The sequence below is a fragment of the Centrocercus urophasianus genome, unplaced genomic scaffold (genome assembly GCF_019232065.1).
Source record: "Centrocercus urophasianus isolate 14NV4802_14NV808 unplaced genomic scaffold, USGS_Curo_1.0 seq_16, whole genome shotgun sequence".
Taxonomy (NCBI): Eukaryota; Metazoa; Chordata; class Aves; order Galliformes; family Phasianidae; genus Centrocercus; species Centrocercus urophasianus.
This window is the reverse complement of record NW_024884711.1, coordinates 14,196,586-14,318,021: the sequence shown is the minus strand read 5'-3', so window position 1 is coordinate 14,318,021 and position 121,436 is coordinate 14,196,586. Positions and strand designations below refer to the sequence as shown.

Below are 121,436 nucleotides of genomic sequence, written 5' to 3'. Positions count from 1 at the left end.
AGCAAATGAAAGAAAGTGCTTTGAGGGAAAAGCCTTTTCTGCAGCCCTCCAGCGTTTGGTGAGGGAATGGTGAGCAGCAGCCACCACCCACAGCTCTGCAGCCCCGTTCTGCTGAGTCCTGTGTCAGGACAGCCTTTAACTCCAGAAGCACATCCCTGCTGCCAGTGTGGGACACGGCTCAGCTCCACAGGCGAACTGTAGTGGTGACCAGCACTCCTCGTACCTTTGTGGAATGTTTTTCAGCAAGAAATTAGCACCTGGCTCTTTTTATGCTTTTAAGTTACAGGATAATGAAAATCCTGCATGAAAATGTGATAGTGCTTTATTTCTGCCCTATAATTGGCTCCCTGAGGCAAATGTACAGAGTCACGGGAACTACAAAGAGAAAGCACAGTACCAACTGCTCACTGCAGAAACTGAGGCTGATACAGGGGCCAAATTAGGAAAAGAAGAATTCATGACAGTGTTACTTTCTACACAGCTTCATTTCCATGCATATGTTAAAGCAACTCTGCACTATTATTTCAGTGGTTTTGTTTTGCAGTGCACAGCACAAATTAAAGAAGCTCTGCAAGATGAAGTGCCAGGCACATCTTTGGTGCATTTAGCCTGTGTTACAAGTTCACAATCTACGAGGATGCCCGAACATTTTGGACTTTCATCCCACCTTGGTTCAACCTCCCTGTCATCACCTCCTGCTGAGGGTTTCAATATGAAATCTCTTTTCCATCATTCCATCCTCTTCTTCATCCACATTCAACCTTTGTATTCCCTAGTTGGCTGAGCTGGTTCCTTTCTTCAAACTCATACCATCTTATGATTGCCTCCTTCAGATGACCACTTGCCCTCAGCAGCAGGCTGCATAACTCTTGTCAGTAACACACGTGCTCATCCTTCAGAGGCAGCTCTTGTGCCTGGCTGACACCATGAGTCGGGCTGCTCTAAGAAGGGCAGTGCTTATGGTAAGCTCAGTGCAGTGCTGTCTGCCTGTGCTGCAGTGCTTCAGTCACCAGTCAACACCTGCAACACCCCTTAACACAGCTCCTCGCTGAGGTGTGCAGCAATGCATGCTGCTGTCCCCTTCCAAGAGAGGCACACAGCAAGAGCAGTTTGCATTCCACTGGGAGATTCTGCCAGGTTGAGCTTAACACAGCAGCTCTCCACAGAGAGGAAAGAACCTGGCCTCATTCTCTTCCTTCACCTGGGGGTGACAAACTGTTGCAGAGCTGTGGCTGCTCTGAGCTCCTTCAGTTTCTCCCCACTGCTGGGATACTGCCCCTCACTGCTCAGGGAGTTAAGCCTCGGCCTGGCCATCCTCCTCTATTCAGGCTTCAAATACAGTGACGACTGATTACTTTCATTTCCTTGACCACTGTGGTCTTGCTTTTTCAAGCCTGAAGTGGCTGGTAAGATGAGGTAGAAAACACATGCAGCAGATGCAAAGCCTTCCTGCTGTGGCCACAGGCTGCCTTTGCCAGCACTCCTCACATCTGTGTCGTGTCTGCACAGTGATGGAAGCTCACGCTTCTCAAGACAGGGGCGTGGGGATGGTGAGCACACAGCTCCAGACTGCTGAACTGACTGAGAACAAGTCAGAGTCCCAGGCTGGAAGTAATTACATGACCATTTGAACCGTTTGCCCTTTTTAAACTGAAAAACATGTATTTCTTGTCAAGTCTTCCCAACCTCAAGCCGCTGGAGCAGCTACAGGAATGAATTTCTGTTCCAGGCTTTCACTTAGAGCAGAGCTTCCTCACGCTCTGCCAGACTGCTGACAGACAACCAAGCAGCCCGCTCTGCAGCACTCAGCAACACGTGCTAAGGCAGTCATCAGCAGCTTCATTTCTTTACCGCGTAGAGACCCTGAGTTCCTCCTTTTGGGGACAAATAATTAGCAGCTGTGCAATTACCACAAATAGGAAACCTCCTCATGAACTTTATTTCTCTTGTTTTGTAAGCAGTTGGGATGCAAACAAGGTCAAATTGCAATCCGATAGACACTTTCTATTCAAAAGTATTTGGCAAGTTCAATCTATTGCAACATTTTTACTAGTAAAATGTTCATTAAATACCATACATTTTTAAACAAGATTAATATAAAGCTAGTCCTTAAGACAGAAACCATCAGTAGAAATATCTTATGCTAATAAAAGTTGCAAACAGCTACTTAGAACTGTCCAGAGCAGAGACCTTGTCTGTATGTGGAACAACTGAAATAACACATTTTTGAGGTTATTGGAACTTCAGCCTACTATGGAGAAACAGAGTGAAATAATTGAAAAATATCACCAGTTACTTACAGTCCTGTGGTTAACCCACCAAATTCAAAATGAATACTCTTCAGTCAGCGAAAAAAAATCCTCCCGTGCCTTGTGTGTATGAAATGGAATGGTTTCAACTTGAGTGCCATCGTCCGATAAATGAATTCTCCAAATGCTATGATTTTTCCCTTCTCTGCAGTGGTCTGCAAGCTGTGTGATTTTCAGGCACAGAAGACGCTTTTAACCATGCCAGGTGTGCATTTGATGCAGGACACAGTTCTTTCACTCTACAGCATTTTGGTTTAAAGACAGGAAAATTATTGGGCACAAACTAGTTGAGGGACAAAGCTCACAAATGGCCAACTGAGCTCTTGTTAAAAAAAAAAGAACAAAAAAAAACCAGGGAAGTTCCAAACGTATTTCTCACCCTTCTGCCAGCTTACTTGACCACTTCTAAACAGGGACCAAGGTGGTAAAGAAGAGAGTAACAACTACTTCCTACCTTTTAGGAACACTGAAGTTCTTGAAGAATATATTACACATGTACATTCACTTGTAAATATTTTAACGTAGCTCCCCCAAACAAAAAATGTTGGTAGCGTAACAGAATTCTGAGAGGTATCAATCCCAAAACACCACTACTTCTTTTAAAAAGCTCTCTAAGGTATTTGTACTCTGTAATATCATTCAGTAACACGCGAAGGCCGCTACCCTGCTATTTGCATCAGTTCTTTCCCACAGCATATTTTACAACAATGAGGAAGTGGTGCAAAACGACGTGAGCAGGTCAGATGGTGACATCAAATTCCAATCTTAGTGAAGAGAGCAACCAAAAGAAGCACATCTTACCTGCCTTAATTTGTCCTCTGTTTTCCCTATCTTCTGAAACCCCAGTGAACCATCAATTGGCAAAGAGAACATAAGCTTAACAGAATAGGAAATGTCATTTTATATTGAGATCATCTGCCTTACACAAATTTATCATGAGTTTTTGTTTACTCAGTATGCCTAAAGCAGGTTTATGATTTGCTTATTGCTTGAAGATCTGCAAGAGTTAATAAAATTCAGGAGAAAATGTCATTGGTAACTCTGCTGTTGGAGACAAATATAGATATGGCCGTCTTACCTAAGCTTTCAGATTTCTGCCTGCTTAAGCTCAAAAACCATTTTCATGACACTACAAGCTTAATGACAAACTAGCATACGGCATGAGAACTTCTCCAGCGAAGATACATGGACAAGAAAACATGACAATAAATTCTGACCAAGTGGAATGTTTGCCCCGCACTAGATACAAACCTACTGTGCCATGTCAGTCACAGAAAAGCTCAAGCCTGTTTTCTGTCCCTATTTTTAATTTCAATTGTACCTCTAGAAGATGGCCTTTCCTACTCTGCAGAGTGAACGGAATTTTGCCATTAGAAAGCCTAGGCCCTGTACTTACCTAAAACATCAAGATACTGGCATGCTAAGGAGCAAAGTAAGTGCAATACCAAAGAAACGCTGAACTGAGCAATGGAGTTAGTGAAGATGATGAGCGAGATCTGTTCTTTTCTCTTGGCTAATACAACAACTCACAGAACCCCTGAGCCATTGGCCTTACTCACAAGAAGGCTCCGCGTCCACTGCTGCACCGCCAATCCCCTGGCAGCCATCAGGCCCGGGTGTGCAGTCCTGCCCCGCTGCCTCCTGCTCCTCGCAGCAGTCGGGTTTGCTCTGGTCGGGACAGGTCTGCGCCTTGCTGCCACCGGTGTCACCAGCCTCAGCACTGGCAGGACACGTGCCCTCTGACACCCCGTCACGGAGGGTGCCTCTGCTGTCAGCCCCAGCCGTTTCATTCCCCAAGTCTATGACGCCGTCCAGCTGCTGCTCAGGGCCAGGCCCTGATGCGGCCGACAGCTGTGCTGCTAAGTTTCTCGTGTTCTCTGTGACTTCAAATTCCGGCTTCTCTGCCGTCTGCTTCTCCCCAGAACCTAATTTAGTCTTCCTCGATTTCTTCATTGGTTTGTTGTGCACGTCTTCTTTGGAGAACCTCCAGTGAAACTACAAATAAAAGACCCAGACATTAAAGCCCACCTGTAACAGTCTCAAGCCAACATCTGCTTTCCTGACAAGAAATATTTTTCACTTGGTTTTTATTCAAGGCTAGTTTTGGTCAAAAAGACATGAGATGAAGAAACTGCATGACTAAATCAGACGGCTTCAAGATCACTGGAGCCTGCACAGGTGTATCTGTGAGACACAGACAGGAGAGAGTTACGTGCTCTGCTTCTGCTGTGTAACGTGCCTGCTGGGCTCCCTTCAAGACAACATTTCCCCACTGAGGCACACAGCAGCCTGGCAGACAGCATGCACTGTGTGGAAAGCACAACCAGAGAGCTGCACAAGCGCTGACAGAGGAAGCAATCATGTGGCACTACCAATTTTTTTTTCGACCAGGCTAGCAGCAGAACTAACACCATACCCCAAACCCTAAATTGTACAACAGTATGAAGGCTTTGTGATGAGAGCACATGAAGCTGCCTCAATACAGCTCTCGCCACAAGACTTGCCACAGCTACCATTTCAAAAGAACTGCTTTGACCACTATTTAAAAAAAAAAAAAAGAGAGAACTGGCAATATCTTGAAATACTGACTGGACAGGTGTCACATACACAGGGTCTGACAACTATACCATTAATATACGTCTTCATTCATCAAAAATAAGCTGAGCGTCCCAAGGAACGTCAGATCTGGTCCCACAGCAGTGCTGAGTCAACCCACAGCAGCTCCCTGAGTGCATGGATGTACCACAGAAGGATCCAGGATGGTGCAGACTTGGGGATGGGCTAGCAGGCAGTGCTCACTACTTCTCGTGTGCCATAAATACAAAAGCCATTTTTTCCACTGTGACCATGGCTGTGTCAAAGTCAGTTAAGACACAGAGTCACATTCATAAATCTTTGATTTAGCTATTTATTCCTTAAGCAAAAACTGATTCAAAACTTACTGTTTTTTTTGCAGGGGAGGCTTTCCTTCCCTTGTCTAAACTGTAATGGTATTTAAATGAAAGATAACATTTCAGTTTTAGAGCTCAACTGTTCACAGTTCTCACAGGCACCCGATTTTCTCTTTGATTTGCAGCAGGGCTGCACACTCACAGCTCCTTTCTAACCCGGCGCTCTCTTGGACAGAAGCAAGATCGGGGCCCTGAACACAATATAGTTTGTCCTGAATTTGCAGGAGACTCTGCATACCTGCACAGGCACAGGTGCATATGTATGCATGTCTACTCAGGTATATATATATTATATTTCAGAAAAAGGTACACAGCCAGTTTCTGCTGAAATGAGCACCACTTTTGTATGAAGTGAATGAACTTGATCGTCACTGACTCAATTTTGCACTGTCTTACTGAAGTTTGACCACTTCTTGCCTGCTTCCTTTTCTGTTCAAGTTAAACTGAGCATCACCCAGCTGGTGAGCACAGATGGGACGGACCAGCTTCCAGCACTGCAGTGTCCTTCTACCTAATCAGCAGATATCCTTCCAAGTAGCAGCCACCTACAAACACTTCAGACATGCCATATCCTAAGTTAAAAACCCCCAGCAAGTCTGTGATGTTGGGTGGCAGAGCGTTCAGCAGCTCCACCAAATGCTAGGTTCAGCAGCTTCGAAGTGGCTCCCAACAGCTGTTCAGAGAGGCTGAGCGAGTCTTACAGATGTCTATATGATCATAACCAATGCACCCCATTTTTCTTGGCCTTCGGTCTGAAAATGCATTAGTAATTTTTGCCCTGAGTATGTCTGTATATTTAACATTGCCAACAAGTAAACCCTTTGTTTTGTCAACCAGACATTGTTAAATAAGTTTTTTTATCCCCAGATGAAAAAAATGTAAACAAATCATTGAGTCATCTGCATGGTATGCATTTGTTATTACAGTACAAGGAATCAGTATCATACTGCTTCTCTGTTTGAAGACATACAATTGCTTACAGTCACCCACCAAAAAAATAACTGAATGTGGGCACATCACCCCGACTTTAATCACTTGAAAACAAAGAGAAGGAATAAGAAAGAAGGGCTTTGTAGCACCATCACAGAATAACTAGGCTCTGGCTTCACTAATAAGAAAGGGTAAATCCTAAACAACAGACGTGCTCCCAGCAGCTTTCTCCTGCTTTGGTCAGCTCAAACTCCTTCCTGTTCTCTGCTGTATTTAAAAGGTGACTCTCACAAAGCCGGCTCCAATCCAGTGAGGGCTTTCTAGATCTGCAGTTCCCTAAACACTAGCTACAATGTTCCCAGTGCTCAGCTCTACTTAGCATTTCCCACATCCTACTGTAGCTCAGCTGTGAGCACAGCAGTCCTGCTGATGACATTAGGCCAGCCAGCACCCAGCAATCGCAAAGAGTAAAACAGAATAAAAATGAGGCTGTATGAGCAACTTTCTCATCACGTGGTCTCAGGGAGATTTTCAGTACTTCACCCATCACCCTTGCTGATGCTTCCCTTACACACAGAAAGGGCAAGGCAAATTCCTACACAAGAGGAAGGTCAGCCACTTGCCCAGTGCCAGTATTTCCCCTTCAGCAGTACAGCATGACACAGCTGGATGGGGGTTTCCACTGTTATGCTTTTAAAAAGGGAAATGGGAACATGTATCCACATACGTGCATTATTAGCTGTCAGCTGTGTTCTCAGATAATATAGCTGGATTCAGGGGGCTTTATGCTTAAATTCTAGCAGAATTTATTAGCATTCCAGCACTAGATAGAAACAAGGTAAGAGACAACAATGAGTAGCAGTTTCTCTTTGCAGACAGTGAATGTGGGCAGAGATTTTTAGGTCGCATGTGCAGGTTTATGGCAAAGCTGTAAAGATAATTCTACACTTCTTCTGCTGCCATGAGTCCAGCAGAAGAGCTCTGACATCTGAGCATCTTCTTTCGTTCGAACAGTTCAACTCCTTGTGTCTTGTTTCATTTACCAGGCCACTTTATGACAGAGACATTCAATAAGCCACGTTTACTTCTTTGGGAAATCAATTGCAATATTAAAATTTTGCCAAAAAAAAAAAACAAAAAAAAAAAAAAAAAAAAAAAAAAAAAGGAACATGGGTTTATTTACCTTAGATTCTTTTTTCTTTGCTTTCTGGGGCAAAGAAGGTCTCTGAAGAAATACAATTTGCTTTGTAGATAAATTCCCTTCCCTGAAAAGAAACAAATGCACACTCCTGAGAATGAATTAAATTCACATGCAGCATCACTCAAAGCAAAAATCCATCTTGGTCATTTATTTCTGCAGGTCAAAGAAGAACAAAATGAAGAATGACCTAAACATTGCTTGACCCCAGTGTCTCTAAGCATCCTGGCATTTTGGGGGAAAAATGATCAACTGATTACCCTGATAGAGACTGTTACTGTGACATGCTTTAGCTGAATGTTTTAGAATTAGAGTGTAAAAAGAAATTGTTTTGAACAAAAAGCAAGAATTCTATGGTGCATGTGCATAGCCCTGATGGCTGTGTGTGCCCCACAGGTATGCAGTGAGGCAGGAAGCACAAGCAAATGCCAGTAGCAGTTGGATTGGGTGCCTTTCTGCACTGCCATCCTGGCCTTGTGTTACTGGAGTTATAAAAGGAATACAGAAAACCAGAAGAGAAAACAATATCTATATACACACCCTTAAAGAACAAGGCTTACATATCATAATTACGATTTTCCATTTGTTCCTATATTTAAATGTACATGAAAGGCTTTAATATACTGACACAGATGGCCTTTACTTTTTAGGCTTTTATGTGTAGGAAGTCTTCATCTAGCTCTCTAAAGGAGCTGGGCATATTTTCCCTTTCTTCAGCTAAAACTAAAATTCATGACTAATTACACTGCTTTATATATAAATATATTCTTGACAAGCATAAATTCAGAATGCTCCACCTTCATGATAAGCAAGTGGGATGACTGTTTTTTCACCACCATTAGAAAGAGCATTTTTAAGTGACACGCATTTATGTCTAAAATCTCTGAACATTAATAATAGCAAAGCATACCCCACACAATGACTACATATGCAAACAAGGCTACCAGAGTAATGACACAATAATTGGATATGGTTCTGCTCAGCTAGACTGTGTGTACCATCAGCGTCAGACAGACAGTAATTAAGAATGAAGTTAATTTGCTTCAAATGGGCAACATCTCACTCCAAATATTATCATGGGTTTTGCTTTTGCTCCAAGTGGAGCTACTAAGTGAGAGAACCAGAGCAGGCATTTATTTATTTATTTTTAACACAAAGACAGAGATGATAATCAGAAAATACATGCAGAAACCACAGAGCCATTTCGCATTCTTTCGCCCACCAGACACATGCTTCCTGTCTAACGTGGCTTGTGGTACTCAGAAAACCCAGAGAACAGCTGCAGGAGGGTTTGCAAACGCACTGAACATGGGCAAGAAAATCTATGCTAACTGTGCAGAGAATTGCTTGTGGTGCACAGACAGTGGCTGAAAAGCAGTGCTCACCCTCCCTACCTGTTTGTCTTCACAATCGGAGTAGGAAGGACGCACGTCAGCTGCCAGCCGTACATGGCAAGGGAATTCAGCAGTGGAACATAATCTGTCTGCACTTCCACTCCCTAGGAGAGAAAAATCAGCAGTCAGCATCAGCTCTTGCAGCGTGACATTCATTTTGACTTACAGCTTTTCTGGAAGGAGGAGAGGGTTTTTGTGGTGAAGTGAATCATTCTGTATGTCCAGCTGGCCAAGGAAAACATGAGGTGCAGGAATGACCACCAGTTCATCCTAACCTGTTAAATGACTTTGCTTAGAATGATAAACACCTGAGATTTTGTAGTTGTTGATTTTTTTATACTGCCTAAACCACCCATGCTTCAAACGATTCCAGATCTGAACAGGACAAACTCATTGCATTTTATCAAGTATCCTCTTCCAAACAAACACTGACAACATGACAACAATGCTTTGCCCAGATTCTGCACTTATTTAGGCTGCACCAAACCAACTGAGCAGCTCTACAGCGATGGATCAAGAGCAAAATGGGCAACAACAGAAAAAAAACCTAAGTACAAGTCTGTTCCTTGTATTACAGAATCACAGAGATACTCATGAATACACACTGCCTCCTTGTTTTGAATCAGAAGATCTGTGGGCAAGACCAAAAACGCCGCCTTTCAGATATACACAAGACAGCCTTGCTAATGCTCTTTCCAATAGATGGCAAAACCTGTAATTCACACATAAAGAACTACTGGTGATTTCAGCAAAGACTGCCCCAGTGTCCCACTGCCAAGACTTCCACTAACTTAAGAATAGATGGTAGAGCATATTTACTTGTTTTTCATCTTAATAAATACAAAACAAGAAATGATAACTACTAGCCTCTACAAATATAGCTGTATTCCATTGGAATAACAATCAGATCTGCCAGAAAGCTCAGACACTTAGATTGGTTTAATGTGCACGCTAGTAGTTTTAATCACCAATTCTCAGCAAAATAATTTTCTCTATTTTCCTCAGGCCTGCTCCAAAAAGTCCATTTATTCTGTAATAATAGTCATCTGGTCAGAACTAATCCAAATCCTCCTGCAGTACTTCAAATTACCTTAGTGATTTCCAACTTCAACTACTCCTTTCTTCTAATGACTGTAATAAAGGTCACTTGATATCTTCATAACTGAATGACTGCCTGACTCTGCCTATTCAAATCTCATCTTGACTGCAAATAGCCCAAGAAGCTCTATCACTCCTGCTTAAAAAAGAGAGTATTTGAAAATTCTGCACTAGAAAGTAGCTGTAAGAGAACACTTGGCTCATGCTGCTCTGATTTCTGTACAGAGACTTTCAGGGCCTTTTTACACACACAGCTGCTTTGCAGCACCAGCATGTATCTGGAATACACACAGAATTGCTAATTACTGATTTCCCCCAAAGCAATCAGGACTGATCCCCAGCTGCGACTGAGGGCAGTTTGGTGCCTCCCTACACTCCCGTTCTCCTCCTTGCCCTTCCCACTCTCTGCCCCCACTGCAAGATGAGCGCCTCCTGCCGCTTCCAAGTTTTCAAAATAGTGTTTGCAAGAGTAATACAGAAAGGATGACATGTCCAGATGCCTTTAGCATCTAACCTCTCAAGGAAAGAGATCAATCACACACTGAGCTTCATCAGGCAGGTCAACAATGTTTTCCAAAAATGATGAAAACACAAGCACCAGGAACGAGATCAGCACATCATCACTGCCAGCCCTCCTCCAGACACCAGGAGGGACACAAGATCTGGCCAAAACATTCCCTCTCTCAAGGCATTTGTAGATGACAAACCAGAGGGAGATCACTCATGTGGAAAGCATTAGACCAGTGAGTGGGTCAGGAAACACCGGTGCAGCAGACCTTGTTTGAGTCCCAAGCAACCTCCCATGCTACAAACAGCATTCCTATTTTGAATTCATTGCCTAAGGTCAGAGAACACTGAGGAGACCTTTCTCCTTGCATAAGGACACACACACAGACATGTCAAAAATCAACAGGATGACAGCAATGAGGAGGGACATTGGTAACACACAGAGCACAGCTTGCCTGGCTGCTGCAGAACCTGGAGTGTGAGGCTGCACTGCCCCCACTGTCACAGTCCTGTCCCCACAAGGCAAAAGGAGGCCGGGACCCATCTGACCTGTCAGAGTTAAGCACCACCTGCAGAGAAGATGCTGTGCTCCTTAATCCCCAAGCAGCAGAAGCAGAAAGAGAGGATAAATCACACTCAAAAGTGTAAAATTACCGGAAATTAGATTTAAGTTTAACGTCAGTTAAACTTCAAGAAAAGAAAAAGAAAGTCTGGAAAACCTAAAAGATCTGTTGAAAGAGTACTGTGTCATTGTTAGAAGGTATCTATTCATTCTTGCACAGGCTGGTGCTGACAGCAGAACCTGCATGTCATAGATCACAGAATCATCAAACTATTAGGGTTGGAAAACACCACCAAGACCATCGAGTCCAACCACCAACCCAGCCCCTCCATGCCCACTAACTTTGTCCCTCAGTGCCACATCCCCACGGTTCTTGAACACCTCCAGGGACAGTGACTCTACCACCTCCCTGGGCAGCCTGTGCCAATGCACCACTCCTTCTGAGAAGAAATTCTTCCTAATATCCAATCTGAACCTTCTCTGGTACAACTTAAGGCCATCATCTCTCATCCTATCACTGGTTATCCAGGAGAAGAGGCTGACCCCCACCTTGCTACAATCTCCTTTCAGGTAATTGTCAAGAGCAATAAGGTCTTCCCTGAGCCTACTCTTCTCCAGACTAAACAATCCCAGAAATCAGACTGGGCTTCTTCAGTTCCTTCTTCAGACCAGGAAGGGAACATACCTCAAGGCACACCTCTCCCAGCTCCAACTGCTCTGAGCAAGACCTTGGTACCATTGGGCACCACACAGCTCCTCAGGGGAATAAATGCCAGCAACTGGTTGTTGAAAGGCAACAGACAAGAGAAAGGACGCTCTCCTGAATCAACATGCAGAATTCATATGGGCTGCTAGCTCCCCATTTGCAAATACAGATAATAGCAGCCTTAACACCACATAAACGAAATATCCTCCCTCTCCTCAATCATCACCTGCAGTCCTATCCCAGGACTGGAAACTGGCCACAAGCAGAAGCCACAGTCATACAGGTCTTTAGGAGAGAGCACAAAGAATCAGTGTCACCTAAAATCCTTCCCTAGACAAAAACGCATCCAAATAAACAATACACTGGTGGCTGGGTACAGAGAAAAAGCAGAATTTCATATTTATTTTATATTTTATGAGCAATAACGTTATTTTAAGATTTACTTTTATTTGCAACAATGGAAATATAATTTCAATTTCTCAAGAGAAAATTCCAATGCTCTTTCTAGCTAACAGATCTGAATTTGAGAACCAATAGGAAGAGAAAGTACATGCCAGAGCTCTGGTGAACAAGAGCGTTCACATAATGTGTCTCAAACTGGGAGATGTTTCATTCAGTGTGAAGGTGGAAAATTTTAATTAACTTGTTTCCCACCCTGCTATGGATGGTAAGTCATCTCTGATCACACCTGGAGTGTCAAGAAGCCAGAGCACAGTGAGTGAGGCTTTTCCCTTGACTTACACCACATGAAAAGAATTCATTTTTTCTGTAGCTGTATTATTTGTTTTCAGTCTTTTCTTGCTTTCACAGCAGCTTCTTCTCATTAGAAAGGAATAAAAAGTATGATTAAAAAATGATAAAGATAATATCTAGGGCAAGCCACACAAACAACTGCATTAACTGTTTTTCTTTTCTTTTCCCCCTTTACTGTGGCAATTTTAACCACAGCAAGAGAATAAACACAGCAGCTACTAAGCTCTTGTGAGACAGAAAGAAATCATTCTTTGCTGGGTTAAGTGAATGTGATTTACTCACAGGGCAGCTATGGATTGTCACTGTTTAATATTTTTTTCCAATGTGGATTGAAGAGTGGAAGACTGAAAATCCCATTAAATAAATCTTAATAAAACCTTTACAAGCAAATCCTAACAGACCACATGCTAAGGCCTATGGACAGATGGCAAAGAGGATGGAAAGTAAAAAACACAGCAGCTTTTAAGTAGGCTCAAGCTATTGTTTATGGGAGAAAACATGCAGTGTGCTCCTGCTCAGCTCCCTACACAAACACTGGAGAGAACCCACAGAAAAGGCAGCATGCACCCTGGGCAGCAGACTACCAGCCTCCACCACTGCCAAAGTTGCAGCTTTTCTATTTCACTGGAGGGAGAAAGAGGACGTGGTGAAGGCAACACTGGCACCTTGTGAAAAAGAGAGAAAATAAAATGAGAGAAATCAAATATATGGGCTGTCTGAGAATGACCTGGTACAAGAATGCTGCAAATGTTTGATGGCTGCAGTAATACAGAAGAAAAAGAGACCAAGCCCAAGCTCCAAAGTTTGAAATGATTTGTCCATTCCTGTTTTAAACTTATTCCATAAAACACTTTCTCTTAATAATGTAACACTATCGATCCATTAAAACTATCTACTGTAAGCAAAAGAGAAGTTTCACACAAGCGCTGCAGCAAAAAAATTGCACCACGCTCCTTCAGCATTGAGCTTCTCCTAAATCTCAGCCTGTAATATAATACAGAGCCTTGTCAGCAGACATGCATGAGAAGCTTTACAGCAGAGCAGTGTGGGCAAACAGAAAAACAGAACAAGACAGCCTTTTGCTCATTATATCAGATAAATGTAACTTATATTTCTTAATAAAATTTCTTATTATATGTGAATTAATGGACTGTGAAGTATTTTTGAGAATATACAAATCTGCAGCACTAAACTGGGGGAATCCTGTGAAGACAGTTTTTCCTGAGATTCAAATGTATCCATTCTCAATGTCCATACACATATATGCTGCTGAGTAGCATTCACATCCATGTCCACATACAGTGTAAAGCAAAATAATAAACAACTAAAAAGCTTCTTCTGCCTGTTAAGTCCACTTCTCTCAGTGACTTCAGTGAGGCAAACCCTACTTTCTGGTGCAAGCATACACTGTTAAAATGTTTGAGTACTTCCAGTAATGCCTGCACCTGTAAGACAGAAGCACAGCTGAATAGCAACAGAATTTTTGCATTTATAGAAGCAGAGGACAGGTAGCAAAAGCTCCTCAAGGTGAATGTATTACATTAGAGTGGAAAGGGTTCTCCTCATTGGAAGCGTGGAAATGTCTTAGAAAATCTGCTGAACTTAATACAGCACAGGGGACATGCACATGACAGCACAATTCCACATTGGCCATAGAGCAGAAGAAATAACTATGATCTAGCAATCCATCAGTACATTTTCTTACATAACTCTGGCATTTTTAGTCTTATAATTCCTGCAACATTTCCATGCTGTACCTTCAGATGAGTGCCAATTTAACCATCTATCTACAAACTGTTCTTGGAACAACAGTAACAGCTAAACACTGTCTGAGAACTGGTATAACCCAGGGTGCCTTACCACACACAGCTGAAGCTTTTGCACACAGCTTCCCCAGTGTAATGTCCTTCAGTTCTAAGTTACTCTCAGCCTGTTCCAAATAAGCTCTGTGTACCACTTTACCATTCTGAAATGAAAAATCTACTTCCAAACAAGAAGCACATCTGAAAAACAGATGCTCTATGGCAACAGGTTCAAGTCAACAAGAAAGGAGACCTTCAAAACATGCAGGGTTTCACTAACATGCAGGGTAGCACACGCAATTGATGGCGTCCCAGCTGCTGTCTCCTGTGATACTCAAAATGCCAGGGCATTGTCCTGTGGCCACCCAGCAGCTGCTCAGGGTCAAAGAGGTACATAAGCCAAGTCCTTACTGCCTGGCCAAAGGTGACCCGCTGTGAAAAAGGCTTGTGCCCTTTGTGACTCTTTGTAAAGTGTAAAAAACAAAAAAACAAAAAAAAAAAAAAACACCACACATCTGAAATGCTTCTTTTCAGTTTGTTCTTGAAAGTTCAGATCTGGTATTCTCTTTTTTTTTTTTTTTTTTTTTTTTTTTTTATTTTTCCTATGTTTGTTTCTATGGGTGAGTAGAGAACTAATTCTTATCTATGATCCGCCACAAACCGAAGCAAACCATGCCAGACAGTATGTGACTTTTTTAATATTGAGATCGTTATAAATCCTGTGCTTTTCTGCCTGCTTACTTCAAGTGTTCTTTACTCACTGGGAAGAAATGTTGGCTTTGCCAAACTTCAGTACTTCCAGCACTACAACAGAGTATTGCTAAATTTATCAACAAAACCAAAGAAAGATTTGCCTGTGTTTTTTAATCCTATATACGGTACATCTATTGAGTTCAGTAGGCAAATACAGAGATATTTATGCTGCCTTTGTATCTTAGATAAAAGAAACAACAGCTACAAAAACCTGTTAAAGTTAACAGGCTCCTGAAGGTTTTGTTTAGCTTTGCTTATACAGCAACGAGGGGCAAAATCCTGAAATACTCTATCCAGGCAAAAATATTTGGACGGTAAAGAGTCACTCTCAGAACTGCATTTCATACCAATCGCCATCAGCTTTTTTTCTGACCCAGCCATGCCTTTCTCCTATGGCTAAAGACAATAAAATGTAGCTTAACTGACATGACCTAAATCAAATCTACAGTCAAATCAAATCTTCATTTCCAGAGAATTTTTCCAAAGGCTTACATTAAGGCAACTTGCAACACAGGCTTAACAGAGATCATTCTTAAATCTTTTGATATGTCACACTGTAAACGGTTTATCGTGTCTACAGCCGACACTGACCCCATTCAGTTTTGCCAGGGAAATGGCAACACTGTGATACATTTGAGATTTTAATTCATGCTAGTGTACCAATGATACGGTAATAGCACAAAAGAAGAAAGCGATGAATCACTAGCTGAGGATTTTCAATGAGAAAATATTGTAAATTAAGGACAGTATTTTCAGAATGAACAAGATTTCCAAAGATGAACAATATAGAAATCTAAAATAAACATTGTGGCACTCAACTTGAAAGACACTACTAGCTGTTTTGTCTTGGCTAATGGCTAAGAGAAGGAGACAGATTAGAGGTGGGGAGGGCGAAATCACACAGGCTTTGATTAATCAGAGCTGCCTACCCACATTTGCCTAGGCAAGCAGAATTAAAACCATCATGTAAGTTGTAGCGCCAGATCTCAGAGACTGCTGTGGAAATAACGTGTCCTGACATTTTTAGAGTTAAAATGATAGGAATGAGAGGAGCATTTTGTCATTAGAACTCCTCTGGTCATTCACAGAGGATGCGACAGCTCTACTTTGCTCGAGGAGAAAGAGTTAAATCACTCAGAGCTATTACATCCTGTCTGCTGCTTGGCGGGACCACATACTGTGACAGCTGCAAGCTTTACATCCTCTACAGACTGACATTTTACACACATAACCAGTGCATCACATTGTTCAGCTTGTTTTCTCTTTTAGCCTTAGCAATTAAAAAGGCAGCACATTCCCCACTAAGAGGTGTGCCAGCCCCTCTCTTTTGCCTTTATGACTAAACAGCAAAACTTTATCTTTTCATTGAGAAAGGTTCTCTAGATTTCATTTTATTACTGAGAGCATCAGTACATGCTGTATGTCTTTTTTACGTTGAACAGCTTTCTTTTGTTGCACCTGGGATTCTTTTCATTTGTTTGTTTCTTATTCCTAATTGGGACACAGCACAATACATTTGCACAGTTCAGACCACACCTGAACAAGTCTATAGCTCTTCCAGACATCCTATCTGATACAAACTTTAAGTAAGGATCCATTATACACATTTATGTCACGCTGCCCATCAGTGCTTCCACTGCTGCCTTGGTATAAACAAAAAAGACAAATGGAAAAGGTTAGTCTAGGCCACAGTATAAACCTGTATCAAAAAATAAGAAATTCTACATTAATGAGGCATTCTATTGCTCCAAAACTATCTCTGCGGTAACATTTTGATCTACCAATAGTATTTAAAAAGCATCAGGGCATCTCCTGTCAGTACTGGACAGTCTTTCCCATTTTCTGTATCTCCCATTTTACAGTCCCATCCTCTGCCCCTTTCTTATTCCATGCTCACTGTAAATAAAGGTGGATTTCAAGGGAGTTTAACTGAGGGACAACCTGATTTTCTGTTTAGGACAAGCACCTACAGATTCCCTTGGCTTCTAGTATTTCTTCATCATTTCATGACCTTACTTACCAATTCCTATTATCTCTCAGAAAGCATGGGGCAGGAAGCAGCCAGCCAGTTACTTAAATCTCAGGGGAACAAAAAAGTGGCCAGCACTGCTCTATCTCTATCTGGGTTCCAAACTGTCCAAGAGTTCTACAATGCCTCATTATCCTTCAGCATGCTTTTTTCTCTACTCTATTTCTCCATTTACACATTGGTAAGTAATACATTCATTGTGTCACTAAACAAAGCTACTGACCTCAGGAGGACAGAATTGCCAGGGAATAGCCAGCACCCACATTTCAGATTACAGCAGAGAACAATCTCATCACACCAACAAGTTGTGTACATGTTATCAGCTAGTTTCTGAAGTTGCACATAGACCTACCAAATCTTGCACCTGGAACTAGAGACTCTTCATGTTAGCCCTCACACAGACACGGTACACAGCATTACAGCATCTCCCCACTCACCAGATGGCTTTCACTGGTTGATGCCTTAATCTATTGGCCAGCTGTACCTCCAGCTTGGGGGAGAAAGGCATCACTGCTAGAATTCAGGCAAACGATGTACTACCTTCCAGGGCTCTAACACTTCCAAGTGGCCATGCTAGAAGACACTCCTCTGCTGTGTCCCACTGTTCAGTTATTGCCATCACTGGTTCTCATTATCAGATGCTGTCCTCATCATAGTTTGAGGCAAACTTGTGTCCACCAAGAGCAAACTAAGAGGTGCAGAGGGCATTATGCATGACTGCATTACAATATCCTTGAGTCACAGAGAGCTTCTCGCTGGCTGTCTGAGCCAAACTGATTCAGATCAAGAGTCTACTTAATCTCAGAAAGCTATCCCCAGTGTGGCTATATGGGACAGCTCAAGCACAGTAATATCAGGGCAAGCATGCAGGATACTTGCCCTCGATATTTTATGTATTTCCTCAGCACATCATCAGGTTTAGTTTCTACTGAAAGCAATGTGTGATGCAAAGTAAGATATAGTATGTGGGGAGGATCATAGGGCTCACTTTAGAAACACACGGCTAATCTGAATAAAATGCTTCTATAGTTGCATAGATATAGAAAAGATAGAGAAAATCACAGTATTTTTTCCAGTTTCTCCTTGAACCCATCTAGCCTTTTTGAAACCACGGCATTCTTCAGAAATGTATTCTACCAATTTCCTTCCTGCTGTGTGATGTATGACCTGAATTACTTTTTTTTTTTTTTTTTTTTTTTTTCCATTTTGTACCTGGCCCTTGAGCAGTCACATTTGAAGCCTCTCAAATCTTATACTGCCAAAGAAGGCAAAAAGTTAACCCCCATTCAAATATCTCCTATGATTTAGGAGACCTCTACCTATTCTGTTACCTGCAACTTTTCTTTTTCCCAGGCTGAAATACACACCACATAAAGTCTTCCTAATATGGAAGCTGTCTGTATGGCTCATCATTCCCATTACTATTCTCTGGACATTTTCAGTGTTAACATAACCCTATGAAAAAAGGTGCTGCCAAATCATGACTTATATAGTAGTATAAAGCAGTGTATGCTTGCTGTATCACACTCTATTCCTCTCCAAGCAGTTTTTAACATTCGGTTAACATTAATGCCTCTTGACGTTTGCCTTCTTACTCAGCACTAACCTAAATGCTTTCATGAAACCTTCTGTCATTACCCCAAAACCTTGCTCCTGATTGGCAATACCACAACTTCACCCTAAAAATAAACTGTGGCTGTAAGTTTTTCTTTTTGTTTGTTTGTTTTTTAAGTCTGTAATAACTGGAATAATATCAAATGCAATACAGGCATCATTTTTATAGATGCACATGAGCACAAGAAAAGCTGCTGTTAACAACTACGTTGTTCTTCAAGAAGTCTCTTATATGCTCATTTCTTGCTACACTTTAAAGTCATCAACTAATGATCAAACTCCTAATCCTAGTCTCCTGGAATTTTAGACATTTAGTTTAGTATCAGTCTCATTTTTCCTTAATCCATGCTTCTGGCAAATGCTGTGCCCTGCTTAAGTCTTTCCTAGGATTTTCACACCCAGTTTGCAATACATTGTAAATGAAGATGAGGTATGGCTTTTTATAGATTGTAGAATGGCTCAGGTCAGGACTGACCTCAAGGATCGTTAAGCTCCAACCCCCCTGCCACTGGCAGGTGCCAATCTCTGTATCCAATACAAGACCAGGCTGCCCAGGGTCCCATCCAACCTTTAATAGATATGTAACATCTATTTCTGGCAGACTAGAGCAATCAAATTATAAGAAAAGAAAAATATTCTGAACATTAAGCAATGTTTTTTTTTCCCCTTGTGATCTTTTTCCTTTTTATTGCAAAGATTTTAATCCCAGGTTTTTAAATACCTATTTGTGTATAGGTACACACCCACGCTGCTCTTCCTCCCATCTTCTCCCCCACTGAAGTAAGGAATGATTCAAAACCAAAAAAGCACTGTTCAAACACAGAGCATGGTTAACCTGGCATTACTGCTAACACTGGCCTCTCTACCTCCATTACTTGCATGCACTGCTGAAGTAAGTACAGGAGTACGCCTGCAGTCTCGGTGTGTTTTGATTTATTAAATAAATAAAGGAAAAACATACCTTCAGTACAGTCCACTGCTCTACAACAATAGCATCATAGCCCTGCATGATTTTATTGTCTTCCACAGCAACATCTTCAAAGAGAAATACTCCATCCATTGTTCCATGCAAGGAATCTGTGGAAACACAGTGTTATGCATAAGCTCTGTGAGAAACACCCCATGTGTAGCGAGGCATTTTAATTTAGTAATAGCCAGTTCTTTCAAGCATATTAATACCATGTGCTTGGAAACACATTTTCCTCTGAAAGTCCAACTGCAACAAATGTCTGAGACAAACATATTCAGCAGTTTCTAAAAGCAACCCTCTCCATCCACCATTATGCCAGAGTTTATCCTCAAAAAACACAGCTCTTGCATTTTGAGGTGTCAGAATAAGTTCAGTCCTTTTCACCAACCTGAAGTTGTGCACATGCCTTATGGGCTGAAGACCACATATCATGTTGCATCAACTTTTGAAGGGTTTCTGTAAGTACAATGAATGTGTACCTATGCATTCATCTATTCAAGTCAGAACCCTATTTATGGAACAGGTATTGCAGATACGATGGTCTGTGTGGGCTAAGGATGCTCTGGCATATCTAAATGATGTAAAAGAAAAGATACATTCATAACTATTTCATTAACTTATGAAGGCTTTCTGACCATCTGGTTTACTAACTGTTCTCATTTATATTCCCAGCATGTTCAGCCTTTTTTCAGATTAAACACACTATTAAAGTTACTTCAGCAGCACCTTCCCCTTGAACTTAGCTGTATATTTTACTATCAGCAGTCTCCCCCAGAGGCAAGCATTCAGTTTTGTCAGCTCCACGACACAAGAGTGCAACTAATTGAAAAAATACCCTTCCTTGCTAAAATAAATTATGAAACAGCTGTCCATAAAATATACTACATAACAGTTCTGTACTCTTTATGAACACCAAGAACTCTCACACTGTCACAAGCATGCTTCTCATCCTACCCCTCAGATTTAAAGAATACACTGGCACTGTACAACCAACTATGAAAACCTTGCTCCTTCACCTGCCTAAATGCAATAGTATTTTATACAACAGTTTATTTGTATTTTTAGGAAAATTCTACTCCTTGCACCACATAGGCTGAACCAACAGATCCCTGGACTGACTTCGCAGGCAAGCCTGCTCAGCCATTTCAGCAGGTCTTCCTACCCTCCACAGTGGATGTTGGGAGGCCAAGAAACGCTGGCAGGAAGGCATCACTGCCTCCACAGGAAAACAATCAATTTTCACAAAGACCGAGTAAAGATCAAGGTTTCTTACCTCTTGTATGCACAATCCCAAACAGACTTGATAAGATCTAAACTCTGTTTATTGCTCAGAAATGCAAAGCTCACAACAAACTAAGCTACTACAGTTGAAGGCTCCTGTCTACAAATATATACAGCAAGACTGATATTTCCAGAGCATTTGCACATTCCTTTGTTACCTGCATAGTCCACTACTCTTCTGCTGAAGTTTCTACTAAGTCACAAATAAGCAGATGCAAAAAACTCACTGCTAATATAAAACTGGATTATTTTTTTTTCCAGTTCAGCTGAGTAGCAAACCACTTAATAGCAACTTTCTTTGAGATTCTTTTAGGAGTCTCAAATAAGTAGAAAAACACTGTTTACCTACTGACAGTCTCCACAGATTACTTTCCTGCCATTTAGACTAGAAAGAAGGAAGGAGATTACTCATCACTACAGTGAGCCATTATTATACATTGCTCCAAGGAGGAAAAACTAGACTACAAAGCAGTAGTCCCTGTCTTCTAGATAGAGGTCTGAGTAAGGTGAAATAATAGAGAAAATCACTAAAGCAGCTGGTTACAAGTTAGAAAACATAGGGAGAACATGCTTGTCACATACACATAGGTACAAGATTCCATTATTATATTTTATTCGTAAGTGGTACTTGTTAGGTCCTACATTTCAAAGTGAGAACCAATTCAACTTCTGTACAGTACATCATATTCCAACACACAGACCTCCACCCAAATCCATTTTAGGATACACAGCATATAAATAGCCCTTTACTTTAATCGTGCAGGTTTCATAGAACAACAGCACTGAGGGCTGAAAGCAGAATCCCATGCATCACAACTATACAGAGGCATCTTGAATTTCCAAGGCAAGCTTCATACATAATCAGATTACTGCTAGTGCATCGTGAATTCTGCTGATGAATTTCACTGTCACACTGTTGGCACAACTGCAGCTTGAGCTCTGCCCACACATTTGCCAGCAAATTAGTAAGTGATCAAAACACAATCAGCATGCGTGTGTTTACACTCTCTCATAAATTATCCTTTATGTTTCATTCTGCTGTGCATTCCACTTGCACAGTTCAGAGCTTACACATATGTGAACATTATGGCACATATGTAATGTTTTAGAAACGAATAGATGAGCTTGTGAGACCCTACAGGGTGCAGATAAACTTAACTGCACCTCTTTGTTGAATGTACAATGATTAAACAATGATTATTGTCGAAGGCTACATCTAGTCCATCCTAAAACCTGTTAATTTTTTGGCAAGGAAAGAACCTGACAGAAAATGAGAAAAGCAGAAGGGGAAAACTTATGAGAGAAAGACAGCTGCTGCATACTGGTGTCTGTTCGAAACAGTGATAATAGTGGAAAACTCCATAAGATAAACTGCTTAATGGTATTCATTAAGATCACCCCTTAAACATAACTGAGCCTCCGCTCTACCAGCTCTTCAACTTTCATGCCATAACTATGTCTGCCAATTCGTACACCTTTGCAGCACATTCTTCCTTTTACAGGCGGAAAAGGGAGGTAAAGGAAAGAAATAACTGGAAGAAATAGAAAAGAATAATCAGATCATGAATTTAATCCCGTGTGAAGCATCTGGTATGCTAAGAATAAACAGGAGACAGAATATCAGAAAGGGAGCTAAAGGCATCTTAATTTGGAGAGAAGGAACATATAACTCATGCTACAGTGTCAGGATTAGCAGGAATTTTAGGGAACCTCTCACACAGGTGTGGAAGGGCAAAGAGTTGGACAGACAAACTGAGTCTACCTGCAACACCTTTGTCCCTCAGATGTTGTAAAGTCTGCAGCAACTTAGGCAATAGTCATGTAGGATTCACATCATCTTACAGTACAGATTTATGATAGAGATGCCTACAGCTGAATTTGTTATCCAAGGCTCTCTTTTACAACTGATGGGAAAAAAAATAAAAGCATTACTTCGTACAGGACCCAATTTCATAGAATCATGGAATAAGCTGCATGGATCTGCAGTTCGGCTTCCTGCTCAAATCAGTTTCAACGCAAAGTAGAGCAGATTGCTCAGGACTTTATCCAGTTGTGTCTTGAAAATTTCCAAGCATGAAGACTGCACAACTTCACAGGCAACCTCTTACAAAGCTTGTCTGTTTCTACGCTGAAAACATTTTCCCTTATATCCAACCTCTCATTTCAGTTTATACACATTCTTTCTCATCCTCCTGCCCAGAGCTCAGCCAAGGGGTAATATCCGTATTATTCGTAAGCTCCTTCAGTCCCAGCTGTCCCATAGGACAAGGGCTCCAGCTCCTGACAGTGATGTTCTGCTAAACCAACCTCAGTTTGTAAGCATGTTCCTTGCTCCTTGTGGGGAAGTGTCCAAAACTGGACACAGTATGTCGTGTAGAGGCAGCCTTAATGAGTGTCAAATAAGGGACGATAATCGCTTTCTTTTAATTACTGGCAATACCCTCGTCAATACAGCTGATAGGCTGTTTTCCTTCTCTATGGCTATGGCATATTGTTGATTCATGGTCAGCATGGCACCCACCAACACTGCCACGGTTTTTTCAACAGAGCTGCTAACTAGACAGGCAGTCTCTATCCCGCATGTGTGCAAGGATCACCACCTTCACAGAGGCAGGACATCTGTCCTCAATGAATTTCAAAAGCCTCCTGCTGGCCTGTTATTCCAGCCTGTCCAAACAGCAGCCCAACCCTGATGCACATTAACTGCACCTTGAATATGATATCATCTTCAAACTTAATAATAGCCCTCTCCCCGCCTCTTGTGCACCACCAATAAAGATGTTAAAACACAACCCAGTCCAGGACAGAAGTCTGTGGTATTCTTTTTGTTAGTCCAGGTAAAGTATGACCTACTAACTACTATTCTCTAAGTGCAGCCATGTAACCAGCTTTTTTTACTTGTCTAGTCACCCTTCATTATAGGCTGAAAAATATTGTGGGATCCAGTGTCAAACTTCCTTCCTGAAGACACCCAGCACGACATCCAATGCTTTCCCTTCATCCACAAATCTAATCATTTTATCACAGAAGGTAATATGTTTGGTGAAGTATGATTTACTTGTTAAATCCATGCTGACTGTTCACAACAGGTTTCCTCCATGTGTCCAGAAACATGTTTCAATAGGATTCACTCAGTGAATTTTCCAGGGGCTGAGGTGTGGCTGATCACCCTGTTGTTTCCTGGATTGTCCCTTTGGTCTTCTAGAAGACGGGTGCAACCTTTGTCTTTGTCTGATATTGGAGAACTCCTCTGATCTCCATGACCTTTCAAAGATGATTAACAGCAGCCTCATTACCACATCAGCCAGCTCCCCCAGCATCCCTGGAGCAATCCCCATCTTGATCTTCATCCACTCCTGCTGGTCCTCTGCCTTCTTGAATCTCAACTCTGAACTCAGATATCTGGGAGAACACGCTAATGAAGACTGAGTCAAAGGAGTCACTAAGTATTTCTGCCCTTCCGAGGTCTGCTACCACATACTCCATTGCACCTACCTCTTTTATATGTCTGAAGTGAGACAAGGTGGATCACAACACAAACAATATTGGTCTAGATCTAGACCTCCACCAATTATAATGGCAGTTTTTGGTAACAATACATGCAGACACACCTGCAAGGCAGATTCCTCTGTATATCTGGATGAATCTTAACTAACCTACCTACAAAGATCAGCCATCCAAAGCTTAGATGGTGAACTGGCCTTTCCATTTTTCACTGCTTCTCACATAAAGTATTTTTCTCTGATTCTAATGCAGTTGTATTCCTTTTTGGCAATCTCTTGTCTAACAAGATTAATCTACCAGAACTTAGCTTAGCCTATTAAATGGTCTTTAATAATTCCAAATATTAGTTAACCTGCAAGAAAGCAGTAGTTAAAGCAGTAAAACAAGCCATTCTGACTTAGCAGTCTTTACTCTTGAAATAACATAACTTCACTCTTAATAAAAAAAAGCCTCCAAACAAAGGTTACAATCATTGTCCCTCCTCTGAAAATGTTCTATTACCACTGCATTTTTTTTATTAAGGTATCCCACTGTGCACAAAAAAGCTATTTTCACTGGTTGTATAAATATTTGATGTAGCTCTGTTGACAAAAAGCTATTTTGATGTTCTTCCTTCTGATTTACAAGAATGGGAAAAGATTTCTTCCCTTACCATGACAGCTCTTCTAGTGCGCAACTACTTTCACTGTGTTGTCTGAACTACAAATTCCCCTCATCTAGAAAAGTAACCTTTACGCTGCTGTTGTTCTCAAAAAGAAAACAAGATATCTGAGGCTTTATGTCACGTGATCTGAATGTTGGCCTTTGCTTCACATTTATATTCCTCTCTCCCTCTGAACCTTTTCACCTTGAGTACACACAGAGAAAATAATTCCATATGGATGATAAAAATACCAGCCATCTCTGTGGATAAGGTGAATAAAATTGGCCAAATGCATCACTGGTTCATTTCTGTCAGCAGCAGTGCAAATATAACAGAGGTAATCCATTTGGCCCTTCAAAAACCCAACTAATTTCCTTTTACAAGCAACTCATCTTTTGTTTCATTTGCTTGCTTTGTCTTAAAGTCTTGTCAATGTTTCATAGATGGTTAGCTGGCTTTATGCAAGTTTGAAAGCCCAGAAATTCAGTCAGTAGAAGAACAAATATCAAATGTTTAAAGAACTGCAGTTCAAAATGATTGAAGACAACCAAACTTATAATTACTCTGTTAAGGCATGGAAGTACAACCTTAGCTTTCAGTCTTTCTCCCTTCCCATCTGCAACTACTCTCATATTGCTGACTGAAGACTTGTTGTAAGAAAGAAGCTGATCTCATCTGTTAGATCTTTTCCATTTTCACTGTTACTCACTTGTACCTTGCTCTACTTCTCACTGGAAGAGCGAATGGGTGAAGTCCTATGATCACTTCAGATCATTAGACAGTATCAGTTACACCTGGGTTTACAAGGAGTATTAGTAATGACAAGATACATGGTGTATCTCTCAACAGTTTATGAAGTGTAATTTGCAATTTTATTACATTTCTGCTTGTTATTTTCTGGTATGATGAGCAAAAAGAAACAGCTGCTATCAGTGAATTTTAAAATTCTTTTACATACAAATTATTAAACTGTTGGCAGAAGAAAGAAAAATTCATATATGCTAACAATCTGGAAATTTTCACTTGATTGGGCATTCCAAGGACAAGAGAGAGAAGAAGATAATAACCCTGCTTTTAAGTCTAATAAGCAAAGTAATGAATTCATATTTTAAGGCAAAGAGAAAAATCAGTTCCCAGTGCAAAGAAATTTATTATAACCAATTAAAGAAAATATGCTAATATTACCTTGATTTGGAAAAGGATTAATCAGTGAATACAGAGATCAGCTATAAAGAGCTGGACAGGCTGCATTAAAAGACTATAACAACAAGAAGCCCTGAGCCTCTTCCTTCTTCCCACCTTCCTGGGTTGTTTCATATGGGCTGGTATAAGACTGAAAAATATCCATCGCTTTGCAGCATAGGAAAAATTTAGGATTTAAAATCATAAATATTTAATTACAACTGGGATCACCTTATGGATGTTCTTATTATATATTTTTCTAACAGCGTGGTTTCAGTCATGACAGTTTACCTTAACTGTACTGATGCCCTTTTAAAAACTTTAATTTAGAGCTTTGCTGACTACTAAAATTTCCTGTAACAGCAAAATGATAACAAAAATGATTATCAACTGCTCATCTTCAAGCTCTAATTTAACTTAATCCTGAATCTGTACACTTTCATATAAAACTGTCCTGTTTGTGTAGAAACTTTATTGCCATCCCATTTGAATTTTATCTGTGTCTGTAGGCAGTTATCTGGTACTCCTCATTGTGGTATCCAAGTACATGAACTTCCCTCAGTCCTCTGTTATATAAATGAACTTTGGAAGTTTAAATAACAGAAAAATGCTGTGTTTAAAACATTTTAGAGTACACTGATAAGCAGTTTTTATTAAAGAAAACACTAAGCCTTATATAGCCAATTAGATTTGGCTCTACGAGTTGCAATTTATACACATAAAGTAATTGACTATGTTTTTAAATAAGTTAACTAGCAATTACAAGGCTTTCCAGGAAGCTGTATTATGAAAGCATTCAATCAACTGAACTTTAGACCTTCAATTTTTGCTACTTGCTGCAAAATGAAAAATCAGAATTGTTATCCCAATTGACTTTCACCACAACCAACTGAGTTTTATCACAGGCCACGGAACTCTGATTGACAGCAAAATGGGAAGAAGATGCTCTGGAAGCAGTTTTACAGTTCTGTGGCACAAACCCATGAAATTTAGTAGCAGATCCCAGCCTACAGATTACCACATCCTTTTGGAGAAACAAACCAAAATTAGGTGAAAGACTCATAGCACTCACAGGATTTGGGAATGAGAATTTTGATGCATACTAGTGTAGCACTGTAACGCAATGGAAAGCACAGCAATGAAAGCCCCGTGCTGCAGCAAGTAAGGATATGGTCAAATGCAGCAGCCACGGACACAGAAAGAATCTGCGTACCCTTGGAAGGCCTCAGGTACACATGGATCTCCAGTGAGATACCCTCACCTCCACTGCCAACTCTTAAACGATGTGTGAAGAGGTGGATCCTGGCTCCAGCCCTTCCACTCACTCAGGTGCACTGCTTGCCCCTGAGCTTCCCTGAGTTGGCCCTGCCTTCCCACCAGGTTTTCAGTCTCTCTTTCAGGCTGCTGAAAAAGCAACTAGTCACCTAATTTTCCAATAAACTTAATATGGTTATAACTTCAATATTTTTATTTTTAAGCATTTCCCTTGATTTGTTCTCATGGTCCCTTGGTTATGTCTCTGAAATCCCTATTATGCACCATAATTCTTTTTGTGCAACAAGCTTCACTTCAGAGTCACCAAGGGAGCGAGCAGTGCAGTACAGATTGGCTACAGTATTAAGCTGAATTCAGTGCTATTCACAACATGCAAAAAGAGAAGGCAATTTGATAAAAATACTGTGCCATCAAGATGCAAATGTCCTCTGGGGGTAGGCACTAGTCAGATAAAACTGGCGCACTGTCATACCTTTAATTTAAGTATCCTGCTTTACTATCTTAATAATTCAATTCAGTTCACTTGGTACTGTTTATTAAGTCTATGTATTTCTGCAGTTACAGATATGTCTCCATTATGTTTATAAAATACAACTCACGATCTCAGCTTGCTTTATACAAATGCCAAAATATTTTCTGTATACTTTCATTCCACTTCACTGAAAAAGGCTGATCTAAAACAAATATTTCCCAAGATCATATTAAAGCTTGTTTAATGTCTTCTCCCAAATGTCTTCTCTTGAAAGATAATGACCTCTATTAGCGGAGAAAGGAAAATAATCACAACATAATATGCTCTCTGTAATTTCCATACCATTTACCATTCCAAGGCTGAAGATGGCGTTCACCAATGAGCCTCCTTTCCTGAAGTGATCTGTCATATGCTCCAGCCAATTTGCTTCCAAGCTGTTGACAGTCTGCCCATTCCTGGAGATCCTCATAGGGATAGTCACCGTATAGTACTGGCTGCATCTCTGTGGAGTTTTGGGCTTGTTGAAGAGAGTGAAGATCTCTGTCTCTACCAAAAAGTAAAAATGAAGTAATGCAACAACCATATTATGACACTTCAGCTAAGACAATACTGTTTGCCCACAGCCTTTCACACTACACAAATGCAATACTTGGGACATGCTTTTCTTTTTATGACATTTCTGTGCTGCACAACAGAGTAAGGTCTCGAAATCCATCACAGTATTTTGATTGTTGTTTCAGTATTTGTTACTAATAATGGATTCACTGTTGACGATAAAAAAATTACAGATATTCATACTTGCAACCCTTCTACAAGTAACAAAAGCAATTAAACTCCACAAACTGCATTAAGTACTGCAGAAGTCACTAACCATTAACACAGAACACTTATTTTTTCTACTCAATGCATTTTAAAAGAGGTATGACTGAGGACAGTTCAAATGCTGTTGCAAATTTAGAAGAAGCAGCATTCAATAGATCATGACCATTAAACAAAAGTATTAAATAACTTGGTTTGATAACGCAGTGGCATGGAACCAGCAAGCAGCAGATGCATCTAAAGAATGCAATGAATCATAAATACAGAGACAATGCTAGCTGGTTAGTTGATTTACTCTGGGTCTGAGCCAAGGTGAGACAGACACAAGAGTAAAAGAATAACGAAAGCAGCACTGTTCATGGTCTCAAAAATGAGACTAGAATCTGTTCTGTATCTCCTCTTGTCATTACAAAAAGTCACTGCTGACAGCAAAGCTGGGGTTTCACAGCTCTGAAGCTGGAAGTAAATTTAAGTGCAGATTGACTATTGACTTCCAAGAGCCAAAAAAAATCTCTTCAAATAAACATAAAAAGCAAAAACCTTTGATTAAATCTATTCACCCAGCGAGCTCCTCATGTTTCCAAGTTATTATATTGTAATCTCAAGTATTAAAGAAAGTAATGTCACGGGAAATGTTAAGACTGCTCTCTAACAGAAATGTCCCTGAGCACGAAGCGTGTAAAATGAAAAAGATGTTAGAAAGCAGATCAGGAGCAGGCTGGCAGCACTTGAAGAAGAGACCAGGAAGCTTGCTATATAACCAAACATTCGAAAGAGACTTAATGATCTCAGATGTGAACAATGGTTAAAACAGACCAAAAGGGAGTAATTACCACAAATCTTCTGGCAGTTTACCACTTAACTAGAAAAAACAAAATGATAATTATCCTAACTTAAAAGAGGATACACAGAAAAATTCTACGTCCATTTTGATCCTGACTCCCAAAACAGACTCATGTTGGAGATCTTTCTGGTGTGTATGAAGACATCACACTAAAAACAGCACACCATGGAAGTGGAAATCCAGAGGGGGAAGATGATTTGGATTTGACATTGGGCTGCTAAAAATGTTCATTTAAATATGTGTGGGAATCTTTCAGTGTCTGACTTGGTTTTGTAATTGTCATTACACCGGTCCTAACCACTGTTCCAATTATTACAGCCAACAGCTTTCACCAGGCAGCCTGTCTGCTCAAACTTGGACAAAGATACCTTCAGTTTACTTCTAAATAACAGTACACTTGCAGTACATGTGCCTTGTTTACAGGCAAAGCATTTTTAACAGTGTTTTGAGAGCCCTTTAATAAAGGGCAAAGTAGATGAGCGTTACAAAATACTGAACAACAAAATATCACAAAAATAACACCTGAAAAGTGTTAAACCTAAATTGAACAAAATTAAGATTCCACAAATGGAAAAAAGTTTAATGCAGGGAAGAAAGAGCTTAAGAAAGATCACTTCCTATGGAACAAGTAGTGTAACATGAAAAAAAGAAACAAAAACACCTGGTACTTTCTACCTTCATGCTCTCAAGGAAGGATGCAGAATGATGCCAAAGACTGAAATACATTTTCCACGAGAGGAAAAGGGAGTGCTCGAATAATAAAAAGCCATACAAGAGTAATACAGAAATCAGCAATGTTGTACAGGCAATAGATATGGGAAATCCTACTGTAAGTGAGCTACTTCATTTTCTGTCACAAAAAAGTGCCATCTCAGAAAGTATCGGCTTCATTCACCAAGAAAGAAAAATGCACTAGAAGTAAATAGAGGAGAAAAACACTCAGAAATAAAAGATAAATATGGAAACTAAACACACTTTTTAAAATAAAACCCCTTATCTGGCAAAACTGCAGCTGTAATAAAATCCTGTGCTGTTTTAGATAAATATTAAGGAAGATTTCAGGTGATCAGCCTTATATTATGCAGAAATACTAAGAACATAGTTACTTGCAACAGAAGATTTCCATCATCAAAAAGATAATAGCTATGTTAACTCTCTCAAGGACAGCACACATGAAAACAGAAAGTACTGGTCTGGTTTGAGACAGAGATATCTAATTTAGAACTATAAAATTTAGAGGGCTTCTATGATGTATGAGATTCTAGAATAACATGGAAGAAATGATTCAGCTAATACAAATGCTTTGACCTAATCCAGATGCCTCCTTGCCCAACAAAAACTGAAAAAGCATAATGAAAAGTTATTTGAGAATGATACAAATCTGATGACAAAAACCTAATTACACAGAAATGCAATGGAAACCAAGACAATAGTCCAAGTCCAAATAGTCCAAGAATGCAAAGTCATTCTCAGTCTTACATTACAAAATCCCCAAAGGGCCAAGAGTGTGTGACTGCATCTACGTAAAATATAAAGAATGGTGATAAATTAAAGTCAAGGACAGCACCAGCTCAAAGGAATGTGGATGGAATTTCCTTACACAGATTTATAACTTGTAAGGAAAGTAAGCAAAGCAGTGAGAGAAGTAAGTGTACACCGCATCGTCTAGGGTGTAGGCAAGCAGAGGAAATAAAGGTATTTGAAGATTTAAAACTGAAAACGGGGCAAGAATCTTTTTTTCTGATGACTTTTGATTTTCTAAGCTACTCTGGCCTATGTCCCATTTTAAACAACAATTTCTGGATATACTTGATATAAATATCAAGTATTACAACAAATACAGAAATGAACGATTTCAGCAGAACAGCAGGGAAAATAAGTCTTTACACTCAGGCACAGGAACAGGCCATAACACAGCTGTACCTAGTTATATCAGCTCTTCAGCTGCCACCTGACTTACACTCAGTCGCTGTAAACTGTGTAACTATGCTGAAATTGGGTTACGTGGTGCATTTGCTGCACCCATTCTTTGCTATCACAGAGGAAAGTCCCTCTCCTTGCCTGTACCCCTGAAGGAGCAGGAAACATAATTGGTTTTTATGTATTAGAGGTCACAGCAATACTTACTGTCAGTAAGTGGTTTTGAGCATCGTGCTGGCGTTTCATTCTCTGCAATTCCATTCTGTGTGTCTGGCGCTTCTCTCCCACCTGGGTGCTCGTGTTGTTCTTCACTGCCCTTTGCAGATTTGCAATTGGGCTCCTCAGCAGCTTGTCCTTCACCCTTCCTCCCTTCCCTGGATGTGGCACATTGGTCAGCATTCCCCTCACCTGGTGCTGGAGTACTGCATCCATTAATGCCATCTATTTTCTCGCCATCCAGTGAAGCGTGATCCTCAGGGCAATTTGAAACGTTTTTATTATCTCTGGATTGCACAGAGTTGTTACTGGCAGGTGTCAGAGAGGAGCTGACAAGGCAGTTCTTTTGGGAATGGTACTGAGGTATAATTCCAACAAATTTCAAGCCTTGACTTGCTGCATCTTGAATCTACAAGTCAAAGAAGATTACATTTTAACCTTCAAGCTGTCTTAGCTAAATAGAAATACAGGAAATAACACCCTTCAAGGGAGCTATAGTATATCATTTTGCTACATTTGTCCACTACCAGAGGAAATTGCCATGCTACATTTACATAAAAAGTTAAATTCTAGTGAAGCAGGATGAAAAGTCCCTTAAATTGTCTGCAGTAATGTGAAATTGCATGCACATGTGCACACACAGGGAGGAAAGAAAATGCCCACATATTTCTTCAAAAAGCCTTTGTCTGAACCATTTATTCTGAATTACCAGAGGTGGTATTACTCACATGAAGTTTTAGTTTCAATCTTATGCAGTCACTCAATATTACACCTTCTGCTGTATTAGGCACGTGATTATGACATTTATGCAAGGAAAAGGTTATTAATTCTCTCTGTAATATGCACCATCATAACAACAGTTGTTGTTTTTCCTATTTTGGATTCAGACACAAATGGCAGGCTTTCACATAATGAGTACATAAAAGCAAAGTTATTTTAATACACTGTACTTGGGGAGACACAGAACTCCAAAGAACCGTTATGAGAAGAGCAAAGAATGAAAACAAAGGGACTGCATTATTAATCCTTTATGTTTTAGGTGGAGGAAGAACATGAAGGAATCAGATCACAAAAGATTCAGAGAAAAAAAAAAAACACAGGGTGAGTCGTAGTGATAAACAGATAAACAGATAAAGCAGGAATTCACAAAGGAAAGCTTGAGAGGAAGCAGAAAGAGAAATCTAATGCAAAGACTCAGCACTATGGAGTCCTTTCCAAGAGATTTTAGTATCACACTCCTGGAACAGAGTGGCCAGACCTGTGTGAAAATGTGTGAGGATTCATTTATCAAAATCTTTACCAGAAAAGGAAAGGTTTCCATGTACTGTGTACACTTTGTATAATATAAAGTCTAAACATGCATAAATATTTCAAAAATAAATGGGTTAGGAATGGAGAAATAATTTAAATTCCTGCGCATACCGTGTCATTCCAGGGTGTTAAGTTATCTTAAGTGTTCTCTGAGGTTCAATCTATATGAACTTACATGAAGCAGTTAAGGCTTTTTTTTCCAGTAGCAAATGGAATACTGCATGTTACATGCACCTCCAGTTTGAAAGCACAAGAGATGGAACAGAATAAACAAGAATTTTTTTTTTTTTTAAGAGGAAGTTTGTTTCTGCATCTTCCCTACCCAGAATTACCTTTATTAAAATGAATCATCTACTTCCTGCTAATGTGGTACTGTTCTAAACATACAAATGTACAGATGATACCTGATCAACAACAAGAACTTCCTCTTTCAAACCAAATTTGTACTTTCCATGTTAAATTAACTCTCAATTTTGTGATGGCAGGAATTTAACAGAGCTGTTCAGGAAGCAAAGGCAACATCCTTCAAAGGTGCTGGACCTGACTAATGTGAGCTGCTGCCTTAACAAAAGCTCATAGCTAAAACCGGAACAGGAGCCTCCATATAAGACTACTGCCAGCAGTATCCTGATCACATGGATGCGTGGCTACAAAGAAAGCTGGAACATAATGGCCTTGCTCAGAAAGGTTCCTGTGAATGTCAGCAATAGATGCATTCATCATATGCTTAAAGTTCCCTAATCCCTATTACAATTTCACAAATATTTTTCATATGGCCATTGAAAGAATTACAGATTCAGTTCATCTGTTACCACTAATCTAAACACACATCACTACATTTGTTTGGTAGGTTGCAGGGCAGCTAATTATAGAAATTTATCTTGCACGCAACTCTTAAGAGCGTGAGGATAGTACATATGTAGTAACATTACTGGTCCTGGAACACTGCTTGTCAACCCACAGCAGGTTCTCCCACGCAGTGATTTGGATGAGAACAGTTTTCACAGCTATTGGAACAACGTTACACAGTCTTTGCACACATAAAGAAAACGTGTGTGTTCTAAGGAATACCTGAAACTGAGGTTTTCCTTTGGAGGCTCTTGTTCTCCAAAGAGAGAGGATGAGAATTGAAAAGGGTCCAGAGGAGGGCCACAAAGATGGTCAGGGGGCTGAAGCACCTCTCCTACAAAGACAGGCTGAGGGAGCTCGGCTCGTTCAGCCTGGAGTAGAGAAAGTTGAGGGGTGATCTCATTGCAACCTCCAGCCTACAAACAGGAGGCAAGCCAATTCTTTACAAGGGTAGATAACAGCAGTACTAGGGGAAATGGTTTTAAGCTGAGAGAGGGACAATTTAGATTGGGTATTAGGGAGAAGTTCTTTACCAAGAGAGTAGTGAGGAGCTGGAACAGGCTGCCCAGGGAGGCTGTGAATGCCCTGTCCCTAGGGGTGTTCAAGGCCTGGTTGGATGGCGTCTAATATTAGATATGGAGGTTGGAGGCCCTGCATGTGGCAGGGGGGTTGGAGTTTGATGATCCTTGAAGTCCCTTCCAACCCAAGCTATTCTATGATTCTATGATATTCTAAAATTTATTAATCTAATAGTTTAGCAGAAAGATTACAAAAAGAGAATGTGTCTGCACTATATAGAATACACCACCTTACCTAAACCCATGTTTCAGATTCTTCTCATTACATAAGGGAGAACCAAACACTGTTTTCCGTAAAGCCAGTTTAACAGGAAACGTTACATCAACAGTGCAATGTGAGCTGCAAAGTGATGCATCAGCAGATGCAAACAGTCTTTCTTACCAACTTCCCACAAGACCATGAAGAAGCAAGCTCTCGTCATAAAGTATGAAGCCCTAACATTTTCAAACTGCTAACAACACTATTTTTTGCATCCTACTTAAGAGTTTCATTAGCAGAGAATTTTAGTTGTCTTCAGATCCAGAATGATTTACACCACTCACTATACATTCCTATCTCCTGTTACCTGTATTAGAAATATTCTAACTAGGAAAACCAAATCCCCAGATGCAGAGAAGAAGCCCAGATTCCGTACCCTGACTGGCTGTGCCCAAGAATGATGATTACTGGTGCAGCAGGGCTGTTTCTGTCAGCCACCTGCAAAGCTCTTTGCAGCTCTGCAGGCTTTCAGCCTTATCAAGTGTCCCATGCTGGTACATAGAGACAACAATGTCTGCTCACACATACCAGCCACGTGGGGAAAATACCCAGCAAAGGCTGTGTTGGCAATCAGAAAGAGGGCAAAGTGCAGGAGAAAGGAGGAGTAAAACTGAAATGGATGGAAAGAACACAGTGCTGCTCTGATACTCACCCAGAACACCCTCCAAGACCAGATAAAGACTACAATTAGTTGTTTTTATGTGCCACCTCGGAGAACAAACAGGAAAAGTGTTCACTGTTCTGCAGCATATTAATAAATAAGAGCAAAAAGCAGAAGAAATGCATCTCCACCACATGCCACATAAAAAAAAGAGAAAGATAAAAATGCCCTTACACTTAAGGGATCCATACTAATTTCAATTATTTTATTGACAGTTTTTTCCATGCTTTGCAGATGCCACATACTTGTTCTTTATATTTAGGGAAAACCCTAAAAGGGAAATTCCAACAAAACAAAACAAAAAAAATTAAAAATTCTTTTGTTCTTTCCCCAGATAGGAACAGAAACATTTTTAGCGTCTCATAATGTATGGCTTGAATGGTATTAACCACAAAAACAAAAGCAGGTCTCCAACACCAAGAAGATGTTTAACCGCAGAAGCAGAACTTCACTCATTTATTTTAATTTGGGCAAAACCCCAAGAGGGTACATCTAAATCAGCCTGTAACTGGCTTCTATCAATTTGTTCTTATACCAGTTTAAAAATAGAACCTGTTTAAAGAAGAGGTGAAATTTCACGTGTACTGAAGGCCAATGCAGCTAAAGAATTTAATATCAACCCTATAATTTGCTTGATTAGAAACCTGGCATTTTCCTTAATGGGAAAAAAAAGGCAGATTTATCCTTTGCTATCTGTGAAATAAATACCAAATCTCCCACTAACTCCTCCAAGGATAAAAACAAGCAGTGTCAAATCCTGATGTCACTACCTTAATTGAATTTTTGCTGGGGCACTTGTGTTTATGTTTCTTAAAGTTTGCAAAGCATTACTGCTATTTTATAACTGTCTGACCACTGATTTTATACTGCACTTGGAGAAAAGGAACCATCAGTAGCATGAATAATGTTATGTTGAAGCAGGAAATTTATGTCCCACTTTTCCAAATATTTCTGGTTCTTTTGAAGGCTTCCTACCTAGTTAGAAAACAGCTGATGGTCTAATGCAGAGGTCTGTAACACATTTCAGATGTTGTCTGTGTTACCTGTAGCATAATCAGCTCCAAAATAATCTATTCATAGAGAGACAGATGATGTTACTTACAAATACAGAAGCTCAAGGATGCAGATATCAGGCTGATGAGAATCATACACATTTGTCAGCTTCTGTAATTGCACACAGTGAGATTCTGTACATTTGTCCCACGGGATGGCACACAGCAAATCAGGTGCTTCCAGAAATCTCAGTCTAATATTCCATCTACAGTAATACCCATACGGAATAATGCTACACCATTTAACAATGAGAATCTCTCTCTTTGATAAGGATTTTCAAATTGTTGATTTAATATGACAAATGCCAGGAACTTCTCTAAATTCTTGTATGCCAGGAACTGAAAGTTGTCAGCATGCATTCAGAGTAAAAGTAGTTTCACTAATGTAATCAGGACAATTCAGTTGGTAACAGTCCTAAATGGTCCCAAGACTTACATCTCCTGGTGATCTGGATGAAAGCTATCTTTAAAACGCTGTCATCTGAAGAAAACAGTTCATTAATAGATTTGCTACACATTTCATGATTGGCAAAGTACTGAAAAAAATTACAGCTAAAAGGGGACTGCTGCTGCTACAAAAATAACAGAAATAAACTCCATTTGGAGAAAGGACAACATTCAGGCAATGAATGATTTTCTGATGGGCAGATGCATGTAGCTGGCTCTGCAGTGAGCTAAGAGAAAGATTGCTAATTAGTCCCACTGATGGGAAAACATATGGCCTTTGAAACAATAGTTCTGAAACAATTTAGCTCAAAGCTATCTAAAACTTTTTTAAATCAAACACGAGCCATCTTAGCTAATAAAATAAATTCTTGCCTGCCTGTTTGCTTGTTGTTTTTAAAAGAATAACGTTAGAGGCATCAGATTTTGTAATGCACTCCAGAAACAAGATCACCATGTTCTTCTACCTTCTTTTTAAGATTCAAACAAAGCCCTTTGACAACTGACACCACACCAGGGATCTTCAAGCAAAAATTATTTTGTTGTTTGAGAAGAGTACTACGTACTGTATGACAGGAGCTGGAACTGGAAAAGGGTGTTTGAGACTACGGTTCTCCAATGGTGTCCTTCATTACTGCTTAGTAGTACATGTTTCATTACAAATACTAGTTTGTTCATTTCTGAAAACAGATGTTTAAACTTAAGACAGGCTTTTAGCTTATCTCTGACACTTACTGTGGATCTCACAAGCTCTTTCCTGAGAATGCAGCAACACCCATCAAGTGTTCACTGCTTATTTTAAAATCAACTAGGCTTAACTAATGTTCTGAAAGAGTTTTATTTATTACTGAACAAGTCAAAACTTCTATGACTTTTTGGAGATGCACTTTGCAGTTACAAAAAAAGGGTAACTCTGCTAATCAAATAGCAAAGCAGCAACTGGCAATCATTTCTCTATTCTTTTGCTCTGAAATTCTGCTTCAGTATTTGCAAGTTTCCAAACCACATAACCTTTCTGATGGGGATACTCTGCCACTTAAGCCTGTACTTCCTATGCATTTTTATCCTTTCCCAGTTAACCTCACCTGCTCAATTCTGAATTTGATAAAGGCAGTTCCTGTTCATGTAAGTACAAGTAAATATAAATGTAGCTTATAGAAAGAAAGTGTATCTGTATTCAGGCCTTCAAATTACCAATTATTTTCACTATCAATTACATCAAAATAGGTCATCAAGAACAAGACACTGGGGGGATGCTTTGAAAAGAGTAACCATAATCCCGCATCACTGGGTCTTCCTTCAAACAATGTTGCTGACACTATTTATATTAATAATTCCAATGAAAACCTTGACAAAAATTTTACCACTTAGGACCTTTAGTTAAGACTACTAGAAATAATTTCGTAGATCCAAGAGAAAATTAAGACTTCAAGAGCAAAACCCAAAGGCAATAATTGTTTTTGCAGTAAACAGTCCCTTCAACAGAAGCACTGATTTGACCCTGAGCTCTCACTGCTCAGTCTCTCATTTGTTGTAGAGCGGAACAAAGCACTGAACAGGGAAAAGAAAGCAAGCTTTGCAGTTTTACAACAACCTCATTGGGAGTAGACTCTGCAAATGAGAACTGAAAGCTACAAACAGAACAGGGAAAAACGTAATTAAGCAAGAATCTACTGCAACCTACTGTTACATTGAATAAAACAGAATCTACATTCTTAAGACAGCACTGCCAAGAGACATTAAGTTACAGCAAGCTGTATGTCTCCTGCTACCAGAGCCAAAAAAGAGACTAGAGGAACCAGTTACAATTCCTCTACAGCTTCTGTCAGTTATACGTTCCTTTCTGAGAACAACACAACTGTACTAAATGTACAGTGTAGGGAAGCGCAAGCACAATTGTTCAAGTGTGCAAACCATCTCAGGAGATGACAACTCCTGAAACCATACTATCAGTTCTGTGGCCTTGTGTGCAGTGTCTCCTCTCAAATTATTGTCTTATTTTAGCATCTGCTCCTTCACTGAGCTGGCAAAGGACATTGTTGGACACAGGCTACAAAGGTTCAGTGACTACAGTACCTGCCTAAAAGCCACTGTACCATACTCACTGTCCCTTTCTTACCCTAGAACTCCGGAAGGAAATTATGAATTTATTCACAGTATTTAAAATGTGGAAACATAAAGAACTCTGGGATCCCTAAAAACTGTGAGATAAGAACTGTGGTATCCCAAAAACCTGGGATAGGCTGCTATAGAACAGCCATCTAAGTTCATTCAGCCCAAATGCTTGATATATACTACCAAAAAAAGTGCCTTTAAATACAGTGTCTCAAAACCTTAATCTAGACAACTGCCATTTTCCAAATACAGTTTCAAAATGGAGACCACGACTTGCACCTGAATCTTTCAAGAGAAACTCAAAAACTAGTGTTTGAACATAAGCAAGGGAAAAAATAAAGATCTACAGTGATGGATGGTTGGACTTTGCATCTATCAATCATTTTAGCCACATGAATGCTTGTAGAACACCAGAAGACATTCCTTTCACTTAACTGTAACCAACTTGCAGCAATGCTGGTTTAGTGCATCTCTTCCCTAAGCAATAAAAAAATCAAAAGGTTCAATCAAGACTTTAAACATCCAGGTTTTAAATATGAAGAATTCACTCTGAAACTTATGGACTTCACATTTAATGTGCAGGGAACGCCTTCTTTTATCTTTTAAAGTGTTTCTTTTAAACCACATAGTTTCATCAAACCATCTGTTACTTGTAGCCAAAATTACCATTTGAACAATTTGCCCATATTTTATTTTAGCACAGTATAAAATATTATCGTGTTTATTATTTTAAAGTTATTTTCCCACCAGACAGAAGTGGGATCATTAAAAACATTAACTATATACATACTTTGCAACATCTATTTCTGTCTTGGTCAAGAGGACAGCTCTAAAATCTGCTGGGGGCAAGGGATTATGAAAGCACAACCACGCTCCTGGGAGAGTCCTGAAAATAGTTTTGCAATGTTCATGGAAGATACATATCAACAACACTCTTACATGGCTTCGTCAAAAGAACAGAAGTTGAAAGAAGCTTAACCAGGAACAGATGTTTCCCTTCACACCAGGCTGTTAAAAATACTGAACGTGCTATTTTTTACCATCTCTTTTTATATATACACTTACAAAATGCTAACAAAATGCACTTTAATAAATATTATCACAGCAGATCACAAATAACTGAGCTACGAACAGTAGCTGCTTCGTAGCTGTACTGAAGATCCAAATACTTAAAAATTAAATGGGGGCTCCGTTTGTACTGAAAAAAAAAAAAGAAAAAAAAAGAAGAGAGTGCTCCAAGATGGTTTTCATTACACAGTACCAAAGAAATAACTGCTGTATTGCTCTTTTTTGACAATGAAGGTTTTGGGGAGGGATTTTTTGGTTTGTTTTAAGGATGGAACTGATTTTAAAAGAGGTTGAGATCACATGTAGGTAAGTAATCCTAGGTAATAAACAGCACTCCAGAGGAGCTATTCTCTAGCCATAGAAGTATATTTGAACTGCTCGTTCATCTGAAGAACTATCAATGAGCAATATTAAAGATTCAGTATTTTTCCCCTTCTATCTTCTACTGCCACCTGTTCTGCCTGTATCTCCTGCAGGAGATTTCTGAACAGGTCAGCTAATACATATTTACAGTAACGAGTAATGCTGAGGAGTACGATAGCCATCTAACAAACCTTGGACTTAACAAAGCAATTGGAGCCTTCAGAGAAAAGATCCTTGTAAGATTGCAGCAACACAGACAAGAAGTCTGCTAACAGTCCAGTGCTCTTCAGAACACACCAGCTTTGTTCATTCTCAGAATGCAGAGATTAAGAGATGAAGAATCAGAAATAAAGAGACAAAAATGTGAGAAACACTGGAACCAGTGTCCTTATAATTATGAAGAAGAATAAATCCAAAAAATTCTAAGGTTTGTAATTTCTGTATTCTCATTTGCTTGCCATACTGTTACAAGCACACAAATATCTGTAAATATACAAATATGTAATATTCTGGACAATTTTGTTCTATGACACTTCCCATTTTCCATACCTCAATCTAGTTAGACGATCAAGATATTTTTCAAACTCCAAAGTTAAGAGTTCAAAATAATTTGCCATCACTTACACACACTATATGGATACGTGCCCTGTTTTGACTACATATGACAAATGTTCATTCTGATGTGAGTAAACACAGGAAATAAGTGGACAGTCAAATCTGGGTTCAATCACTCCCATGACTGGGAATATCTACTGAAAAGATTTTAAAAGCTCTTGAGAATTCACAGGCATCTTGGTATTGTATTATAGGAGAAACAGCTGTCTTTTAAATAACCAAAAACTGTTTCTATCTAGCAACTTAAAAGATGCTGAAGAACGAACCCCTCTTTGACCAGCAGTATGTAGACAGATATGTGTGTGTATATACATATAAATACAGGTATTTGTGTGCTCGTAACAGTATGGCAAGAAAAATGAGAGTACAAAGGTCTGCAATTTCCTACGAAAATTTGTAAAGTGGAAGATCCTTTCAATGCAATCCAACCTTCTACTCACCATTATTTAGAAGCAACCTGCTTTTGTACAAGGAGGACCGGTGATGACTGTTTCAGATGTCAAATTTCAGAAAAATTAAATGCTTCTTTGCAATGCATTTTGTTGGGATATTCCTTCCTAGAGTCCCACTTAACAACTGACGTACCATCAGATTCCTTGGCCCAGTTACTACTGGAAAATATATGTCTCTAGAAAATACAGGTCAACAAACTTACTGGAAAAGCCATTACAGCTGCAGGGTAACCAATAATTTCCAGGGTACTTTGAAGTATGGAAGATGTTCAGAGGACCACTTACGAAACTGGTGTTAGTGGCAGCTCTGTGTTACTAAATGAGACTGAATGCAGTGAACAGCAGTGATCAGATCTGAAAAATACAGTCTCATACAATACACTCAGAAGTATTACATGGGAGTCTCAATGACCCAAAGCTAAACTGTGTTACCACTACGTAGAGACACAAAACCAACTACTCATCTGTGTGGTTTTAGGTTTGTTGGAAGAAATAGGCCTTGTTTTTAAGTTGTGTCAAGTAAGGACAGATCAGCACAGAAAGGTCGTTCTCTAGTCAAAAACACATAGGGAAGACGCCTGCATTTGAATTTCAATTGAGATACAGCATTCTTAAACCATGCTCCTCCATGCTCATCATACTTCCCTAAGAAAGGATTCTGAGTCCACAGGGAAAAGAAATGTGAACTCTCCAATGAGATCAAACTAAAATAGTTTAACAAACAACACTTCCTTTTCACAGAACATAATTAACCAGGCAGCCGAGGATACAAAGATGTGCTTCCTAAAATTTAAGAAGTCAAAACCAAGAAGAAACGGTGGAGAAACTCTTCCATTTCCTAACCTTTCTTCAACACTGCAAGGATGTGGCAGTATGAGCAGAAGTCCTCTGCTTGTCACAGTTCTTCTAACTCAAGATTGATGTGAAAAACAAAGGTCACGAGAAACATATTTCGCATTCATATGTGACCACATACCCAAAATAACTCTTTCCTTAGGATGTCAACCCGGCTTCTTTCTCCTTGACTTGTCTCAGCAGATGCAGGAGAAACATCAGCAGATTTTAAAAAATTGTAACAGAATACACAGAAATAAAGAGCAACTAAGGAGGCAATTGAAGACTAACTACTACTTCTATAGACTACTTCTATTTCACGAGACAAGTCAAAGTATTACAAAATATGGTATCTCAGTAGCGTTTCCGACTTGCAACAGCTTCTGAATGATCTGAGCCACAGAGACCTGAAGTTCAGAAGTTTAGCTTTGCTCATTAAAACACAGATGAGCATTTTAATCTCTAGTTTTCCTGAGAGTAAAAGACAAGAGCTGGTATCAATGCAGCAGTACAGCAATTTCTTCCATTGTCCAGAATTACATAACAAACACACCATAAGATTTTTTGAGTTCTTCAGGATACAGTGAGCTGCATGGCACTTCCTAACCTAGATCCACATTGGTAAGAAGGAATAAATAAGACGTGGTGTTAGAAACATGTTTTTAAGACACAGGAAGAGTGCATCCCATGCTACTTTATGTCCTCACTACTTAACTGTGTTCTCTCTTTCATGGCTCTTAGCACAGTCAGAAGCCATAGCGCTACAGAAATTCATGGAAAGGAGTAGAGAATTTGGAGACAAAGCGCAGAAAGTTCTCAGCAGCAGCACACAGACTTGACTGGAGAGTCTTTGGCATTTCTGAAATGTAACAGTACCGAGGCATATGGTTTCAATGAGCTAAAAGCATTCTCCAGGTTAAATAACTTCATTGTTTCTTCTTTTTTATAGTAACTTTTTTATTCTTCTACATTTATAAGAGTTACAGAAGAAAAAAAAAAGTTATTACTTATTTTGCAATGGAATACAGCATCATTTTGTGTTTGCTAGGAACAAGCAGGTACTATTCAGTACAGCATTTTCAATGCAACAAAAGGTGAGTTGAGAGAAGTTGTTATTAAAATTGTATCCCTGTCCATATTACCATGTAAATGATACATGCTCAGTAGTGCATAATAAAATTATTTTTCTCCAAGTAACTTTTTCTAGTAAATTCATAGTTGGAGAAATTTTAGAAGATATGGGTATTATACTTGGTATCTTTTAAAAAATATAGTAATTTGCAATGCTGCACATGATTGCAAACCTGTGCTAAAAGCTCCTCTTACAAAAGGTCTGTGATCAAGGTTTGACTACTCAATTATAACACACTATTAACTTCAACTCTATTCCATAGTTTGAGAATAATTATAGAGTTGTTCTTTTTTGAAAGCAAGCAATTGCTCTAATAGCTTTTTGCTCCTACTTTCTTTGAAGAACTTCCTTTATTTTTTCACTTATTTTGTTTGTAAACATCTGTTTTATTTACCCTTAAGAGCAAGGGATGTTTTTGTTGCTCAGACAAATTAGTTAATAAGACAATTAATTCCTACTCCCAAACAAGTCCTGTTTCCCGAGTCGTATTTACAAAAAAGCGTTGAGACCTTCATAATGTGTTTAATCAGATATAGACACGGACACAGCACACATCTGACAGCAACAACTTCAAAGAACTTCAAATTCCTCTACATCAAATAACATCTGAGGATGAGCGACATGCTCAGCCTACAGAGAAACAGTAAGTATACATTCCAGCTATTAAAATTTAAATGATTATATCTCAAAAAGGCATCTTTATAACCCCATAATCAAATGACTTCTACCAACAGAAACATCTCCATGTCTAGAAAAGCATTTTAAAAGTCTCAGAACTGAATATTTATGGAAATAAGCCGACTCCTGGGTTGTCATCTTGTTTTGACATTAGCCAAGCTCTTTCTGAAGACTCAAATGCAAAGACTTTTCAATTGGAACGACAAAAAATTTTGCTACCTGCTGCGATAGATACTTTGACTTAAAGAACTGAAGAGTAAAATCAAACATTTTGAAACCAATACATACGAATTACACCAGTTTGACCTAAGCATAGATGCAATAACGTAATAAACTCTGAAAATAAGATTTGGAATCAAACTTTTGAAAAGCAGGAAGTGTTCAGAAAACTTCAGTTTGCTCCAACATCAAAATCTGTAAGTATGATGATGATCAGATAGTCATACAAGCATTATTTTAAAACCAGTTTTTACCATTCACAGTAAAAAGGAGAGACTGAACATGACTGTAGTCTGTCAAGCTGAGCCCCTTTCTGAACTCACACAGCCTGTGCTGAAGTCTATTTTACAAAACCTTCACTATTATCACTGCAAAATGGATTAAAGCTAAGAGGGAGGATGCCTACTCACTCTATTCTTATACCAGGTGGCTATGTCAACATAGTATTTACTGCTAGTTTTTATAACATGTAATAGGACACAACAGATGCTGCAAAATCTGAACCACGCATAGCAAATCTGTCTTCATGAAAATGGACAAAGCCTGCTAATTTCCAGTCTAGTAGAATATTTAATCATCAAAAGTAATTTTAAAAGAAGGAAACAAATTGGGAATTTAAGGATTATTTTCAATTTCCCAGTATATGGAAATTCATTGAAAGCAGTACAATTGAGAGTGACAAAGGGCTTTAGTTTACAAGTACCATCTCTAGCTGCAAACATTATGATACTAAAAAAACCTTAAGTAATCTGGGGGATTCTAGGAGTTAATAGGACTTCTAGCTATAGTACTACCAAATATTTTAACACTAAAATGAAAATGATGATACTGTTTCAATTTAAGATGTTTATGCCATCACAGGACTGTTTTCTACAATGTAACTTAGTTGGTATCATCTGTGACAGGTCACATTTCTGTGATACTACAAACCATTTTTTAATAATAGTGTGATCAATAATGCATTCTTTAAGCATAACTGCCCTTCAAGTACTTAAAATTACAAAACACCACCAAATTCTGTTGAAGTGCTTCAACTGCACAAAATGTAAATACACTCCTATTGTCAGACTGACACAATGAGTAGCAGTAACTATAGTACAAGGCATATTGTGTTTTGGTTTTTAAGGTTTTTTTTTGTTTGTTTGGTTTTTTTTTACTCACTTTCTTAATAAAATCAGGTATCTCCTTCTTGTCTGAAAGCTGGTTTACAGAGGAGCAGCACTCTACCTCCAAAATATATCCTTCACTATGGATGCCACCTTTTGGAGACCTAAGGAGACAAGAAGAAAAGCAGAATTAATTTCTCTTGTTAACACTGGATACTCAGATACCTTCTTTATAAATGTTTCTCCCAAGAAGATAACACAAAAACATCAGTTACAGCACATTCACTCCACAGCGTTCAGCACAGTGCTGATACCTTGCAACTACAGCATCCTGCTGCTTCCTAGGGAAGAAAATCACACCAGTGACTGAGCACTGTGGAATGCCTCCTGGACTTCCGAATTTCTTAACTTATGCAGGAAACGCTTTGTCAGTTTGGCATTTAAAGCCAACAGCAAGGGTGTTACACTTAGTGGCTATGTCAACGTAGTATTTACTGCTAGTTTTTATAACATGTAATAGGACACAACAGATGCATCGGCAGTGCAGCTCTCAGATCTTCAGAAAGCAGGTTCCAGCACTAGGGACTGACTGACTCTCTGGGACCATCAGGACAGCCTGAAAGATTAATGGCATCTGCATGGAAAGTGAGTTGTTTATTCCATTTTAAGTGAGAAGAGTGGCAAAGAAATCTAAAAGATGTAGAAAGTGTTCTACAAACAGTAATTAAAGGACTCTCTATCTACAATCACTCTAAGTCAACATTTAAAAACTAGGGGTAATCAAAGCAGTCTACCCTTCAGTCTTACCTAATCCTTTGTAGATGAGAAATGTAACGCTATATCCTAAATTTCTTCTCTTTCAGAAGAGGCTAACCCATAAAACAGTTCAAACCACATGGCATCTGACACTTATACTGATGAAAAATGAGTGCTGTGGAAACATGATATTGGTTGGAAGTCATCCTGAATGATACTGAGAAACAGTCAGCAGGCTTGCACTGCACAGCAGCACTACCAAAAGTCATTTTCATCTGTAGACTCCTTTACAAGGAAACTGATATGTCTGATCAATATAGAAATCTAGAGAATTAATTGTTGCATCTGCTCTTCAAGAAAACACACATAGGTATAACCATGAAAGTCAGCCTGTAATTCTTGGGATTAGTAACAAAGTAGTTATCTTAACATCCCACACTGAGCATCAACAGATGCAATCTGAAGCAAAACCCTAATTCTGGTCAGCATCCACTCGGTGTAATTGGCACAGAGGAAACAGGATGCGAGGTTCAGAAGCCTAAATTCGACTGCTGAGGAAGCAGCACAACATCAAAACAAGGATGTCACAGGCCTGCCGTGCTTAAGAAAGCATTTCTGTGTAAAAGCCTTGTTCAGAGGACTGAGACTGTTTGACACATCAAACACACGGTCCAGCTCTGAATGGTCCCTGGGGATTTCTCCGAGATGCGAAGTTACTGGGAGCAGTGAGACGTGTGGGCTGCTGACTGTAACTTTGTGTTTCCTAGGCAATGCTGCAGAAATTTCCTAGAGTGTCAGAAGACATTGTAGTTTCCACTTGATCCTCCCAGCTTCAACTGTATACACTCACCTCTCTCTTCCTATCTTACCAATACATGCACAGTACAACACTATTTCATAGACTGTGAACTGTTCTGGAACACTGAAGCCCTTTCACTCCTTGTTCTTCCTCTGCTTTTAAGGTTCTTCTTGTAACTTGTGTTCCTGTTTGTTACTCAACCACGTATAATAGTATAGTATAAAAGTATACTGCAAACTACTGCAGAAGCTGGTTTAGCAGGGGGTCCCTTCCAACCCCTACAGTTCTGTGATTCTGTGTAAACACTGCTATACATGGAAGTACTCCAAACATCTTTACATGTTTTACATAAATATTTACTGGGGAACCCAAAGGATCCCACTACTACCCCTCTTTAACAGGCACAAAGAAATTCATTCAAGCAGAAAAGATCATTTTGATATAGAGCAAAAAGATCATTTTGATATAGAGCAAAAAGATCATTTTGTGAGGGACAGTACACAAACTACAGCAACTGTGTCTAATCTTCTAGATAAAGTCCTAGATAAACTAATCCAGTCTGTGCAGATTTTCTTTCACAGATTAATGGCTTCTCAGTAACACAAACTTTTAAGAAAACCTCCCTGCTAGACTACATATATAGTATACTTACATTTTTTTTCCAAAAATCTCAATATGACTAATTGGAAATGTAGCCCTGATATTATCTAATCATCACTTCCAGATAGAAATCGAGTTTTCAAACATAAGTGTGTACAAACTAAGGCTCTCTAATGTTCAAGTGTTAATGAGCTACCAAAATGCAACTTGGTATCACAATGCAAAGTACATACAACATCAAATGGAGCAAATGCAGTTTACCAGTGTTTCAGTTTTTCTATTTTCACAAACTAGAAATGGGTTACTAGGAATGGTTAGCAAGGAACCAAGCCCTTTTCATACAAGCAATCTCATTTTTTTCCGGACTACCACCAGACCTTTACAATTGAGAGGACCAAATGTCAGCTGGGGAAACCCACGTCACTGACAGCCCCACTCCAGTTTGGTGAGAAAGCAATACCCTTAGCTCAGAGACTTTGAAACAACACAGCTCAAGTTCAAAGTTAACACAGCAAATCCTGAATGTATGTGCCGCACTATTAATGATTATTTAAAGTGAGGCCCGGGAGCAGGAAAGAATGAAACAGATCCAAAGGCACAGTCCCTCCCATTTCCACTCTTTGCCAAAATCTTTACCAAGCAACAGTTCACAGTGCTGCAAACACTGATTGAAACAAACAAAAGCTTACTAGTCTAATCATTCCAAAAGTACCAGAAGCATCGCATTTTCGTGTTTAAATCCACTGTCTATCTATAAAAATAAGCTCTTGTCAACTTTTAATGATGAGGTTTATACATGTGTAAGGTTGAGGGTAGTTCATCCTTGAAACACTCTATCTCAATTCCTCTCCTTCACCTCAGCAACTTCCTGGCCTCTCATTTCATGCAGTTTTTGGAGGACATACTTGCAAAACTACTTGAGATGCAGATGATATCGATAAAAACATGGTGATTCTTACCATAACAGCTTAAAATGACCTGTTTATTTTTCCCCCTTTAACAAGCACTTACTGTGAAACGCACTTGCTGCTTGTAAATATTTAAGAGAACAAAAAGACAATGAATTCCTCTGCTCTAGGGCTCCTGAAAATAACTGCATGAAATACCACTGCAGTTTGCTAGGAACATTATTTTACAGAATACATGTAGCAGATCCCGCTAAAGGCCATAAAGTCTTTAGGTAGCCTCACAGACATACTGTATATCACCAACAATTAGTTTTCCATGCATTCAAGTAAAATACATTCATATATGCTAAAGGGGGGTCTTCGTCCATACTGGCAGCTTATAGTGTTTTAGGAAAAAAAGTAGAAGCCTTTTATTCAGTCAAAAACAAACAAACAAACCTAGAGCTATAGCTTTTTATTCAAAGGTAATAAACAGCACTGGATTTCACAGACTGCAAAAAATTATCTTCTGAGCAAAGCCAGGTGGACAAGAACATATTTGCAGCCTCTATATAATAAACAGTGCTTTTCATACATGAGTCACAAAGCATTTCATCAATATCATAAAAGTCTCCCATTACGCTCTTTGAATATTGTTAGCATAGCCAGACGTAAGTAGCTAAATATGGGTATGAGTACATTCTAAGCTGATCAGAAGTTATATTTTTTCTTTCCTTTTTTAATTTAACGGGACTACTTTTTGGATCACTTTCCTTACAGACTATGAAGCAGGATCCCCAAAGTAAAAATCGCCAAAATAAGCCAAAACTGTTTGTATCCTGAGCTGCATTAAAAGAGGGGCAGACAGCAGGTAGAGGGGTGCGATCGTCCCCCTTTACTCTGCCCTCATGAGGCTGCATTTGGAGTACCACATCCAGGCCTGGGGCCCTCAGAACAAGAAGGATGTGAAGCTGTTGGAGCAGGTCCAGAGGAGGATATCAGATATCAAAGATATCAGAGGGCTGAAGCATCTCCCCTACAAAGAAAGGCTTCCAGGACTTAAAGGGAGCTTATAAGCAGGAGGGGGATTAACTTTTTACATGATGTGCTAGTGATGGGCAAAGGGGTAACGGCTTTAAACTAAAAGAAGAGAGCAAATCTATGTTAGATGTTAGGAAGATATTCTTTAGTCAAAGTGTGGTGAGACACTGGCACAGCTGCCCAGAGAAGCTGTGGATGCCCCATTCCTGAAGGCACACAGGGCCAGGATAGAGGGGGCCCTGGGCAGCCTGAGCTGCTGGGTGGCAGCTCCGCCCATGGCAGGGGGTTTGAACTGGGTGGGCTTTTAGGTCACTTCCAAGCCAAGCCATTCTATGATACTATAACTCAAAATAGGAATCTCTATCAAGATCACAGAAGTCAGAAGATAAATCAAAAGTGAAGTCCAGATCTCCTGACTTCATTCTCAACCCTGCACTCATATCCCCTTCTTCTGAAGGAGGAATGATGCCAGTCACATGTCAATCACCTGAAAATTAACCCAGTCATCCATAACCTGGAATCTCTTCTTAATTTTGTACCACAAGAACTTAATAGGAGGTCAACATATAAAATATTTTTAAATGAAAGAAATGGTTTTACATAAAGTTCATTTCCACCTTCTCATCATAAAATATTTCTCAACAAAAAGAGAAATGCTGAAACTAGTTTAGTTTAAAAAAAAAAAAAAAGTATAAGCTTCAGCAATTTGAAAGATTACTTTTCTTCATTTATACTTAGCAATGTCTTCCTCCTCTTTCTTTGCATCCTTCTAGGATGGAAAACTGAATCTTCCCACTATTCACTGTCTCCAAATGAACATTCAAGTTTTATTACCTTTGCTCTTCTAATTAAAAGCTTCTCAACCCAGAAAGAGACACACTGTAATACAGTGATGCTATACCTTAGAAGCTAGGATTAACAGGAAAAGCTGGTGCACAATGACCAAGACTTGTACTTGTAATACATTTTGTGAAACTTGCAAGGGAACAGAAGTGGCAGTGTGAAGGACATGGTTCCTCTGCATGCAGAAGGGAACTGTCCTGTCCACAACGAGAGAGGGAAACTACAAGTTAGTAATCATGGGGACAGATGGGGCTTTCCACTGCATTTTATACACCCTGGGCTTTTAATTGTTTTTCTTCCTTTGTAATGTATCTCATGCTTCATCTTCATTGATTTTCCAGGTTAAGGATTTTCTATCCCTGTGGATGCCCTCATTGACTACCAAAAATCTTAATCACAGCGTGGCAAATAGCTGAGAGGAATTACAGTCTACCTGGCACTATTCAGAGGGACAGAGCTTGCCGGCATGTTGGGGCTGAGGGTAGAGGGGCACCCTGAAGTGTCACTGACAAGGAACAAAATGAGGACCACAGACTTAAAAGAGTTGGGTACTGAATCCTGAACAGGACCTCTAATGCCAGTAAAGAAAATAGATAAAGTGTCTAAGATTTTCACTTATAGTTGGAAGCTCACTGGCCAAAAAATATTTTATGATGGTTGTTTCAGTAGGCTGTCATTTCCTATACACCTGTTTGCAGTTAAGCGCCACTTCATGGTAGATAAACCATTACCAGCTGTAGAGTACCAGCAACTTACACAGTAACTATTAAAGCTGACAATTCAGTGTCTGTTATGTACTGGATTTCCAACCCTCTTCAGACACAATAGGAAAGTAAGGGATAGAATACCACTACGTCCCAATCTTCATGAAGTTCTTCATACCTATGAATTCAAAAACATGAGAACAGACTTGAAGCTGCACAGATACTCTAAAGTGATTGTTTAACACGACGTGAGAAAAGTAAGCGATGTTTCAAGATCTTCCACTACACAGAAATAATTCCACACCGAAACAGCTTACATTTCAAAATGTAACTGCACACGTATAACAGTTTGATCTACATCATGAGAAAACAGAAACACATTTAGAGGATTAACACTGGTGGCTGATATGGGTCTAATCGAGGAACGTTTGGACACTGTGTTGAGGGATATGGTTTAGTGAGAACTATTGATGATAGGTGGATGGTTGGACTGGATAATCCTGTAGGTCTTTTCCAACCTTAGTGATTCTGTGATTCTGTGTAATTCCAGGTTATAGAACTGTCAAAATTCAATTATCTGAAAGCCAAAAAGTCAATACTTAAAAATTCACAAAAATGTATGTTGCCCACCTAAAGAAACATATTATTCTTGTTTTTACAAAAAATGTGTAGGTATAGTGCATCGTAACAAGCTCAACTCCAAACAGGAATTAAAACCTCGGTCTGAACTTTATCAAGTAGGTATTTTCTTACTTAATAAGAAGTCTTATAACTGGAATACACATTATTTGATAGTAATTTAAAAAAAAATTAATAGAAGCATATAGAGTTTCTGGAGAAAAGTTCAGGCATGCACGAATACAGTCTTTCTTAACACGTCCTCAACACTTAACAAGTGTTTCTAATTTTGAGAATGCTTTTGAAAGAACATTTATTTTGGGTCAATGTTAGGAGTTGTTGTAAGGAAATTTCTTTGAACTTGAAACAAATAACAGGCTTTAAAAACTCAAGCCATTGTCCCTTGAGCTAAAGGAAGATATCTGTTGACTCTTGGGTAAGAAATAAATATTGTTCTTCCAGCAAGCTGAAATCAGCCTGCTGAGAACAACACACACTGCATTAGCACACAAAATGTGTTTGATCCTAATGTTCTTGAAAGTAAGGTCAGAAGTTTGCCACAATTAGGCCTAAGTCCTACCTACGAATCAAATAAATATACATACAGACACACACACATGCACTTACATTTAAACTAATAGCTTACTGTACCAGAGTGAAGTATGTACATTTGCCATCTCTAGAAAGCACAAGAGTGCTGGAGAAGATCAGTGTTATTTTTCTTCAGGCTGTATTCTTTTGAAACACCTTAGAATGGAGATCCTGTATTTCTGCAGAAACTTTGTAGCCCATGAAGAAGATGAAGTTAACAGGCAAGGGTTTAGCAAGGGCAAAACAATAATAACCAACCTGACTTGTTTTGATAACAAAATGACTGGTCATTTACAGCAGTCTAGGAAAGATGTTTGGTGTTCACACTCATAATATTCACAGAATCACAGCACGGTTTTGACTGGCACTGACCTTAAAGCCCATGTGATTTTAACTTCCTCTGCCACAGGCAGGGCTGCCATCCACCAAATCAGCTGCCCAAGGTCCCATCCAACTTGGCCTTGAAAGCCTCTGGGGATTACGCACCCACAGCTTCTCCAGGTAGCTTGTGCCAGTGCCTCACCACCCTCTGAGTAACAGAATTCTGCCTAATATATAATAGAAACTTGTTTTGTTTTGTTTTTTCTTGTTTTTTTTTTTTTTCAGTTTAAAGCCATTATCCCTTTTCCAGTCACTACATTTGCTGACAGGGCTGCTCTCCAGCTTTCCTGCAGGCCCCTTGTAGTTACTGGAAGACTGCAACAAGGTCTCCCCTGAACTTGCCCTTCTCCAGTCTGAACAAGCCCAGCTCCTTCAGCCTTTCTTTGCAGGAGAGATGCTCCAGCCTCTGATAGTATTTGTGGCTTCCTCTGGAACCACTCTATCAGCTCTGTGTCCTTGTGTTGGGGGCCCTAGAGCTGAAGGCAGAACTCTAGGTAGGTTCTCATTAGAGCATTCTGGTATTTAAGTTAGGATATTACAGTCTGGAAAAAAAGATGTGGACAAACCAATTGGTTAATGGTGATGCCCTGTCCGCCAGAAACAGGTGGAGTACCACAAGGGTCTGCTGCTGGGGACCTGTCGTGTTTAACAACTTTATCAGCGACAGAAGAGGGGACAAAGAACGCTTTTGACACACCTGCAGACAACAAAGGAATGGAGATGCAGCTGGCAGGGCGCACTGCGCACTCCAAGAAAGGCTCCAAATCATCATGCATGTTTGTGATGAGTGATGTGCGCCACTGAGCATCAAACATGGCATGAAAATTTTCCACATGGAAATTGAGAAAATCCAAGGCAATACAAAGAAGGCTTGCCAAGGAGATGCAACAGTGATGGCTCAAGGCCCAATCAAAGAAATTCTGCACAAAGTCAGAGCAAGAACTCTCTGTTTTGAGTAACAAAAATGCATGCGAAAATAAAAAAATCATTTTCAGCCTAGAACGTGTTTCTGAAACATCTAAGAATCACAAGTTTCATAGATTGTCTGAATATTTTCCAAAATATTTTCCTTGCCTCTGGAAAGCAAATGTGTAAACCCAAATGCCAGAGGACCAACCCATGCTTTGTGAAGCATCGAGCTTCAAGAGGCTGCTGCCTCTTCCTAACGTGATTATGTATTGTCACACTTCATCAGTTCTTCACTACAACAGTTTTCCTGCCTTCATGGAAACAGAAGCTGTTCACTACAACTGCAAGGGGAGTTCAGCATTACTGGAAAAAGACAGAGAAACAGCTGGTCTTTTGGATGCAAAAAAAAAAAAAATCAGGGTTTCCCCTTGCTCAGCTGCCCAAAACATTCAGTCAACATAATTAAGCAAACACCAAGTGTGCAGTGACTGCTGGAAATGCAAATACAGCACTGAAGATACACCACAATTACCACCATTTTGTTTCATTCATTTGCATGCTGAAGCCATTTCAATACTCCGTATTTACATCTAAATAATTCTACCTTAATATTACTCGTTGTTTGCAGAACCCAGATTTTAAGCGACGCAAAGGACACGAAAATTTAGCAACTTCTCAGAAAGCAGCACGAACAGAAATCACTTGGAATTAAATTGTGTAACAGTAGAAAAACCCTGAAAAAGTCCTGCTTTACCATTAAACTTTTGAACTCAAGTCTGTCAAATTCCTTTGCTGATAAATAGAATTATTTTTGGCCCAGTGATAAAAGTTTGCATTTCATCGGGATTAATGACCATGGAGAAATTATAAAAATAAAATCATCAAGCGCATTAATGGAGCACCTGACACCTCATTATTTTACAGTAAAGGAGAACAGCTGCAAAGTTGTTTGAGGTAAACATAGAAGTCAACTGCAAAAGAATTATATTATTTAGTCTAATTCTGCATTGCAACATTTCCTTGATCACTGCTTTAGTCATTGGAGGGAAGATGTGCAAAAGAATGTGTGTTAAGAGATGCATCAACCATGGACACGAGGACTTCTCTAGAATCCACATTTTTTCCCGCTTCACCCTGCTGCTGTAAAATAAAGCATCTGCAAACACACAAGAATTACTCCAAGTAGACAGCTGGTGAGTCTGGAACATCAGTAGTTCTTAGCAGAAGATAATGTTGTGCATTGTACTTAGGAAGAGAAGTGCAAACATTTTAATTAACATTGAATTTTTAAACTTCACGACATCAGACAGAGGTGTCACTACAGTGCAGGGAATAATTAAAGCAGCTTTGTGCTATGGCTTTCTTGTTTAGAGGCTGATTCAGGGATTTCTCTGCAAGAAACAGGCACGCTGTCAGCAATATTGATGTGCACAAGACATTTAAACTCAAGATTCCAGTGTTTAGAACTAGTGGGTTTGGGAAATAAAATGGAAAAAGGAGAAGTGTTATCTCACACCTGAAGAACTGATGATCTTTCTGTTCCTCTTCTGTTCCTCCATGACACATAAATGACATGCATGCTGTTCACCTCATTTTTGTTGGACAGGACCTTACAAATGAGCTGACCTTCCTCATTCCCTTCGCCAAGAGAAACATGCTATCACAGCTTCTCATAATACTACCACATATCCTTTTTGCTGAAATGCTTGTCTTCAAGTGTAAATCAGCGTGAATCAACTTTTCTCAAGTGTGAATCAATGTGAATCAGCAATGGGCTGCACTTCACATCTGGAGCCTTCCTTGCATTTATTTAAAAAAAAAAAAAAAAAAAAAAAACAACGGTAAAAATGAGAGCTTGAAGATTCCTCTCTGCATATTTTCTTATCAAACAAGAACTCTGAGAAAACCGAGTGTGTCAGAAATTAGTACAGTAAGTAAAATAGTCAATTGCTTTTTGTTTTTAATAGTTCACTGAAATTGAGAGAGGAAGAAAGAAATAACATTCAAATATTCCATTACTCTACTCTCTTTGACTTCCAAACTATCTCTGACCAACTGACCTGCGTGCATAATGCAATTAGATGCTACAGAAATAAATAAAATAGATTTAAATCTATTATATTAAATAAATATGAGACCTATGGCATACAAGAGCTATGGTAGAGTCCTTCAGCTACTCAGCAGACTATCTTTGAGCTCAGTACCTCTAAGGAATAGAATACTTCTGTATTTACTTGATCTATTTAATTGAACATGACGCTTTTTGCAGCGTAGATAGTTTTGCTGCCTTGAAAAAGAAAAATCTATCCTTCTGTGGTTTTTTTTTTTTTTTTTTAAACATTTCCAAGGGACAAACCTTGCTTTTCAACATTTGCGTCTTCCATAGACGTCAGAAATGTATTTCCTTAAATGTCCTCAAGCGTGAATGACTCTTATTTCCGTATTTACCATTAATGAATAGATGGCTAAAACAACGTAGTGACAAAGATACTAGTACAGACTGAACATGGAACTACTCTAGTGGCTTGCAAAGAAAGCAGCAAATGTACAACCACATTGCAAATCTACATCGAGTGTTTTAAAACTCCAGGACAATGGCAAAATAGGAGGATCAACACTATTAGATACTTTTTTTCAGCAAATATTAATGCATAGCATGTCTAAGCTCCTTTCTACATTTTATTCTCTAACAAACGAAGGCACTGCAAATCTCACAATAGCAGCAGCTTGTAGGTCCTGCTGCACATCATCTGCTGCAGCTAATATAGCCTCTTAATATTAGTTGTTAATATAGCAACTCAAAATGTGAGGTGACAGTATTCATTTTAAACCGTAAAACAGGCATAGAAAGTTGCAACACTGATTAAAGCAGACAGACTAGTTCAACTACTCAGTTCTACCTCTGTATACACAGAACTGATATTACTGAATCAAAAAGTACTAATGTAACAACTCCATTTACATTCCATTCAGGCAACAATAACGACTAGGTGAAAAAAAAACACACCTGGTGCCTGCTGGACAACCTACAAGATAAGCATATGGTGTTGGAACCATCTGTGAAGAAATACCTGTAGTAAGACAGAAGCTACAGCCCAGAAGTTTTGCAGATGGATACGGAATTCTGAGGATGGCCCCACACCCCAGTGAAGAGCTTGTTCTGACTCCTTGGCTCCCTGTGCATGCCTGACACCACACCAGAGAGAACAGCAAGAGACCACTTTTAATTTGACATGTGAGTGTTGAATCTATGACTGTAGTTGGATTACTTACACTTCAAAATCTCACAAAAAGAATTTATCACTAATCTCGCCAACAAATATCATAAGCAGACCTTCACAACTACCCAAGAGTTCAGCTGTTTTATACAAAGATAGCCTACAGATGCCTGAAACCTGACATTCTTCAGGGGAAAAAGTATCATTTATTTTTTTACCAGCAATGTAACGAGAAAGATCTTTTTTAAAAATGTTCCTATTGCCATACCATTTCCCCACTCACAGTTCTTGCTGGAACTGGATAAACTCATGGTTCCAGTACAATACGTCTCTATACAGTTCATAGTCATGCGAAATCCACGGAATATCCTTCTCTCTTCATTGTGCTTGACAATTCAAAGATTCATTACATTCACACACTATGAAAGCAGTTTTTCCCATACCCTTAGCCAAACTCAGGAGTATTTAAACTACAAGTAATACCAAACTGATGTCACTTCCCCTTCTGATACTTCTCTGTTTTTTCCCACTGCACCAACTCTCTTCCGCTTTTCTCAGGCAGCTAGAAATGACAGATAAGAGAATGCAAAGAAATGAAGCATGAACGTAAGAGGAAATCTAATTGGTTCAAGACTCTCTACTGTTTTTAATTTTGTACAGTCATTTACAGCTGTCTAAAGAGCGTGAAACACTGGCACCCAAGCAAGTGAGTAGGCAATTAAGATCTTGTATTCCACATTCATTCTGCGCAGATGTAAACCACTGGATATGGTACAACAGCAAGATGCTGAGCTCCCTAGCTTTAAAGCAATACATTCTTACATTCTGACTGCCAAGGACAACGCTGTTTTTCCCTGACATGCCTCAGTCCTGAAAGATGCTGAGTCCTATGACCCCATTGCAAAGTCAGGCATGCACATGCTATCATTATCTGCATCAGAGAAGGACAGGGCAAGCGAGGCCTAATGAACAGGTAAGCCAATCTCAATATTACTCAAGAAGTCCACTGCTCAGCCAAACATTTTATGTTTTGACCACACAACTGGAAACCCTTTAAACAACAGGATCAGGAAGACAGCTCAAAGTTCTGCATTAATAAAACTAAAAGCAAGTTGAGGCAATTAAAAGTTAGTTCAGAAGCTAATGTTGCCTGAAATACCTAACGCCTGCAAATCTGGTAATAAAACACAGAACTTCTTACTTCACAGACTGAAGTTTGACCCTCTTCATACTTCCTACCAACTGATCACCACACTGTAATGAACTGAATGGTGGTTTTGCTTTAAAGAGGAGCCGAAATATTTTCATTCCCATAGCAGCAGAAAGACAGAGACTGGAATCAGCAAGTGGACGCTGAGTTATCCCCTGGATTTCAGTAAAGGTCAATGTAAAAGGGGGGAATGGAGAATGCAACGAATATGCAAAAATAACATAACTGCAATAACACAGCTTTTATGAATGCTCAAATAACATTAAACTGTATTTGAAATAGCGAAGTAAAAATCCTAAATCTGTGTTTAAAATATTCCTATTTTAATTTGCTTTTCAACTAGTTAGCAGTACATTCTATTGATGTTTTTAAGAATAAAATTAAAACATAAAAGAACAGAACTCCTGTTTGTTTATTCATCCTCAAACCGTGATTATGTAGAGCATTAATGCATCTTAGGACTTTGAACAAAACAAGAAAGTATCTTTTTATTCAAGCAGCTTGTGTCGATTAAAAAATTAAAGGAACTTGTATTGTTTAGAGGAAAGAAAAGCCCAAAGTCTACAGATAAAATAATGCAGTAGTACTGTGGCTCTCAAATTAATTGAATTAACTGTAACCCTCTAAACACAAAATCACAAAAGTCTTTTACGAGCAAATATTTCTTCTGTCTTAATTATTAAAATAAAGGGTACCGACTAGACCATCCTCACAAACTGTCAGGCATAGGGTTTGTTTGTTTGCCTTTGACAACAACACATCCCAAAATACACAGTATATTTCAATTTGTTATGCCCCGAGTCTTCTGCCAAGCTGGATATGAACTGTAAACACGAAGAACATGTTAAGCCTATTCAAGCCCACAGACACTCACACACACACACACACACAAAAAAAAAAAATTAAAAAAAAAAAAAAAAATCAAGTTTTGCACAGTAAACTGCTATAATTTCCTGATGTAGGTCAAAACTCAGCAGGAAATCACATTGTCTATTTTTATCTCAGTTCACTGGAAGTGCTTTACCTTTCTGTTTTCTTGATAAGCACAGCCCTGAAGATTTGTTCCTGGGGAGTTTTCTCTTTTTCATCAGTTGGCTGCACGAAGGGGTGGACAGCAGCCAAGACGAAGCCCTGCTGGTATAATTCTTGCAGCTGAGCTGGAAGATCACGCAAAGAGGAAAGCTTGATTGCAGATGATCCTGGTAGCTCAGCTGGAAACAAAAAGAAAATGGTCAATAATTTTACACCAGACTATCATGTTTTTTAAAATCCAGGCTCTTCAGAGTTAAGCAAGCTTCACAGTAATCTACAATACGAACACAGAACCTTTTCCTGAAGTCCATTTTGTATTTCGTATTTTAAGCACACTGTTCTGGTGAAGAACTTCTATCGCTTAAGAGACTGGTGTGATTAAAAAACCAAATTCCCTACGTGGTCTGGTAGGGAAAGGGGATAATCAATGAAGGCTGTCCATATCAAATTGAAAAGCAACGAACTAAAGTAGGCATCTACACAAAAGTTGTATTGTTTTACTTGTAGATCACTGACAAAACACTGCTGAGACCGAATATCTACCAATACATCCAAAGAGTATTTTGTAGGTACACTGATAACAATAGTAAGAGCAATTAATACCCATAGTGATAAGAAATCTTTTCAGAACAGACAGTAAACACAGAATCTCAGGGTTTAAACCAGTATATATTAGAGATGATAATGAGTCCTATGCATGAAAATAATCCATGCCCAATGTGCTTGATGTGGATTGTTATGCCTTCCTATGAAGCAACAGATAATGCTGACTGCTGTCAGAGATTCAGTGTATAAACAGGCAGCCAGTACAGCAATTCCCTGCATCTCCTTGGAGTCTTGTGGGTTTCCAGAGAAAATCCCATAAATCACTTAAATCAGCCTTTCACTGTCTTTTTCTCTATATTAGTAAAACTTCACATACTCTGAAATCTTCTCTGAAAAGCTATCTTTCCTTCCTGGCCTTTGCCTTTTCGTTTCCATCTCTGTTGGGAGCTACTTATTATTTCATTTCTAACTATGCTGGAGCACAGTGTATGGTGAGGTGCTGAACAGCTTCCCCTCCCACTGGGATGGATGTCACAAGAAGCCCAACAGAGGTTCCCAGCACCTTGCAAGCTTGGGCCTTCCTTTAAAAAAATTTACCAGAGAATGGTTTGTATGAAAGACATCAGTGATGTAAAATAAGGTTTCATTGTTCCACTTTTTTCATCACATTCTGTAGCTACCCGTTATGAATAATGAAAGAGGTTATAAAAGACTAATAAATATTCAAAACTTATAATACAGGGAAATAATTCAAAGTATAACAGAATGGCTGTGCTTTGTATGCCTTTTCTTCATATAAGACCACGTTCCAAAGGAGGATAACAGAACGCTTTCACCAAGGACTGTAAGACACAGAACTTCAATTTTTGCAAAACAAGAAATGGAGGCAATGTGTGTGCTGACAGACAATATGATTCTACCTTCTATAACAGCATAAAAATCACAAGAGAAACATAAAAAGGGATACCCTATAAGAAATAATTCAACTGACTGCTACTTACCGGACCCTAGTGGAGATCAATACAGGGAAAGAAACCCCGATGCCAGAAATACCTTTTCCCTCGTGATACAGAGACTCCAAAAACTCCCAAATATGTTGCAAACAATTTAATTAATCAAAAGAACATGAAGGCCAGTACAGTTCTCTAAATGAGAGTTTTCCTTGGATACAAGTAAATGCTTAAACACTGATCAGTAATGCTAATTCTGGTAACGGTACTCCAATTTTTAACAATCATCTATGACAACTCATGTTTACCTTGCACATAAACCCAGCATCTCGACTCTTCTAAGCACGCCTTGTTAAAACTCACAGAAAGTCCACTCATTAGCATAGGAGTGTGACTACTGATCCCTGAAAGCTAACCTGAAGGGAAAGTGTGAAAACACATGTAATTGGAGCCTTGGGACACTTGATGATTACAAAAAGAAAGTAACAGAAAACAGCTGTAAGGTATCATCCAGCTTGCCCATTTTATTACCCAGAGTCAGAACTGGTCCTGGTTTAGCTATTTCTCACAGACTGTTTCCTCTGTTGTTAAAATCCTTTACAAATGGAGCTCCATTCCACAAGCCCCAAACGCAATCTTTCAGTACATCACTCCCCTTAATGTTCAATAGGTTTTCTGAGCACTCGGTTTAAATTTCCTGCTCTGAAGTTCAGAGTTGCTATTTCCTTGGTAGAACATCACTTTTTCTATCAATATTTTACAATCTCCAGTACATATTACACCCTAATCTTGTCTTCTTTAGAGAGCACAGACCCAGATCTTTTAGTGCTTTGTGTTCCCTTATATTTTCTAAATAATTTTGATGGGTCTTCTCCTGATTATCTTCAACTACACCTGTCTTCAAATACCCGAAGCTCATGACAGTGATCCAGCACAAGCCTCATCACTGTTTTGGGGATTGGAAGAGGTTTGAATTTATTATTCAAAGCATGCCAGTTTACACCACATGAGAAAAAAATATGAGATGCCTTTCTCAACAACTAACAGTTGCCAAATGTCCCTGTCCTTAGTGAATTTTAGTTATTTTTTCCTTTCAGCTCTCAACAGCCATTCTCAGCTGTGACCCTCACAGTACATAGTGCACATCTAAGCTGCGCTAACAATTATGTTGTTCGAAAAAGGACATCACACATTCCTGGAAAGCCACATTTATCCTCCAACCGTGTTCAAACTTGAATGGTAAGATTTCAGTGATTTCTTCAGCTAATTCTTCTAAGGTTCAACCTACTTGAAAACATCTCATTTATAAAGGCAGTCATTGATACAGTCTTTCCTTACTTTAGCTTAAATACAGAACACTAACATTTTCATGAAGTCACCTAAAACTTCATATAAAACCTGTCCAACTTTTTGGTTTAGCTGTTAAAGAGAATTCTAATCATGTCCCTGTCAAAAGATAAACGAAAATCAAAGTTGTGCAGAACAGGGAATTGAGTAAGGTAGCAGAGCAAATAAATGACCGAATAAAAACTTCCATAATTCCAGTACTTATAATAGATGTGAAAAGCCTCTACTTTGCCAAAAAGTAAAGCTGAACTCTTTCAGCAGCATCCATGTAGGTCTTGAAACAAAATGAACTCTAAGTTTTACATTTTGTTTCATGTTTCCTTATTTCATGGAATCATAGAAAGGTTTGAGTTGGAAGGGACCTTTAATATCATCTAGTTCCAACCTCCCTGCTATAGGCAGGCACATCTCCCTCTAGAGCAGGTTGCTCGAAGCCTCATCCAGCCTGGCCTTGAAGGCCTTCAGGGCGGGAGCATCCACAGCCTCTCTGGGCAACCTGTTCCAGTGTCTCACCACCCTCACAGTAAAGAATTTCTTCCTGATACCTAGTCTAAATCTACCCTCTTCCCGTTTAAAACCATTGCCCTCCTCCTGTCACTAAATGCCCATACAAACAGTCCATCCCCAGCTTTCCTTTAGGCCCCCTCCAAGTATCAGAAGGCTGCTGTGAAGTCTCCTTGGAGCCTTCTTTTCTCCAGGCTGAAGTGCCGCAGCTCTCACAGCCTGTCCTTACAGGGGAGGTGCTCCAGACCTCTGGTCACCTCTGTGGATGATTATTTATTGTTGCACTTTGCAAACTGACCTCAAAGACTCTACTGCTTATTCTGTCTGAATCTAAAAATGTGTGTAAGAAACATTTAAACGACAAATGCTGTGTCGTTGTGTTTTGGGCTTTTTTTTTTTTTGTTAAAGTTCAAAGAGGAAACAGAAGTACTGGCTGCTTTTGGAACTGATTATCAGACAGATTAACTTTGTTTCCTGATCAGTAACTGAAAATACTTCTGGCAATGCTCAGATATGGACAGAAAACTACAGCTTTTTTCAATAAGAAAAGCAAGTCTGCATTACAGTTTGCATCTATATGGTCCAAATGACTTTTCCAGGCCTTGGGACCTGCACATTCTTTGCCAATAATGGGGAAAATTTGCCCACCCCACTCACTATCCTCATCTTCCAGAGAAAACAGAAAAATCAATAAAAAGTTAGATTTGACATAAAAGTCTACAGGTTCAATCATGTATATATGTGGAGTGTTGTCTCTGCAGTTCCAAAAGGCAGAGAAAGATAATGCAATCTGACACACAGGTCATGAGGGACAAAAGTAGGCTGAGAAATATGGCTGGGGAGACACGTATGGAGGAGAACTGGTTCCTCCTCCTCGTTTTAATGAGCTCCTCTTTCCATCCAGCTCTACTTGCACTGCATTACTGCGGCAACTATAAGAAACTCTCCCAAATTATCAGTGGGAATGGGTGAGCAGCAGGAAGCAACAGTGTCACCTCCCTGAGTTCCAAGAAATCATCATGGACTGCTGCAAGAGAGATCAGACACCTACACCAGAACCCAATTAATCCTGCAGACAAAGAGGCCTTTGCTGTCAGGAGATGCCACACAGGTCCTCAGCCACCTTCTCTTGAAGCATGCTCCCAATTCTGGTACTATGACAAAAGACTTGGGTTATTTTGTGTTATTTTCTTTTTGGGACCTTTGGCAAAGCTACCACAAGAGTAGTATTCATCCCAGGAATGATCACTTTGTTTTTTGCAGAAACTTGCTGTGGCAACATACAAAGCTCCTCAGTACGCAGCCAACTGGACTACTGAAGGTCTTTAGACCAAAGGATCACTCATTCTGAAAGACAGAGTTAAGAAACACTGCTGCACCCTTTAATTAAACTAAAGCATAACTGCTAAGATCTCTGACAACTGTGTGATGGTCCATCCTACAGAAAGTAGTTGCATCCTCATCAAATATTAAGAGAAAAAAAACAGCTGCAACAAGCAGGCTAAATTTTCTCTATTAAACAACTTCTCTATTAAAACCATTTGGGAGATGCTATAAATCCAACATCCTCAAATAAAAAAGATATTTATGAAACGTTACAAAATAAAGCATGGTTTCACCTATTACCTCATGCTTAATACAAAAAAAATCAACTTTATTATTTATGTACTAGCTACAGTTCCTCTTTTTGAAATAGATATCCTGAGCAGAATTAGATTATTTTAGGCTGTTGTATTTGATAACCAGCAAATTTCGCTTCCTGCTATGTACCTTAATGCCAAAGCTAAAATAAATTCTATTACTTTTTGATTTCTTTATCCTGTTTAGCAAACAGTTGAACCATAGCTATGCTATCTTAAGTGCCAAACGGCACTTCGGCATGAAGTGCCAAACTATGTCACAAAGTGCCAACATTAGATTTACTTCATTTCTCTTCACTGAAATGGTCAAATACAGGTCTGAGTTTCTTAGTGCTTAACCTTAATATTCTAAAGCACCCAAATCTTTCTCTTGCACTGCCTTCAAGAACTCAACAGGGGCCAGGCACTAGCATCAATGGTCCTAACCAGATGAGCACGAAAGATGAAAAGACACATGCAGAATTGCACTTGTATGGTAATAGAGCCATTACCCAACGACATCCACTGATTTCCTGCAGGGTTTATAATAGATCTGGCTATTTACCTTCTGCCTTTAGTGACCGCCTCATAGAAAACAGCATTAGCTTGCTCTGTCGTGCTTCATGAATCACACCGAGGTGGCTGTAATTGCATGTCTGCTGGCAGGAAGCTAAATAGCAACAACGAATGGAGACAATAACATGGGAAGGGAGCATATCACTGACTGTGTGTACGAGTGAATGCATAAATCTGGTTTAAGACCACAAAATTTCCTGCATTTCATTCTTGCTGGAAGGTACAAGCACAGAGATAGAAAGCCCATGCTCATGACACTTAGGATGCACAAACAAATGACTGCTGCTCTGAGCTCCTCAGGGAGAGGTGGATGGGTGACAGTACGCACTTGAAGGAGGGGGTACTGTAAAACCTTTTGGGAGGGGCTGGCTTTTGTCTAACAGACTCGAAAAGATCCTCTCTGTACTATAATAAGAAAATTTCTAAAGCACTTTTCACTGCCATATTTTGCAGTTGGTTTGTGCATAATCAAAGAATTTTAGGATGTTATAAACACAAAATAAACAAGAGAGTTAGGCAAAGCAGACTACAACAACAAAAGAGAGCAAATAGAAAGCTTACCCCTATCCTGGGCTTGCTCACAAAACACCAGTAAAGGCAATCTCCAGACAAGATCCTTCCCCACTGGTAGCCAGCTCTTAAATAGGTCTAGGAGGGATGCAGCCAGGCTCCACCCCTTCTGGCAGCACAGTGAATTGCCTTCACCTGTGCTCCTCTGGCTGACTCATGGCTCTCCTCAGGTGATCAACCAGAGGTTCAGGCCGTGACTCAGCAGCTCCCATACAGTTTGAAAGAGCAGAAGGAAACCAAACTACCACCATTTCCACTATTAAAGCATGGTAAGGCCAATTTGTTACTTTGGAAAGCAGAAAGCAAACTGTTACTTGAATATTATCAAAATACTTACTGCCTGGTCCTAGGAAAACATGGCTATTTTCATTCCATTTCCATTTGTTTGAAGTGTCAACTTCAAACAAAAAAATACAAAGATATCTAATTCTGTGTTAAAAACACTAAGGAGCTTTCTTTGACGCTGCACAAATTGCATGGGACACAATGCAGCTGTGACTCTCATTGAACCCTAACAATTCTTTCCTCCTTGAATCCTTGAAAGTAGTTTCTTAAGAACAACAAAGATGTACCAAAGAGTCAAAGTACTCCCAATGAAAGTAAAAGCAAAGCCACTAATAATAAAACTCAAACAACAGAGAGCGGTAAGCAGATTTCTAGTGAGTTTTGCAAAGAGTTCCAAATAATTATTTCTAGGCTAAAGCTCATCAGACTAAAAGCCTCAAGCAGTACATCTGACATAGGAGGGAATATATGATGCTTCTTACAGAGTTACACGGCTTTGATTAACTGAAACATACTCATGCTAGAATTTAATGAGTTAAAAGCTCCGCCTTATGTAGTGAAAATACTACATGCTGTATTATCATCTTTTTTCTTTTCTAATAGAGCTCCCGTGAGGAGTACAGAGGCTCCTAAACTTTGAAGAAGCATGAAACAGTCTCAATGTATTCTCATTCAGGCTGTCAAGAGATGTAAGGCACTGGCTGTTAATATTTCAGATTGCTCTTTGGTTATGCTAAGTGACATTCTTTCAATTTTCAAGGCAAATACAATAAATGTCCTCACCAAAGAAAGTAACAGTGAATATGCCAGAGAAATCAGGAATTTAAATGAAGGAGGACCATTCAATAAGCTCCTGCTGTTTACTTTTAGCGAAAAAGTAATAATGGAACTTAAAAATATTCAAAGGCACATGCACTGTATCTCAAGAAGGGAGAGAGAAGAAAAAGGAGAAAGACTGAAACTGCGTATACACCCTGTGAAGGTAAGTATACAAATACCTTTATGTGGGCATGTAAGTGCATGGATACATACATATGTATGTGACTATACGTGTAAGTACACACACAGACATACACGGACATCCTCTCCTTTAGGTACATGCATTAGTCAAAGCAAGAAGGTACTGAAACAGCTCAAAGATGGAGTGAGATGAGACGACTTCCTCTCATCAGTTTTGTTGTCTAATCTCATAGCATCTTTGGGTTATCTTTCGTCCAATCAAAGCTCCATTTCTGTATCCTGAAAGCATAACTATCTTAAGAACTGGCTACATCTGATGCACATGATGGGATTATACATGGAATAGTTTTATTTTTGGTGTTCAAAAAAAAAAAACCACCATGCCCAGGCTATCACATCCACCACACAGTGTGAAAAACCACCCACGAAACAGAATCTAGTTACCTAAATAAATCAGCAGGCACTTCTTAAATGACTCACCACTTACATGTATTAGCTTGTGGGCAGACTTATGCAAAATGGGCAAAACGAAGACCACTACCCAGGTGCAAGGTTTAACAACCATGCAACATACAAAATGTAAGAAGATGAAAAAGGGGAGGTACTACTCATTTAGATTGTGTACAGAAAAAATAACCAAATTCTATCCTCTCTTGAACTCTTTCAAGTAAATGTTAGCTATTTGTCCCTCCATCCTGTTCTGCAAAAGGGAAGGAACTGGTTCTACTTTCTAAAGTGATACAGAGCAAACACAGATAATCTACCTTTCACAAATCCAAGAAATTGCCAGTTACATCTAACCAAATGGAGAAAGCATTCGAAGTTATAACATTTTAATCACACATCTATATAAGCTTCCAAAGGCAAACATTACACTGAAATACAAAGGGTTAATTCTGAACTGCAGTAAGTGCCAGAACATTTATTCACATCTCTATTTCCAAGAAGTGCTGGTTCCTGCACTGAAGTCTTCAGACACCAAGCTTATCTACTGATGGCAATACTTCAGCTGCCCAAGTCCAACACCGAACACCCACTGTTCCTTTTAACAGCTTAAGACATAAAATAGGACTTCCCACCACTCACACAGTGGTGCAGCAAGTTATATGCTCTCACAGCAAGCAGTCAGAAATCAAACATTTTAAAACGTAGCGAAGGAAGAGCCACCCAACAACCATGTAGTGGTTAAAAAACTTCATTGAGATCTTCTGACATCCCACAGCCAGTGGCAGCGTAACACTTGAGATCTTAAAAGATACATCTTTTTTTGTTTGAGCCTTCTCTAGCTGACTTGCTTACTATTTTTCTTTCAGCAGCAACAGCAATGAACACCAGGGAGCTTCACAGATTCATTGCAGCCTACAAAACTTCCAATTCCCTCCCTGCTATATTTCTCTTTCCATCTATTTCTCCTTTCCTGGCATAACTCCCATCTTTTCCCCTTCCTTCTCCTCTATTTTATGTTTCACTTTGATGTTCTTTCCACATTTCTGGCGAATTTTCATTACAGATTTAACAGGATATAACAGAATTAACACCCAACTCTGCAAATTTTAAAATCAGCAAACACGACCCATAGCAAAGGAGCTGCAAAAAGCACAAATAATATCCTCGGAATAGTACAAAAGGCATGCCTTAGTAAATTCTAAATTACCTACATCTTGCTAGACAAAAAAAAAAGTAGAATTAGCGTTTCAAAGCTTTCCAGTTTGCTGGAAATATCCTGCTGTCAATAAAACCCTGCACGTGCTGGCTCTTCAAGGAGTTAAAAAGCAGAAAGGTTATTACATCAATCTACATATTTCCATCCAAACCAACTGAGAGCAGACTTGAAATTATTGGGGATTTTCTTAATCAAGCACAGATGAACAAAGTAGGCTGCATGCATTATATTAGGAATTTTTTCCATATTCACTAGATAATTAGTAACTATAAATCTGATTGAAGTCTAGTTTTCAAGCTGAAAAATGACAAGAGGATTTCAAAACATTTGGAGAAGAGGGTGGAGAAAGAAGTCAACAGCAGTAATTGACACTGAATACGTGCACTATGATTTGATGTACATTTTGCACAACACACTGAAAATTATAATTAAAATCAGAGATTTTAACATAGACAATAAGAGAAAACTGCCATCGAAGTGTTACATAAAGGAGGTTTTTCCCCAATTCACAAGATAATTACTGCAAATTTCAGGTACATGTTGAATAACTGGACATTACAGAGGACACTGAGACATCTGCACTTATAAATTCAACCTTCAACACAGAGGTCCGAATGCAATGACACACCAGTAACCTTGTGGAGAATGGTTTGGATTTATCAAGATAGCTCTCACTCACCAAGCCAACCTGTGCAACAGAGAACTGATAGTCTCCAGGGAAACCAAAATCCTCCTGGCAGGTCATGGCTATATGTATTTCATACATAGCACTTCACTGCATATACACAAAAAAGTATAGATAGCTTCAAAACGCTTGAAGGCTTTATTCAAAAGTAACCTGGTGATTTCGGTTCCTTTTCACATTAAATCTCCAGTGTTTCGCATGCATTTTCCCCTTCTGTTGTAACAGCTATTTTCAGTCTATCCTGTAAAACCGTATTCAGGATGATGCTGTGTGCCAAGTTTGTTTGATTTTTTTAAAAGCTTGAAATGGATTTTTTCCAATCCTGTGACTAAAGACCATATATTAACCTGTTTCAGATGCTCTCAATTCTTGCTTGCATCAACTAATAACATTCTTTTGCTTCAAAAGCAACAGTACATACTAAGCACTTAATACTTTAAATTAGCATAAGTATAGTAGTGACTTTGATCTTTTCATCTTTTTCTTGGCTTAGAATATTTGATTTTTTTTAGATAAAGAGATGACATTTCCTATTTATGTACTTTTTCGTTTGGAACAGAACATCAAGTTTAACTTTTCAGGGCTCCTTTGGTGCTTTTTTAAATCAAATCTCTTCATTTTGGTAATCTTGTAGTTTTTCCACAGAAGTTGGTTAAATTGTTTTCAGCTTTCCTGGCAAAACTAAATCAATGTCACAGCAGCTAAAGCATGCGACACGCATTGTTTAACTAAGAAAGCCGTGGTACTTGAAGGTATATTCTCAATTAGATTTTTGCCCCAGATTTGGTTATGTTGGGTAAGAAACTGCAACATGATGAAATGCAATACAAACAGGAGATAGGTGAGACATAGAAACTAAATGCAAAGAAAAAGAAGATGCCAAGTGTTTGGATTTCTTTTTTAAATACCATCCCTTAATGATGTTAAGATAAACACTTCTGTGGGCACCTCTACTCAGAAAACACAAGACATGTTAGACTATAAACAGAAAAAAAATGGCCCTATCTAACCCCATCCTGACACATAACCCATAGGGTTTCCCAGGAAAACCTTCAGGTTTTAAAAATGAATAAAAAGTAATTTAGGTCTGTCTTCCTTTCCAATTGTTATGCATGTTTGGGAACTCCAATGCAAAACATTCTCCAGAAAATATTTACCATTCCTCTCAGCATTTCATCCCCACACTCCTATTTTTTTCATTTAACTCTACTGAAGTTGGGAATATTCTCCCATCGGTGAAAATGTTAATACTTCTGTTAGGAACAACAGAACTTCATAGTAAGAGGCTGCTTCTGCAGCTGAGCAGGATTTAAATTTCACTGTATCTCATATCACTGTCACAGCAGCTGCTCCCAAGACCAACATGTAGCTGCACATGGACACCTCGGTCTCTGAGCAGCACCAACAGGACCAATCCCATAGGATCTTAAGCTGTCCAGGTACCTGGAGGAGAACAGGTCTCCAGAGGAAGATCCTATGATCCAATTCTCGCTGTTTACAAATGTCACAGGAAATGCTCTCTGCTAAAGCACACTTTATGTGTAAAGATTTGAGCGGGAATGTACAGAATTGAAGGATGGCAGTGATTCACACAAAGCAACCTCCCCATGAGCTCCTGATTAACTTGGCATGGGGAAGAGGCACATGTTACCTCATCTGTGATCCTCAGAAAAACCACACAAACTAATTCCAGAAGATATAAAGCTAAAAGAAACAAGTGGATTAATGATTTTGCAACGTGCTAGACGATCACATCCCTTAGAAATAGGATCGGGAGGGTTACACCTGCACCAAAGACAACCTGTTTTAGAGGCCGTGCGTAATGGGACTGACCAGCTCCACCAGTACACACAGCTGGTTATACATCAGATGAAAATCAGTTCAGAAAATAACACTTTTCATTGAAACAAGTTTTTGCTCCCTGAATCAGTGCTATTATACGAATTCCTACATAAACCATTCCCAATGAGAAGCACAACGAATGAAAAGCGATTCCCACTGGTAAGTCTTTTGATCTCCAACTCCTCTACTGCTGTAGCCTCAAATATACCTTCTTTGCCAAGCATTCAGCTCACCCCACGGATTCTCTGAGCTGGAGAGAAGGCAGCCCTGTTGTGGATATGAAGCCACAAGCACTGGATCCCTGGCAAGCGAGCTGTTGCTGAGGTGAATGGATGGGGCTGAGTGCTCCTCACCTTTTTTTTGTCTAATGAACATTTCTGTCCTGTACCATTTGGGAGCTGGAAGTAACAGAATTGTCTTTTAAAAGTCCTAGCAAGCTGGTTTTAAACTGACCTAGGAAAAACATTCAGAAACAAAGCAGAAAAACCAACCACACTACCACCTCCAAACCCTTTGAATTAAAAATAACAATAATAATAAAACCCTTCAAAAGTAAGGACCTGAAAGCAAAATCTTGCAGAAAGTACTATGGGACACTGCCTAGAACCAGCAGTGTATTTAGAAGTGATAAGGCTTTCACAGAGTAATGCAAACGACTTGCAAGCAATAGCTCACCACTGGCACCTAAACGAAGCATGTCACTGCCAAACACACCACATCACTTCAACTTGGCAAGAAGTCTTGAGAGAAAGCCAAAGAGTAGTGGAAAAGGCTGTTAAAAGTTAACAAAGCACTTCCCAAAAGTACTATTTTGTTTTTTTAAGCAAGTCTGCTAGGGCATGGGTGATGGATTTACTACAGGAAAAAGTTTTTCTTGGCAAAAACGCCTTGCTTTTTTTGCTTAGAGCAAATTTTCCTGTCACTCTCTAGAATCTGAACTCCTACTCCCTTGCTTCAGAAAAATGTGGCCTGTTTCTGTTTTATGTGAAGAATTCCCACACAGTGATACTGATAGCATGCGAATCTATTGTTTAATATGGGTCATGGGAAAATGGACACAAAATCAACTATCACTGGAATGGAACAACTAAAGTAGGATTATAGTAATTTATTTTTTATCTTGCAATAAGATAATTGTTGCAATTCTTTTGAAAAATATCAAAGCATTTCCCCCAGTGCTTATGAGAAAGCGTTTTTATCTTTATTTCAGTAAAAACACATTTAAAGCACTTGCTTTAACTTCAAAGCCACCAAAGAATGAGTTAATGAAGTTACTACAGCCTAACCTCAAAGTAGTAAGTGCATGCAATGGTGATGTAAAAGATGCCCTATCCAACACAGACAGGATTCTTTGGCAGTAGAAAGATGGCAATTATAAGGCATTATGAAGACAACCTAGAGATCTAAACCTTTCTTTGCACCCTGGACAGGTTCCCTTTCAGGTGGTCAGTGACACCAAAAGAAACAGTTTCACAAATCTCACTCATACAATAATAAATACAGAAGTAAATAAACAGGTCAAATCCTCAGTTCCTGATGTAAGGAAGATAAAATATATTCCAAGAGTGGCACGGTAGTGGATGAAAATCCATATTTATTTGCCAACACAGAACACCAGAACTGCTCGCTATTGTTCTTGCTTGCCACTGCTAGCACAGACAGCACCTCAGGGACATTCCTGTGACAGTGCAGAGCGCAGTGTCTCTGTGCCATGGCCAATACCATTTTCTCACTGTTCCTAACCCAAGGAGAGGTCATAAGTGGCCTCGAGGGGGTCTAACTTCTAATTGTGTGCCAGCTGATGCACAAGGTGCTGTTGCCTCCATGCATTACAAGGTGTATTCTGCAAAATAGAGAATCAGTCACTTCTAGAACCTGTCAGGTCAAGAAGAGCCAGACCTGTTACTTTCTTAATAACAAAATGCCACTGGTAAAAATAGTCTCCTCACATACGGCTAGGATCATTAAATAATGACTAAGACTGATTTAAAAAAATGCGAAGAGGTGGTCTGAGTTTCCAACAGTAGTTCTGGAAGGGTTGTGTGGAAATATCTGCTGAGGAGCGGACCAATCTTTCCCCAGAATTTACCGTAACAAAAAATAACAAACAAACAACAAAGCCCACAAGGAGTGCAAAAATACAGCTTGAAAACAAAGTCTCAGAATTATAAAGTATTTCATTCTTTCTCTTTATTCAAGAGTGAACACATGGTGCAGAACAATGAAAATAATCCCACAGAATACGTACAATTTTATCTATTTGATCATTTGAAAGGCTTCATCAAGGCATTCAACCCAGCTGGAAGAACTGGGTAGAAGAAGGACTGCAGAGAAAGGCAGATGCTCCATCGGAACGGAGCGTCCCTCGGTAAATAAACAACATAAACAAAAAAAACAAAACAAAACAAAAAAATCCCCCACAATTCTGACACAGTTCCAAACTCTACGAGACAATAACATAACAAAAGAACATTTATTCTGTCACTCTTTTCGTTCTTTTGTTCTGTGAATTCAGATAAAAGTAGATGCTTTTTTTTTTTTTCCCCTTTGGCTTACTAATAATCTGTGCAATAATTGCCAGTGAATTAACCCATGCAATTGAGCACTATTTGTCAATTCTTCTATCAGTTATAATTAAGAAGTTTAGGAAAAAAATGTTCAAATAAAAGAACACCAATAAAGGGCTTAGCAACCAAGGAACTACAGCACAAGACTGATGTTTATTTATATTTCCCCAGTAACCATGTCTTGGCTTATCTCTAACTTTATCAAAATTCCATCTATTCATTTGTAAACCTCATATCACATTCTCTTTTAGATTTAAGGCCTTTTATCAATTCATTTGGAAACATATGGCATCTTTAGGACTTCTCACATCCTTGACGTCTTTAATATTTTATGTACCATGTAGCATGCGGAAGCTTCTGTATTCTCAGGAAGAGATGAACTCTTTCAACTGATGACTGAGACAGGTAATATTACTGAGATAGGTAATATTTTTGCAGTTCTTAACTCATCTGATGACTGTCAAGCCTGTCTTTAGAGCATTGATCAAGAGCCACAGCTCACAGCAAAGGCTTAATGAGATTCTCCTCTTCTTGAAAAGGACTGTTTTTCAGCAAGTCTGCAGCTAATCAGTGCAAGTCTCAAGTTGAGAGCATGATTATTGGGGGGGAAGGGGCAGGGAGAAGGAAAGGAAGGAAGCTGAGAGTCCTTTACAATTTTAACTATACAATGCTCCATTTATATGAATAAGCAGGCTTTGGGAAAAAAAAAAAAAAAAAAAAAAAAAAAAAAAAAAAACCCAGAAGGAAAGAAAAAGAAAACAATTGGCTGGGAAGCCTTAAACTTGCAAGTTTTGTACAAGACCCTACTACAATGCCAGGGTTACCATTCACCACTAAGAGCCATGTCAGTTAGATATCTTGACTGAGTGAGCAGTGGACTCAGCTGAAAACTCCTGCATGCCATCTTGCATCTGGGAAACCCCCAATACATTGCTGCTGATCGTAAGTTTATCACAGTACAGAGTGTCATAAATACCAAGTCATTTGCAAACGCATGACTGTAGACATTAGCCAAGAGTTTACTGGGCATACACTTATGTCACAGGAAGTAAATTGCAATTTTATGCAGTAATTATGATACCTGGACTCTTCTCAAGTGCAGGATATCCCCATTTTGTATGACAACAGTAAGACAAAACTAAATCGCTAAGACTTGTGTTAATGCTCATGCTACACGGCAAAAAAATGTAACACATGCTAGGGTTTTGCCATACCTCAACTATTACCAGAGAAGCTTGTTTGAGAAGTAAAAACAAGACTAGCACAGTGCTCAGTAAATGCCAGTACATTTGTGTCCTCCACACAAACAATGGAAAATTTTCCAGACTGCCTCATCACTTAAACAGAAAAATGCAGAGGAGTTGGACTCGACAATCTCTTGAGGTCCATTCCAAACCCTGCAATTCTGTGATTTTATGAATGCAATCTGGAGGCTGAATCAATCTTTATCAGCTTTGTAATATTAAGAGTGTAAGACAGCAATTTTCAAACAGGACTTCACCAAGATATTACATTGGATAGATCTGACGTCGCTACAGCCTGACCATGAACTGGTAAACAAAGGTTGCATGTACCTGGAACTCACTCAACAATAAACTGATGTTTACTAATGGAACTAATGTTAACTAATGGAAAAAGGTGCGTTATGGCAGGCCCAGATGAGATGTTTACTTGGCAGTACATTTGCATATTATACAGACGGAATACTTATTAGGCTACATAATACACATACATGTAGGCACTGAAAAGCAAAAGAGAAATGATGGTCTTATGCAGATAATAATTACCATGGATATTTTCTCTATACAAAGTCAAGGTAAAGAAAATGCGGGTCAGGCATTCACACAAAATCCATGGAAATGCCTAAGAAGACTAGCTTCGAGTACAATTAACACTTGAAACGCAATTATTCAAGTCTGCAAGCTACATTATTTTGCTGAGTGCAATATTCATAACCTTAATTTAAATTGTAGTCACAATTACGCCTGTTGCTAAAGCAACAATTCTACCTATTTACAGAACTCGACAAAGAAGATGAGAAATTCTGCCACTTCCATGCACAACCGAGGCAACAGATTTAAACCATTAAATGTTTTCAGGTTATCCTACAGACAGAATACAAATCGAATGCTGAACTTCCCTAAAATTGATGCCATTTTTAGGTTTTAAAGTAACCTTTCACTGTCCAGTAATAATACAAATCTAATACACTCACAAGTTGTTTTTCATTACATTTTCAGATTTAAAAACAAAACAAGTTATTGTGAAAGATCCAAAAGGGGTCTGAACCCAGAAACACAAGTCGCCTTCTTCAGTACGAGACCATGTGCATGCATACAATTCTATGGGTCTTATTCATGCAGGATCAACAGCAAGATGACAGCTGCACTCTGGGTTTCACTTGTATTAACTCAACATGAAGCATACCTCCAGCAACAGAAGACTCTCAAAAGTGAAAACCCATGCAACATCACATCCTCTCTTGTTACTTAATCAAATGATATCTGTCCCTCCATTTTTACCATCACCCATCACCCTCAAGGTTTCGCAGTTCATCTGTTCAACTTCACCTGTCTTTTAATATTCTTTCTGTATTTTATCTGCTCTACTTCCCCTTGATGCCCCCTCCTCCCCCCCTTCCTGAACACCTTGGCACCTTTTTCACCACCCTCCATTTTACAACACAACCTTTCCTCCTGCTGTCCTTTCTTCAGAATGACACTGTCACTCAGAAGATCCAGCCAGTCCCACACAGGGCATTAAGGAAACAACACAACTTGTCAGCCTGTACCAAGGGAAGCCAAAGCTTCTCGGGGATGAGCTAACTCAGTGACATTATCTAGAGCTGCACACATGATGAATGCCTCTAGGCACAAGAGGACTGTCATGTAAAGTCCTCTTAAACTTCCTGACAGAGATTGATGCTGCTGTGAGGCCCATGTTCATGGAAGGATGTTGGGTACTGACTTGCTTTTACTCCCCATTTCAGCATGCAGCACAATGTACGATGTTATCCCATCATGCCTAAATTGGGCTCTGCCAATGGGTATTCACTCCAGCTAATCTTCTGAACATGCCAGCCCACTTAAGAAAGTTCTTGTTGTAGGCTTTGGCAACACCTCATCATTCTTCTTCTCGTCTTTGTCCAGAAGCCCCAGATCCCACTTTCCCTCCTTTGATTATTAATTATAATTATAGCACTTATTAATTATAGTATTAATTATAACTTTTGAGCCCTGCTGCCCTTCTCCAACATTACTGTCAGCTGGTGGTTTTGCTCAAACTCTTTGGCTGATACATTCTTACGTAGCTGCAGGTGTACCTTCCGCTCACCTCTTTCAGTAGAGGAGCCTAAGGCTACAGACTTCCCAAACTCCTGCATGTTCTATGGTGCAGCAAAAGGAAAACTATGGCAGGGAGCCTGGGCTGGGGAAGTAGAAGACCATCACAAGGCTGATACAGTTTTTGGTTGCTGTATTTTCCTGAGAAAGAGGACAGAGGCAGTTTCTACGATTGAAGGATTCTGGCTATAAAGATGTTCTGGAGCAGGTACATGAGATAATGTGAGCTGAGTGCAGGCAGTCTGCCAGTCAGATGACAGGACACGGCCCTGCTCTGAACAGCCAGAAGTCTAAGAGGACTGACAGTCTGCAAAGGGTAGCAAGGAAGGGACAGACTCTTCCAGGGAGGGAGACATGCTACTGAGAATAGGGGAGCACTGCTCTCTTATTCTGCAGGACTTGATCTGCTTGCCCTGCTTCCCACACCCTTAATTGTGTCTCCTCTCCAAGTCAGGGAAATAAGACAGATTTTTTCACTCTTCCCTTCATCTGTTCTCGTCATTTTTCAGAAGAGCAAGGCAAAAGCATATGCTACCTCACTCATTCTTTCTCCTGCACAGTGTACTGCAGATACTTTTCAGCTATGCTTTTCCCTCATTCCCAATCACTAAACTGTGAGGTTTCCTGAGGGCCACTGAGATAGCAGTTAAAGGCATCTTTCAACAGTGAGTCAGTCTCCTCCAGACACTCAGCTCTGCTGTGCATCCATGCAAAGAGAGAATCTGGAAAATGGCACGGAAAGCCTGATCTCGACTTTACCCACTACAGATGTGCCTCCCTCCTCAAACCAGTTAGCCATAGATCAATAGGTACTATAATCATGAGACTACATAGTGACAGCCATACCTTTGGCAGCAGGTTTGGACTCTAAAAGTTCCATCCAGAGTGGCAAAGTCACGGCAGCAGCTTTGAACAACAGCAAGTTCATGCCAATAAACCAGCCTCAGCACAGAGAACCAACAACTAGCCTCATCAGTGTAACCTTGTATCCCATACCCATGCCCTCCAGTGGATCAAGGGCAAAGCACACACAAGAATGAAAACCTCAAGAAAGTAAAGAACAACCCATATCTTCCTTCTGAGACAACAGATGTAAAGGATAGCGTCAGCTCATCTGGTGCATGCTGACAAAGCTGCAGGAGGATGCCCACTGTTCCATTATCAACTCCATCTTTGGCCAGTGGGAAAAAACGTCTGGAAGCACGCGTGAAAAAGCAGGAACAGAAATGAACACAGAATAGAAGTAAGAAATAAAATTAAACTGGCTTCTGCACGTGAAATCTCTTTACAAGCATCACTGGCAGAGACAATGACAAGGTGTTGTCATTTGCATGAAGAAGAGGTGGGACAAAAGGGCACCTGTCTCAGAAGAAGGGCCTTGCGGACATTTGTCAGATACCTTTCCTTGCTTTAAGGCACATGCAGTGGGATGTTCCATTTACAGGAGCAAACCATCTCTTGTCCAAAGAAAAATCCTCGAAATGCCATTAAGCATTTTAAGAAGCAACTGCCCCAGTCTGGCAGTAAACTCTGCACCACAGCTATATTAAGATACACTCAGTCAGATACTGACCAGTGCTGAGCCATGCAGACACACCAAGAAACAGCCAATGTGAAATAGCTGAACATCCACAGTCTCTGTGACAACAGAGATTCTCTACTCTTCAGATAGGAAGATTAGAAAAATGAATGCAAACAGAAACAATCCCTCACAATCAAAATACATCTGCTCAGCACTTTCTTTTCAGTACAATTAAGAAAGGTAAAGAATAGCTGACACCAGCAATTCTTGTTTTCTCTCAAAGAGGTATCCTTCACTCAGGGTGAACAATTCCAAATCTTTCATCCGCGTGAGTTTTCAGAAAAACAGCAACACTTATTTACAAAGTAAATCACAAAGAACTCTATTAAAATTAAAATATTACACAGATTTTGTATATCATGTTATATCTTACTGACATCAAGGAATTTGCAGAAACCAAGTCATAGAGAGACTAAACAAGTTACTACAGAGATCATGCCTAATCACTTCTCTCCCATAGTAAAGCCATGAGACATTTACTATTTAAAGTTACAAGTCATTATGTGATCTCCTGTTCTAGTTAAACACAGGGGAAGTTTTGTTTCTGGGAAAAAAAGGATTAGGCCTGACTTAAAGAATTTCGTCACTTGTACAGAAACGCCTGTCTACCAGCCTTGAAGACTGCCAAATCTGGCTCCTTGGCTCTTGAGCAGCATCAGGAGATGAAAAACACATGAAGACTGGAAAAATGTGCAAAGCCAGAGGCAAAAGAAAAGACAAGGCCACTCAGAACAATCATGTGCAATTCCATAGTTGCTGCTAGGATGGAAAAGCTTTTTGGAAGTTCAGAGCTCTTTTTATACAGATCCGCAACTATTTTTCCATTATGTGAGTAAATTACAATTAACATTCATTTACGTATGACGTATGGTATGTATCTATTGTAAGAATTCAGTAATTACATCCAGCTAGCAGAGTAGATACAATCAACAACTGCACTGTAAGAATGGAGTACTGTAGCTACCCATTTTCACATCTAAGAATGGATAAAGACTAGGAAAGTTAACACAAACATGGCTATTTCAGCACCCATATTTTCTCCACAGTGAAACACGCATGAACACAAAACATCTTGCAAATATTCCTTCCCTCCCTCCCATTCTGCATTTGCCCACACCAACTGCCCAGCCAGATGTACAGAATCAAAGTGGAGAAAATGACCACTCCACAGCTTGGTGGAGCGGTAAGGTGATGGGATGAGATTCTACGGACGCATCTAAAGTAAATCTTTTCTTTTCTAATCACAATCTGAAAGTACTGGTCCAAAATACATAATATGCACATTCTTCAACACATCTGAGATTTCTAAAGCAATTACTATATTGTATCTAACTTCCCAGCTCACATATTTTAATACAAAATAGCAGTACCCCAGTTCAGCTGAGACTTCGAAAGACAAAGCCATACCCACAACTCTTTTTTCTATTCAAAACTAGGTGAAAGGTACAGATTTTTTGCAGTTATGTAGCTACTGAAAATAGGGGCTCAGACATATTTAATTCATAAGCAAAAAGTCACTGGCATCATTTATATGGACTTCAGTAAGGCCTTTGACATGGTCCCCCATAACTTCCTTCTCTCCAGATTGGAAAGGTACTGATTTGACAAGTAGACTGTTCAATGGATGAGGAACTGGTTACAAGATTGCACCCAGAGAGTGGTGGTCAATCGCTCAACATCCACATGGATATGAGTGACAAGTGGTGTACCTCAGAAGTCAGTACTGGGACCAGTGCCCTTTAACATCTTCATCAATTACATCAATAGTGAGGTTGAGTGGCCAGCAAGGCAAAGGAGGTGATCCTGCCCCTCTGCTCTCCACTGGTGAGGCCTCACCTGGAGAACTGTGTCCAGATAGGGAGTCCACAGCACAGGAGAGACATGGACCTGTTGGAGTGTGTCCACAGGAGGACCACAGAAATGACCTAAGGGATGGAACACATCCCCCTCAAGGGCAGGCTGAGAGAGCTGGCGCTGTTCAGCCTGGAGAAGAGAAGGCTCAGGGGAACATGGGATCAGCCTTTCAGTATCTAAAGAGGGGCTACAAGAAGGGGACAGTCTTCAGCAGAGTCTCCTGTGATACGACAAGGGGAAATGTTTTCAAACTAAAGGAGGGGAAATTTAGACTGGATATAAGGAAGACAATTTTTACAGCTGGAACAGGCTGCCCAGAGAGGTGGTCAATGTCCTGCCCCTGGAAACATTCAACATCAGACTGGATGGGGCTCTAAGCACCCGATCTGGCTGTTGATGTCCCTGTTCACTGCAGGGAGGTTGGACTAGATGACCTCTAAGTGTTCCTGTAAAACTCAAATGTTTCTGTGATTCCATAATATTGACCAGCTTCCTGCTCTAGATTCCATGAGAAGACTGGTTTTAAGGCTAGAGGGCTGGATTGAACACTATCTTTCCCTGTTCTGTCATAGTCATCAAACAGAGACACAGTTTAGGGGGCATGGTTGTGACAGGTCAATAGTTGGACCAGATGATCTTAGTGGTCTTTTCCAACATTAATGACTCTGTGATTGTGTTCTATTTGCCTTTTGATAAAGCTCTTCCTACTTTGTGTTGTGGGGCAGAACGGAATTAGGTGCAGTCATAAAGCAAAACCTAGTAAGACTGCACAATTATATCCATATGTATCACCCATCATGATAAATGTGTACACAACACAAACAGGTGCATATGTTTTACATACACATAACATATCTGTATCTGTACATCAGTAATCCTATACAGTCTACCATAAACCTGAAAGTTCAATATAAAGTACCGAAAGCAAACCTTTACTTAGAAACTGGAACACATCTAACGTATTTTACTTAAGGTATGGACCTTCAGTTAAAAGCAAACAATAGTAAAGAAGTTCAAGTTATTTCTAACAATTCCGTAAGCAATTCCTTTTATGGTGCAATTTATTACATTTATTAAACTCCTAATGTATGGAATGCTCTCTTTATGTCAAATTGCTAGTTTCACAAGACATACCAGTAAGTTTTATAAACTGCTACCAGCACAAACATTTCATTTTGCTGCAACTTACAGTGGCAGATCCTAAAAGGTTACATACTACAGACTGCAATTCACTTGGAATAAAATACCTGCACACTTTTAGAGAAGCCAAAAAAAATAATTTCTTCAAGTTTGCATTAATGGAGGGCACTGAAGACCAGACCAAGCAAAGTCCTTGTGCTGATTCTTTTTATCATGTTCATATTTTCAAGTACATGCAATCTGAGTTTAATGGAACCTGCACATGGACCAAGCTGAAATGAAAGGGAAGCACTACCAGAATCTGAACTACACAGAAGTAGCTCATTGGCCTTTTTTGCTCATCATCTTACTGCTCTTAACATGCGATTCATTTCTCAAACAATGTTTTCGTCTGTGGTACACGATCTATGTGCAGTCTGGTTCAAGCTATCACATCATATTAAAAACCTAGCAACATTTTGCCTTGCTAATTTTATTTCATCACTCCTGAGGACAAAATGACGGTAACCAACCCAGGCAACTGGAAATACAAAACTGGAATGCTAATTTCATTTATGTTCCTTTGCTTACAAAATTGAAAACAGGAAATTAAATAAATTTGCCAATGGGGAAACAATTGCTTTTACTAGTCTTAAATCAAATCCAAACACCTGCAAACAGTGGGTCTTTTTTCAGAGATAGAGCTGCTTGCTCAAAGAAGGGTTTCAGGTTTTTTTGTTTTTTTTTTCTCCTGCTTTCAAATGAATGGTGAAGAGAAACAGAAAGCAGAAACAAGGCACAAATAGCTACTTAATTCAATATAAAAATTACCAATAGGAAGAGATGGTAAGCACTGATGTAAATAACAAACATTATGTTCTATAACAGATGGAAGTGCCTGCATACAAATGTAGGAAAACATACAAATTCTGTGGGAAAAATGCCTTCCCTATCCCCAATTTGCATCTTCCACTGTGTGACTCATTTTAAGATATAATTACATATTTCCCCTTGTTTTTTTTTAATTATTAATTTAACTATGCAAGCTACACACAACTAAAATGTAACGTTAAATCAAGAGTACGCCCACACTTGAATGCCTCTTTAACTTCTGATTCTAATACAATTATGTTTTTTTATGAATGTTCACTAACACATTGTATGCACATTTATTAGAGAAAAAACAAAAAACAAAAACGAATCACACAGAAGCCCAGCCATACCAATCATAGTTAGACCCTAACAGGTTTAGGTTTTTTTAGTAGCAAAACTGTCCCTAAACATTACTATATAATACCCAAAAGCTTGCCAGAATGGGAAAGTTAGATACACTTTCAAATTCATATATATAAATACTATATATATGCATAAGTATATGCATGCATATAAGAATATGTACACATATGTATAAAAATGCCTCAAGTCATAACTTTTTGGCTTGACAATACAGCCCTTGGGCAACAACCCTTAAGCAAAAAGAATAGAGTGGAAATGTTGAAATATAACTAATAACCTTACTTTTTTTCAATAATTGTCACTTTGATTTTTTTTTTCCCCCCCCGCTTGAGAAATAAATTATCAACAACAAGGATCAAAACCATACGCCCTTGTATTCACATTATGTCTTCAGAACTTCTCTGGGACACGTGAAGTACTGTTATTATTCATTCCATCAGTCAAAACATCTGGATTTTAGTGGTTTTATAGCACAAATGGCTTGTTCAGAGTATAGCTTTTCCCCATTTAAAAAAAAATTTATATCCCCATTTCATTCTCATTGTATGGCTTGTGTGCGTTCCACGCCAACTTTCTTCAAAGCCAAAGACTGCCATAACTCATGAGGCCAATGAATTGCTATAGGAACCTGAAGCAAAACAAATAAATAAATAACTAAAAAATAAAAAAGATCCAATCAGGTCAGTTAAAACAGACAAGCAAAGAAAAAACCTCTACAGTAATCTGAGGAGAAGGGAAGAGATAAATGCCTCAGATTCCTCGTTTCTCTCAGAAGGTCATCATAACTGAAAAGAGGTAGGAGAAAGGAAACAAAAGACAAAGAAGAGGCAGAGGCCAGTTTCTGTACCATCTGTCAGTCCAAATGAATTTCTCTAAACTAGGTAGGTTAGGTCAGAACAGGGCAGGAGCACAGATTATTTAAACATTCCTCTTTCGAATCGAATAACAAACCAAACAATCAATGTTATCCCATTTGTTAGCATTTGCCCCCTGCACCATTTACCTCCTACTTCCAGTAAAACAGAAATGCATGGCACCTTGGAGATATAAGGTATAAGATGATCACTAGTCACTTCTTGTTCTTTTACAGAAAGAAATGAAAAAAAACAAATTTTTGTTGCTGTTGTTTGTTTGAATTACAGGAGTGACACAATTTTTTGTATTTTTTTCCAGTAAAAGTCTGTGGAGTACACACACAGATACTAATTTGTCACTTCTGGCTTTGTGGCAAAAGTTTTACTGGAACGTTAACCAAATGTTACAATCTTCTACTTCCATCAAATTCTTTGTTGTTATAAAATTCAGTTATTGTCGCTTAGCGTTTCTATCATCTCAACACATGATCATCCAGTTGAGCCACTCTAAAGCAAGATTTGGCCAGTGGGGAGCTTGAGAACATTCAACCTGCGGACAGAGCCAAGCAGAGCAGGTTGTGAACAAAACACACAGCCTCTGGGAGGGCCTGCCTGCAGCAGTGACATGCCACCACCAGGGCAGCAGGTCCTTCAATATGACCCGGGGAACAACAGAAAAGGGAATACTGGTTAGCAGACACTGCAAAGCAAACATGAGAAAAGCAGCACAGCCTCCTCGCAGCTGTAAGACGCCTTCACCAAGTGCTCCTCGCTCCTCCAGCACTCACTTGCACTGGGTGGAAACCCTAAAAGAATCACACTTGATCAAGCAATTTGTCACATCTAAGGGTTTTATTCTGACAAACCATAAAAATTATCAGGATTGTGGCACATGGTGGAGACTGATGAGTTCTTCACAGCCTGCTTTCCTTAAAAACTTAGGAAATCTTTCTCTGGACACTACTTTTTAGTATATCAATCCCTTAACACTGAAAGACATCAGACTTGCAACCTTAGTTCAGACTTGCAACTAACTTCATTTTGCATGCATGTATTATTTATATGGTACTTAAATGAGATATCAAACAGTATTTTCCATTGGACATCTGTTACAGAGTACAAGGCTTGAGTCTGGAAGTGAATAAAAACATCTGATGTATTATAAAGGAGCGTCCCTCCTCAAATTCCTTCAGCTGCATGTCAGAAGGTAACACATAACCAAAGACAGCAAGAGAGTTTCTGGCTAACAGCAGAGCAGGATGGCACTTTATCCCTGCTTTCAGCAGAGTGATGCTAATTAAATGAGCATGTGACAGTACCAGCTGATTTAAAGGTCCCATCTCTTCCTGGCTGAACACTCCAGAATTTGTCAGACCCTTTCATAGAACACTGATCTAAGAGAGGATAACCAAACACATCTGCACAGTCTTCTGCCAGATTCATAAAGGAGTACACAGAGATTACAGAAGGTGAGAGAGGAGCAGCATCTCCTCACTTACAGGAACAGAAAACTCACATCCACTTCACCGCTTACTGAATTGCAGTTAAAACAGACCTAAAATTCTAGAAATGATCTCTGATTTTCTGGTTACTGGATTTGAGAATGCATGCAGTTCCAAATTGTGATCAGCATCCACACTTATATCTGGAGTCAATGAGAGCTGTTTTTAGAATATGCAAAGACACACTATGACTCGGAAAACTTCAGCTGTGTATTAGCTTCCATTTGCAAAGTGGAGATCATCACAACTTCTCCCCATTCAGATTAAATTATTGAAAGAGATACATGCATCAGAGCAGCAAACATAAAGGTCTCAGATAAACGAGTAACTCCCTTCAGAGCCAGATCCACTACTATGCTAAGTAAGGTTCAGAGCAACGATGCAGTAAAATATTACAAAGCCAATCACAATTCAGCATGGCTTATTCTTAAAAGCAACGAAGCAGAAAACTTATGGAAAAGATGATGTCAGGACATATATGCACTGAGAGAGCTAAGGTGGATTCACAGAAGACAGTCTTCACAATCCAGATTTTTTATTTTTTTTTTACCCAGCTGAGAGCAATTTGTTTTTAGAAACACCTGAATGCATGCAGGCACAGGTGAAACATTCATCATTATCTTTGGTTATTTCTGAGCAAAAATATAAAGAAACCAGCCATTTTCTAACTACTGAGAAAAACATTCTAACCCTGTGCAGTAGGACATGAGCCTTTGTACAGCTGACATGAACAGGGGAAGCTGCACAGCTGTGGGCTGTCACGCTGCCCATCCCCAGAGCACACAGCCATGGGTGATACTGAGGAAACAGTGCAGAACCACAGCTCTATCTCCTCTTCTGCCCACCTGCTGGCATCTTCAGAGACCAGGGCAATGGAGATACAACATGCCAAAAAGCAAATACTCTCTAGAATGCCACAGAATTTGATAGAAGTACTTCCAGTCACAGTTTCTCTAAAACCACGTCTCCTAAAGATCTAGGGTGAGCGAGAAAAACCTACAAATGTGCTTTACAACAAACTTATCCACTTAACTGGACTTACAAAGTCTGGGTTTAATTCTTTGCTTTGTGCCTGGGGGAAGACACATGGCTGCTGCATGTGCTGGTTCCTCAGCACTCAACGACACAGACACAAACCTCATGAGGAGAATGTGCACATGAAACCTCGTGAGGCATTCACACAGTTGTGATGAACATCACCGAAAAGCCCATACAAAATCCCCAGTATTAATTTTCAATGATTCCATCTCAGTAAAAAATGTCAAAGTATCATACAACAGAAACTCAAACTGCTCAGACTCTGAAATAAAAATGAATAAATGCAGAAACAATTGAAACACAAATATGAAAAAAACATATTAAACACTAATTCCTCTACAATTTGCTTCATGCCCTCAGTAACAGCAGTGCATTCCAGTTAGTGTAGCAGCAAATGGAAGAATCAGAAAGAATGACAGACAGGCACAAAGAAAAGCCTGCAAAAACAAATTTCTCTGTTCTCACACTGCCTACAAAATCATACTCCCGTCCAACCACCTACTCCACACCTCCAGCTTTCCCAGTCACAAGCTCACTTGCAACAAGTTTTGGAAAAGAACAAACACTACCCTGGGCTGAACGTGCTGACCCGCACAGTGCGAGGTGGCACACAAAACAATGTGCTAGCAACTCTGTCTCACACAGACAGACCTACCATCACCTCTTCCCTGGACCTGACTTGCGAAACATGAAGCAGCAGCACAGTGCAGGGCAAAGCACAGAGGCTCTACATGGCATCCAGCCAGCTGGCTGTAACAGATTTTGGTACTGTGTTGGTTTATATATAGCAAGAAGCAGGTCCCAGCCTTCTGCTCAAGCTTCAGATTTCCAAATGGTGTGAGGAGTAATCGCTTGCAGAACAGGCTAATTTTGAAGTGAAAGAGGGCACAGGCGATAGTGTGAGCAATACTGGCAGAGATGCTTGATGTCAATCAGCAAGGAAAGAAATGAAATATCTGCAGATTGTCATATGAATTAAAGCAAACTACTTCAGATCTCAAAAAAGGTAAAAATGGCATGAGACTGGACCATTATGCCTTTCATGTTCTAGATCTTCAGTGCCCCTCGTCACTCTGTTTCCACCCATGTGAATGCACATACAGGTGTTCGTAACCATGGAAGAGTTATTTAAGGTAAGTTTGCAAAACTGAAAACACTAATTTCAACCTCTCAAAATACTCCTGAGAGAGCACAGGGAGCAGGAAAAAAAGAGCAATAAAATATGTAACATACCAGACTTGAATCACTTTACCATATGAAACTTGGATAAGATGCAAATTGAGAAAATGAAAATACATCCTTAGAATAACAAAGGAAAAAAAACAACCAACAAAACATGGGTAAAAAGAATCTAAAATCTGAGAACCTACAAATAAATTTACGGTCAAAAAATTCACAGAAAATTCTCAGGAAGATTTCTGCATGCAAACATGACTGGAGAGAAGGCACTGACTTAAACTAAAAGACATCTTAAAAACTATCAGGCATACTATTCTCAACCCGTTATCGAGCAGTTAACTTGCCAGTTTGAATAGCAAAAAAAAATCTACAGGAAAGTACAGCGTCCTTACCATCATTCAGTGTCGTGAAGTCCAAGAATCGATACTCATAACTGACATCTATCTTAGTTTCTACCTGGGGCCTCTTCAATGTTGAATAGATGTTACCAGGCCGTTTTTCATCATGCTTCTCTAGTTTGTTCAATCCACAACCCATTTCAGCAGCTCCTGATACAAACAGACAAGAAAAGGGAAAAAGGATAATGACAAAATATTCATTTGGGTTTTTAATCTTTCTGGTTTTATTCACTGCAATATAATACATTGGTGATTTCTGTTTTTAAATGCAAGCTATCTATAAAATATATGAAATAGTATAATAAATGTTCAGATAATAATTAAAATATATACCACTTATATCAAGCCCTGGGCATAATATTATTTTAATGTAGAACTGATGGCTTAATGCATGTATTTTCCATCTTCCAAATGTATGCAATCGTATACTTTGGTAGATACATTGTCTGTTACAGAAAGTGGCTAAAAAAGCAAAATTATTTGCTAGCATACAGACTAACAACAACAGTTTTTATATAAGCAGTTACTATGCAAGCATATAGTATTGTCTTTCACACAAACCTTTGCAATATCGAAACGATCACTGAGATTTGTAATTCAAAAGAAAAAGCAGGTTTGCAGAGAAACCAGCACTGAGGAAACTACCTCATTTCCTTCCACCCTGTTTGTTCAGGTTAGGCACAGGAAATAATGGCTTTAGAGAAGCCTTCTTTAAAACAGAAGAGGTCCATGACGACTGAACCAAATCAGATAAATCTGGTTTTCTTTAATAGGCAGTCAGTCCAGAACGTTGTACAGGATGACTCTTGACAATCATTTTGGCTACACCTTGAAGGTTTCTCAATATCCTGCTTTATTGTGGCTCGCCTGAGTGTGAACAAATGGAAGAACAGCTTGGTAAAAATGTGCAGATGATTGTAGGAAACAAATCACAACCCATGCTACAGGAAGAAGCTAAATACTCTTATTCCTCTTCAACAACGCTGTTGTGACCAAGGCAAAGGACCTGAAGCAGTTGGTAGTATCAGGAGATAAGACATACCAGTCAAGCACCTGGGCTTTCATCACAACCCACTGAACATCCTGTCCCCGCCTACGGAGAACTGCTGCTTCAGGGAAGGGAACAACCACCACCTCAAAAGCCTCTGTCACAAACCAGGGCTGCCTTTACCTTGGCAAACAATTCATAAACCTGAAGAGGAGAAAGAAAAACCAGCTCAGGCTCCCCATCTCCAAAAGTGTACTTCTACGCACAGATTACAGCATCATCCCCCAAGCAGATAGCAATTTTCATCAAATTTCCAGCATAAATGCATCCAACAATCTATGTGAGCCTCTCTGTTCCCTTCACCATCCCACCAGCTCATCTACATCATTCCTCATGTCTCTATTTGAATGCAGGTGACCATATGTTCAAAGTGAGAGCCTAACGATGCCCCTTAAAGCACCATTAATGCTTCCCTCTCTTTAATCACATCAGCATTTCTCACGGCTGAATCCCAAGCACAGTTCACTGTCATCTTCCTATTAGCCAAGGAACCCATTTATTCTCATTTGTATCCAACACAGCTAAGTGAAGAGCACCCAGCTCTAACAGATCTCTGCTCATTCCCCATTACTCTCTGCTCCCACCACTTGGCCATCATTTTGTCCAACTCCTCCCACACCCAGAGCTGGGATTCCTTTTGCTATTGGCAAAGCTGCCTGGCTTCGCACCATGGGCAGATTCCACACACGGCCTGCATAACAAAGTCACCAATAAAGATGTCAAAATCGGCCCGACCAATGCATCAACCCTTAAAAATACCACAGAAAACAAGCACTCAATCAAGAGGAAGCACGAAGAACATTTGCTAGCATGACCTCTAGCATCAAGAAAAATGGATATGTCTTATCTGTTCCCAAACCTTAAATATTTTGGGATTCATCCAAAAGAAAACAACGTTCCCTCATTATTTTGGCAGAAATACTGGATCTGAAACTTGGAAACTTGGTTTGTAAATTTAACATCAGAAAACCTCAGGACCTTCCACTGCTTCCCATATCATACTTGCCTCTATTATTTTTGACTGCTACTATTTTTTTTTTTTTTGCAATAACAATTTATTTTATGTTAGAAAACATTTTTTTTTTCCATACACACAGCAGCTTCTTTTGCTTATGCAATACAACCAGCACAAGTCCAAAACATTATTTTCATATATAAATGTATGTTGTACATTAATGTGCCTAGCAGGATACTACGAGTATCTTAATAGGCTGTAACGGACCACAGCTTTGTACCTCTTCATAAAGATGACTTCACAAGAAGTATGAGGAAGGGAAAAAAATTATAAAAGCCAAAGCACAATATGTATGAGTATAAATAAATAATTATTTACTCTTTTGCAGAGTGCAGAACTAAGCTAGCAGTAAGCGTCAGCAACTCTATCAGTGCAAGCAGGGGGATGTAAGGCTAGAGCACAGTCCTGCTGGGAAGGAGCTGGGGGTATTGGAGAATGGTCTCTCCCAACTCAAAAGACTCTGCAATACTGTGATTTCAAAGATCAGTGATGGCCCTGTAGCTCTTCCACACAGTAAGCAGACAGTACAGAATTTCGTAAGGAACAAATTCCGTTTCAGAGGTCACTAAGCAGCAGAGCCTGCAAACACCAGTTGCACAAACCCACAGGATTCCTCAGACAGACCTCTGCAGAAGGAGACCTTGGGGATGCAGTGTTTTGTATCACAAAGAGTTTTGCATTCTTTCCTAAACTGAGGTTAAAGTGCTAGGAAATACAAAGCTGCTCGGCTGGTGCCAGCTGCAGGCACTCTGCTGCACTTCTCCACCAAATCTGTTTCAGAATACGGCCGCTTAGAAAAGCTGCCCACCTGCACGGTCCCTCGGAGGGGCTCACCAGCAGCGGCAACTGCCGCCCTCCCCCCGCCCAGCTAAACATCAATTAACGTCCCTGAGGATAAATACTTCCCCACTGTTCTTTAAGTACAAAATTATATTTATGTTACTAAATCAAACAAAATATGAGGGAGGATGTTTTCATTCAAATCAAAATGGTATTTCAGTAGAAAAAATAAGTTTCACAGCATCATCATCTTTTCCACAGTAATTATGATTCAAGTGATGTAGCAGTAGAAAATAAATCTTAATAAAGTTCATACTTTGATACAGGAGTCTATGAAAAAATAATAATGCAGAAATGTATAAATACTTGAAATCTTCCAAAAGACACTGATGGTCCACGTAGGACACGCAACCCCTGAATCACCGAATTCCACTCAGTGTTGTCCCACAGACTTCCTACTGGGACAGTTTGTGTTGTCACCTTCCAGCTCTTTCCCTTCCTCTCTGCAGCAATGTCATTCCTGCTCAGAGTTGTTTCATCCTGAAGTCTGAAAACATCTCTGTGGGTTTTAGGTAGAAATCTTGCTGTCAGCAAGACATCATTCCTTAATCTTCTATATTTATGTAATTGAGAAGTGCAGTACAAAACGTTTTATTATTGATGCTTTCAAAGTAATCTCAACCCACTTCAGTTCTTTTTCAACAGCTCTCTTGTTTTGCAGTCAGAGATGTTCAAAGATACTATCCCACATATATTTATCCTGGCTTTCTCTACCTGCATGTGAATTCTACATCTTTTATTCGAAATTAAAGCAAAATATGATCACTGAATAATATTCACTTTCCAGTACAGTAAATCTGAAAATGATTCTTCAGGAACACTGCAAAGCTGTCAGATATTTCTGTTCTCCAGAAGGTTAGAACCTTAGAAGACAAATATTCTTATCATCGTTTATTTAAAAACTCATTTATCAGCCCACTAGTTCCATACTTGAAAGAAGAACCCTAAGCAATAGTAAATGTAATATCCAATGAAGAATGTTAACCGCTAAAATGGAGATTAGTTACAGGCTCTTGCAGGTACAAGTGCTGGAAAAACCAATTCCATCTGCAGACTCTTTTTTCTCCCTGTGAATTAACCTTACTGTCCTCACAGTCTCTTAAACTATTCTGTGTTCAGGCACATGATAAAACTAGAACCGAAACCCAGATCAAGAAACAGATTTTTTTTAGTCTGTATCTCGTTTCCATTTTTTGCAAAATAGCAAAAGTGGAAGCTGTGATGAGTTGCAGAAACACAGCAAAGCCTCTGGTCAACTAATGCTCTTTGTCTCCTGAACGGCAGCAAATGCACCCCCCTGTGGAGTCAGGGAAAGAGTGCCTTTCTTCTGCAAACCGAGGTCAGAAATTAACCTGTAGCTTGTGCATGTTAGGAGAATTCCCAGTTGGAAGCCAGGGGATGAGCTTCCTGCCGCCACCTCCTCCTGGTCACTATCCTTCACCGTGTGTTTTAGGGGTACAGTTGCTCTGGAGACTGGGAGAATAGTAAAGAAATGCCTCCAACATTGCAAATACCAACCTACCTCTGAATACTGCTTCCCAATTCAAGTTTTACTGAAATTGATACCACTTTTTGTCATGAAAAACAGCTGTCAGTCACAAGAATTTTTAGTCAGAAGGAAAAAAAACAATTTCCATTTTTAAGCACCTACATGATCCATGACAATGAGCACATCCTGAATAAAACGTAGGCATTTTTATAGCTCTTCTGGAGATTTGCCAAGTTTTCAGCTCCTCACCTCAGCACCTAATCAAAGAATCACAGAATGGCCCAGGTTGGAAGTGTCCTCAAGAATCATCAAGCTCTAACCTCCCCATTTAATACTAGACCAGGCTGCCCAGGGCCCCATCCAACCAGGCCTTGCACACCTCCAGGAACGGGGCATCCACAACCTCTCTGGGCAGCCTGTTCCAGCACCTCACCACTCTCTTGGTGAAGAACTTCCGTTGATATCCACCTAAATCTTCCCTCCCTCAACTTAAAACCATTTCCCCTTGTCCTGCCATTATCTACCCTTTCAGAGTTGGTTCCCATCCTGTTTATAGACTCCCTTTAAGTACTGAAAGGCTTCAATGAGGTCACCCTGCAACTTTCTTTTCTCCAAACTGAACAAGCCCAGCTCCCTGAGCCTGTCTTCACAGGGAGGTGCTCCAGCCCCCTGATCATCTCTGTGGCCCTCCTCTGGACCCTCTCCAACAGCTCCTTGTCTTTGTTGAAGTAATTTCAGCTGTTTGGCTTTGCCTTTCCAGTTCCCCAGCCTTGTTCCAAACAGATGAAACACACACAGCAAGTTCAGAACCACCAGAGCACAACAAGAAATACAGAACAGTGCCATGCAGCTAACAATTCATTTTCTTGCTAAGGGCTCAAGATTCCTTTTCAGGCACAAAGAGAAGAGAAAGCAACTTTCTACATGAATTTTTGACTCTCTTTGTTTTGGGGGCAGGGAACAACTAGAGCTAATTTCTTGATTTATCGTCCCCTCCTCCATACAACTCCGTAACAATTTATCTCCAAAGAATAATAATGAAAATTACACTGAGATGTAACAGAACCACATGGCTAATGGAAGCCTGAATAGATTACAAGGCTCATTAAGGGATGCTTATCAGCTAAGTATATATTGGCTAAATAGTTTATTTCAACTGTATCAACATTACGGAGTGACTGCTTATAGGGGGGATTTTGAAAGACTTCCTAAACAATTCTTTTAAATGCACACAGCATTGCACACAGCTCTTGCGCAGTGCCTTAGAGTGCACATTCAAGTACTGTCTAATAAAAGTACAACACAGCCACCTGAAACTTAAGGTAATTTTAATATTTACATGACATAGGGATCTGAAAGAAGCACGCTGTACAGGTTACGCCACCATCAGCTTGGTTTTAAACACAATTAGTGGGAATAAGCTCGCCTGCATTACCACATTTTCAATGTTTATCGTCCAGAACTCGTGACCTCCTTTTGTAAGCCTCACCATAAATTATTAATCACTTTTTAAATACAGATCATAAGTTACTGAAATTCTTTCCACAGATTATGAAGCGCAGTGTTCTTACCGGTGAGTTCAGCAGCTGGGAAACCAGACAGCTGCAGTGTATTAATAGGCTTTCTCTCCCGATTTTGGTTAAGCCCTTTCATCCTAATTCTTCCTTCCATGGGTAACACTCAGCTACCTCACAGGGATGCTAGAAGGCTTTTATAAATAATGACAGGACTTCACATTTGTTGTGCAGTAATGAGATGCACTTATTTCCTTAAACCCTCACTCCTGCAATCCTGACCTTTCCACGTTCTAAACAATAAGCACTCCACGCTCAGCACAGTTCTCTTGCTGGCATGTGGTCATTTAATTCTCGCATCTTCTGCAGCATGCAAAACACCAGTGTGTTCCATCCTCCTTCAGCCCCAAACAAACCCTGGGAGAGCCTGCAAATTATGGGTGAACCCCTTTCCTAGAAAAATTAAAGGAACGAAACAAATGACAAATAAGAGGGTAAAAATCAGGCAGAGAAGCATCAATGAAGCAGAGGATTAGAAACACCACACCTGGCAAACAGGGTGTGCAGATAAACAAAGAGAGAACAGTGCATTCAGGCAGTGCTTTGCAGATTCCCAGAACATAACCACGCTCCTGTGTTTTCCCTCTCATTCAGCATGGCATAGGCTTTGTGTGTGACATCATGAAGAGGGGAATTTCTTACCTACACATACCCCAGTTGGTCCTTTTTCATGAACATTACCATACAGTAATGCTGTAAGCACATATTCAATACATGCCATGAAAATTTTTATCTGCAGGAGGGGAACAGCTGTTTAAGTAGCCAACATTTTCAGAGAAATATGGAAGATTCCGAAAGACTTTATTTTGAAAATACAAAGATCAAATACTATACACCAGTCCTATCCGTGTCTGGATGTCGCAGCTGACCAACTTTTTGCCATGTACTTACCAGCAATATCAGGATTTACACTTGCAGTTGGTAAGTAAATCTCTGCTTACAGAAAGGTTGGTGAATGAATAATCCCAGATTTGTTCTTTATGATTGATTTCATTTAAATTGAATGGCAAAGCAGCCCAAGTAAATCTGCAATTAAGGTTTTCAATTTCAAAAGGCAGATCCCAAAAATGAAGGCAACTCGTTAGGGAGATGAACAGGAATGAAAGGCTGGAGGACTTGAGCACACGGGAGGTCTGGAACATGTTTAAACTAAATGTGGGTATCTGCTGAACGTGTAACCCTAGCAAGTGGCGAGAGAATTCATACAAAGGTTTCCAGACCCAGCGAGATGAATTACCTAATAAAGAAGGAAAGGTGGAATAAGCAGAGGGCTTTCAAGGGACAGAAAGCAAGCTCAGCAAACGAAACTACAGCCTCAGAAGAAACAGCAGCATGAAGCAAGTAGTGACAGGAGTTGAGCCCAGTTAGGCCAAAGGCACCAGAACTGAATGGAGGCAGAATTCAAACCCTAAGGAGACACTGGTTCTGAAACCCAGTGCTCTCAAAGAGCTGTCACAACGCAATGTGGATTCAATTGCTAGAGTTAAACAAACGAGTGCATCGACCTCAGTACCACTTCCCTGAGAAAGAGACTATGTGAAAGCAGCAGGAAAGCATAAATTGGTCAGTTTGGCCAACTGCTTGGTCTAGCCTTGAGTCTGCTAAGCTTTAGGAAACTTAACGACAAAAACAAAACAAACTGCAGATAAATACAGCACAGATTCTACAAAGTCAGAGCTGACCACCCGGACAAGTGAGGGTAGGAAAGAAAGCACATTCCTGGCACGCAGCATGTCAAGTAACACACCACAGCAGTAACAGATTTTCCCAAAGTATTATTAGGTGCGATTGCTTTTATGATGTTGTTCACAATGCAGCTCTACATGCACTCCTTCCTCCGCTCTGGCCCTGGGCCTGCAGCCTGCAGGCACTGCTCACACACTGGGGCTGCCGCCCACCAGGACACCTTCTGAGGGAAGCACACTGCTTCACGTGTGCACGTGGGCTGGAGCAAATAGAGGTGTGAGGCAACACTGCTGGCTTTGGGGAGAAGCTTGAGAGCAGCAGGTTAAGGGGAGAACCACGGGCGTTCCCAAACCTATGCGCATCACCCCATGATTTTACCCAGGGGATTTAATACACAGTGGCATCTTTTTCAATGCAGCAGGAGATTAAAGGGCAGCACCCACTTCAGCAAAACACTTTTAGGCAAGGTATTTCTATTCAAAGCAAAAAAGAGTTAACAGTCCCAGAAAACAAGCTGGTAACATTTTTCCTGTAGCACATTTCAGTTTGCCTCATGAAGCCAGAAGGCCACTGAGACGCCACAAACTAGGAAACTACTCTCAAAACTTGAAGGAACCGAAAGCAACAAATGCTTGCTGCCTAGAAAACTAAAGACTGAACGGACTCGACAGAAGTATGCACAGAATGTCAGGTGCGAATGAAGCCTTCCTTTGAAGCTGAGTCCACACTTCTCTGAGCCCACAGCAAACAGAGAGGAGGAACTGAAGCACACTGCAATGCTCAGAGCACAGAGTGAAGCCTCAGCAGAGCACAGTGCTGCAGAGCTGGGAGCCCCACACGCGCTATCCCGAGGCAGTCAGCCACAAAGCACAGTCCTGGCAAGCTGACGTGGTAAAGAGGAGCACAGAGCCCGGTGTGAAGCTGTGCAGCACGGAAACGGCAGTGCTCACTGCCAGAAAGCCCCTCGTCCAACACAACTAACTTAAGTTAGATTCCTGAAATCGCTGTTCATTCTGTGACTGCTTCTTTTTCCTCAGGAAAAAGAGAAATTAAAATACGCAAACGTGACTGCTAGAACTGCAAACAGAGTGCTACTGCTGTGATTCGATGCCCACAGCTGAAACGGATCGGATTCCTTCAGGATAAAACATAAAAGCAAAAGGACAGAGGTCTCTCGTTGTACTGTGGAGATCAGCTGTGCCTTGACAGCATTAGTTATCCTTCTATTAAATCAAACAGCGTAATTCATTTTCACGGGAATACAAACAGCAGCGGCACATGCCCGCCCTGTCAGGTGCGGTCACCTCGGTCACTTCACACCCCGTCGGGGGGCGCTGGGACGAACCGGAGCCTGTTGGCCCTCAGCCGCAGAGGCCAAACGCGGGCAGTGCTGAGCGGCACGTCGCTGCCCCTCGGTTCCCAGGTGCCGCTCACCTCAGGCGGCGGGCACGAAGCGCTCCCCTTTCCCGCCGCGCACCCACCGCGCCGGCACGCGGAGGCTATTCGGGCACGCGGCAGCTCGCGGCCAACGCCGCCCCCCGGGGGATTCCCGGCGCCGCCGCCCGACAGGACGGTGTCGGCACCGCCGCCCCACGAGGCCCAATCGGTGCTCGGCTCCGGACCGGCGCGGCCGCCGGCCCCCTCAGAGCTGGGGCTATATCGCAGAAAGCGGGACCTGTCCCGGGACACGGGAGCGACGTTCCCCCCACTCCCCACATGCCGCCCGCAGCCCGCTCAGAAGCGGCCGCGCCGACCGGCCCTGATTCCGCCAAACTTCAGGAGCGGAGGACCGAGAGACGAGCGGAGCCCTGGACTCCTCCGCGCCCCTACCCGACTGTCACCCCCGTCACTTCCCGCTCCCTCCAAGTTTCCCCTGTCGCGCCAGGCGGGTGCGAGGCGGTACCTGGGACAGGCGGCGGGCGAGACGCAGCCTGGCAGCGCTGAAGGATGCCCGGCGGGCGGAGACGGCCGGCCTCACTGACAGCGCTTCCTCCTCCTCCTCCTCCTCCTCCTCCTCCTCCTCCTCCTGCGCCCGCCCGCTGTGCTCCGGGGCCGCTCCCCCTCGGCGCCGCGCCGCCTTACAGCCCCGCCGCCCAGCAAAAAGTTTGTGCCGCACGGCACGGGGAGGCGCCTCGCGGGGCCGGGAGCTCCGAGCCGAGCTCCTCTGCCTGGGGCCGCGGCCACTTCCTCTTCCTCCGAGCTGCCGGGCGAGCCCCGCGCCCTGCCGGAGACGCGGAGAGTCGGGGGCAGCGCCTCCCGCCCACGCTGCAGCCGCGCGCCCCCGCGCTGAGCCCACTGACACGAAGCGGGAGCGCTCCGCCTCCCGGCCGGGGCTACAAACCCCTCGCACCCCCGCCTGCACCCCGCCCTGCCGTCTCCTCCCCCCCGGGCTCCACCTCGGGGCTTCCAGCCCCGCACCTTCGAGGCACCGCGACTCACCTCCTCAGCCGCTTTCACCAGCCGCAGGGGTAGTTCGGCAGGAACGGACCTCAGGACGGCTCTGGACGCGGCTTTACTGTGTCGGATCTTGGAGAAACCTCCACAGGCACAAACTGCACAACTGCTTTGGGCAGCATCTGCGTCTCAACTCAGCTTCCCTCGTAGTGAAAAGCTTTTGTACCCAGTACCCAGACCCTCCGGTCAATGTGTCCATCTCCTTTCACCCTCCTTCAGTGAGGCTGGAATGCCCCCCCGCCTCTCCCCAGCCTCCATGCATACCAGGGCCTTCCTTTCCCAGAGTCAGCATGTATACCTTTTGTTTGGCAACAAGTCCATACCTAGCCTGGTTCTTGAGCCTGGTCAGCAGGCATGCCCAGGAGATGCCATCTGCAGCCCCATGAACAAAGAGCAATTGCATATCTTGCCTTTTCCTATGAAGCCTCGATAAAGACAAAAAACAAAACAAAACAAAACAAAACAAACAAACAAACAAACAAACAAAAAAAAACAGCAGTGCCCTTCCTGCTGGGCTCTAGGCAGAGCAGAGGCCATTAACCACATTAACCCATTACCAGCAACTATCAGGGCCTAACCAGTTTATTACCCCCTCTCTAGTTGCCCACCCAGAGAGACTACAGGATCCTAAGGACACACAAAAATAGCACAGGAGCCACCTTAGTAAAGTTGCCATAGCATCCACCACCATCCCCAGTCTACAATCCAGCCATTCAGTCACAGAAGGCAAACAGTTGGTAGGAGAGGATGACACCCTTTACATTCACATATTTCATGCATCTGGGAAGTCTGTCCTAAGAAGCTCAATGATTTTTCCTCAGTTGAGACTGAAATTCTTCTGGGTTTCCCAAAACGTGTTTTTTGGGTAGAGTATTTGTCTTACTGTAGTTGTTTTTAACCTCTTCACTACAAGAAAGACACTGAGGCCCTGAAGCAGAAAGCACAACAAAGCTGTGAAGGGACTGGAGTACAAATCTTATGGGGAACTGGGACTGTTTATGCTAGAGAAGAGGAAGCTCAGGAGAGACCTTACAGGTCTCTGCAACTGCCTGAAAAGAGGCTGCAGTGAGGTGGGAGTCACCCTCTTCTCCCACATAATGAGAAGCAATGGCTTCAATTTATGTCAGGGGAACAGGTTGTCCTGGAAAGTGATAGAGTCACTGTCCCTGGAGGTGCTCAAGAAATGTGTAGGTCTGGTAGTGAGGGACATGATTTCATTGGTGTGATGGTGATGAGTTGTCCGTTGGACTTCATGACCTTAGAGGTCTTTTTTAACCTTAATTGATTGTGTGATTCAGAAGAAAGAACAACTGCTCTCAGCTCTTCTCAGCATCCTCACACAGTGCCCAGCTCATCTCAGGTCTCCATATATCAGAGTCTCTGGAGTAATTTCTGTCTTGGCTTTCATTCACTGATGGTAGTTCTTCTCTTCCCTGAGACTTTATTCTCAACACCCAGTCCAGCAAAACCAAAGTAAATGAAAAAAAAACAAAAAACTAAAAAACTTTAAGTACATAAGCCTTAGTTGTGCTCATATTCTGTGACAGGCCTATCCATAACTCGTTCAGCCTTTTACAGCTAACAGCTGTTGAGGGGAATAGGAGATTCCACAAGCCTTTGTGGATGTCAACACCATCCCTACATGCCTTGGCAACATTTCTAATATCCTTCAATGGTTTTGCCTCTACCATACTAGCTTTTTCAATGAAGTTCTGTCACATGCTGCCTGTTCAGCAAAGCTTGTCTCCCAATTCAATTAATTGTTTTCCTAAGTGGGATCCACCACTCTTGTATACAGAAAAGATTCTCTTTAAAAGCCTGCTAGCCTTCCTGTGCTTGTTCACTTTTCCGGAAGGCATAGGAGGCAGCTTTAAGAGCTCCCCAAGTAGGAGAGCAAAGTTTGGTTTAAGTCCAAGGACTGTTTGTGTCTCACCATTACCCCTCCAGCCATCATGGAGATCAAGTCCTCCACATGAATTCTGTAACCTACACATGTGCTTGCTTTCCTAAAGATTTAATTGATCATCATAACCCTCTGGTCTGTAATTCTACCTAAATGTCACCCTCAGTGGTCTCTCCTTTGATGCCTACCAGTCACACCCAGCCTGTCATCCACCTAAGAGATATACACCAGAGAGGAAAATCATCTGCCTTCATCTTCCCCTGCCTTTCCAGAAAAACTTGTACCTATCCTAAGTGTCATCTCTGTGGGCCAAGTCTGGAACTTCACGCACTGCCTTTATCATACTTCTGGCCTGTTCAGTGACTCCTGAAACACCCCTCATTAACTCTCATCTGCTTGAAACCCTTGTGTCCTAAGTGTGCTGCTACACTTCATCCACTTGAGACTCTCCCTACTGTGTAGGTGTATAAAACAAATTCAATTGCTATTTAAAAATAAATAAGCACAGAGTACATTAGCATCTCAGCTCCTTCGTAACTACAGGTGCAAACCAGTTCCATATTTAAGCCAGGTGTTGTGAGGGATTCAATGTCTGAAAGTATTCTCTCCAGCTACAAGGGAACATGAATGTTGCTCAGAGTGGCTTTTGTCTACACTCGAGTCCTCTTAGCTATCAGCACTGGTTAAATAAGCCAACAGCCAAAAGCGTATCATCAAAATAATGGATATGGGGAAATGAATTACTTCTTAACCAGTGCTGAACTAAAAAGCAAACACCAAAGCACATTTTGTGTGTTAACTTCACCTATCCCCTTTTGTGTTTTTTTTTTTTTTCCTCCCTCTCCTCATTCCTTTTAATTATTCGCTCAGTTTTTCCTCTTCCCTTGTCCCTCATCATTTCTCCTCCACTCATTAGTTTCTCTGGGTTTCCAACTGTGTGAGAAAGCAGCATGCATTCACACCAGGGTGCCATGTAATTGAGCTGTTTTTCTGATACTACTGTTAAAGCATATGGGGAAGGATTACTAAGTGTGTGAGGAAGAAGTGAAAGTGCAGTTTTCCCTGTATTATAAGGATATCAGGTCACAGATGGCTCCAGAACAGACATCCCAGGCACTGAACCTTGCTGACACCACAGGATTTTCTGATCGACACCTCATGGTGTGAATTGAATGGACATCTGACAACATTAGAGACTTCTGATGGTGCAAAGTCTTCTCAGATGCAGAAAGGAACATCGACACAAAGAAAACAACACTGGATGACCATAGATTGATGTGAAGTAGCAGTCCTGCACAGACAAAGAACATTTAATACCAGTGATTACAGTGGGTCACAGTACAGACCTAGACACCACAACCTGTCTGCTGTCTACTTATCAGATTCAGATACGTCTGCAAACTCAGAGCTCAGAGATACAAGGTGTTTTGACGCAGATTTCAAACTGGAATTCCTCCATCCCAAGTTAAACTATTAAAACTTTTTTTTTTTTTTTTTTTTTTTAATGAGGACAATTCTTACTGAAATTGTTTAATAGATTTTTTTATATTCAAAATAACGCTCATGTCCAAAAATTCCATTGCAAGAGCAACAAATTACTAGAATAGGGTATAACTACTGTCACCTATTTTAACTTGTCTATATTAACAGTAAAATAAAAACAATCTAAGAGCTTGATAAAAAGGCACATAAACGGAACATACTATCTAAATTGATGGTGTATACCTAAGCTGTTGTTTCTGGACTATCACTGTGAGAAACTCCAGAATTCTGACTCACACACTGTTTAAAATATGCATTATTCCCATATTTTGGGATAATTGGCCTCTTTCAGAACCATTTTAGTACAGATTTGATTAAAGAGAAGATCTCAAACTTATTCGGAGCACCACATGAAATACTTCTTATAGTCAAAGAGAAACATTCTTCAAGAGAAATCCTGATTAATCAAGATTAACTTGAAAACTCCAAAATAAGCATCCTAGACATTTCATTTTAAATATATATACATGCACAAACTAGTCCAAAACACAAGACTCTGATAATTAAATCATAAAATTCCTGCTCTAACAGCTAACTAGAAAAAACTGTGGAAGACCCTATTGCTACCAGCAGCAGTAAGATGCTGCCCCTACACAACATACTAGTAGGCAACATTCGTTTATTTTAGTGAGTTAAAAATTCTTTGATGCCTTTTTATTCCTATTTCTATCCAGTGCAATTTCTCTTATAAATCCCCATACTTCACAGTACAGAACTCTATAACCAGGAGTGATCACATTTTCCATTTGCACTTTGTCATGCCAGGTGCAGCTGGGTAAAACAAGTTCAAACTAGGTGTAAAATTCTACTGCTAGGGCAAGTGAAGAATTCTGCTCTGCCAAATATCTGCACTTACTTTGGCACAGGCAGTGATAATTACGCATTGTGAAAAGTAGCAAGAAATCGTATGTACAGTGCTTCTAGTTACACTTGTTGATAATGGGAATTCCAAGCCTCATTTGAACAACTACTTGGGAAGATCCACCAAAGTATTAGCAATTCATGTTCCAAAACCCTAATTCCGGTTACTGGTATTTGCAGTATAGGGTTGAACTCCAGCATCTCAGTCCCATCCTATGTCCTTGCTTTCACACACTAGTATGAAATACTTACAGCTATTTTAGAAAAATATTTATTTCCACTTTGTCAAAGGCAGTACACACTCGCAACACCACATTGTACAAGATTCAGCAAAAGCTTAAATGACAAAACAATGAGGTTAATGTATCCACAACTCTGCAAAAACATATTTAATATCTACTGAGATCACTATAAATAAGACTATATATGCAAGAAAAGCCAAACTTTCAGAGACAGAAGAGATGCATAGTGATTATACAGAGCTGCTCTGAAAGTAATGCCTTCTATTTCATTCTATTACATTCTGTTGCAGTGAGACAGGTGGCATTAAAGGGGCAGTCTGACAAAATGGCATCCAGAAATGCATGTGAAGCAGGGTTGTGTCACTGAACTTCCCCATGTGGAAAAAATGGCATTCATCAGCACTTGCTGAACATTTATGGAGACCAAACAGTTGATGTGAGCAGTTCCAGCGAGCGCACTGGACCAAGACCCAACCTTAACTACCAGGGATAAATAGTAGAAGGATAATGGGAAGCTACAATGCATACTGTACAGTTTGGTTTATGCTGCAATTAGCATCCCAGAACATGGAGTTGTTGATACAATTGCACAAGCTTTGATGGACTCTCCAAAAGCAGGCAGTTGTACAGCTGCACAAACACCCATACATTCAGTATAAGGGACAGTGTGACACTGAATGACAATAACTTGTACAAGAAAATTAAGATGGGTCGAGGTGGTCTGCAAGTACTTTAATACTTCAGCATCCTTGAAGTCCCTCATCTACACAGGCAATGTTGTTAAGGTGAAAGGCTGAGAAGACTAAGAAAACTTCAGGATTTGTAGCAAAGGAAAATCTAAAGAGAAATGCAGAATTTCTGGAAATTCTCTTTTAAAGACAAAACCTAATTAGTAACTATGAGAAAAAGTTTTGTACATGCTGCAAGACTGAGTTAAAAAACTCACAGCCAAGCCTCCAGTCATTACAAATTCACCCAGGGGTGAAGACTACTGATTGCTGAATATACTACTTGTACAGGATCTAACACAGACTCTTAAGTAGCAGTGAAAGCACCAAAAAGCACTTTATGCCAGATCTAACTAGAAATAAGATGTCAGGACAAGGCTAGCCTTCAAGACATTGCTTAGGTATGAGAAGAAAAGCACATCAGCTATGTGTTAGACTTGCTCAGACTTTGAAAACTACAATCATACAGATCTAGATAGTTCCATTATAAATAGATTTAATTATGTATTAAACAGCCTTACGCTATCATCAGTCACACAGAAATGGAAATCAAACAGTGTTTGTGCAGCTTTTCATCAACACAGGGCAAATTACCAAAGCAAGTGACTAGCACTAGAACAGGATAAATACGGACGCTACACTCACTTGCTCTTCTTGCCCATCTATAATCTTACACTAGAAAATGAAAACTGTAGCTAACTCCTACTGTAATCTGTACTGTAATGTTATCTTCTATGCATTATTTTAGCCTCCTGAGACGAAAACGAGGTACAAAACTTACTGAAAGTCTCTAGAAATCTTATTCTGCTTGCTATGCACTCAGCAAACAGTATTTGCTCTCCAGGAAAGTTTAATGCTTGAGTTAAGTGAATTTGAAGCATATCCTTGTCATAATTAACAGGAGCAGTAAGAAAACACTGATGGCATTTGTGTGTCTGGTCACAGCAGCTGCATTTTCCCAGCTAGCTCCACCTTCTCCTTATCATTGGTTATGAAGAATAACACACTAGATGAAAGAAGAGATCGTAAGATTATTTAAAATTAAGTATCACAGAAATCAAATTTGCAAGTTTGAGTCTCTTTGACCTCTTAGGAAACTGAGGTTCAACCCTTTGTGTGATCTAATTTAGATGAAAGTAGAATCAAGGATTATTTGTTTCCCACTCTAGCCCAGCGCTTCTTGCAGGGGGCATACAAAGGGGACATTTGAGCCAAATACCCTCTTAGCAGCTCCTATGCTAAAAACTGCAACAGAGTTGTCTCCAAGTAATTTTAGATTTTCAAGCTGGAAATCATTCATTCCAAAATTGTTAATGGCACTATAATACAATTCAGTTCCATCCTTGACTTGCACATATGTGAAGGAACAGTCACAAATATGAATTTCATAGTTTCTGAAGCTGCACTCTGCGAGCCAAACAGGCTGTCTTGGCATGGGAGAATACATCACCTGCTGCCAAAACACAGACAGACCCCTGCCATTTAGATTAAGAGATCACTCCACTAGCTGAAACAAGATCTGCCACAAGAGCTCAGTTGAAAAACACTGAGAGTCACCTCTACCTGCGTCCCATACATTTGTTACAAGAATCTTTTCACGGCTTATCTTGTCTGAACGCTACCTGTGGCCTCAGCAGCGACTTCTCATTCTGTAGACACTGGGATCCTTGGGCAGTTAAACAGCATGCATACAGCGCTTGAAAGCTACCACACACAAAAATACTGAGCACTTCTAGAAAAATTTCAACCATAAATACAGTGTTAGCTACCACCACCTTCTTTCAGGTGGTTGTGAGGGTTTTTTTGTGCATATTTCATTTTCTATTACAGAATTGAAATTATTTTTAAGAACACTAAGCGCGGCAAAAACCTGCTGAAGAGTCCTAATGCTTCATAGCCTTATTTATTTTTTTAATAACATCTTTGTTGTGTGTTAATGGACTTCAGTAAAACGTTACTAGGTTTGCAGAAGCAAGGATGAAAACACAGGGTTCATATAGCAAATAATTCCTTTTATTTACAGCTGCACTATGGTGTTGTGGCAAAATAACACTATTATAGCCTGCCTTGCTAATTGATAAAGTACACACCAAAAGGAAGGACCAAAGATGACCAGAAATCCTGGGCCCCAATCTGCTGGAAGCTGAGCACATTCTTGAGGATCTCTTGCCTTTTATTTTTCCATATACAGATACTGTTCTCCATGCAACTACACTGACTCAAGCAAACATTGATCTGACCAAGTGTAATGTTTCCTAACCAAGATTCCAAGATTTACAAAGTACAGAAAGTCAGCAAAATAATACTTCATTTTTTGCTTCTTTAGTGGTGCTTTTCTAACAGCAAAAAAGATATTTAAATTAAAAACTCTTTTCAGAGTCTGTTTGCTGTTAGCTTCATAGTAAGTCAACATGGGATATATACTAGAAAATGTCACCCAAGAAAGCAAACATTTCAGAGAGCTCACAATTCCCTATGGATAGCAGACTTAGCAACAGAAAATGAAATAATTCGAAATTTCTGCTAAATGACTCCTTCCCTTCTTTCTAATCAACCCAGAGGGACCCAGTCCTAGCAAACACATCAAGAACTGGCAGCAAACACTAAGCACTGTAGCACAGGTAAAATACACAACTGAGTTCCCATCTGCTGTCAGTTACTGGGTTCCATCTGTAAGAGCAGAGATCACAAGAAAGAATTAAGTTTAAGGAACTGTTCCATGCTCTTATTCATTTCAAGCTTACGCCTATAAGAAAAAGGAACAGAAATGAAGTCTGATGTCCATGTTCAGAATAAATGAAGATTTTCAGGTTTCACTACATGCCTTTTTTTTTTTTTTTTTCCTCTGCAAACACTGTTTCTTATTGTAGACTGTATAATAAGACTAGATGTGCCTGGAAACACAAAGGACAACTCCAATTTTTTCTTATACTCCTTCAAAATATTGTAGAGTTCAGGCAAAGTATTTGACTCGTAAGCATTTTACAGGCTAATAGAGGAACTGAGAAGAATTACAAATACATCAACAGGAATTCTTCAGCTACAGATATTTGTGGCTTAAGCTTACCTGCTCTACTTCCCTATGGAGTGCGCAGATCCTGACCACACACTCAGAACCAATGTCAAATCTGTCACACCCAGTCTTCCCCCTTAATCTATCACATTGGAACTTGACAGTCACTGCTCTATGAAGTGTTCTCACTGCATTTCTTACAGCTGTGTTTTTATATGCACAAATGAGTTCTCCTACAGAAGTAACTACTACATTCTGCCATGGACAGCTTTTACTAGAAAAGGACAGGCTTAGTATTCCACAAGAAAAACATTTCTAAGTTACAGTATTCGGTAGGCTTTTGTTAGCTTAACGCCCCACCTGCTGGCTGATGACTACATTACATTGTGACAGCTAGCAAAGAAGTCACATGCCTGTTACTGCCACCAGTCAGCTGCTGTATGCTGTCATGGCAACTGGTACAATGTAGGGAAAGGATACACAGCTGGGTCCAACAGTGTGATGATAACATATGGAAGTAAAACCTAGATGGTTTTAAAGCAGTCTAAAACACTAACATCCATCCACACAGATCACACTAAAGTATCACAAAGCACTTAACAACTACTACAAAGACAGTGAACTCATCTACCTTTACAATTCCTATATACCTCCAGCTGCACCACAAACTCAGTTGCCATACTGGGCTCCACCACAGCCACATAAACAGTTTCTTGAAAACTGATCAGTCTCAAAGACAGGAAAGAGTAGTCAAAGTTTGTGGTGCAAAAATACTTGTCTCATTTTTGAGAGCACTGTTTGAAAGAACAGCTTTAAAGGTTGGCTTATTCTTAAGAATATGCGCCACCAGTCACTTAATAAGCAAATCTCATACGGTCAGAGGAACTCTGCTTTGTGCTGACCACGTACAGGATCTACTCCTTTGAAAAAGCATGAATAAGAAACTTGTCAGAGGCCAACGAACCTTCCTGCCTGCCTCCCTGGATCTCACACAAATGCAGTCAGGCGCTTGCTCAACTCAAAAGGAAGCAGCAAAGTAGAGACAAGAAATGTTTCTCTAGTGGTTTTGAATATAAATGCAAGCCTAGAAAATATTCTTACCAGATGTACAAGACTTTGCTGATGTACCATTCAAAGTTTATCTGCTATTTCAATTCACCGAGGCCCCAGCACAAGCCTGGGTCTCTTGCAACTGCCTAGAAGTGCAGTAGATAAAAGCTGTAGATAAATTGAGTTACAGGTAGCAATTCAGCATTCCATACTTGGGCTTCCATTATCTTGACAGAAACATTCAGCATTGTCTCAGCATTCATCTGAAAGCTTCAGTCTAAACCACTGAACAGAAGAGCCCCTCCTCATTTTCCAGCGGCCTGCAATTCCTGAGCATTCTGGCCCCTTTTACCACATCCCCCACGAGCACAATGAAAGAAGGCCAATCAGCACAGAAATCACAATTTACTAGCAGACAATGCTGCACTACAGTCCTTCTGAAACACCACTGCTATTGATTTTATTGATTTTTTTCTTACTTTGAAAAATATGCTTTAAAAACCTCTTAGCAGAAATCACACTTTAATTAAACTGCCACAGACCTAAAAGAGCAGAAAAATCATTTCAGTCTCTTAAGTCAATGAAGACCCATCGTAGCAGTGATAGGTGCTACTGTCAAGATTTATGGAAGCTACTGCAGCATTCATGTTGAACAACCACAGACTTAATTCCCTGTCAAAAATAGATGAGTCCTGTATTTACAGTAAGAATACTATCAATAAGGATCTGTTGGCACAACTTTATTTTCCCACTTAGAAGAGATTTAGTAATTAAGTTTGCTTAACTCCAAGCGTAAAGATTTCTATTTAGTGAAAGTGAAAATGACCTCAGTTAGCATTCCTAACATTTACTGCTGTAACTTTAACTGCATGTCAGTTTGCTGAATAGGAGAAATAAGGTGAATATTTATATAAAATAATATATATATATATGTGTATGTATGTATGTATAAGCTGAATACTTTTGTTTAAGGTGAAAGCTTTTGTTTGCTTTTAAACCTCTGGGACTGCAAGCAAGTTTGCTATTTTTCAAAATAATGGTAACAAACAACAAACTCAATAGCAAGGAAAATAAGGGAAACCATTCACAGTGTAAGGCTTTGTCTACAATACTACATATATCTTGCCCAAAGATACTCATACTAGGAGGAAAACGAAGAGCTGAACTGCTATCTGACTCCCCTTAACTACAGAGCCATCTTTTAATACAGTATGGTGCGAGTCCTCTAATGGTTATGGGCAAATTATCTTCCAGAAAAGACTTCCAGCCTACCTAAATCACAAGGCAGCTGCTCAGTGCAGCAGTTAGGATTTGCAAAGTGACAGAGCAATTCTGAGGAGGATATTCTCCCAGTCATTAGTGACTTCAGCAGAGATTTTCATCTCAGTAAGTGTGCAAGAAGATAGAAGATGATTTAGTAATGCGACTTAGTAACCAAATGCATACATTAGTCAGAAACCACATAGTAATGGTAATGTGGTACGTCACAGCCATCTTTATATCCTTCCAAAAGCCAAAGGCGAAAGCATGTGCCCAACCCACTCAAGTAGTGCCATTAACTACTACAGACCAAAACATTTTCAACTTCCAAGCATCATTCTTCTCCCGGGGAAAAGCATAAATAGCCTCTTAAAGGGCTGTTCTAATCCTAAATTATCCTAAGACTACCCAATGAACATGTTCAGTGTACCAAGGGTACCACACAAAATAAATGTGAGAAAAAACATTCAGTTAAGTTTGTCCTTAAGCTCATCCCCGTCAAAACCAAGCAATATTCAAAGTATTATTCATTGAAAATTAAAATACATAGTACATAGAGTATAAGGCTCAACTTACAGCACTTTGGATGGGACAGAGGGAAAAGAAAGCAACATTCTCAATAGTTCAAACACTACTTCAAAACATATACAACCAACTTATGAAGTAACAATATAAGCAAGTAATGATGGTAACTCACAGGAACATTACAGAGCTGTCTTCTGTTACAGAATCCAACCCAGCTGAAACAGTACAGGACAGATTGCTATGTACAACCCACCATGCAGACAAAAACCACAATCTTCTGCAGCAGATGTCTTTATTATGTATTTTGAGGCTCTGAGAGCGTTATTGTTGCTTTATGCTGACAGCTCTTGAACAGGGTACATACTATATAGATACATACTCCACATTTTTAGCTCTGACATTTTACAGTAATGTATTTTTAAAATTAAAAGTCTGTATTCCTCATTACTGCACTTAATAGCCTTGCAACTGTAAACTAAAAGAACAAAGCTTTCTCACCAGCTTGAGGAATGTTTTGAGTACCAAGCACATAAATTCAAAGCTTTTCCCATGTAGCGCAAACTTCTATCCTATCCTGCTAAAGCCAGAAGAGTCACAGGATTAACAAAGACCCAGAGTAACTCAGCTTGTGTCCTCCTAAAAAGAGTTGCAGTTCAAGCATACTTCAGTCCCCCACACCCTCTTTTCTCCCCTTCCTCTCCAACCCGTAAGTTTAAAGTTCATCATAAACTGGAGAGCAGGAATGAAATACAGTATGAAGCAAGAACCCATCTAGATTGTGAAGCTACTCAAACTTTTTCATTGTAGAGATAATACTTAATGATCCTCTCCTTTCAATCTGAATCCTTTTAATAGATTACGTTCTCAGACTTGAAGTGGCAAGACACTAGAGCTTTTAAATTACAGTACGCCTATCATGAAATACTTGTCCACTAACACCTTCCTGCAGACATCTACAGGCTACAGATGAGTGGACTTTGAGAAAATAATTGCTTCATTATGACACTCACAAGAAAGTCCTCTAAAAGGTTCACATTTTAAGGAATTAAGGAAGCATTTTTTTGTTTCTCTGTAGCATCCAAGTATCAAATAATCTTCATGTAAGACAGAACTTGGCATCTTAGTTTAATGCACAAATACCTAGAAGGAAAAAAAATATTTCCATTTTGACAGAAAATTCCTGTCTGTGCCAGACAGACTATCATTCCAACAGAGATCCAAGAATACCATCTGGCTGGCTGTCTCATTCCAAGACTAGTTCTGTCAGGTGGCAAAGCTTGCGAGAAGAGTTTGAAAAGGCCACAGAACCAAACAGCACACTAGGACATTTCACTTAAAGGACCATAAAATAATCAAGTGCCTTAGTTAAATAATACCAAGTAAATGCAAACACTGTTTTGCTATCTTACCTAAACAACTAATGCAAAACTAATGCAAAAAGCTGCCTTACTAGTTACAGGAAACTTGGATGCTTTTGGATCCCACACAAAACATACTCGAATGTCCCAATTTCTGCTGGCATGGTTAATTTTCTTCTCTGCAGCTGGTATGATGCCAGGCTTTAGATCTAGGAGGAAAATGATAACACCCATGTTTTATTTATTGCTGAGCAGTGCTTACACAGAGCCCAGGACTTTATGCTTCTCATGCCACCTTGCCAGCAAGGAAGCTTGAGGTTCACAAGAAGCCAGGAGGAGACACTGCCACACTGCTGACCTAAACTGGCCATAGGGATGTTTCACACCACGGGGCATCATACTGAATGACACTGGGCGCAGTCAGCCGGGTGGAGGAAGTGCTGTTGAATGAGCAAGCTGGAAGTCATTTGTTTTGTGTTTCTTCCCTACTAAATTGCCCTTATCTTGACCCCCAAGTTCCTTCCTTCCCCTCCTCTTCCCTGCCATGACTTCCTAATCCCACCAAAGGGGGGACTGAACAAACAGCTGTGTTAAGCTTGCCAGGTTAAGCCAGAGACAAATCAAAATTTGTTTCGCTTGCACAAGTTTAAAAAAACAAAACAAAACAAAAGCATATCCCTAAGAACCCACTATTATACCTACCAGCTCCCAATTAACATGGTCCACTCAATTTAGTAACACAGGAGGAACAAACTTGCAAGCAGCTAATTGTACACCTACTTTCAAAATGCCTTCAGCTACAGCCATACTAAACAGATGTTTTAGCTTTCTAAACGCAACACAAAAAGAGATTTACCTACTACTTCTGTGTTATGCTTACAGGGTACTTCAAACAAACATTAAAGATGTTCTTAGTTATAACTTGTTACTTTCAATGGTATATGCCACAAAATGTACAATTCCCAGATGGGAATAATTAAAAAAAAAAAAAGATAGTGTTTTCTATGGGTGAGAAATGGCTAACAAAAGTAGCTCAACATGATCTAATGGAAGAGAAAATAAATGGTGCTTGTAAGGCCTGAGCTATGCATTTCACTAAGCCTTCTCAGCATGCTTGTAAGAACAACTCATATCTAGCACCAACCATTTCAAACATACTGAACAATCAACTTGCTCACCAGATGGCCTTACCAGAAACACTTGGTCAAATAAACATAAAATTTGCACTTTATTTAGATATCTTCTGTTTTTATCTCTTCTTTTGGTGTTAAGACTCCTCAATGAAAGCTACATACAAGCAGATCATGTTTTCTTATAGCACAACATAAAGAATCAAACACATCCCAAGGCAACTTAGCCAACAAGAACATTAAGCCAAAATGAATTCTGCATTTGCAAAGAAACAATTACCTTTATCAATAAACTGGCATCACAGATGTAACATTACAAGTAGGCTGCTGCTTAGGTACTTAAAGTTGCAAAGGAAAGGGTCCTTGTACTCAAAACTCCAGATTACTTGTATGTGGAGTTTAATTGTGTACGATTGAAAACCACTTACACAGAAGCTGGAAACGTGGAAGTATATCAAAAGAACAACACTATTAAAGCAATAGGTTGACAAAAACATGGTGACTGATAGTGCAGAAATACACTTAAGGACACAGCATCTTTAGTGATAAGGAACAGTCTGAGCTGAGAAAAAAGTGAACAACTTTAAGTCAATTTATGCTGCCAGAAGATTGTTTGAGTAATTTTATGTGGAATTGCACCAATTATTGCTATCCCCCAAGCCCTCTCCTCTTCGCCTCCCTCCTGCAATTTAATAATCTCATCTTGAACACTCCTACTCCTGAGCAACAGTCCTGGGACATTTCTATGCTGTATCTTATAGTCCATCACCCAGGTCTGTAGCAACTCAGCTCTTACTGCATGTTTCACTGACATCTACTTCTAGACATCTGAAACAGGACATGCCATTCCATTCATTCATACACACACATCTACAAAGGAGTTATTTCCTTTTTTATTTGGAGAGATAGGGTAGTACTAAGAATGAATCAGACTAGGACTCAACACACACACAAGATTGACTGCTGTTCTCAGTTCTACTCTTTCAAAAGTGCAGGTAGGAACTAACCCAAACACGGTAGGTAAGAATTCCAGTTACAACAAGCTTATAGCAACAGATCTTCAATTCCTTCAATAAATACTATGCTGCATGCCTTTCTCAAAGCAGCTTAAAAAGAAGTATTAGGATGTCACTCACACCAGGAAGGGTAAGTCAAAATAAAAAAATTTATTGTTTCAAAATACATTACTAAAATCTACATAATTATTATTAAAATATGCTTACATGTATTCTTTGATTAACACTTTGCATCACAAAGTTAGGCATATTTTAAATGCAGTATTTTCTCACAATTTTAAGATACAGGTATTGCTAAAATTAATCCAGTAAAAAAAAAAAAAAAAAAAATCATACTCCCCTGAGCAGCCAACATAACTAATTACATTCTTGCATCTTAAGTTACATACAGGAATCCTAGTATTCACACAGATAAATTGTCATTAGCCAACAAAGACATTGATTATGTATCTAAAGAGAACCAGGACTTAAAAGGGGCTTCAGTTGAGTTACACCTTGACATCTTCTGTTCCACTGATTAAGAGCTCAGTTTTAAAATACTCCATCTTGGACAAGGAACTGCTTCAACTTTTGAACTGCAAGAGGTAACTGGTTGACATTAGTAACTTAAAATTGTGGTTTAGTAAGAACTAAATTTTAACATGCAACAAACTGTACCTTAAAGCTCAGAAGAAAATCCACATGTACCAAACAAACCAAGAGTGTTTTTCTTTTCCCCTTCCCCATATAAGTTCTTTAAAATTAGCATTTCAGTTAGTTAGTGGGAAAAGCATGCAAGCTAGTAATAAAACCTGGAAGCATTTCAACTCTACAACTTCAAACTCCGCAAGCAAAAATAGCTATACTGGAACAGGTAAAACAGGAACACAAACTTCAACTTGAAGCAACTTTCTGAAAAAAGGTTACACTTTTTACTACACATCTTACTAAACTGAACTGTAAGAACATCAAAGTAATACATTTATGTACTTCAAAGTCTTTGTTGATCAAACACTTTTGAGCACTGCTCTTCCTTTTCTGAAGTGATGCGCCCTCCTCTCCTGGAATAGGAGAAAAAAACAAAAAGCCATGCTTCTAGACAACAGTAGCAACAAAACAACAAAAGCATCACAAATATCTCAAGACATTCTCTGTATTACTCAGTCCTCTCTAAATCTGTCAAACACAGCTTCTCTATTCTGGCTTCACAGTACAGGTGCCTAGTTCACATCTGTCTTTTTAAAACAAAACAAAAAAAAAAAGTAGCAGGCTTTTAGGTATAATGTTGAAACCCTAATATAAAAGAAGGGAATGTAATCAGGCCTCTCTGAAGACTGAATGCACAGCAAAAAACTTCCCATTAATACCAGGTACTGATGACCAGGTATTGATCTAACTACACTTTATTGTAGAAATTATTTACTTTTTAACTAAAGTACAGATAGACATCCACAGTGAGTACTTAAGTGGAGAAAAGACCATAACCATGTAACTCTGTTCTCTTGTTTACAAGATGCAATCTGCTTACCTTTCAGCAGATTGCTCCTGAGGGATGATTAGCTCTAAATACCCAATAGCTGACTGCTCAGCAGTTCTCATGCAGCATTCTATCAATGCACTTAAATCCACTGAACTCAATTTCTGCAATTTTCTTTCAGTATTAACTAACTGAAAGCTAACCATTCATTCATCTCAGTGCACATACAAAAAATAAGAACTCAAGCAAGTACAGATCAATCTTTGTCTTTATGGTATCCTGTATATGAACAAAGTTAAGATCAGCTGCTTTCAGAGATTTAGTTTTGCTTTCACTACATACCCTGAAGTAGTCTTCTTGTGATACAAAGCTGTTCCTCAGGCGGTTTTCAGGATTAAACAGACAAGATACTACTGTTTGTATGCTCCTGTCCACAGACTTCTGAAATAAAAGAGATGCCTCTATAATAATTCTATCAGTTGCCCTAATACTAGCAGTGAGTCTGTCACAGGGTTTACACTTCACTCAGAAGTCCTTTCAGTTTTCTCCCTGAATTTTTCCCTTTAATGTTGGTAATTGCTTTCAATGCTCCCAGTTGTCATTTACAACATAAATGTTTTTATCAGCAACAAGCCAGTACAGAGCTGTGTAAGAGGCAGACAGGAGAGCAATAGTCTTCTTTAAAGAAAGGAATTCAGAACCAACTGCTGGCCAAATAGAGATAGCTTTCCACAAAAGCAAGCAGATAAGAGAGTAATAAATTTCACCCATCTACATTTTGAGACTCATAAACCTGAGTAAGATGGGAAGTGCTACCCAATCTGCCATTTTAGTAGCTGTAATTCTTCAATAATTCTTACCAGATTAAGAACATCTTGACGTGATCACATTGTACACATCCCTACACTACAGACTAACTATTAATAGCTTTAAGAAAGCAAGATAGCCTTCTGAAATCATGCAGAAATTACAGTGGATTAAACAATGGCTGAAATGATGATTACAACCTTAATTCTAGAAAAGATGAAGAGGTCAGGAGACCTCTTCAAGCCACGTAAGCCATGTAGCCCTCACACACAAAAAACATGGGAACAGGTCTAACAGTAAAAAATGCTCTGAGAAAACTTACTTTTTGTGGACTATTACCAGACAACTGTGTGGGCTCTGGAGCAGCACATTCCGTCTGTATAAACTCTGGATCCTCACTGTAGTGATAGTTTACCGAAGTATAAACCTGCATATTGAAGACAGCGCAGTATTTTAGTAACACTACAAGAATATGCATAACTATGTTGTCACTCGTTCCCACCTACCAAGAGGCAAAGCCAGCCTTAACATTTTGGTATAGTTTCACAAAAGGGGATAACTGTATCCTGACCTGTTTTAAAGACAGTTCTACCCCCTTCCAAAAAGAATACTTTCAAATACATGTCTTCCCTCATCACTGTAATTGCTTTTGAAAGCTAGCTCCTCAACACGTTCTCCATATATAGGTTTTGTTGTCAAAATTATTTAGCAAATACGTTCCCTCACTAACAGAAATACAGACTTCCCTGTAATACAGAAAGGCTTGAAAACAAAGCTGAGAGCACATGCTTTCAACTAAGTAATAACAAAGTTTTCTTCTAATATGATCAGAGACAATACATGAATGCCAAGAGCAATATATACCCATGAAGTTTTGTTTTCTGACTCTCACCTCTCCCACATTTACCTTCCAGAGTCGATATGCATCTGCTGGGAACAAGCTTGAAAGATAATAGCTCTTAAAACACTTCATAGAAATAGCACTCTAAAAATACAGTATTTGAACTGAGGAATAGGAGATGCAAGTTTAAGATCCAGTGCCAATCCTGTTAAAGAAATGTTGTACAACGTTCCTCTCTTGTGGATGTCACTTGTGTGAAGTCACAAGAAGTTATCTCCTTGGAAGCCATCAGCCACCTAGTCTGTAGCAACCTCACTAACTGCTCAGAAGAGCTCTTGAACTAAAAACATTATCTGCAGGGAAAAGTATTCTGAAGATTTTTACAAGTCTGCAAAAGAACTGGAACAACCAGTAGTATTTTACAGATCTTAAAAACACAGCTTGTGCATTAGACGTTATCCTTCCTTCAGCTTTGCACGAAGAACAAATCTTGTTTCCACGTTAAAATTCCAGAATTCACTAGCTACTAACAATATACAACTGGTAGTTCTAGTTCAGTCATACAACTTCTAAACTAACACATCAGAAGGAAGGCCTAAACAACTATTTATGTCAGCAACTACAGAGTTGCATAGACTGGATTCCACACAGACCTGGTAAACCAACAGTCTGATTTTTATTTTTATTTTAAGTATCAAAACACTTATAGTAAATCCTGCAGACTTACCGGAGGCATAACATAGTTTCTTTGCTCCCCAGGAATCCATTGTGGTGGAGCCTTAAACAGGAATTGAAGAATAATCAGCTTTTATCTATCCATTTCCCACACAGATAAATGCTCTTTAATAGGCACAATATATACACACACCATACTTCACACCTGGATTTTTTCCTTCTTACAGTTCTTAGTGCAGCATGGTATCTTTTTCATGTGGACCTCACAGTACTCAGCACAAAGTCTGTCCCACCACAAATTCCAAAGGCCCCCTACCTTTCCTCATTCCAAATTTAACATAGCTAAAGATTAGGAAAAGAACCAAGTGCAGTCACAGCAGCCATGCAGACAAAACATCTCACACCTTCAGTTTCCACAGTTACTAATCTACCTCATTTAGTCTGCAAGAACAAAGACAACCTACACATTTCATTACAAGCTCAAAAATGGCTACTAAGTACCTTTCTGTACATTTTTACAGCTCAAAGGAACACTTTTCTACTTTGAATATATCCCACAATTATAAATCTGACTAGCAGTTCTGTTTATTGCATAAATAGTTGATTTTGTTTACAGTGCACAAGCACAAAGTTTCCTCCCATAAGCAAAACAACTCTAAATGATCATTTTGTTTGAAATGGATGTTGCCACCTTTCAATATTTTCATCACTATCATTAATCTAGTGACATGAAACTGGTTTAACTGTTAGGTTTCCTTAAAAGGTTCTTTCTCCCTGAAAACACCCGTAGTGCTGCATGTCCCAACAACTTTACTGCTCCAACTTAAAGAATTACATACCTGATAGTTGTATGCTGGCTGATATCCTACAGGAACTTGCTGCTGTATCAATAAAGCTGGTGAACTGTATGCATACGTCTACAAAACAAAAGTTGTTTTTTTAATTTCAAGTTCAAAGGAAGGTGTTATGGTATCTGCTGTGCCTAGCACAAGCGTCCCTACAAAGGCAGCAAAAAAAACAAGATTTGCTTTGGTAGGAGAAAAGAGTAACACGCTAACTTCTACTTGAAAACACTGGATTTTAAAGCCTGTGGTTTATCTCAATAAGACAATAACACAGTAAATATCTGGATGCATGACAAGCAGCAAGTCCACTGAAGAACTATTATTTAATTGAATGCTCCACCTACAAGACTTATTTTCAAAATCAAAAGTGCATCATCTTCCTGCATTTTGTTTTATAAAGAATGATTAAATTAATTTTTCAGGCCTGTTGGGAGTTTAAATAGCTTTAAATTAAGACCTTTATTGGGAAATACAAGACAAAAATGAGCAGGTAAGCTGAGATTGGAACCTTTATACGGATTTGAGAAGGTGTACATAGCTTACACTTTCATGAACATTGAACTACAACTCCCAAACAGCAGCACAAATAACCTTACCTGTACATACTGAGTTAGCGGGCTCACCACAGCTTGAGGCTGCACGTAGGTCTCTGTATTTTGGTTACTCCATACACTATGGAATTGTGGTGCAGGAGGATTGAAAGCTAATGGTCTAGGCTGCACATAAGAACCTTGTTTTAAGAAAAAAAAAAAACATTAAAACATTTTAAGGAGTATTTCATAAATATTTGAATTCAACATGCAAAAAACTTTTCAACATTTTGACTTTTAAATTCAGTGACTTAACCATACTGCATTTTCAGCTACTGTGCTCCCAATCTTCATTCAATTTTATAATCAAAACTGTACACCCCACAAACAATGAGGCTGTGATTTAGAACTGACATCATGTGCAACATGCACACTACACTGAAAAAAAAAGGACTTGGAAGAACACTGTTGTTTGATTACAGAAAAACTAAACTTATAATCTGACTTCATATATACTTACACAAGTTTTGTTGTTTTCTAATTGCTGGTCCCAGTTTCAGCCTTTTACCATGGACACTGATCTGTGACTGAAAAATAAGTTACTCCATAAGCTGGAGAATAAGTAAGGTGGGTGGTCAGTTTAAATTCCAGGAAACCATGATTTATTTCCGTACTACAGCATCACCAACTCACATACAGTTTCGAAGAGCCTCCATCTCCCTTCTTTTTCTTCTTTCTAAGCCTTTTACCTTTAATCTCCTGTAATGCTCTCTGTATCCACTCACTTGTATCCTTAAATTACTTTAATTACAGACTGCCAGTCTTCATTCTGTTTTATGCACACTATCCAAGCCAATCTCTGTTCTGTTTTATCACTGCCTCCGTATGCAGCCACTTTTCTTCCCCCAAATCCTCCAAAAGACCCAAGACTTCAAATCACACCAATACCAGGACTACATTAATTTTGTTTCTGACTTTTCAGCTGGGACAGGGTTGCTTTCTTTCAGTGTCTAGTATGCTGCTTTGTTTTGGTTTTAGGAAAAAAACTACACTGACTGAGACATACTGATGTTTCCAGCTGTTGCTGAGCAGTGCTGCATGGAACCATTTCAGTTTTCCCAGCTTCTCCTACTGTCCTGCCACCAGTGGCACTGCAGGGGACACAAGGAGCTGGGATGGTGCAGAATCAGGACGACTGACCTGAACTTGCTAAAGGGATATTCTGTAACATATGATATCATGTACAAGAAAAGTATGAAAAGGGGAGAAATTCATCAGGCAGCCTGCCACTGCTCAGGGACCAGCTGGGCATCACCTGGTGGGTGGTGAGCATTGCTTGTGCATCACTTGTCTTTTATATACACATGTAAAGGATAACAGTTACATATATACACACAATTATCACAACTGGTACCCATTTTTCCTTTTCCTAGTCTCTTAGTTAATAGCTTTCATCTTAAGTCACAAACTCTACTTTGTGGTGCTTTTTTGGGTTGGTTATTCTTTTTTTTAAATTATCTTCCCATAAGGCTGGGGAGGAGTGCAGTGACTAAAATACAATGAGGTACTCATTAACCTACTGGGTTAAGTCACAACAATATTTAAGCACATTTACTTCAGGGCAGTTCTACTCTTTTTCTTTTTACTTTCCTCAATAGGATTGTTTTCCCCTAACCACACCTACAACTGCATAGAGAAGGTTCTTCTGGCAACTTGACAAAGAACTTACTTCTACTATTTTTTGAACATCCACAGTGTCCAGGAATGAAACAAATCCATACCTGAAAAGAAAAAAATACACCATTCAATTACTACGTTTTGATTTTTTTTGGTAGCTGTTAGTTTTTTTCTTTTTAAACTAAAACAGTTAAAAGAACATTAACTGATATTAACAGGACATTAATATATAATTCAGCAAAGTGCATTTGCTGCTGACAGCACACTGGGCGAAATGAAAGGAATTAAATGCCAGATTCAATATTCTCCCATTAAAGTTACTCAAATGAGTTCTGTTGTTAATATTAGTAGCACCAAAAACCCAAAAGCTCCATTAATTATGATGTACTAAGTTCTGTGCATATTGCAAAGGCTTGAATGAAAGGAGGAACTACAGGAATAATTGCACTGTTGGAGGAAGCGATCCCAAAAGAGGTTTTCAATTTATGTCAGTACCTGTTGTTTATTTAAGCCTTAATATTGGAGACAATACTCAGAGCTGTAGAGTATGTCAATCGATGGAATATGCAATTTACCAATGATCAGAACATATGCTTGCTAATCACAGATTAGAATTTACCACAAAGACCAGGCAAGGGTCATTAAGCTCAATATTTTCAGCTCATTGCCCATGAAAAAGAAATGATACTTTTTAGAATCTGCTCAGAGTAACAGAAAACAATTAGCACACCTTTAGAGGTGAAGTCTTCCTTGCAAAACAAGTCTAATTTCAAAGCTGGGCGAGCCTTCCTCTGAACTCAACTGGGCAGAGTCCAAACACCTTCACTTAAGTTCTTCACCTATAGTGAAGTTCCTTCTACAAAGGATTTGTAGATTGTACAAACTTTGATACTTCCTATCAAAGTTCCTTCTACATACCCAATGGGAATTCTCTGTAACTTTCTACCATCCCTTAAGTTTCACTCACCACCTAAAACAGTTTGGTTGCCTCTAACTTACCCCTGAGCAATCAAAGACTGCAGTCCAACAGTCCCAGTGAAAGTCTACTCCCTCTCTCAGTTACATCAGTGGTATTACACTGATGCTTAACTGCTGTGGCCATCAGAAAAAGTCAACAAGTTTCAACCTCTGAAAGAAGAGCCTTCACAAGCATCCACTAAGTTTTATGCTTTGCTCCCATTGGTTAAGTGACAGTAACACTATTTTCCCTCAACAGGTACACCAACAACATAAAATCTGTCCTGTTCTCAACTGTAAGACTGAACAGATTTAAGATCAGTCTAGTTTTACGTTTCACTTCAATTCACCTTAATTTGAAAGGCTTAAGCATGGTAAGCGAGCAACTACTGATCAACAGACAACATTTATGTTAGGATTACATCCATATAAGCAGTAAGTAATGACATTCTGCTCACCCTTTGGAAACACCAGTTCTGTCAGTGATTATTTTCACTTCCTTCACAGTACCATACTGTTCAAAGTAACTCCGAATTTCTGCTTCATTCATCTAAAAGAAACAAAGTCTTGAACTACTTCACAGACACAGTGAACTGTTACAGTTGAGTTTAAGAATGGTACTTGTAGCTTTAAAACACCTCCTAATGTTCCACGAAAATCTTATTTGTCAGTTTCAAAGTTCTCTTACCACAATGCATTATTTCAAGATCAGTAAAGACTCAATTAAGAAAGCCTTCCAGAAGTTAAAATTCCTATTTCTTTCCCACTAAAGCATATCATACGTAGTTTAAAAACACTGAAAGCATATAAATACCCTTATATCAATTCCACCAACAAAGACAGTATTTGGCATGATTTTTCCTTCTGGTAAAACATATCCTTGGCAGGTTGTTGACAGATGGGTATTATCTTCTGAGACACTTCCACACTGGGCTTCTGTATTTGCAGACTGAAAAGGTTAAACAGGAACATCTCAGTCACATTATAATATGCTTCTAGGTAAGCCTTCATCTAGATACAGTTTGAGACCACAAATATCAATAGCATGTCTCCAGTTATATAAAGGAAGTACCTACTGCAAATGGAACATTCATATGGACAAGTTTGAACCAACCCTTCTTTGAGGCTAAGACTTCAGATCTAGACTCCAGATAGGCTACACTAAGCAGCCTTGCCCAACTGGAAGCCTCACAACCATTGTTGCTACCACCCAACTTACAAGGAGAGCCCCAAAATTATTCACCTCAAAGTTTTACACAATTCCTTTTAGACACAAGCAAAAAATTCTTCAATTCTTTACTGTGAATTGATTATCCAGTGAATAAATTCCATCATTTTCCTGATCAAAAGCCTGAAATGCTCAACAAGTGAGTAAAGCTTATGAAACTCCTTGGAACAATGGTACAGAGTTGTACTACAATTTAACTGTGAGGTAGATAACACAATCTTGATCGAATATTCACACCATTTATCTGCACTTCAGAAAATAAGTTTTAGTCAATTTAACTACAAGAGAAATAAGAATGACTGTGAACCTGTGTCAGAGTGGCAAGCACCAGAGCACTGCACATATCTGCACGGTGTCATGCAGTAACCACAGCCAACATGTGCTTTGCACACCCACATTCCACACGCACCTT

At 39.8% G+C, this 121,436-nt stretch overlaps 2 protein-coding genes across 3 annotated transcripts in view; both read right to left on the bottom strand.

The window, feature by feature from the left end:
- Positions 1 to 1,916: 1,916 nt before the first annotated feature.
- Positions 1,917 to 96,911, bottom strand: RFTN1 (raftlin, lipid raft linker 1). Of its 2 annotated transcripts, XM_042816621.1 has the most exons (11): positions 96,830 to 96,871; positions 88,317 to 88,466; positions 87,269 to 87,424; positions 59,050 to 59,236; positions 45,524 to 45,632; positions 31,724 to 32,141; positions 28,276 to 28,479; positions 19,568 to 19,683; positions 8,783 to 8,886; positions 7,374 to 7,455; positions 1,917 to 4,304 (listed from the first exon to the last, which is right to left on the bottom strand). In XM_042816621.1, the coding sequence occupies exons 3-11, from the start codon at positions 87,411 to 87,413 to the stop codon at positions 3,861 to 3,863; spliced, it is 1,809 nt and encodes a 602-aa protein (XP_042672555.1). In that variant the 5' UTR covers positions 87,414 to 87,424; positions 88,317 to 88,466; positions 96,830 to 96,871; the 3' UTR covers positions 1,917 to 3,860. The 2 variants fall into 2 exon arrangements, with proteins under 2 accessions (XP_042672555.1, XP_042672554.1); XM_042816620.1 differs by lacking the exon at positions 88,317 to 88,466 and having other exon boundaries at positions 96,830 to 96,911.
- A 16,083-nt stretch (positions 96,912 to 112,994) lies between these two features.
- Positions 112,995 to 121,436, bottom strand: part of DAZL (deleted in azoospermia like) — an 11,398-nt gene continuing 2,956 nt past the window's right edge. The window contains exons 2-11 of the mRNA XM_042817471.1: positions 120,611 to 120,745; positions 120,255 to 120,346; positions 118,892 to 118,943; positions 117,683 to 117,749; positions 117,229 to 117,362; positions 116,627 to 116,704; positions 115,840 to 115,890; positions 114,594 to 114,698; positions 113,807 to 113,905; positions 112,995 to 113,048 (exon numbers count right to left, since the gene is read on the bottom strand). Coding sequence (XP_042673405.1) covers positions 112,995 to 113,048; positions 113,807 to 113,905; positions 114,594 to 114,698; positions 115,840 to 115,890; positions 116,627 to 116,704; positions 117,229 to 117,362; positions 117,683 to 117,749; positions 118,892 to 118,943; positions 120,255 to 120,346; positions 120,611 to 120,745 — 867 coding nt within the window. The remainder of the gene's footprint in view (positions 113,049 to 113,806; positions 113,906 to 114,593; positions 114,699 to 115,839; positions 115,891 to 116,626; positions 116,705 to 117,228; positions 117,363 to 117,682; positions 117,750 to 118,891; positions 118,944 to 120,254; positions 120,347 to 120,610; positions 120,746 to 121,436) is intronic.

Bases quoted from the DNA above. Each gene is read 5' to 3' on its own strand.
- RFTN1 (XM_042816620.1), bottom strand. From the start codon at position 87,413: ATGGGTTGTGGATTGAACAAACTAGAGAAGCATGATGAAAAACGGCCT. The intron at 32,142-45,523 runs GTGAGTAAAAAA...TTTGACTTGTAG, and splicing joins TACCTGATTTTATTAAGAAA to ATTCAAGATGCAGCAAGTCA. The intron at 19,684-28,275 runs GTATGGAAATTA...GTGTTTCCACAG, and splicing joins CAGCCTTGGAATGGTAAATG to ATTCCTTGCATGGAACAATG.